Source organism: Xenopus laevis, chromosome 7S (genome assembly GCF_017654675.1).
Source record: "Xenopus laevis strain J_2021 chromosome 7S, Xenopus_laevis_v10.1, whole genome shotgun sequence".
NCBI lineage: Eukaryota > Metazoa > Chordata > Amphibia > Anura > Pipidae > Xenopus > Xenopus laevis.
Genome location: NC_054384.1, coordinates 24,907,378 through 25,051,556, shown reverse-complemented (window position 1 = coordinate 25,051,556; position 144,179 = coordinate 24,907,378). Strand labels below are relative to the sequence as shown.

General features: G+C 38.3%; 1 protein-coding gene across 1 annotated transcript; it reads right to left on the bottom strand.

Annotated features, from left to right (window-relative positions):
• Window positions 1–67,745: 67,745 nt before the first annotated feature.
• On the bottom strand, window positions 67,746–135,696 carry htr7.S (5-hydroxytryptamine (serotonin) receptor 7, adenylate cyclase-coupled S homeolog). The gene is made up of 4 exons (XM_018228408.2): window positions 135,027–135,696; window positions 78,924–79,673; window positions 75,733–75,822; window positions 67,746–67,947 (listed from the first exon to the last, which is right to left on the bottom strand). The coding sequence occupies exons 1-3, from the start codon at window positions 135,554–135,556 to the stop codon at window positions 75,759–75,761; spliced, it is 1,344 nt and encodes a 447-aa protein (XP_018083897.2). The 5' UTR covers window positions 135,557–135,696; the 3' UTR covers window positions 67,746–67,947; window positions 75,733–75,758.
• Window positions 135,697–144,179: the final 8,483 nt, after the last annotated feature.

The following is a 144,179-nucleotide window of genomic DNA, read 5'->3' as shown; positions in this document are numbered from 1 at the left end:
AAGTAAAATCCTTTGACTTCGAATATCGAAGTATGTGTACTATTCTGCCGAGCCATTGGAGGCATTTAGAGCTCACGGTTCCTGATTGTCTAAATAGACACCTGCTGCCTCTGCTATTTTTGCTATTTTCTCTGTTTTCACCCTCACATTAAAGGAGAACTAACCCCTTGAAATGAATATGGCTAAAATGCCATATTTTACATACTGAACTTATTGCACCAGTCTAAAGTTTCAGCTTCTCAGTAGTAGCAATGATCCAGGACAAATTTGTCACAGGGGTCACCATCTTGGAAAGTGTGACATTTACATGCTCAGTGGGCTCTGAATAGCTGTTGATAAGCTAAGGTTAGGGGTCTCTGCAAATTAACAAGCAGAAAATTAGGTTTGTCTGTAAAATAATCTGATGCTGCAGGACTGATTATTAAATTCTGATGCTAGTTGCACTGGTTTCTGTGCTGCCATGTAGTAATTATCCGTATTAATTACTAATCAGCCTTATGTTGTGACATTTATATTCTATGTGTACTGTATATTGTGAGTGGGTCCCTAGGCTCAGTAAGTGACAGCAGCACAGAGCATGTGCAGTGAATCAGCAGAAAAGAAGATGGGGAGCTACTGGGGCATCTTTGGAGACACAGATCTTTACTGCTAAAGGGCTGTGGTTGCCTTGGGCTGGTACAGAAACCCAAAACATAATGTACAACATGTCTAGCCTACTTTTTCAGTTAGGCTTTAGTTATCCTTTAAGGCCAGGTGTCTATAATCTGGCCATTATGGGCCTATATAAGCCAGTCCCTTTCTGTCACCCTTTGCTGGATCATTGGAATCAGTTTGGTGATCTTGCCCATCATCTGTTCTTGTTCCTGCTCCAGCCAACTTTCTCGCCTTCTCTGAACCCTTGTACTTATTGATTTATCAACTTCTGCCTGCTCCATGGACTTATGCTTGATTGCCACTTGTCTCGACCACCGCCTGCTCTTGTTTGTCACCTTGCCTAATCTTTGCCTGATCCTTGCCCAATTAAAGACTTTGGGGCAGATTTATCAAGGGTCGGAGTGAATTCGAGGGAGTTTTCGAGGTAAAAAAAAGTAATTTTTACTTAATTTGGATATAATAAAAAAGTAATTTTTACTATAATTTGGATACTTTGACCATCAAATAGGATACTACTTCGAATATTCGACCATTCGATAATCCAAGTACTGTCTCTTTAAAAAAACTTTGACTTCAATACTTAGCCAAATTAAACCTGACGAAGTGCTATGTTAGCCTATGGGAACCTTCTAGAACATTTTTCTAAGTTTTTGGAAGTCGATTTAAAATCGTTCGATCGATCGCTGAAATCCTTTGAATCGTTCGATCGAATGATTTTAATTAGACCGCAGGATACCTCAATTCGCAAAAAAAAAACGTTGACTTCGATATTCGAAGTCGAAATATTTAAATTCGATGGTCGAATTTCTAAGTATTTTTGACTTTGAAATTTGACCCTTGATAAATCTGCCCCTTAATGTTATTTACTGTTTTAGTTTTCTCTTCAATCACTGGTTGGTATTGACTTGGCTTTTATTTTCTTCTTCAGATTACATCTGGTTTGCTCACTACCATAAGGCCTTTGCTCTTCATCAACATTATTTTGGTTACCCCATACATAGGCTCCAACCTGCAACCTCACACCGAAAGTAGTCTCCTAACACGGGGATCCCGGCCAACTAGTATTGCATTGGGTGGCAATAGTACTTGCTGCAGCTCTGCTTTTGTTTATAGGATAATGTCTGTTGGTGGGAGTCTGGGTTGGAAGGGATGCTTTTGTTCTCCTTTAAAAAAGACAACTGTCATCAAGTTAAACCTGAAATGTCATTCTCCTACAGATTCTTCCTTTTTCTCAGATAGGGTTTATATAACTGAGCCCTGTTTCATTGACTGAGGCATAAAAGAAAAAAAAAATGATGCATAAGCTACTTGATTACTGCATGTATACAGTACACTACATAACAGGTTGATTTGTATAGCAGAGCCACTTCAGTTCCAATTGCTTAGCTAGCTTATTCTGGAAATATAGCTAAGGCACTAACCTGTTATGACTGATATTGGCAGCTGGTGATTTGGGGCTAAGAACCCATTCAAGAGAACTGGGAGTGTACTTTAAAGAGATACTGACACCAGAAATTAAACTATTTTTTACATCTATTATAATATTGCCTTTGAAAAGCTACTTATAACTTTGCTATAAAGTATTTGCACAATGATTTTACATTACCTGTCTGATGCCCCATGTTCCCGTATGAGGGGGCTGCCATACAGGGGCGCGCCGCCAATGAGGCGAGCTGAGATGCTCGCCTCAGGCGGCAACGCCGAAGCGGTTTCCAGGGGCGGCAAAAAGCCGCTCCTGCACCTTTAAGAGCCGAATTTCCGTTTTTTAAACCGGAAATTCGGCTTTACTAATGCGAGAGAGCGCAATTGCGCTCTCCGCATTAGTGTTCCTGCCTCCCCTCCCGACAAGTAAGTCGGCGAGGGGGGGCGGCATTGCAGGAGCCGCCTCAGGCGGCGCTTAGGTCCGAATCGGCGCTGCTGCCATATTTGTGCAGCAGGAGTCCGTTAGCATTAGAAACTTTAACTGACAGGCTGAGGTGGGACAGTCAGGTTGGCAAAACAGTCAGGTTTAGAAACTTCAACTAACAATTACTTACAAAAACAAACCTCTCAAAAACCGATCAACATGACCTATGGGCAACTTTTAATGTACATTCATATTTTAAAAAGTAGTTTTTTAGTGTCAGTATCACTTTAACAGCAATTATAGTGTTCTTTAGATGCTAATTAGATTGTAAAGTATTCTTTAGCTAGTATTTAGATGGTAAATGATCTTAAATGCTTGTCTCCCATATACAATGTTTATGAAATCTACTGTTCTATCAGTATAGTGAGGAAACAATCACCAATTGCAATACAGGTACTACTGTAGATTGTAAGCTCTACAGGGCAGAGATCTTATTATTGGTTGCTATGGTGCTACTGCTCCTAGGAAAACATAGTTGTATTACTTTCTGTATTTGAAAAAATAAAATAAAATACCTATATCAACATAACCAAAAGAAATGCAGTGCGTGCTGTATATTTCCGTTGTGCATTGGGAAACTGGACTTTTCTCAAAATATTCTCGAGCAGGCTCATTTGTTCTGATGCAGCAGCTCACTTTAAATCTAGCCAAATATTTACCATCTACTGTATTGTCGACACACCATGGACTATAGAACTGACAAATGATGTTATAGTTAACAAGACAAATGTTGTCTATGTCTATGTTTTGCTCATAGGCTGTTTCCTGGCAGGGCAGGAAATGAGAGGGGAAAAAAGAGATTTATTACCTTTTTGTAATTATAAGAAATTCATATTTTTGCTGAATGAAAAAAAAAAACGAATTACTTGTGCAATGCTGTTTAATTCCCGATGATTGGACTGTAAGTTTATTGTAAATGAAATGGAATACGATAACTGTTACTAATGTATTATAGATGAAGATTAAGAACATCATTTTCATCAGTGCTGTATACCATTTGCAACAATTTGACTAGATTTTAACTATATAAAAGGACAAAGAAAGTATAATTCCAAATACCTATTGGTCAGTGGGGTAACAAAAGCATCCCTCCGCCAAAAAATCTTCAGAGGAGCCCATCGTGTATAACTTCCCCCACTGCATACTCATGAAGGCATGTGCAAGATAATTTTAAATTTAATTAATTTTAAAAAATTAATGCTATAGAGCAGTGATCCCCAACCAGTAGCTCGTGAGTAACATGTTGCTCTCCAACCCCTTGGATGTTGCTCCCAGTGGCCTCAAAGCAGGGGCTTATTTTGTTAATTCCAGGCTTGGAGGCAAGTTTTGGTTGTATAAAAACCAGGTGTACTGCCAAACAGAGCCTCAGTGTAGATTGGCAATCCACATAGGGGCTACCAAATGGTCATTCACAGCACTTATTTGGCAACCCAAGACCATTTTTAATGCTAGTGTTGCCCCCCAACTCCATTTTGGTCTGAATGTTGCTCAGGAGTTCAAAAGATTGGGGATCCCTGCTATAGAGTAAGCAGAACCTGTTCTCTGGGGGGCCCCCGTTACTGTAGGGTCTGCTTCCTCTATAGTTATGCCACTGCTATTGGTTATGTCAAACAGCCCTCACATTACCTGAAATTCCCTGCTGAAGTCCTGTTGCAATGATACATAACCAATCCTCCATCTTTGCAAGTTGGGTTCATTGAACCCAAGTTTAGTATATAACCTCAGAGGATATGTAATTTCTTATAGTATTATCTATTAACTATAAAAGGAACATATTAGGGGTCATTGCATTGTGCAAAATGCAAAAATAATGGGTGAAATCTGGTATTTTTTTTTTACTTCCCAAACTGCATTTGTCTCTCCCTGAATTTCCACAGGTCTCTGTACTCTAGTTTAAGCACAGATGCATGTGACCACCCCACATGAATACAACACTGCCTGCTTTATTCATAAGAGGAAGGTATAGGAAGGCAGGTATTTGTGTCCCCTTCCATGACTTACTCATCCTCTGACCTGTTCATCATTCAGAATGGAACCCTGTCCTTACCTCCTGCCCTACTGCAAGCAATTGTTTCCATTAGTGCTCTAGCACTTCTTTCCCGTGTCTTTGTAGTTGACCCCTGTTGTGTGTATTGGAACTGGAATAACTGCCAATTGGTGATCCTCTGCAAAGATTGACTGCACATGACCACTGAGTAATTGCATATTATGATTACAATTTCCACAACGAGAAACATGGATTTCAAGTATATCTTGCAGTTATTCAGAGTTCTGCCTATTCCATAACTGACACATCTTCCCTAAATTAGTAATAACCCCATGTACAATGTAGGTGATATGGAGCAGAAAACTTGACAGTAAGTAATGCATTTTCCCATTTCTTAATAAACCAACAGATTTCCAGCATCCTACTCTAATTTATATAAACAAAAATTATACAACTTTGGTGGAAAAGGAGATGTTTATCAGAACGGACACCTCTCATGCAAAAGGGACCACTCCAATCCCACTGCCCCAAACTGTTCTCACGTAGTCGGGTGCTCTGTCTGCAGCGTCCCCACCGGCAGCACACGTGTCAAATCCAACAAAGGACGGCACTCCTATAAAAAAGCAGGTTTATTGCAGGTTCCTACAGGTATTCATGGCCTTATGTGTTTTGGGAACACAGTCCCTCACTCATAGGCTAAGGGACTGTGTTACCGAAACGTGTAAGGCCATGTATACCTGCAGGAACCTGCAATAAACCTGCTTTTTTACCGGAGTGCCGTCCTTTGTTGGGTTTATCAGAATGAACTAGAATAGGCAGTGATTTGTGAGGTCTCCAGTGATAATATGAAGAAAAAGGGAATTTTAATCAGTAACGTAACTGGAGGGGGGCGGGCCCTGGTGCGGGATGTGCCACCGGGCCCCCGCCCCCCTCCGTATCTGAATATTTTACATAAAATCGGCCGTTGCGGCCGGAAATCGTCAGTGCGCGAGCTGCCGGGGGCCCCTGAGGGGGGGCGGGCCCTGGCCCAATTGCACCCCCTGCTCCCCCGGTAGTTCCGCCACTGATTTTAATATTTCTGAATTCCGTTACTCAAATTGCAATTTTCCTACAATCATGAAACATTCTTGGTTTTCCTTTATTTCTAAAAAGCTCTAAAAATTCAAGATTTATCAAGTGACAAAAAACCATGAAAGCCTTTAATGCAAAACTGCCAAGTACAAGTTGTCAAGGCTCTATAGAAGTCAATGGGAGGAATGCTGATCCTATTGGACCATTTCTAATAACTGGATGTTATATTGGGGTTTTGGTACGGTTATACAGTATAAACGTGAGAGGCTGCATGGTATTATTCATGTTAAATGAATGTCAAATGCTTGATCCAGGGAATGTTTCCAATCACCATTGGGGTCAGGAAGGAATTTTTCTCCTCTTGAGGCATAATGGCTTCTGGCTTCAGGTTGGGTTTTCTGCCTTCCTCTGGGTCAAAACAGTGGATATTTGATAATGTATTTTAAGTTTTATTTGTCACAGCAGCTGGCAACTCTTGCCTGAGTACTGCACAGTTACATTAGAAGAGGGAGAAGGAGGTTCTCTCCTGTGACTGCATGATGGCTTTATTGATACAGATGCTACTACTGCTTGTGTTAGGTGACAGACTGCTTGGATTTCCTATCATCGACACACTGCAGATTCAGGACTGACAGCAGGGCTGTTGAGCTTCTCTCATGGTGGAAGATGCATATCCGGCTGGTAGCAGATTTGGGGACCATACTCTTTGTAGGTAGAGGTAGCCTAATACTCAGTGGTGGATATAATGACATAGTGATGATCTCAAATGACAACCATGGAAGTGAAACTCAAGTCTTCATTGAGGAACGGCAGAGCATTGTAGCAATCTCTTATGGAATTCTGACTTTGAATATTGCCTTGGTGTGAAGTTGGCAAGGTCCTATTTATTTGGTAAAATGTGAATAAATGCTGTGGCAATTTTATCCCATATCTGGCTCCTGGTGTTTCATTGAGGTATATAACAATGGGGTTCAGTGAGATGGTTTAAAGCGAAGGGGCAATTGAAAAGTCCCCTTCTCAAGTCAAATTCCATTCATAAAATGCTACCCTTAACTTCTCTACAATACTACTGGCTAAAAGTGTTCTAAGTAACATCTGGGCAGACAGCGAAACAATTCAGCAAAGGCAAATGAGTACTGAGTAGCAATCAATATTGTGTGGGAACTGACAGGTTTGAAGAAGATGGAAAATGCAACGTTATTTAGCAATCAATGCAGCTTTTTTCTCTAATGACTACCCTCTTAACACAAAGCTTTTATAAAAGGGACAAAATAACTGTGTGTCCAAATGTCAGGCAAGAACTTGCTTTGGCAGAAAATCACAATTAACATAGAATCTGCTATCAGCTCCAATTTTCTCTCTTTTATGTACTTTTGCTGTATAATTTTCTTTTACTCTCACATCCACATTGCCTTTCCTTATTCATGTTGTCATTCTTCAAGAAAAAACATAATTTGCATTCCATACTAGTTATTCAGTTGCCAATTGCATTCCAACTTGTTTTATATCATTTGCTGCATGCCCCAAGCTAAAGTCACTTAAAGGGGTGGTTTACCTTTTAGTATGTTATAGAACAGCCATACTAAGCAAGTTTTCAGCTGGCCTTCATTTTTTTTATTGTTTTTGAATTATTTGCCTACTTCTTCTACCCTTAAGTTAAGTTTAGGGGCAGATTTATTAAGGGTAAAATTGAAAATTCTAATTTGTATTAAAATTTTCGAATTTTTCTTATGGTCAAAAATGTCAAATTCGACTAGGGACTTATCCAAACTCGATTCGAGTTTCTTAAAAAACGTGAATTAGATTTTTGAGATTTATCATACTCTGGCCCTTGAAGAATTCAAATTCGACTTTTCGCCACCTAAAACCTGCCGTATTACTGTATAAGTCAATGGGAGAGGTCCAGGGTTAAATTTGGAGAAGTTTGTAGCCTTCCTGGCATTCAAGTTTTTTTTGGAGAAAAAAATAGAATTCAGTTTGATCAAATTTGAATCTAATTTGCGGGTCATTTAAAATCGTCAGAGTTTAAAAATTGTTTTTATTAATACATTTCCCCAAGTCGAATTTTGAATTCAATTGAATTTCAGGGAGTATTAAATAACTCACATGAATTCGAAATTTGACCCTGAATAAATGTACCTGATAGTGTGTTATAGAATGGCCAATTATAAGTAACTTTGCAGTTGGTTTCCATTATTTATTTTTTATAGTTTTTGAGTGTTTGCCTTCTTTTTCTGACACTTTCCAGCAGTAACATAACTACGGAGGGACGGGCCCGGGTGCAGACTACCCTCCCCCTCCGGAAGCTTTTTTCTAGGTGCCTAACCACCCGCGATAACTTCCGTCAGGGCCAGCAGGGGATGCAGCCCTGGTACAATTGCACCCCCTGCTCCCCCGGCAGTTCCGCCACTAATTTTCACCTCCAAATGGGGGTCACTGCCCCATCTACAATGTCTGGTTATTGCTCGTCTTTCTATTCCTGTCTCTACTATTCATATTCCAGTCTCTTATTCAAATTAATGCATGGTTGCTAGGGTGATTTGGACCCTAGCAACCAGATTGCTGTATTTATAACTAGAGAGCTACTGAATAAAAAGCTAAATAGAGCAAAAACAATAAAAAATTCAGAATACCAGTCTCTACTCCATACTAAAATTGTATTTAAATTGGACTAGGTGTGACAGTAAGGGCCAGATTTACGATATAAAATATGATGTTAGAGCTCACCACCATTTGACTAATACAATGCTAAAAATCCCATAGGAATAAATAGAAAGTAGGAGAATTTTTCTGTGGTGAGCTCTAATCTCACATTATGATTCTGCTTCTAATGATAGCCAGTGGGCTTAGTGGGATGCAAATAAAGTGTTAGAGTCCCATTGTGAAATGACTTCCTTGAATTAGTGATTTTATGTTTACTTATAAGCGACACTTTTCATTGCTTACAGTTTAGGGTGTTTGGTAAATGTGTGCCTGGAAGCATTAGCTGTCCTATAGCTCTTCCCTCTTGCCATGCATATTCGGAAATGCAAGAACAAAAGACATTGTCAGGAAAACTCCTGGTGGGCCCAGGTGTCAGTGGGCCCTCATGCAGCTAAATACGTAGCCTATTTTATGGCCATTCCCTATTTCTATGAGAACAGAGAGGTTAAATAGATAGAATAATAGATTATAGTATGTAAAGAAAAGAGACTAGGAGAATAGAGGTTGAGTGAGGAGAGGAAGAAAATTTTACTGAGGGTGAGGCCCTGGTCTAAAGTTTTTTGGTTGGCCATTGTCTAAGGTTTTTTGGTGGCCCATTGGTGTCCCAGTCCGACACTGACAAAAGACAGAGTAGATGGCAACAATTGACAGATTCTTACAACTGCAAAGTGCCCAGTCATTGCTGGGATCCTGAAAAATAATTTTTATCACTGCAGGACTAAGTGGACTCCAGAGGGCTCGTGTATGGCCATAAGAAAAGTCGCATTCCCTGAAATTTCCCTGTGGTCCATTGCGCATAAAAAAACCTTCATTAAAGGAGAGGTTCACCATTGAGATTACTTTAAGGGGGTTATTTATCAAAGTCCGAATTTATCTCAATATGTTCTGAAAAAAAAGCTCAGACCAAATCTGCACGGGTTTTTTAGGCTTATTTATTAATACACTTTCCCGAAAATTTTATTTGCTGGAAAAAATCCGAAAACAATAGTGAAAAATAAGATTTTCTGGATTTTTCATCCGATTTTCACATTCTTTTTCGGATTTTTTTTACCTGAAAACTCCGAATTTTGCCCAAAAACTCTGAAAACTTCAGGGTATTGCCAAAATCCCAGCGCAAAAAAAATCATTGGAACATCTCCCATTGACTTATATGCAAGCTTGACAGGTCTGAGATGCCGGATTTTCAGATTCTGACTTTTCCATCTTTGGGGTTTAATAAATCTGAAAAATTTGTTATTTTTTAAAAGTCCAATTGTATACAAAAAAAAATCTAATTTTTCGTGATTTTTGCATTCGGAATTTAGTAAATCTTAGTATGTTACAGAATGTGCAATTTCTACCAACTTTGCAATTGGTCTTTATTATTTATATTTTATAATTTTGGAGATTTTTGGCATCTTTTTTTTGCCTCTTTTGAGCTTTTAAATAGGGAACACTGACCCCCATCTAAAAAAAAACAAACAAATGCTCTGTAACGCTACAATGTTATTGTTATTGCTACATTTTATTAATCATCTTTTTATTCAGGGCCTCTCTTAATCATATTGCAGTTCATTATTCAAATCAGTGCATGGTTGCTAGGGTAATTTGGACCCTAGCAGACAGAATTCTGAAATTTCAAACTGCTGAGCTGCTGAATAAAAAGCTAAATAACTCAAAACCGCAAATAATAAACAATGAAAACCAACTGCAAATTGTCTTAGAATATCACTCTCTACACATCATACTAAAAGTTTGTTTATAGGTAAAAACACCTTAAAATGTAATTGCATTAAAATCACTATATATCTAGTTGCTCTGGGTGCAGCCATGTCCTTCCTGCCTTCCATTCTGAATCAAGTGATGCTGCACCTATTGATGAAGGGGAGACCTGGAGCAACTGCCACCCCCAGACCACATATGAAAGGGGAATTGTCATGTCCAGGATGATATCTAAAGGTTCTCATGATAAAAGCATCACTACATTCTAGATATTGAAACACTTGTGCCATTCTTTCTACTCTGGCAATCAGTACTTTTTCAGTCATTTAAAGGCATACTGTCATATTATCATTAAAATGCGATTATATGCACTTTTTACTTCACTTATACTCCGCTTATATCAAACCATCTTTCTTTCTTTTTCTTTCTTTCCCTCTTCTATATTAAATATTTATACCGTTAAATATGTCTCATCTAAACATCTTGTACAGAGCAAAGCTGTATGATAATTACTTGTTTATACAATCCAGAGGCTTATACATGTAAAATAATGTACAAAATAAAAAATAAACACAACCATTACTGACAGAAATGGATTCCCACTGTTCTCAACATTTTTACTCCTGTCAAAATCTGATTCACCCTCGCCAATATTTAACGATTTAATGGCGTTGCCTCAAGTAAAAAAATATTTTCCTCCTGCCACTCAAAGGGCTGTAAATGGAAAAGGTCAGCATGGTGTAGTACAAGGGTATTTGTGATTCAGCACTGCAGCTGTGATATTATGAATCATGCATGAACACCTGTTATACAAATTAAGGATGTAATAACAATAATGCAGTATTTTATCTTACAACTGTCAATTTATGATCTTTAACATGCTTATTTTAGAATGGCTGGAAGATGTCTCCTGTGGGAAAAAAATTACATTTTAGGCAATTAGACGGGTAATGCGGTATTGTAAATGATAAGGCTATTCGAAGTCGATAGCAAGTTCTGGGGCCATACGATTACAATTAGACACAAGGCAACAGATAAGTGATGTTGTTCTGAAGGGTTCAAAGGAAAAGAAAGTCAGTAGTAAAAACATTGGGTAGGTAGGGTCAATCCTCTTACATATAAAAGAGCATTCATTCATTAACATAATATTGAAGATTACAAACCTACACATTTTTATTTCACATTATGCAGTTTATACATGATATTATGCACCCTCACTATATGATACTGTATAGGGATATTGATACTGAGGCACTGAATAGTATTTCTAGATGCAGTGTTACAGCTGAGATTCTAGACATAAATCATGGGGGCAAAGTCCCTAAACGGCGAAAATTCACCAGCGACGGCTTCGCAGCCATCGCAACACTTTGTCAGGCGTTAATTCGCTAGGACAACGCTAATTCACTAAGATGCAAAGTTGTGGCCAGGGTGCCGAACGCTGATGAATTTTCGCTAGTGTTACTTAGGCAATCAAAGCGAAGATGCGATAGCGTTGCCTAATTTGCATGCGGGAAATGATAAAGTTACATGGACGTATAGGTTGCAGAAAATACATTACATTACACAAGTTGTAGCTACAATGTAGTGTTTTTTGGGACTTCCACTAAAAATTTAGGAAGTCCTATGCACTTAGCCTGGTCTGAGCTGGCGAAGGCAAGTCTGGCGAAAGAGGTAACGTTCAGTAAAATCTGCATCTTAGTGAATTTGTTAAGTCCATTTGCCAGAGCAAAAATTTGCCTGGCGATAGAGTGTGAATGATCAATAGCGTCTGTCTCTTTCGCTAGCGAAGTTACGCCTGCACCAGTTAGTAAATCGGCGAAGTGCCTAAATGATGTCACGCTGGTGCATTTTCGCCAGCATTAGTTGCTTTGCCCTCTGGCAAATCTGTCCCCAGGTATAATATGTGATGAAAAAAAGTAAAATATACCTGAATTTATATATCTTGTTATGAGCTATCTTGTGCCCTTTGGGATATCTACAACACCAAGTCCATGCAATGTATGAACTCATATGGCATGCATTTGGTGCTGCTCAGGATGAAACAACCAACCTATGAGTGGAAGTCTGCATAGAGCCAGGGCCTAGGGCAGCATAAATTAAGAGCAACATGAGAAATGTGCTTACTTCCGGAGCACTAGGGACTAGGCACTAATGCTCTGGTACAAACGAAGGATGCATATGTGCGCAATCCTGTGGGGGGTGATGAATGACACTGGCATCCGGGCACCCTTAGGAGAAATCCAAATTTGCAGAGAGCTGCTGTATGTGCAGTGGGGTTACAAAAGCACTGTGAATATCTACATTCATTCGCAGAAATTATAGTGCTTCAGCTATAGTCTCATAAATAATAAGAAATCAGTCAGTAGAAATAGCATTAATCCTCACATACTGAATTCATTGTGTATTAATATACTGTATGTTGTGTTTGCTGACTGAGACTGACAATCTCTCTCTCTCTCTCTCTCTGCCCATCAATGCTCTAATCAAGGCTATAACACTTCAATGCTATAACCCTTTACAATGCTGTCCATCTGCTCAGTCTGGATCCCATTGTCTGTTGTAGTCTAATCCCAGATTCCAGTACAACAAACTGAGATGCCTGAGCTTCAAGAACCAATCACGAGAGCTTTGTTAATTATATATATTTCTAACTATTCAGCGCTCTCATGACAAGTTTATATCTGGATTTATTTATTTTGCTGAGGAATTGTATTTATAGTTACTATGATAGGGATCGCTATGATTGGTTAGCCCAGTTACCATATTTATTGGAAGAAATTACATACCTGGCTCTGCATCATACAATGAGGGTTATTACTGAACAGCATCAAAGGCTCGGTTGCCCTAGGCAGTCCAGCCGGCCACCTCCCTCCCTCTGTGCATGCGCAATGACGACACTGTGGGGGGGGGCTGTTGAGAAGAAGTTTAGAGTGGAACAGCAGGAGCAATTGAAGCACACTAGAGGTAGGCAGAAGATAGAAGGTACATTTCAAAAGGTACCTGCCCAGCACCCTAGGCAGGTGCCTCTTCTGCCTGCTCCTAGTTCCAGCCCTGACATGAGTGAACCCCAGGGGCACACAAAACCTAGCTTTTAGAACATTTTAAACTGGTGTTGATTGTATGAAGCCATATGGGTAATGCAATAAACAGTGCAAGAATTGTCCATTTGTAGTTACCCATACCAAACAGAGCTATCAACCCTCCAAATTTATTGGGCGTTAACAGAATTTGAGATCTATCTCCCGATAAAGGTTGCCACTTGTCCAGTCTTTCACCCAGACAGCCAGGACAGACAGACGGAACGTTGAAGTTAATGACATGGCGATCAACCAATGACCGATCACCACATCATCAGTCCTGCCCCTGATATCATAATCCCATCCCTGACATCACCAGACCCTCCCCCAACATCAGAAGCCCGGCCCCCGGCCTCATCCATCCCATCCCATCCATCATCTGCTTTGCCCCAGCTTGTTTTTCCCAAACAGAAAAGGTGGCAACACTACCCCCGGTCTCCCTTCACTATGACACATTCCCTTGATTTTTGATGATTTCAGACGATTCGGAATCCAGTGTGCGAGATTTATTTGACTCTAGGAATACTGAGCACATGCGCGTAATGTCAGTTCCGCTGTAATGTTTCCGCATGTCCCCCCACTGCACACTCGGCCAGGTTGACGGCACTGGTTCTACTATTTTGAATTTGATGTTTGTCTGGTATAATTTTCTTCTCACCAGCTATTTTAAATCTTTTATAGAACAATGCATTAGTGAACTCAAAATGTCAATACCTGTTAATTGAATCCTGGAATTTCATAACCTACATAAAAGGTATTTTACTTTATGTGTTACTTGCATCCATAAATAGTCTTTCACAGAGGCCCAATTTATTCATGTTGTCTGCGAGATAATCACCACAGAATTCTCCTAAGATTAAAAGGGATGTGCGCCTGGCTGTTTGTCAGAAGTCAGGGAAGGCAGATTAAAAGGAAAATCATAAATAGCTGCCTATAAAATTGCGAATCAATGACAAATGTAAGTGGCTAAAAATATATCCTTTATTTATTAGGCAGGTGAAGTCCTTATTTATTTTCCCTACCTACACAGAGTGGCATTTGGCATCCTGCAGTTTTTTTGTGTAAACAGAACATTCTGTAGTGACCCATAGGGTTAATGTTCCCCAGTGGCTTTAAATCCCTACACTTCCTTATTCTCTGGTTGCTGGGCGGAAGATAATGTATCCAGATTGAGTTATTAGCATACAGTGCAATGTGTGTCATTGGATCAGACGCAGATGACTACTTCCTGTCACACTTCAGTGTTGTGATGGGCAGAGGTTGGATCTTCTTCTTTTGCCTTTCACTTAAGGAGAGAGAGTGGATGTTGCTCGGAGCCTGGAATTTTAGACTCATGGGTGGCGTGGCTCTTAGTGAAGTTGGGAATACAGGTATCCCATGAATTAGGAGTAGTCAGGACGGAGTAGTTCTCTGTTATAGCACTTCTTAGGAAAATGAGGCAGATAGAGCAAGAGCAGTCTGTGCTCTGACCAGGAAAAGCAAAGGGGGTAGCTCTCCCCTCAGACTGGCCTGTAGTGTAGGGATCACTAAGCTGAATAGGGATTTACATTTAGGGGGTTAAAGTGGAAAAAATATTGAGACATTTTCAGATTATAGTAAATAGTAAATATACAGGAGCACATTTACTTAGCTTGAGTGAAGGAATAGAATAAAAAATACTTCGAATTTCGAAGTATTTTTTTGGCTACTTCGACCATCGAATTGGCTACTTCAACCTTCGACTACGACTTAGAATCGAATGATTCGAACCTCAATGTTAGTAAAGGTCCCCATAGGCTTTCTAACAAATTTGTGATTGAAGGAAAATCGTTCGATCAATGGATTATTCCTTCGATCATTCAATCGAATGAATAGCGCTAAATCCTTCAACTTCGATATTCGAAGTTGAAGGATTTAACTTCGACATTCGAATATCGAAGGTTAATTAACCCTCGATATTCGACCCTAAGTAAATGTGCCCCATAGTGTATTCCCTGATCCATCAGAGACTTGAGGGGGGGCCACATGGGTCATATCTGTTGCTTTTGAATCTGAGCTGAATGCTGAGGGTCAATTACAAACTCACTGAACAGATATGTCCCATGTGGTCCCCCTTCAAGTCGCTGACTAGCTCAGAGTTATTGAGCTGAAAAGCAGGAAGTTGGATTCTGGCTGTTTTATTAGACATCTGTTCACTCCAGCCTTTATATATTACATTTTTGGCTAACTAACTATATTAGAAACATTTTTTATTTTGCACAGCCTATCTATTTACCCAGTTTTTATTTTCACACTAAACTATTCCTTTAACATTTTCTAATATCTCATTGGCCCATAGTGCCATATTATTGGAGCATTTTCAGAAGGCATATGAAAAAGCCAATTACCCAATTAATCTTCAGAATATGGTAAAACCTCCTGAAGACCCTTGTCTGCTTTAATACAATGGGTAAAAAGAATTGCCGGCACACAAGGATCTTTAAATGGGGACTAGCTCCTTATTATACCAAGTGAACACACAATGTTTTGGGGGTGTGCCCATTCGTCAGTTGCCTTTGAAATGTTGTGAGATCTTAACATTTACTTTTATACTTTTCCCTGGTAGCGCTACCTGGCCAAATACCTCTCCTTTTGGACAGAAGTAATTGCTCACAATTAGCATGGAACACAAACAACACCTGTTCTCAAACAGGGGACAGATGCTGGAGCCTTTCAATACCTTCCCTCAGGTAGAACACTCGCCAGGGGACACAGATGGGTCAGGCATCCACAATGATTCAATCCTCAGTAGCTAAGCATGACAAACCTGCTTTATTCCTCAGGGCACAGCTCCCAGCACTATTCACAGTGCAAGCACCTCACAAGCCCCCTTTCAAATCAGCATCCATTACCCAGGCAGCTACTGTCACAGTCTCTCCATTGCCACATTCAAATGTAAAAAGAGTTGGGGAGCAACACATGCATGAAAAGGACCCTTGGGGTGCCAAATAAGGACTGTGATTGGTAGCCCCTATGTGGACTGGCAGACTACTTGGCACTAAACTTAGTTTTTATGCAATTAAAACTTGCTTCCAAACCAGGAATTCAAAAACAAGCACCTGCTTTGAGGACACTGAAAGCAACCTCCAAGGGGTCGGACAGCAACATGTTGCTCACGAGCTACTGGTTGGGGATCATTGCTCTAAACCTTTGAGTTAAGTTTTTTATGTTATAGAATTGCCTATTGTAAGCAACTTTTTAAATGGTATTCATTCTTTTTGTTTTATAGTTTTTAAATTTTTTTCACTTTTTCTGACTCTTTCCAGTTTTCAAATGAGGGTCACTGACTCCATCTAAAAACAAATAGTCTGTAAAGGTGGCCATAGCATAGCAGATTTTAGCTGCTGATTCGGTCCTTGAATTTCTCCGCAATCAAGGACTTCAGCTAGTTGATGCAGTCTTCATCCCATCGGTGGCCATTCCCATTGTTTTTAATCTGATCATTTGGCCCTAGGGCCAAACGATTGGATTAGCCCAATATTTTCCTGCCTTTGGTGGGCATATCGAGAAAAAATCTGCTTGTTTGGCGACCTCACCAAATGAGCAGATCTTATAGTGTATATATACCTTTAGGCTACGATTTTATTGCTATTGTTACTTTTTACTATTCATCTTCACTTCAGGCCTCTCCTATTCATATTCCAGTCTCTTATTCAAATCATTGTATGTTTGCTAGGGTAATTTGGACCCTAGCAACCAGACTGCTGAAACAAACTGTAGAGCAGCTTCATAAAAAGTTAAATAACTCAAAAACCACAAATAATAAAAAAATAAAACCAATTGCAGATTGTCCCAGAGTACCACTGTCAACATCATACTAAAAGCTAACACAAAGGTGAACAACCCCTTTAAGAAAATTCGCGTTTGTGTTTTTTACTTGCAAAAACTGTCACACACCAGAGAGAATTATATTGTTCCATTCATTGTCAATGTGGTGAAAATCTTGAATGTTTTATAATAAATTGGGAATATTAATACCATCGCTTGACACTAGTGCTATTAACTTCTAAAAGATATAACCAGCTTTTACTTGTACTAAGTTTTTTTTGGTGACTTTTCACATTCTTTTTTTAATAAATCCTGACTATTCGAGTTTTCAGAAAATAATGGCATGAATATTTAAGTACAATTGAGAAAAACGTATTTATTGAGTCCAATCATGCTCAGTCAGACCCACCATCCATATGTTAATACTACAGTATCTCTGCCTTTTATGTTTACCCTTAGTTGGTTTAAATTCAAAATCAATGTGGTCTGTACATATAGGGCACATTTATCAAAGTTTCAATTCAAATTTTAGCATTTTAAGGCTTAGAAAAGAGTCACCAACAAGCAATCAGATTTCACTCATAAAATGTCATTGGTTATAATTTAAACTGCTGCCTTTTTCTCCGAATTAATGGCAGGGTCTCCACTCTTTGCAGAGTTAGTCAAGGTCAACAAGCCAATCAGATTTCCCCCATTGATTTGTATTGTTTTACATTTAAAATGCTGTCATTCTCACATTGTTTAGACCAGGGCCCCAAACTTTGCACATTTTGTCACTGCTGAGTACAGTTTCAAGGTTACACAAAAGTGGGAGGAGCCACACACAGCCAATCAAACAATCTCACTCATTTATTTTAAGAGAAAACTTCTGCCTTTTTCACACTTTCAAAGCTAGGGTCACCGAACTTTGCAGCTGCAGTTTGTCACTAGGTGACTATGGATTCAGGATAGGAAAAGTGGGAGGGACCAACAACAGCCAATCAGATTTTACAATCAGAATGGAGGCATAACGAGTTTCGGGTACACCCCTTAATCACAGTATATATTTTTTGCTTCGGATGAATGCAGTATGATGAGTTCTGCATGAATATAGGCAAATGGAATCCTCTGCAGTCCGTTTGTGATATTCAGTGGGGGTCATTTATCAACACTAGGCAAATTTGCCCATGGGCAGTAACCTATGGCAACCAATCAGATTGCTGCATTCATTGTTCTACTTGCAGCTGGCTGTAAAAAGCTAATCACTGATTGGTTGCTATAGGTAACTGCCCATGGGCAAATTTGCCCAATGTTCATAAATGAGCACCACTGTGGAACAGAGGTGAGACTGAAATGTTTTTTGTTAACAAAAATATATATGCAGTCTATCTCGGCAGAATAAACCATAGACCTGCTCTAAATTTTGCCAGGCTATTACCTCAATATAAAGGGCATGTAAACCCTATTTTTAATTTTCAGATTAATATAAAATAATTCTTATTAACGAATCTATAAACAATAAAAAAATTAAAAAGTGAGCATAATAATTATGATCTAAATTTAAAATATAATTTGATTGTAAATTTCAAAAAAGTGAATATTTTTATTACAGTATATTCTAAAAAATGATTGTAGACTCAACTATGAGTAGATGATTTATCAAATTTCACAATTTCTTAATAGTTTTACAGTAATATACTTCCAGTATATGGCTGCTAAATGTTTTTCTACAGATATTTATTCTTACAACTGCTGCATGCCAAACTACTTTCTGCTAACTGCGAAGAAGCCTAAATATATAATCCTGTGCAACAATAACAACAAAATGATTTTTATGAATGACATTTCTTTCAATGGCCTATTTAGACACTTTCATCTAAACAAATGTCAGTCAAGTGAGTTCAGTCTTAATAATGTCTACTACAAAAAGCCAGCATATATACAGTATATCTTCCATTTCTAGCTGAATACGTATCCTTTTAAAAAAAAGAATGTTCTGCTATTATTTTGGTTTTTTTTAATTGAAGTTTTAGAAAAACAAGATCATTGTGCACAGGCCCAGATTTGTGGAAAGGCCACCTAGGCCTAGGGTGGCAGGATTTTTGGGGGGCGGCATGCTGCCCAACCACACCCACATTGGTTCAAAAACACTGGGGATGTGTTGGAGATACAATCATTTTTTAAATTTCCCTTGCACCAATCCCCATTGATGATGAAAATTTGCATGAATAAAGGGGGGGACAGGGGCGACGAACGGCAGTGGGCCTAGGGGCACCCAATATGTAAATCCAGCCCTGATTGTGCATCAATCTACACTGACATCATTGCTAATTTCTTTGGATTTGGGCTCAGAATAATATTTTCTTAAATTTTAAAAACAAAGTATACATCATGGGGCACATTTACTATGGGTCGAAGTAAAATCCTTCGACTTTGAATATCGAAGTCGAAGGATTTACCACATTTCATTCGTTCAATCGATCGTAGGAAAAATCGTTTGATCAAACGAATGATTCGAAGGATTTTAATCCATCGATCAAACGATTTTCCTTCGATCCCAAATTTACAGGAAAGCCTATGGGGACCTTCCCCATAGGCTAACATTGATGTTCGATAGGTTTTAGTTGGCGAAGTAGGGGGTCGAAGTTTTTTTTAAAGAGACAGTACTTAGATTATCGAATGGTCGAATAGGCAAATGATTTTTAGTTCGAATCGTTCGATTCGAAGTAGTAATCAAAGGTCGAAGAAGCCAATTCGATGGTCGAAGTAGCCAAAAAAAAGTTAGAAATTCGAAGTATTTTTTATTCTAATCATTCACTCGAGCTAAGTAAATGTGCCCCTAAATAATACATTTGCATGGAAATCTTATTTTTAGAGCAAGGGTTCCATAAAATGTATAAAGTAAGAATCTAAATGAAATTGTTTTCATTGGTTAAATGAAAATTGAGGTGAAGAACTGGTGTGGGATCTTTGGTCCATGAACATCAATCCTTGTTGGGATGATTATTGTTATTGATCCAGCAAAAGGGAGTGTAACCGTGTGAGTAGCTTGTAATACTTTACCACTTATTTTGTATTGTTAAAAAAGCAGAATACCCCTCCTTCAATATAAATTCAATGAATACAGCTTGGGCTAAACATACTTTTATGCCTACTGTTTTAATTACACAAAAACTGCAGCTACTCCATGTTTGGTTCCTGGGATAATGGACAGTTTATAATCTACCTCTCAAAGAACAAACATTGAGTAGCTTCAATTTCTCCATTTGCCATGTTTAGTCCTATTTGCAGAATGTACAGTATGCTGAAAAAGGGGGTATACTGCCTCTAACTGTACTTGGCCACATTGGCGCTCTATTGAGTGACATGCGGGTTGACTCAAAACCTGTGGTGACCTACGGTTTACTGCCAGTTGGGTGGGTTCAGGTTGAAATTTGGCCAACCATTGCGGGTTAGGGTTGGGTGTGGGAGTATACTGCTCCTAAATTTCCAACAATTCCCTGACTTTTAACCAGAGGGGGCATGCATTCTAAAATGGCAACATTTTGCAGGTAAGGGTTTGGTGCGGGTTAAGGTTTTGTGGGCTAGGGTTGGGTGCGGGTTGAGTTTTTCCTGACCTGTACATCACTATTGCACTCCCTCTTTTTAGGTTATTTTGATTATTAATCATTACTGGAGGTTGACAGTGAACCTAGTAAAACAAAGCTCATGCCATTTATATTGACTGATATGAAACAAAGTCACTTCATTTGAAACTATATTTATTTGTCTATTGCCCACTATTTGCTTATTGTACAGAGACAACTTTGCAGAATATGTTTGTACACAGAATTGTAAAAATGTACAACAATCTTACTTATGAACATGATTCCGTTTCTCCATGTGCACAAGCAGTAACCTAAATTTTTGATTTATTCGTTTAGTAAACGTTAAGGAACGTTAAGTAGTTTGGTAAATATCACGGCCGCCAACTAGCACACAATATTGTTTTCCTATTGTTATTGCATCCCGCAGTGTTACTACTGATTAATATACTCAGTATCCCTGAAGAAACTTTTCCAATAGAAGTTACAATACAAAACTAGGATTGCAGATTATAACTATAGCTTTGAAGGAGTATTTAAGCCTGCAGATAAATGACGATGGCATGTGGAGTAAAAGCTACAGAACAAAAATAATTGTATAACACTAAAATAATTTAGCCCTTTAGCAATATGGTGATCTTATGGTTTAATAAACCTAAGCAAATGCCTACACTTGCCATTATGACTCATTTCTCCTAAATAACCTTGCTCTCAATCAAATAAACTGCAATTATTTGCTTGAAATATACATGTGATGCTGAAGAGGTCAGACCTACATTTTCATAGTTATATTTTCTTTGCCATGTTTACTTTTGAGCCTGACATCAATTTTTCTTGATGTTTAATTGAAGCAGGTGGTTATGCTAAAATGTACATACTGCAGATTTACTAAGCTCGAGTGAATAATTCGAATGTAAAAAAATTAGAATTTCTAAGTATTTTTTTGGGTACTTCAACCATCGAATCGGTCAAATTTGATCGAATCAAATGATTCAAGCGATTCGAAGTAAAAATCGTTCAACTATTCGACCGTTCGATAGTCGAAGTACTGTCTCTTTAAAAAATACTTCAACTTCATACTTCGCCACTTTAAACCTACCGAGGTGTAATGTTAGCCTATGGGGACCTAAAAATCCTTTGAACGATCGCTTAAAATCATTTGAAACGTTCAATTCGAAGGATTTTATTGTTTGATCAAACGATTTTTTATTCAAAGGATTTAACTTCGAGGGTTTATTAACCCTCGAAATTCGACCCTTGATAAATCTGCCCCAAAGTTTACAGTATGATAGTAAAGGTTTGCATTTTATGTTAGCATTAGCTAGTTAAACAGTATTTCATGGATATATTTTAGTGTTTTATATGTTGATGTCATACAAAGCTAAGCAGTATTGATTTAGTTCTTATTCTATATGAAATTTTTGTACAGGGAGCCCTTATATACAAAATACCCGGAAATTCAATAACAGCATGCAGGCCATAAGATCAAATGGACCATCCTTTACCTTGGGTAAGATTTATGTGTAGATAGACATAAATGAACATGAATGAAGAAGTCTACAGCAGCGGACTCCAATCTTTTTTGGACCGGGAACTGGTGCAAAAGCAAAATCTTTTGAGGTGGGGTTGGGGTGGTCCAGCAGTTTGCATGCGCCGGCATCCAATTTGAGCACGCCACATTGATTGTGGCCGGTCTCGGTGGCCCAGTTCAGGAGTATCCGCAGTCTAGCGGTTGTTGACCCCTGGCCTACAGTACCAAATGTTTAACATGGAGAGTCTGTATTTTATTGTTTAATATTGCTGAGGTCTTGCTATGACAAGAACAAGCATTTTTTATATTAGAAAATAAACCAAATATGACCAGTCTATGACAAAATGCTCCAGCCAATCACTTACAGAACCACATACTGTTGACAGCTGTTACTGCAGATGACAGGCATGTAATAATGATAGGTATCCGACTGAAAAGCTGTTCTAAGCACCTTTACATTACACTGTGTTTCACTAAAATTTTTTACAGCTTTTAAATACTGTATATTTGTAAACATAATTGTTATTGAAAGAAGAACTAATCCTGTCCCTTTCTATTCTTCGCAGAATGTACTCTGCATGCACTGCTGAAATGTTGCAGTAGTAGTAGTAGTAGTAGTTGGCTTTTCTCCAGCTAAGGCTCCAATGCTTACAGTGCCTTAACGGGAATCTATACGCAACCAAACAGTGCCCCCTAGATCTCTATATAAAAATTAGAGATACAAGAATATTTACTATGACAATGCTACTGCCAAAAACGTAATCATAAATGCAAGTGAATTCAACAATGGCAGGAACAAAGAACTAGATTTAAACAGATCAGGTGGAATCTCATTGGAGGGTTATTTTGCATTTTTTTTTTGCAGCTACTGGCTGTTTTGAAAAAGCATTATTTAGCAATTTTGTTGTAAGAATACAACCCTAGTGTTGCTGGACTACAACTCCCAGCATGCCTTAAATCTAATAGGTACTGTTATCCGAAAATCCGTTATCCAGAAAGCTCCGAATTACAGAAAGGCAATCTCTCATAGACTCCATTTTATCCAAATAATCCAAATTTTTAAAAATGATTTCATTTTTCTTTTTAAACAGTACCTTGTACTTGATCCAAACTAAAGATGTAATTAATCCTTATTGGAAGCAACACCAGCCTATTGGGTTTATTTAATGTTTACATGATTTTCTAGGAGTGATATCAACTCAAATTTGCAGTACAGAAGTAAAGAGTGACTGAAGTTTATCAGAGCACAAGTCACATGACTGTGAGCTCCTGGGAAAGTGACAATATGTATATCCCCATGTCAGATTTCAAAATTAAATATAAAAAAATCAGTTTGCTTTTTTAAAAAATGGATTTCAGTGCAGAAGTCTGCTGGAGCAGCACTATTGTGTTTTGAAAAAGAAAAAAAACATTTTCCCGTGATAGTATCCATTTTAACTGTTGTATATTGCACTGTTCTAACATTAGGCACAATTTTTTAAATGTTTACCCTTTTTAGGTGTCTAAATCATTTTTATGCCACTTTATTTATTTCTTAATGTCCTGAGGACTACAAGTCACTGATGCAAAGCAATATGTAAAAATAAAAGAAAAATAATATCTGACTAGACTTTTTTTAATTGCCAACAGATACCCAAAAAGCTTTTTTACACTAACTAGATATTAATAAGAGAGAAACATGCGTGGACATTTAGACAGACTTAATTTTACCATTTTTTAAAAAACTTGAAGACTTTCAGGTTGTCCTGAATTGGTCTTTTCTGCTAAATAGCAAAAATGAAGTTTTTTTTCTCATTCACATTTATAGACAACAAGGACAAAAATACTGCATCTGACTAAGACCATTCTACAAGAGAACAAGCTCAGATATAAGAAATATGCAAACACCCACACATATTGACTCATTCTTTCTAAAAGCATTGGCTTTTGCCACTGATAACCCATGAAATGAAAAGCAAACAGAGGAATACTATTATATAAATGACATTTTCTCTAATAAGTGATGTAGTGCAGGCAGATATTCAGACAGTTTATGCAGTATATTTGTGCATTATAGAGATACATCAAATCTATTGTTTTTGGTATATGACACGTATTGAATCAACCATATTCAAATCAAATTTTCAAACTTAATAGAAATATTATTCACTCTGCCTTCTCATCAGAGAAATGAAATTCACCCAGCACCTACTTTGCAACTTTTAAAATATTTCAAACTTTTAATATCACATTCATAAATCTCTCTTGACACAAGGACACTCTGGAGCTGCAGGGTTCCCACAGCTGCATCAATAAATGCAACATATTTGCACTCAAAGAATTGGACATTCATCATTTAGATGCTCCCCACATATTTAGCCCAATATGCGATTGTTTGTGCTGGCAACTATTGCAGCTGGTCCACCACCACCCTGTGTTAGCAATTACACTGGAATTGTGGATAAAAAGAACTCTGCAGTGTAGGGTAAAACATGTTGGCTTGCTTCTGAAATTTCACTTTTCACACGCACTTTTGCTTGCAAATGAGGCCTTTAGTGTTGAGCGAATCTGTTCCTTTTCACCAAAGAAATTGTTAAACTCTGCAGAATTTCATGGAAACAGCGAAAAATAGCAAAACAGCAAAAACTAAATGCACTGAAGTCAATGGGTGTCAACATTTTAAGCACAACTCTTTCTCACTCTAAGGGGGTTATTTACTAAACTCAGTGTCACGGCCGGCACCCGATACCAGAACAAATGCCAAGCACCCTGGTCTCGGCTCGGCTTCACCAGTAGTGTGACCACCGTTGGGCTTCGGGAGGAGCCCTCAGCTTACTTGGGTGCCACCTGGACTTAACAAGGGGTGCAAGGCGAGATGTTCTGGCTGGCAAAGGGGCACGGCTGTATAGCAGAGTCTTTAGGCCGAAGGTCACGGTACAAAAGGTCAAGGCAAGCGGATGGTCAGACAGGCTGGATCGAGGCAGGCGGATAACAGAATCGTCAGGAAGGCAAAGGGTCAAAACCAGGTGATCAATCAGATGGGTTGAGGCAGAATCGGAGTCAAATAACAGGCAGAGGTCAAACCGGAACATCAAACAGGAGGATTAAGCAGAGTCAAGGTCGGTTTCAGGCAAGGGTCAGGTTCCAGAGATCAGAATAGTCAAACAGGCAGGCAAAGGGTCAAAACAGATAATCAGGAACAGATTCACACAGAATAGCAACAGCTAAAGCACCAAGAACAAATCCTATCACGGGCAATGCTAACTATGGGAATGCCCCTTTAATACTTTTGAATTTGGCGCCTCTCGCGCTGACGTCATTACGTCAGCGCGCATGCGCCTTTAAATCAGAAGTGCGCATGCGCGCGCGCACAGGAGCCGGCACAGGAACAACAGAGCGGCGCGACGGGCGTCCCCGTCGAGGGGGCGGCAGGCGTCCCTGCCGTCCCCTCACTAGACCACCAGGAGAAGGTATTTTTATTACACTCAGAATGCAAAAATCACAAAAAACTCATAATTTTTTTTAATAAAATCAGACTTTTAAAAAATCACGAATTTTTCAAAATTTATTAAACCCAAAGGATGGAAAAGTTAGAGTCTGAAAATCCGGCATCTCAGACCTGTCAAGGTTGCATATAAGTCAGTGGGAGATGTCCCAATGATTTTTTGATGTGTGCTGGGTTTCGTGCAATACCCCGAAGTTTTCGGGCAAAAATCTGAGTTTTCTGGTGAAAAATCTGAAAAAAGAGTGAAAATCGGATGAAAAATCCGAGTGGATTTAAACGGAGTGTGTAGCAGAAAATATTGAGATAAATTCGGACTTTGATAACCCCCTAGACCAGGAGTACCCATAGTTTACTTCTGTGAGGTCTACTTTAAGTGAAAGTCCCATTGGGATCTACATCCATAAAAACATTGTTAGCATTCTGTTCCATGGAAAGTATTTATTCAATATTATATTAATTTATGAGAAAATATTGTTTTATGTAACAAACCACATAATACATTTCTGAATGAAAAGCATGAAAAAGGAGGGTGATTGTGAGACGCGCCGGGAGATTCTCTCCGTCTCTTAACCTCCCTGCACGTCTCTCTTCTTGTGCGGGTGCCAAAGTGATGCTGGCGCTTGAAGACGAGCGTCATAACATCACAAAATGGTGCAGAATTCAAATTCTTGGCGCAAAAACAACTTTAAAAGCCCAGTCCTCCATTTTGAGAGTGCACAAGCTGGCTTCAGTTTACTGATCCTGCCGAAGCGTTATTATCGTGTTTGAGTTCCTGGTTTTTGACTTCTGCCTGACTTCTTTACTTTGATTCCTGCCGCCTGCCTTGATCCCTTTGCCTGACGTTCGACTACGCTTTTGCCTAATCCTTGTCGGTACCTTGCTATGGACTTGTTACTACTTTTGCACAATCCCTTGTTCAGTTCCGCAGCAGAAAGCCCAAGGTGTAGGTGAACACCGGAACCCACTGGGGTGCTCTGTGCATCTGTGTGTACCTGCAATCACCAAAGGGTCCAACTAACTAGTACGTTACAGTGATTGAGACAAGCTGTTTGCTGACAGTGTCTTGAGATCTACTGATCACTAGCTAAAGGTCTACTGGTAGATCCCGATTTACCTTTTGGGCACCCATGCCCTAGATGCATTAAAGTCAATAGGCGTTTTTTTCTTATGGTGACTTTTTTGTCTCAGCGGCAAATTTGTCTTGGGAACTTTTATGTCCAAATGCATTAAAGTCAATGGGTGAATTTTTGCTGCAGTTTCGTGAATACATTTGCAGTGGCAAAATGCAGAATAACTAGAGGCCTTATGTGTTTTTATATCCACACTACTAAGCCTGCATAACATCCAAACTTTTAAACTCATTCCCCGCAAAGACTTGTTTCGTGTGAACAAAAACTTTATAACTCACTGGAGGTGCTCCACGTAGGCCCTGCTGCAAACAAAAAGCCTTCTTAGATTCCAAACAAAATAGAACATGGGCACACTCCTGCTTCTGCAAACATTCTTTTGAAAAAAACTTCTTTTATTATTGAGATCCCAGCAAACGTTTCGGGAACAGTAGCACTGGATGAAGGGGCACGTCCCCGAAACGTTTGCTGGGATCTCATTAATAAAAGAAGTATTTTTCAATAGAATGTTTGCAGAAGCAGTATGTTGAGTGTGCCCATGTTCTATTTTGTTTGGAATCTAAGCCTGCATAACTACTGACTTAACTACTGGGGAGCAGCAGGCACCCCCCCACCCCCATAAAACCCATCTGAGTTACTGTGTGTGCTGCAACGAAGGCTCAAGGCAGAAGTTTCCATACGTGTTTCTTTTTCTGTGGGGCCACCCCCTCCTATGTGTCCTTGGACCTTGGATTTTGACAGCCATCCTTTAAACTTCATTTGTCTTCAGCAGTTGCCAAATTTGTTACAAAATCTGAAACAATTTGGTATTCTTTTCCATTTTCTATAATTTTGGGTTTGAGTTATTTACCTTTTTTTCAGCAGCTCTCCAGTATCAATAACAATACATTTGTAGCCTTACGGAGCATTTGTTTTTTAGATGGGGTCAGTGACCCCCATATGACAGCTGGAAAGAGTCAGAAAAAAACCTTATAAAAAGTAACAATAACAATACATACTGTATGTGCGTGTAGCTCTACAGAGCATTTGTTTTTTAGATGGGTCAGTGACAAATTCCCACCCCCATTTGAAAGATTGAACAAGACAAACAATTAAAAAAAATCTAGAAAAAAATAATGAAGACCAATTGAAAAGTTGCTTAGAATTAGGTATTCTATAACATACTAAAAGTTAACATAAATATGATCCACTCCTTTAATGGATATAATATTTTATTATTATTATTATTATTATTATTATTATTATTATATTGCATTGATTATCATGTGCAACTATTACAAATGGTACCGCTGATAATTTTTATTGTTTTTGAAGACAGACATTATATTTATACAGAATTATTGTAAAGGATTATATAATGAACTGCAGAAAGACTTTTTTCAAGAATATCACTTTAAATTAAAAACCAGATTAGAAATTCTATCTTAATTACCAAAGCTCTTTCGTTTACAAAGTCAAACAAATATGTGTCTTCAGCGAATGAAATCAACAGTGATCTTAATTGCAATTTAATAAGACGAGAGGCATTTTATGATCAGAGCTTTAATGGTCATTATTAAAATTCCCAAATAAACTGTCAGTTGTACTCAGAACTGGTTGGTGATAAAGGAGTCAGCTGGTCACAGTGAAGCAAATTAATTAGGGATGTATGATAATTCAAAATGTATGGACAAAGAGAATTTATAAATGCAAATATCAAATATATTCTTGACACATTTATATTACTTTTAAAAAATGCAGTAAATAAAGAATTGTGTTGATGAAAATAGTAAATGCCAGAGGGCTACCATATTTATGTTTAACACAAAACATGAAACATATCATACAGGCTCAGTTTGGTGTTTTTGACAAAAAAATAAATAAACGGGATGTTCTTTTCACGAGTGTTTTTATTAAACTCTGTGCCTGAAATAAGTACTAAATTTGAAACACAGATGACTGATGACTCCTGTCAAGCCAAGTAATGGGTCATTGACCAGCCAGGTCTACAGGTTCTATAGGTTGTCTTCCTCAAACATGATGTAAGTGGGAAGAGGAGGCAGGATGCACCTGCAGATACCTAGTAAAGAATAAGGGTTTATAGTAAAAGTTTTTTTTTTTATAAAATCAGACTTTATGAATATATCCAGAACCAAAGCTAAGCTGCCTGGTCTCGGCTCTCACTTCTGCCTCTAACTGCCGCCTTTCACCTCGGGAGGAGCCCTCGGCTAATCGATGCCGCCAGGTTTTATTTGAGAGAGGAGCAAAGCTTCGAGCAAAGGAGCACAATCGTCTCACAAGGATACTGGAAGGAAGACCACCACCAGGAACAGGCAGGCCGGGCCAGCACAAGCAGAGAATCGTCAGACAGGCCGGAATCAGGATAGGAGAACGTAGAATAGTCAGTGGACAGGCAAGGTCGGATTGGAGAGGTCAGAGTAGTTTGTTTTTATCTATTGATATATCTATTTATGTACAATGATCACAGGCCAGCATTCCCCCAGAATTTTCTTTGCTAATGATTCCTACAGGCTGATCCTTCCCAGGTACAATGTGTTTTCTGGTTTTTAATAAAATTTCTTATAGAATTAAATTAAATGTACTGCTGTATGCCATATGCAGCAAAATGGCAAAGTTCACTAAACCAATGACTTAGAGACCCAATGTACTGTACATTAAATTACAAACATGGGAGTTACCATGGAATATAGTACACAGTAAGAAACAGCTAATTAGCATGAATTATTTAAGCCTAGCAATCACATTTGTTTTTAAATTGATGGGTTCTATCTGTGTAAAATCCTTAATGCTGTACAGAACGTACCAAGCCTAAACTGATCTTTCAATAAAAAGATGAATAAACAAGAAATGCAGAGAAACTTTTAAGAAATAAGGTTTTCTTTTGCACAAAATAGAAAGTGAACTAGACCAAGTGGCAAAAGAAAGTGAGCTCTGCATACACAGCAGTGAAAATAAGTATTGAACACGTCAACATTTTTCTCAGTAAATATAGTTCTAATTGGGCTATTGAAATTAGCACCAGATGTTGGTAACAACCCAAGTAATCCATACATACAAAGAACTCTAAACAAATAAGTCCATAAATGATGTATAAACTGTTCCACACAAAAATGAAGTGCTCTACCTCTGTGTATTCTCCCTTGGGGATCAGGTGCTCTGCAGTAAATTGCCCAACCTGCCATAGTTTAGGAAAATCATGTACAAAGTCCAAAGTACCGCAGCACATTGACAAAGTGAATCTGTTGTGCTTTGTGATTTATTTATTTGGCTCCAATTCAAGTAGACAAGAAATGGCAACTTTTCAGGCCTCACAGGGTCCTTTATCAACCCTGATAGACTTGATAAAGGGCCCTGTGAGGCCCGAAACGTTATAATTTCTTGTCTACTTGAATTGGAGCCAAATAACTATCCCAAAGCACAATGGATTCACTTTGTCAGTGTGCTGCTGTACTGTGGACTTTGCATAAATTATGTATAGTGATGAGCACATTTTTTCTGGAGGAATGGATTCGCGATAAAATTCTGCATTTCGCCATCTGAAAATTTGTTTGCAAAACTATTGGCAATTATCTGCCTTGAAAAGACCCTGAATGTTCCAGTGAGCAACGTTGGGGCCATAACGTAGAAGAGGAAAAAACATTATTTCACCCTAAACTGGCCACAACCAGGTGCTCCCCGCAAGATTTTTGACAGAGAAGAATAATCAGAAGAGTTGTCCAAGAACCGAAGAATTACTTGTGGAGTGCAGGTACAAAAGTAATGCAGTTAACCAATATGTTCTCTATGCACTCTCACTGCATATGACTTCACTGTTGTAGAAAAAACATGTTGAATCTTGTTTACAGTTTGCTGCACAACATTTAGGGGTATGTTTATCAAAGAGTGAAGTCAGAGATCGTCACAGTCCACTAGTGTGAAATACCGCCTCTCTCCATTCATTTCTACGGGATTTTTAAAGGCATATTTATCAAATGGTGAACTTTCACTTTCACCCTTTGATGTCAATGGTAAACCTGCAGGTATCAAGCCAGCCTCTGTGTGATAAAGAGTACTTGCCCTGGTGGTCTAGTGGGGGGACGGCAGGGACGCCTACCGCCCCCTTGGCGGGGACGCCTGCCACGAGCTCCTTCCTGTGTCGTGTCCTCTTCCGCATTGAGTAACTAGGGCTGTGTAACTTATAGGCGCATTCACGCTGGCGTCATTACGTCAGCGCGCATTGGCGCGAAATTCAAAATTATTTAAAGTCATAGTACTCTACCCTCATTGCCCGTTATAGGAATTGTTCCTGGTGCTTTCTGTTATTCTGATTCTGATTCCTGTTTTGACCCCTGCCTGGCTATTTGACGATCCTGACTTCTGAATCCTGACCCCTGCCTGATTACCGACTTTGATTCTGCTTAACCCCTTTGATTGACTTCCTGGTTTGACCCTTGCCTGCCTGACTACATTTATTCTCTGCCTGCCTGGACCCGGCCTGATCTGACTACTCTCTTGCCTAACGCCTTGTACTACGACCTTCTGTCCAAAAGACTTTGCTCTACAGTCGTGCCATTCTGCCTATCCAGAACTCTCATCTTGCACCTCTCGTTTAAGTCCAGGTGGCATCCAAGTAAGCCGAGGGCTCCTCCCGAGGCCCAAAGGCGGTCACACTACTGGTGAATCACGAGCCAAGACCAGGGTGCCTGGTGTTTGTTCTGGTGTTGTGTGCCGACCGTTACACTCTGCTTCACTATATTAATGAAATATTAATATTTAACTATAAATCAAGCCAGCTACAGCCACTATATACTGTATATAAGAGACCCAGTAATATTTACTTCTTCCTGGCTCTTTTCTCTAGGTGGTGTTGGCATCATATAAGATCAAAAACCAACTGACTGCAATCAATATCATTGAGAAGCAGTGGGAGAATGACTTTACACATGTCAGGTGGGAGACATTGGTTCTACAGGTTGCCATCAGATGCCCATTTCTGTGCCGGGCAATGGCAACATTCCAAACAAAGGTACAGGGTAGTGAGCTTTGCTAGAGTCTGCCTGCTTTTTGAACATTATGCTGCTAATAAAAATATTTCATATAGCATATTTGTATTGACACAGAGCACTGCCATCTTGTTAGTGAATGTAATGCTACTACTAGACATCTCAGAATAGGCTGTGATATACTTTCAGGATGGGCCTTGGTTAGATCTTTTAAACATACTTTTTGTACTTTTTTATTCAGACATTTAAAACCCTCAGGATTTAATAAATTCCGAAAATTATGAGGTTTTTTTCCACTAAAAATTCAGATTTTATAGCAAACAACTGGAATTTTTTGAGTTTCTGGCATTTGGACTTTAATAAATAACTCCCCTAGTGTTGCCATACTGTAGCATGTGCCCACACCATTGCTACAGTGACCACAAAGCAGACTGATTGCAAGGTGAGATTTTTTATCATGTTAATATGTTTTCAGTTAATTATCCATTGAGGCCAATTTGTAACTGTTATCCAAACTATAGCCTAATTGCTTAACTCATTTTCCGACATGGCAGCTTAACTTCATATGTAGCAGCTTAAACTAAACTGGAAAAAATGCACAAAATCATTCATGGGATTCTATTGTCTACATTATGCTAAAGATTACTTTCCAAGTGAATGCCTTCTCTTAAAGAACAATAACCTACTGTATAAGTGGCTGCACTGTGAATTCTTGGGTGTCATAAGAGAACTCGAATGCTATTGGCTGAACTGTTTTAAAATCCCCTTTAGCTGCTTCCAGACAGAATATGGTGTATATCCTAAAACCCTTACACACAGTATGGGACTTTTCTTACTTCTCATATCATTTTCGATATACTGTAAGTAATAGCAGTGATTCTTTCATTTCCCTATCCCATCACTTAAAAGGGGTGGTTCACCCTTAAGTTCACTTTAGTATGTTATAGATTAGAAAATTCTAAGCAACTTTGCAATTGGTCTTCATTATATTTTTTTTATATAGTTTTTGAGTTATTTGCCTTCTTTTTCTGGCTCTCTCCAACTTTCACATGGGTGTCACTGACCCCTTCTAAAACAAATGCTCTGTAAGGCTACACATGTATTGTTATTGCTACTTTTCATTACTTGTCTTTCTAGTCAGGCCCCCTCCTATTCATATTCTAGTTTGGTATTCAAATCAATGCATAATTGCTAGGGTAATTTGGACCCTAGCAACCAGATTGCTGAAACTGCAAACTGAAGAGCTGCTGAATAAATAATACAAAAACCACAAATAATAAAAAATGAAAACAAAGTGCAAATTGGCTCGGAATATCTCTCTCTACATCATACTAAAAGTTAACTGAAAAGTGAACAACCCCTTTGAAGACTAACCAAGGTAAGAAGCTAAGAGCTAAAAGCTAAAAATCTAACCCATGCCTCATATATTTAAATGGGTTTCGATCAAATCAAATTTAGATATAGTGTGATGACCATCCTCTAGGCTAAAGGTGGTCATACATGGGCATATTTATTCTGCTTATTTGACTCATTTAGACAGTCTATCTGCCTGTGTTTGGGATCCTTCGACAGTTTCAAAATCCCGTTGGGAAAAGGACCTCAACAGCTCGTTGATGCAGTCCCCACTGCGTCTGCCTTTATTCCAATCATTATAAACCCTTTCCAATGATTATGAGCCCCAGGGTGATCCTAGGGCTGTTGCTCCTCTCTCCTGCTCCATGTTGGGGAGCCGCATCGCTAGTGTAATAAGTGCAATAGCACTCTCTATGCTAGTGGAGCTGAATTTCTGGGTTAAAGGAGAAGGAAAATCATATCCCACTTGGAGGTGCCAAATATTAGGCACCCCCAGCAGATTTCTGCTGATACAGTAGGTACACCGGCCCAGGGTTTCATAAATACAATCATTTGGGGGGGCCTAACATTTGGCAAACCCAGGTGGGATACAACTTTCCTTCCCCTTTAAAACCCGGAAATTCAGCTCTTAAAGTTAAAGGCAATTTTTTGCCGCCCTTGTAACTGGCTGCTCACTGCCGCCTGAGGCAAAGTTCTCACCTTGCCTCATGGCAGGAGCCCCCCTGTATGAGCCGATCATTTTGCCCTAGGCATCAGGTTCTATATTGTCAACCTCAATGTAGGCATATCGGAGAAAGATCTGCACATTTGGTGATCTCATCAAACGATCTATCCATGTATGGCCAGCTTTGAAGTTTGGGCTGTGACAACAATATAGGAAGAATTCCAAGGCATATTTGAGCCTATGTGCCAGAAATCTAGTAAACTCACTTTAGAATGAAACCCATTTGCTATTAGTTACAAGCAGCAGCTTCAAATCTCCTTGTCTTACAACACAGAACAACCTAAAAAAAGCTTTTTAGCCTTTGAACTATTGATTCCATTGAGAGGTCGAGAAGGGCTGTCAATATCTATGCTAAGGACAGGGTGAAATACATTGCCAGAGGAGGCTGCTACTCAACCCCATTTAAAAGAGGATTTCAAGCGACATCTCGAGTGATAGATTTAACACTTTCAATTCTAGTTTCAGTCAAAGAAGAAAAAAGATAACGAGCTGCTACTGCAATATATAGAATGTTTCAAAAGACATTGTCCTATACATGAAAACAACTCTATAAATACATCTCTACAAAAAAGTGGGAAAAATTGAAAGTATGGCTCCCACAATGCTAGAGGAAAACATACCTATCCAAATACATATGACTTTTCTACAGCAACATAAAAAAGACTAAAATTATTACATTGTATTGCAGTTACTTGTGTGTTACAAGAATAGCAAAATGATAAAAATGAGTATAGTAAAATGTTTTTAATGGTATGGTACCTCTTTTAAGTATGAGGGATAAAATACTGTAAGTAGGAAATCTGATTAATCTAGTACAGGTAGGGGACCTTTTATCTAGAATGCTCAGGACCTGGGGTTTTCCGGATAATGGATCTTTCTGTAATTTAGATCTTCCTAGCTTATTAGAAAATCATGTAAACATTAAATAAACCCAAGAGGCTGGTTTTGCTTGCAGTAAGGATTAATTATATCTTAGTTTGGATCACGTACAAGTTACTATTTTATTATTACAGAGAAAAAAATTTAAAAATGTGGATTATGTGGATAAAATGGAGTCTACGGGAATTGGCCATTCAGTAATTCGGAGCTTTCTGGATAACGGGTTTCCTGATAACGGATCCCATACAAAATACAGGAAGGTCATTCCCCAAGAATCCATATGAAGCAAACAATTAATATTTCTTTAATGGCTTCATTTTTTCTATAATAATAATAATAATAATAATAATAATAATAATAATAATAATAATAATAATAATAATAATAATAATAATAATAATAAAACAGTATCTTGTACTTAATGGAAGCTGCATAAATACATATTGAGTTTATTGAGGGGGTTATTTACTAAAGTCTTGTCTGGCTTTTTGGTGCAAAACTAAGTTTTATTTATTTTTTTAAAAAAATGTTTAATGCTGCAAAAAGTCTGAATCCGAAAATCTACCATCTGTCTGCCGTGGTTGTATATAAGTCAATGGGAGAGGTCCCTACCCTATTTGGAAGTTTCTGTGGTCTGTAGGGATGCACCGAATCCAGGATTCCATTCGGGATTCGGCCAGGATTCGGCATTTTTCAGCAGGATTCGGCCGAATCCTTCTGCATCTGAATCCTAATTTGCATATGGAAATTAGGGAGGGAAATTACGTGTCTTTTTGTCACAAAAAAGGAATAAAAAATGTTTTCCCCTTCTCACCCCTAGTTTGCATATGCAAATTAGGATTCGGTCCGGTATTCGGCCGAAACTTTCGCAGATGATTCGAAGGTTTGGCCAAATATAAAATAGTGGATTCGGTGCATCCCTAGTGGTCTGCACTGGAATTAGCCCGAAAATTAAACTATTTTGGACTTTTCGTTCAAAAATCCAAAAGATTCTGGCTTTTTGGGAAAAAACCCCCCAAAAAATTGAGTCTTCCCCCAATCCAATTAAATCGTGCTTTTTAAATAATCAATAAGGTGAAATCATGGATTCTAGTTTGATCTGACTTTTTTTATATGACTGGGGGCCTCCGGCCACAACGCTAGTTCTCCAGCCACGCCACAAATGCGCACATGCGCGTGGGCTTTGTTTTTGCCTCAACCTGCCTGAAAAAGGGAGATTGCGGCAGAAAGATTAGTGCAGGAAGTAGGTCTGAGCTGACCCTGAACCCTATCATGTATAATGACCCCCTAATGCTTAGTAAACGACCAGGGCCAGATATATGTGAGCAGAGCCACGAGGCCAGCACCGGACTCTTTGCGTGTGCGCCCCTCCCATGGTCCTAGCAGCAGCAACGTGGTCCTAGCGCCGCCCCCTATGCACACGCGAGTGCACTTTTATGTACCGGAGCACCCAATGCTCCTTAGGACACGGCAAGTTGTAAATGAACTATGAAGAAGAGAAAATTATTCAAGGCTACTGTACATACAACATCTGCTGATAACTCATATAATATTGCTAACACATGTTGTACAGCATGCTCTTAAATGCAATACATAAAACAATAAAGACAAGGGAAGGACAAAGTAACAACAACACATAAATAACAGTGGTATCTGGGTACAGTGACGAGGAAAAACAATGTGGTGTTGTGACCTAAAGTTATAACTCGTTTGACTTAAAAAGTATTTGTAGAACTCTATAAGCCCGAAACATTGCTTTGCTAATGGCACGAATAAACAATTGAATCACATATCGGAGTGCTGCTGGATTTATTGTTTTACTGTGGATGTATTCCTTGGCAGAGAGGAACACAGCTGTGCACCCGACGCTTCAAAAGGCGACTCAGTGTAAGTGTGGCACCTTTACTGATTTGTAGAACTCTATAAATCACAGTCTTATAAAAGCAGATGAAAAAGACTTTATTAAAAGGACCAGAATACATTCTTTTTTAAAAAGAATTCCCTAGGGTATTGCCTAATAGAAATGTTTAAAGCAGTATGAATATTTATTTGCCTTTTGCTTTATTTCCCAAGAGATTCTTTGAAGGTGTTATTGGCTCAGGCCAATAGAGGGCATTATCTGATGGTCAAAGGCACATGGTATGATGGAATTAGGGGCTTTGTTAGCTAATTTGGGCTGTAAATAACACGACATATACAGTTTACAGGATATAAGACCATCCAAAGGTACTCCCTTAGACCAGTGATCCCCAGCCAGTAGCTCGTGAGTAACATGTTGCTGTCCAACCCCTTGGATGTTGTTCCCAGTGACCTCAAAGCAGGAGTTTATTTTTGAAATCCAGTTTTTTTTTAAATAAGTTTTTGTTGCATGAAAACCAGGTGTGCTGCCAAACACAGCCTCAATGTACATTGACAATCCACCAAACTCCCTATCACAGTACTTATTTGTCAGCCCAAGAACATTTTACATGATAGTGTTGCTCCCCAACTCCTTTTACTTCTGAATGTTACTCACAGGTTCAAAAGGTTGGGGATCCCTGCCTTAGACTAAGAGCAATTCTGCTACAAACTGTGAGGGTACATTGGCCCTTTAATGCACTTTCTATGCACTAGAGAATATATAAAAGAATATCATTTTGTATTTTGCCACTGCAACAACATTTTGGAGCAATGTTTCTCCTACTGCGCACAATGTCACGCAGCATTCATCTCATTGAATTATTAGGTATAACATAAGAGTAAAGAGTGACCGTTATACTATATAATAAAATAACAGTCAGCTTCCTGCCTGCTTGCTTGATTGACATGCCACACATAATTTCTTCCTGTTTCTGGTGCTTCTGGACTTCACAACTAAAACAACAGTCCTATATAAAGCATTAAAAAAAAATTATTGTGACAGAAGAAGGAAACTGTTAGAATACAGAATCTGCATGTTATGACTTTATTTTACAGTTATTCAATCACCGCAAACTTAAAGAAATAGATATTCTATAGACGTGACTATTCTGCAGGTTCCTGACACACAAATGCACAGAATTGCATAGTAGATTCAGTGGTGTCATGTAAACAAGGGGAAGTATTCTATAACTTGATATAAGATGAATGAATTCACATATTGTAGTATAGCAGACAAATGTAAGTTGTGAAAAAAGAAAAAGATCAAAGAAGCTGAAAGGCAGGCAGCAGCAAATACAAAATTATATTATGAAAGAAAAAGTACGTATTTGCTTAAATTGAAGGTTGGCAGGGGCACTTTACACACGTGAATTAAGGAAACAATTTGGAACTAGGATAAAGGTAGTTACAAGGTTAAATCAACTTTATTTCCCTATGAACCAGATGGCATTTGGGAGTTATGAGTAATCTCAAATGAAAATCTAAAAACAGAAGATTATGGGGGGTTATTTATCAAAATCAGAATTTATCTGATTTTTTAAATTAAAAAAGTCAGACTAAACTAGAATCCACGATCCACATTATTTATTATTATTAAAAAACTTGATTTAATCTAGGGATGCACCGAATCCACTATTTTCGATTAGGCCAAACCCCCGAATCCTTTGTGAAAGATTCGGCCGAATACCGAACCTGAATCCGACTCCTAATTTACATATGCAAATTAGGGGTTGGGAAGGGGAAAACATTTTTTACTTCCTTGACAAAATGTCACACGATTTCCCTCCCGCCCCTAATTTGCATATGCAAATTAGGTTTCGGATTCGGTTCGGCCAGGCAGAAGGATTCATCCGAATCCAAATCCTGCTGAAAAAGGCCAAATCCTGGCCGAATCCCGAACTGAATCCTGGATTCGGTGCATCCCTAATTTAATTGGATTGGGGAAAAACTCAATAAAAAAATTTTCAGAGTTTTTTCCCGAATCGCTTGTTTTTTTCGGGCTTTTTTGCCCAAAAAACCCTAAATATACAGATTTTTGGGCTAATTCCAGCGCAGAACACTGAGGGGCAGATGTATCAATGGTCGAATTTCGAGGGGCTAAATCCCTCGAAATTCGACTGGGGAATAGAATCGAATAGGCAATTCGGGCGAATTTACGCGCTGGCGAATAGTCGAATTGGCGAATATTTGCCAGGCGAAAAGGCGCCCGATCAAATATTCGCTCGAAGGATTTTCGTTCGATCGAATGCCTTTTTATTCGATCAAAAACTTGGAAAACAAGTCTATGGGACTTTCCCATAGGCTTTTAAAGCAATTCGGTAGGTTTTAGGTGCCGAAGTAGGCAGTCAAAGTATTTTTAAAAGAGACAGTACTTCGATTATCGAATGGGCGAATATTCGCAGCGTTTTTGCGCTCGATCCAGTACTTCGACTATCTCGCAGCGTTTTTGCGCTCGATATATTCGAATCATTCTACTCAGGCGAATTTACGCCAATACGATAGTCGAGGAGCACAAAAAAACACTCGAAATTCGAAGTTTTATAATTCGAATCCTTCACTCGAGCGTGATGAATCGGCCCCTGAAACTTCCAAATAGGATAGGGACCTCTCCCATTGACTTATATATAACCTCGGCAGTGTCTGAGATGGAAGATTTTCCGATTCAGACTTTTTGCAGCCTCAAGGTATAATAAATCTAAAAAAAATTGAAATGCCAAAAAATTCACGAATCGGCGCCGGCAACTCGTTTTTTAACATCCATTTTTTTGGACGCTGCGAATTTTCACAGCAGTTTCGCGAATTGCGGGAATTCGCTGCGAATGCACGCCCGGCAAGTAAATTCGCCCATCACTATTGATTAGGACAATTACTGTACATGTGAATTGAAATCTGATGGCCAGACTAGGACCAGGGGATCAGATAGGAATTTACTTTCTCTTGAGGCAAAATAACTTTAACAGCAAAAGATCTAGCCAATATATTGATAACTGGAAAAATGATTATTTAAGCCTAAGGAGCTTTGTCATACAGATGAAGCCAGAGTTATCACAAAGCAAAATCTCTGCAGCCAATTGCCAAGCAGCACTCTTTGGATCAATTAATCTGGAGTTGGCTCCAGATAACCTGCTTGAGTTAGACTGATAGAAATCGCTAAAATAAATAAATAAAGGTCATTACATTTGTATTTTGTTACTTTGCAGAAAAACTTGAAGCCACGTTGTTGGGGGTGTCTCTGGGCAGTAGTTTGTATCATGTAAACTTAATTTTTTCTTTTAAGGTTAAATCTTTTGAAAGTCAGAAGAAATAAAAACCACAACCAAGCAAAATCAAGCATATGGGCAAACTAGGGCAACATACACAGTATAGTATATGCAGAACATTTTACAGTATGTGTTATAGCACAATTATATTCAACTAATAGAAATCAGAAGCTGCAAAAGCCTTACTTGCTGAGTAAATGAATGCCCATGGGTGGTCATAATTATATGATTTTATAAATTATAGCTCCTCAAACAGCACAATAAACAAATTGGAAATGTGCACAGCATTCACACAATTTGTTTTATTAATAACGTTAATCCATGCTTAAACCAAACCCTTTAACTGCTGGTGGCCGATGCTGCACCATCATTGGCAGAGCAAGGGTTTAACTATGAACTATGATGGTCTGCAGATTCTAAAATAATATTTAGAGCTAACGCTTGAGATGCACTAACTGCAGAGATACACCTTCAATGCAAACCCATGGGGGAATAAATAATATATAAGTTAAAGGACCAGTAACAACGTTAGTATGCTATGAAAAAAAGACACCAACACATCTTAAACTTTAAAGTCGCTAAGTCTTTATTAAGAAATAACCTACCGAAACTCCGCTTGCGCTCCTCTTCAGAAAAGACGATCGGTGATCCATCGTGCGGCACTCAATTTCTCCTCCCTGCCTTCCTTATAGGAGATAGCCAGGGAGGAGAAATTGAGCACTGAACGATGAACTGTCGCCCTGTCGCTGTTTCTGAAGAGGAGCGCAAGCAGAGATTTGGTAAGTTATTTCTTAATAAATTCAGATGTTGTGTAGAAGTGTATTTCTTTTGATGATACATACAACTGCCTTACATTATTTGAAATAGTATTTATAGGATTTGGATAGAGTTGCCCAGTTGGGGGGGGGGTCAGCAACAAAAGGGGCAGCCCATGATTTAGGAGGGGCAGACCTCTTATGTCAAGGACATCATAGGAGCATCTGGGAAGGAGAAAAAGAAAGTGGAACGATATGTTTGGAGTGGGATTCTGGACAGATAAGAGAATTACTGGGATGGGCCAGGGTCTGAATTTCAATATTACAGATTTATTGGCAGCTACATTGCAGGTATATTTGTAATACCGGCCCCTGTCTTGGCAGGTGTTTTACCAGCTAGGTTGGAAAATACCTGCTGGGTGGCAACCCTAGATTTGGAATACTAAGAGGAACCAATTCTTGCCAAAATAAAACATATTCTGACTACTTTTATCTAGCAAGGCAAGTGAAGCCAACAGGAAAGATTCTAACTGTTTGCAGTGAGGAAGCTGAATCACCTGGGGGCAGATTTACATAGGGTCGAATATCGAGGGTTAATTAACCCTCGATATTCGACTGCTGAATGTAAATCCTTCGACTTCGGATATTGAAGTCAAAGGATTTAGCGCTATTCCTACGATCGAACGATCGAAGGAATAATCGAATGATTAAATCCTTCGAATCGAACGATTCGAAGGATTTTAATGCATCGATCGAAGGATATTCCTTCGATCAGAAAATTGTTAGGAAGCCTATGGGGACCTTCCCCATACGATATTTATCGTTTCTAATATCTTACACACGTCTGTCTGTTACTTTTATTTCTCAGTTGTCCAAAAGAATCATTTATACTTGAAAACAGTATCAGAGTGTCTCTAGATACAACATAGGGCAATCAACCAAGTGTGAAATAATTCTTGAGCGCAATCCTGTTTTTATAATAGCTACAGCAGAGATGAAAACTGTGGAACAAGTACTACCTGAAACAAACATAATTTGGCTTTCTACTGTGATTCTGTTCCAGCAAATTCTATAACTTTCTCCTAAAATGTATTAGAATCCTTTGTTATAGGTCTCAGATGTCATAATAGACCACACTTTAGATATGATTTTCAAAGAGATTTTTTTTATCAGTCATTTTTCTTAGACGTATAAATTAATCATTAACGATGGACGAAAAGAAAATATGAAGCAATTGATTTCTGTACATATGATATTGGGCAATTTAAAGGGATTCTGTCACAAGGAAACATTTAACACTTAAAAATTTCCATCCTAAATATATATCATACAGTTTGCACTACTCTTAAAGGGATCCTGTCATCGGAAAACATGTTGTTTTCAAAACGCATCAGTTAATAGTGCTACTCCAGAAGAATTCTGCACTGAAATCCATTTCTCAAAAAAGCAAACAGATTTTTTTATATTCAATTTTGAAATCTGACATGGGGCTAGACATTTTGTCAATTTCCCAGCAGCCCCTGGTCATGTGACTTGTGCCTGCACTTTAGGAGAGAAATGCTTTCTGGCAGGCTGCTGTTTTTCCTTCTCAGTGTAACTGAAGGAGTCTCAGTGGGACATTTGTTTTTACTATTGAGTGTTGTTCTTAAATCTATCAGGCAGCTGTTATCTTGTGTTAGGGAGCTGTTATCTGGTTACCTTCCCATTGTTCTTTTGTTTGGCTGCTGGGGGGGGAAGGGAGGGGGTGATATCACTCCAACTTGCAGTACAGCAGTAAAGAGTGATTGAAGTTCATCAGAGCACAAGTCACATGACTTGGGGCAGCTGGGAAATTGACAATATGTCTAGCACCATGTCAGATTTCAAAATTGAATATAAAAAAAATCAGTTTGCTCTTTTGAGAAATGGATTTTAGTGTAGAATTCTGCTGGAGCAGCACTATTAACTGATTCATTTTGGAAAAAAAATCATTTTTCCCATGACAGTATCCCTTTAAGGAAACCTTGTGTGAGTTTACTAATCACGTGGCGTTTTATGCCAATCCTAATCTTCCTTGAAAAAGATGAACTAATAGTTTAATAGACTAGCAGTCTCCCAGAGTTGGACAGGCGAAAAGAAAGTTCTTTTTGATGACCTCTTGTTTTCATGGAACAAAACTAATTTTATAATACTTTAACACTGTTGCAAAAAAAATGAGCAGGCACCACCTGCCCATTACCTTTAAACAATAAACTATTCAAGGATGATCATACTGTTGCATAACATGCTTTTGAATTATGAATTTATGAATTTATTTTTATTACTAAATGAAATTAGCATCACATGATGCTGGAAATCCAGAAGCACAACAGAAACCATTTGACCACCTTTACTAACCCCTTATTTAGTATTATATTTATCCCTTTTCCTATCCACCTAGGCACCTACACACATTCTCCCCGTCATCTTGGAGAGTTGTCTTTTTTGTCTTTCCCCTCTAGTGTCTACTACTCTCTAGTTTCCTAGTCTATCTCAATTCTAGGGAAAGTTTTATCTTTGCACATTCCGGTTATCAAATATTGTTTTGCACCATTAGCCAATCACATCAATTTGTAAATATGCAGGATTTTAGCATTCGTAGGAGAAGTGCAAGCACATTTTACCATATTCTATAATGTTTACTTTTGTATTAAAAAAATGACAACCTAAAAAACTTGATCAAATTAAAACTGTTGAAAAAAATTACATTCATCCAATTCATATTCTACTCTTGAATTTCAATGGGCATACAAACTCCAAAAGTTGTTAAAAATTTGAAAAACACGTTTTGCCTAGGAAAACTCATATTAACTTCTACATGAACTCACAAGCTTTTAGATGCAGAAGTTTTACAATCAAATTTTTGTTGTGCTTAATAAACATCAGTACTTCCAGTTTTGTAAAAACTTGTAACATATATAAATATAATTATATTTATATTTTTATTTATTTATTTTCAATATAATTTCTTACTGATAAATAGTTTTAGTTTAGGTTAGTTTTAGAGTTTCATACACATTTTATATCACTGTTACGTGCACCATCACAATTTTGTACGCGTGTTGGAAAAGAAGCTTGCGTCAAAACCGTTGTGCGTCAACATTATTCGGATGCCCATTAACTTTAACGACAGCATCAAAATTGACGCAGGCGTCAAAATTCACGTTTCATGAGTTCTCAGGAAATTCGCAACTTTTTCGGTGAAACGCAACGGGACAAATTCAACCAGATAAACTTGATTTTTTCATAAACGCTACAGAATTTTTAATTGATTGTAATTAGAAAGTTTCTTATTTCAGTGTGCTGGAGCTTATATTAACTTTTCATTATCACAATAGTTCCACCTTAAAAGTGGGAAACATAATCAAGCACACATACAGAAATAACGCCTCTAAAAATAATCAAAGTCTAATAAAAGAACACCACATTGAATAGAAGGTACAGGATAATAAAGACTCTTTTCAAGGGATGAAGCAGCAGGTATGTAGTACAATGGGTCCATTTTCAACTCTCTTTCATCCATTAAAGTAATGCTTTTGTTCAAAATGTAGTCTGAACAATTATCCCTTTTAATAACCAAAAACCAAAGAGGAACAAAATGCCTGAGAATAAAATTATAGTTTATAGTGCAAGGAAACCTTTGTTTCAAGGCTCGGAGGTCATGTTTTCAAGAGAAAAAAACATATCTGTGTTTTTTAGAAAATATTTCTCATAAAGCTTTTGTTAGGATTCTTTGGGACCTAGGGAAATGTATGTGTAAGCATGTGGGACCAGTGCCAAATTCATGCTGTTTTTAGTCATCCTGCCTGCTCTCCTTTTAAGTCAAGTTTTATATTGGGAAAGTGGCACAGTATATATATATATATATTATTTCTAAAGTAGAGAATTTACTGTGTTAATGACACAAATATGCAGGAGGGTTAGTGTAATCTCTTTTTACAAAGAAGAGCGTTTTACTATCTGTTTGAAGTCATCTTAGCCATAGGTGATCCACTCCTGCTGAAGTCAGGCTTTGTCTCAAACAGGAATAAAACAAATATGGGCAAGTAGCGTTATTATGGATAAGTAACAAGGAATTTATAAGGGCAAATGTATAAGGGCAAGTCCAGTGAGCAAACTGCAATTTGGATCGCAATTCACACGATGCAGCATTTTTTTTCCTAGAATTCTGCCGTCATTACAGTTACAAAAGGGCAATGTGGTAACTACAGTTGCATACAATTTGCCAAAATGTAAGAAATTATGCATGTGCTTGATCATGAATTCGACACAGTCTGACTGCTGTAATTTCCAGTGTTTGGCATGTGAGTAACGTCTGTGCCATAATTTTTCAACTGAACTGCACCGATGGACACAGTGAATCCTGAAACTACCACCTGGAGGGTTTCCCAGTCAGGGCCGCACAGGGGGTACAAGTGTACCGGGCCCGGGCCTCAAGGGGGGCCCGGCAGTGCTGAACTCTTTGAAAGAGTCGGGCCCCCCTTGACAGCACCGACGCTGTGCTGCCTCCTTCTGAAGTCCCAAACAGCGAAAATTTGGAAGTGCCAAAAATGCCGAACAGCCGAAGTCCCGAAGTGGAAAAAAGACTGAAATAAATGAAGCCTAAGTCCCGAAGCGGTGAAAAGACCCGAAGTCACGAAAACAGCCAAAATTGAAGTCCTGAAGTGGTGAAAAGAAAAGTCTCTTTTTTTTTAATTTCCTCATCTGTGAACCATGCATAATAAATTGTATTGCTAGAATTAGGACTAATAAGAAACCTTCATTAACTGGTTCCATATTTGTGTAAACAGACAAAAAAATAACAGCTCAGAATGTCAGCTTTTTTTCTGTTCTCGTCAAGCAGCTGACCCCACTCTAATTTTAAGGTCCCACCCCTTCCTGCTTAATTTTACCATTTACATATTTTAAAAAAAATGGATTCTTATAACTGCTTGCTGCAATACTCTTTTCCATATTAGCTTTTCTGATAGCCTTTTTGCATGATATATTGGAATACTTACACTTGATAAAGATTTTGGTTGTCCCAGCTAACCTGAAAGTCTTAAAATCACATCTTTTTTTTACCCAACTCAACACTTCCATTGAACCACAACGATGTTCCTTGCTTACAAGGGAAATATACCGCTGTATATTTATTAAGTAGCATCAGCCAACAGGCAACTGCCAAAATGGAAAAAAAATTAAGAATAATTTTCAATGGGTTTGTCAAGGGGGATACAGAACCAAAAAGGATAATAAAAAGAAGGGGAGGCAAGAGAAATGAAACATTTGTATATCTTATTATGAGGAGCATATGTCTTGAGGGCATAAAATAAACTCATAAAACAATTCCATATGTTTACCAAAGTAAGTTTTATAATAAAGTGAATAACAGAGAGGCTCAGACTATTTTTAGAGAGGATTGAATTTGCTACTGTTTTCGTTCCATTCAGTAATAGTGGGTGGGGAATTTCCATTTTATCAGCAGTTCAGTCAAACCATAAAAGATTAATATGAGGCTAGTTATATACTGATTAATAAAGTTTATTTCTTTCAAAAATGATACTATCTTCCGGGTATTTACTGTAAACCAAATGTGGTTAATTTTGGTTTAATAAGTATTTTATAGGGAGGTCTAGCTCACTCAAACATATTAAAAGAAAATGCATTCTCCACAATAAATGGTATGTTTATTAGATCCCTTCTTTTCAGTGGCCAAATAATCACATCCATTTTCCTTCTTGTCTGCATTTTCCTAGGTTATTTCTTCTGTTTTTATTGCTGAGTTACCTCGGAGTTCCATTACCTGTATAAAAACACTCGGCCTTTGGCCTCGTGCTTTTATATGGTTGTGAAACTCCTCGGTAACTTATAATATACTTATATTGGGTACTTTATTTATTATAGTACACAAATTTCAATGAGTCATGAGACAGAAATTATATATATATATATATATATATGTATATTCCAAATAATTGCAGGCAATGTGACCGAGTTAACAATACAGATGAATATTGTATTGTATTATCAACAACGATACATAGATAAGGAGAAACTTTAAGGAAAATTAAATGTAACAGTAGTTTTTAATTACAAATAAAGTATAAAATATAATAAAGTATAAGCCATAAAATATCTGAGATATCCAGGTCCAGGGCAATGATGGCTCATTGTAGGTGGTTGGGCAATGTTTGTTAAAAAAACTTAGTGGCTGACATCTCCAAATCAAAGGTTGGTCAATGAAAAGGTTTTTGAATTTCTTGTACAAATGACTGTTATGTGGTAACATGAAATAACACTGAAAACAGCGGCCCATTATATTTAGGGCCATTGCAAGGGGTCCTGATATTTTCTCTGAGAGGAGCATTCAGTCTTACCACGTTGGATTGGAAAGCATGAAGAACAAACCACAAACAAAGCCAGAAACCGACAACCATTCATCTTTATACATAAGAATAAAAAGTAAAATAGACAACATTAGTGAAACAGGCACTATAAAAGCTATAATATTCATCATAATGTAATTGTCTTCACATTTCTCAAGAACCCATGATTGATCACATTTACTGAACCCCTTGGGTTGTTTCCTCATTCATAGCACATTTGTTAGTTTGGCACTTCCTGCCTTTGGCATCACTACATTAAAAAAGGAGGGTGATGGGTTTGATGGGGGCATCCCTTGGAATGACCCTTGTATGTTCATGAGCAGGCTATGGACTTCCTGGGCTGTGGGGTGCACCAGGTACCTAACATCTGCTCAGAGCAGGAATTAAATACAAGGCTCCTCTTTGACTGACAGCATTGGGTTCTGAACATTGCTTCTCTATATCAGCCTAGAGAGACCATTGAACTGCAAAGTCCATTAACTGTCTGCCATTACATCCTTGGTCATTCATACAGTTTTATCTTTGTAAATGTTCATGTTTCAAATATATTTTACCTTTATATTTTACGTATACAGGAGGGATATTATTTCTTGGTCTTGTTTTTACATTCATAATACTGTATAAAAAATATTATTAGTTAGCGCAGCACAATATGTCTGCTAGCCTTCAGTAAATACTCTGCACAATACCCTAAATTCTTGCAAGAAGAAATTACACTAGATACAGTGTTTGGTATAAAACAAGGTCATTTTCAGTACATACACTTTACACGAAACATTTAAAAAGTAATTTTTTTATGACTAATGTGCGTGGTAGTAACTCCATTTTATTTATTGCATTAACAAAAGCTAACCTTTTGAAAAAAAAATCCATTTATTCCCGTTTCGTGACATGTTCAGAGCTTTAGTGCTGTCTTATATTATTCATTATTATTTTTATATTGGAAAACAGGAATTAGAAAACCTATTAAGAACTGTTATAATTGTAGGTGCACGCTGGTACTGCAGTATGCAGATGGAGAACTTAGGCGTATTCCTTTCTGGGACACTGAGCTTTTGAGCAGGCTCTGTAATACAACCAGAACATTGGACACTTTAATGCATTTACTGTAATTACTGTAAGTCTTGTTTGTTTCATAGCATGGAGTTTACTAACAAGTACATCTTTAATACTATATCTAACTGTTTTACACCAACAAAATGACATATGAGGAGCTGTTAAAACTTCAAAACATGGAGGCTTATTTATCAGAGGTCGAATTTTAGTGGTTTTAGAGGTTTTAGAACCCACAATTAAACTCTATTCCTCTAAAATCACAAAGGCCATGAAATGTATTAAAAGATACGATTATAAAAAGTACAAATTAAAATATCCGCAGAAAAAATCCTAAAACCACAATTCTTTAGTGAACGAAGAAAAAATGTGCACAACAATGAAGGTTTCATCTCTGAAAACCTCTAAAACCACAAACAAGGCTAATCTTTACATACTTTTATATGCGTACAGTTTAAATTACGAAAAAAGTAATTATACAAAAAAATGTGTTTGTGCTAAAAAGTACAATTCATAGAAACGAATGTCCTACAAACTTTCATAAATTGGCCCCATAGGGTAGGAATTTCTTATACGGATCAAAAATTACAATTTTATTGATCATCATTATTCTGATCATTATTCTTTATAGTGCAGATATGGGGTCCATTATCTGGAAAACAGTTATCCAGACAGTTCCGAAAGGCCCTCTCCCATAGACTCCATTTTGTTCAAATAATCAACATTTTTAAAAATCATTTTCTTTTTCGTTATAATAATAAAACAGTACATTGCACTTGATCCAAACAAAGATATAATAAATCCTTATTGGAAGCAAAATCAGCCTGTTGGGTGTATTTAATGTCTACATGATTTTCTAGAAGACTTTGGGGGTTATTTATCAAATTGGAATTTATCCCATTTATTTTCTAAAATATACTCGGACCAAATCCCCATGGTTTATTTCCCGTTGTTTATCTATAAAGTTTCCTGAAAAATTCCAGTTTTGGAAAATGCTAAAAAATTGTGAAAAGCGACCCAAAATTAGTATTTTCCATCTGAAAACTCTGAAAATTCTTTCGAATTTTTTCCTCCGAAAACCATGAAATCTTCAGATTTTTGCACGAAACCCAGTGCAGATCAGGATATCTTCAGGACTTCTCTCATTGACTTATATACAACCTTGGCAAGTCTGAGATGCTGGATTTTCGAATAAAGACTTTTATAGCAAAAAAAACCTTGAATCCTTAGAGTTTTTGGCATTCGGACTTTAATAAATAACCCCCTTAAGGTATGAAAATACAAGTTACAGAAACATCTGTTATTTGGAAAACCCAGGTCCCAAGCATCCTGGAAAATAGGTCCCATACCTGTAGTATGTTTCTCAGAAAAAGCTTTGGCCAATTGGAAATCCACTTGATGAGAATACACTTCTTCACTGGAGATGAGCGAAACCTATTATATCTCAATATAATAATTAGGTTTTGAAAAAATACTTGTGTAGATGGACATAGTATTATGCATAATTTCCACATTTAAAAATTGGATATATTTCATTTAAGGGTTGGCTTCATTAAGCATCTAGGGGAAGGCAGACAGGAAGTCACTGTCACCTCCCAAATAAACACTAACAATATATCACTACCATGTTGCATACAGTGCATGAAAAAGAATAATAGGTTAGACATGTTCCCCCCGTATCCCAATTCATAAAGAAATTGGCATATGCAAAAGTTACATTAGACCCCCATGATGTCCCAGAATTAACATTCTTTGAACCTTTAATTGTGATTTAAACATCTGTTCCAGTAATTAACGAAAACAAACTTAATAGAATTCCAGGGTTCACATGTATCGGAAGCACTTTGGGTGAAATCCAGAAAATAATAGATGCTAAAGGGTTGATGGAAATTTGCAGTCATCTGATCTTATCTTGGCAAAATTATCTAGGATTTTCTTATTTATTTGCTGATGCCAAAACAGGGTGTAATATGCTTCTTTATATATATAAATATGTATACATATATATATATATATATATTGGTAGCTGTAAGGATTGGCATTCATTCTGGAGAATCCAAGGTTTACAGGTTATACCTCCCATCCCTTCATTAAATCGCTTTTAATTTAGCTTCAAAGAGATGAATATATATTTTTAATACCAATAGTTCTATATTGAATGTAAAAGGCTTCTTTGAAACAAATGTTTAGTATTATAAATGCATCGGAATTACTCTTATGTTAACAAAACATTTGTGAAAAGAATAATCTCTTTGGTGGTTCATGTTCTCTAACTGTGCTCCCAAACTCATTAACAAGTGGTGATTTATTCAAATAAAATGAATAAAATGAAATAAGGATTTCTGTGCAAAATGCATTTCCCAGGGTACATTTCCTTCTGTCATGTTATTTCAGTGCGTTTTTTGAGTTCAGAAGACTTTTAAAATATCAGGCAGTTTGTTTTTCTTTTGACTGCTATAAAATATTCACACTTGCTGTTATTCATTTTTGTATAGCTATTGTGCGCTATAAGATATATTCCGTCCACGTTAAAGAAAAGCAATTTTAAGAAGTATGAAGGCAGAAAACAAGGCGCATGAGCATTCCCTGGTGTATTCAGACATGAAATGAATTGCTATCAACAAACAACAAAATGTTAATGAAAACTATTTGAAACCATATCATAATTCCATTCCACCACCATCAACACCTGCAAGATATATTCAAGCTTTGCAAAATCTGCATTAAGATTGGAAAGTGTTCCTTTATGACTTGTAGTCATAGATGCCACCCACATAGGCAGAGATGGTATCATGGTTTGAATGGTAAGGGTTTAATATTGTTTAGTTGCCTTCATCTTAGTTATGGAGTAGGACCTTGGTTTGATGGCTACAAATGCAAATAACAGATTAATGTTATTTATAGGAAAAAAACAATTACTATAGGGAATCCTACTAGGAGCATTTCCATCAGTGATGTTCTTTCAGGAAGATTTGAATGACAAAAATGCAGACATGTATGTAGAAATGCAACCATGCAGGGAGATGTTAGCCTATGAAATATATGACAGGAGGTATATAATAAGGACGCCCATATGGGTGTTTACCTTGACATGGTATGGTGGTTTGACAATTTTAAGATCATAACTTTGTAACTAAAACCCACTGTTTTTAAAAATATATGCACTTGCACAGATATTAAATAAATAATGAAACAAGGGACAAAGGAATGTGCATTGATCAATCCCCTTTTATAATATTGTAAAATAGACCTTTTACAAGAGACTTTAGGTGCAGCATTTGAACACATTAGCAGTGTGTGTGGAGTGGAAAGAGAAAGAGAGCACTGAAAGGGTACACAGGCCTCTCCAGGGAGTTCTAACTTTTCTTCTGTATTGCAGCCCAAGGATATAGTAACATGGGGAGGTCCATTTATAAACAATCTGCTTTTAGTGGTTTTAGAGACCACAAAATAATAATTTTTCTCTTTTATTTATTAAAACAGCCTAATATAACAAATAAAAAATGGAACAAACACAAAACCTCAAAATCCTCAAATTCATGCAAATTCAAACCAAAAAACCTGAAAGCCTATAAAAGCTCAAATTAAATGATTTTACAATTGGAAATGGACTTAGCCCATTGACTTCAAATTTTGTTTTTAGCCACAAATCTCAAAAAGTGTGTGTTTTATTATTTTTTTAAAAAGCTCTAAAAATTTGAGATTTATCAAAAAAACATGAAAGCCTTTCATGCCAAACTTAGCCAAATTAAAGTTGTTGAGGTCCTATAGAAATCAATGGAAGGAACACTGATACTATTTGACCATTTTTAAACCAATCACAACGTGAGAGGTTTTCAGGTTTTTTTTCCACTACGAATTGGCCGAAAAACTCTAATGTTTCGAGGTTTTTATGGTATTCAGACTTTTTTTTTGTTTTTTTGGATCATTCAGTGCATTTTTTCAGTTCGTAGTTTTTTTTAATCTGAGCTTTTAATAAATTCATTGACAGCCATGGTTTTAGAGTTTGTGATTTTAGTTTAGTGTTTCCAAAAACCTCTAAAACTACTAAAATCCAACCTTTAACAAATAAGCCTCCACATTTTTTTTCGATTCCTATGCCTTTTTCGATTCCTCGGCCCACAGTCTGGAGCCCACAGAAGATCATTCATATATGGAGTGGTAATTAAGGGAATGCACTTTCATTTTAATCCACTTATTTACTCCATGACCACTTGTGGAGTATAACCTGGAGCAGAGGACCTCAACCTTTTTCACCCGTGAGCAACATTCAAATGTAAAAAAAACAACAAAAATTTAAAAAGTGTTGGGGAGCAAAAAATTCAAAAATAGGCACTTGTTTTGAGAGCAATATCCAGGGGGTTGGTGAGCAACATCTTCCTCATAAGCCACTGGTTGGGTAACACTGACCTCCTATATTTAATATTTTGGCATGTATAGTATTGTTTCATATAATGCTTGGGTAAAAGGATTACAGTCATATTATGAACGTTTTCAATATGCTATTTTTATATGCATGAATTAATCATGTAATTTTATTACAGTCCTGTGTACCACTGTTTTGTTGCTTTGCAAGAGTTTATTTCCATTATTTCTCCATTATCATTAGTCTTACCTTTTCTCCTGTAGTAAGAACATGACAATTGTATCTACAATAATACAGTATTAAATGAATCTGTATATAAATGTCTATTAATAATACCGTATTGTCATGTTGACACTCATTAAGGGGAACATTCTATGGGATTATACATTTATTCCTAGGAATTTAAGTGGGAAATTGAATCCAGACAATTCTGTCGCTTTGGAACTTGTTGCATGTCACTGAAAAAACGATGTGATTTCAAAATAATTTATGAGGCCAATCACAAATGTTAAAAATAATAAATTGTCTTGCATATACCAGCCAAGCTACCATCGCACCATGTTTTCTCCTACTGGAATGTCAGAATCTATAAAGATATAATGGATGAAATCATTTTATACAAAGAAATATATGCGGAGGAGGAGACATCTTGGAAGGTCATCAATTCTTCCACATGAAATTTTTATTGAGTGTTTAATAAATCAGTGTATTACATCCAACTACAGTAATTGAACTAAAGGTCATTTCGGAAGGGACAGTTGTAAGGTAGCCCACAGGATTCAATTACAAGAGCAGCAGTGCATTCATAAAAGAACCACAGCGGGTTTTTCTTTTCAATATATAGTTTACATACATAATGCATATCCTGTCTGACACCAAATCAAAATTAGTAACCAGTGTTAATGTCACTTATAATAAATCATTCTGATGAATTACTCGTCAACAGTATCCTTGGTACACTTTCTAAATGATCTCAAATGTTTGGCAAGGTTACTTTGGCTGATGTGCATATTGATGGGGTCCTGGTTGATAGTAGACTTTCATTTTTAAAGGATTCCTTTCCATACAAAGAACAGATCTTGGAATATTTTCCATAAGACACTGCAGTTTTCATGCACTAGGAATTATTAATTATTCTCCACCCCACCTCTCTTTTTATTCATATCTTCTTTTTTTGTTATTGAGACAGGATTCACCTGATAGAAAAAAACAATATATACAGGTATGGGATCCGTTATCCGGAAACCTGTTATACAGAAAGCTCTGGATTACGAAAAGACCGCCTCCTATACACTCTTTTTTAATCTAAATAATCCAAATTTTCCAAAATGATTTCCTTTTTCTCTGTAAAAATAAAGCAGTACCTTGTACATGATCCAAACTAAGATATAATTAATCCTTATTGGAAGCAAAACCAGCCTATTGGGTTTATTTAATATTTACATGATTTTCTAGTAGACTTAGGGGCAAATTCATCAAGGGTCGAATATCGAGGGTTAATTAACCCTTGATATTCGACTGGGGAATGAAAATCCTTCGACTTCGAATATCGAAGTCGAAGGATTTGCGCAAATACTTTGATTGAACGATTGAAGGAATAATCGTTCGATCGAACGATTAAATCCTTCTAATCGAACGATTCGAAGGATTTTAATCCAACGATCGAAGGATTATCCTTCGACCAAAAAAAGTTAGGCTAACATTGAGTTCGGTAGCTTTTAGGTGGCGAATTAGGGGGTCAACGGTTTTTCTTAAAGAGACAGTACTTCGAAATTCGAAGTTTATTTTCTTCTATTACTTCACTCGAACTTAATGAATGGGCCCCTTAAAGTATGGAGATCCAAATTACGGAAGGATCGGTTATTCAGAAAACCTCAGGTCCTGAACATTCTGGATAACAGGTCCCATGTCTGTATATACAATCGCATTTGATTTGATTTGAAAGTCACAATTTTTTAATTTTTTCCCCCAATGGATAAAGTATAAAAAGCTATTAAAAAACAACAAAATGTTCTTTTTGTTAATTAAAACATAATGCAGATTCATTCTGTTGGCTAGGTATTACATTTCAATATGCTTGCATCGAAACCGTCACAAATGTACTGGCACCGGATTCGGCCATATTCAGCCCTTTTATTTAATTTCTTCTTGATTGGAAAGCAAATACTCTCGGCTGGCGATTGCGTGAAATTTCTTTGGCTTGTGTCGCCAATGATCATTTCGGCCTCCAGTGGCTAAAAAACTAGAAAAACATTTATGTATACCTCACTTTGCCAGAAACATATAACAAAAAGAAAAACAATGCAAGAACATAAATAGACTTGACCTGTTTCCAGAGATATCCTTTGTATTTAGTTTTTATCGAATTAAAGGGGAATTATGAATCCCAAAATATTATATTTAGCACTCCACATTACCTTGCTGCAATTGGTTTCTTTCTTTTTCTATAGCAGCACCAAGTCCCTTGCACAGAAGAACTCCTAGGTCTCTGGAATGTCCACTGTCCTTGGGTTCAATAGGAAGTTTGTCCAATCAGAATTCTGGCTTTTTTCCAGGAGCTGGAGCTGGAGAACCTGGCCAATTTTGAGAAGAAGTTATTTGTGTATTGGTGACAAAAGCTGCAATATCCTACCACGCATGTAAATGCATTTTCACACTGAAATCCACTCCTTATCTGCAAACAGGCATACACAGTAGAAACAGGACAAGCGCAGGAGGAGAAACATTTTTTTGTGACCGTAGCCTATTTGTTGGGAAATAAAGTTTATTAGAAATAGCTGGAGAATTCAAAATGCCGCATCCCACCCCCCACAAAAAAATCTGAATCTGCAACTTTTTCAGATTTGATGCCTAAATACCGCAACATTTCGGAAACCAAGCACAAATCAGGATATCTTTGGGAGTACTTTTTTACTTGGACTTTTAACACCATCGGGGATTTAATAAATCATGATTTGATTTTTTTTCTATGAATAAATAGTTTTCCCCTTTAAGGGCAGCGACACACACTCAGATTTGGGAAGATTTAGTTGCCTGGCGATAAATCACATCTTCTAAGGGGTGACTAATCTCCCCGAACTGCCTCCCGCCGGCTAGAATCTAAATCGCCGGCGGGATGGCACTCGGATCGCTTCATTTTCCGAAGTCGTCGGAAAGTTTCCTCGTGAGGCAAATTCGGGCGACTTCAGAAAATGAAGGCGATTTAGATTTACATTCTAGCCGGTGGGACTGGGAGGCAGTTCGGGGAGATTAGTCGCCCCCGAAGAAGAGGATATTTGTTGCTGTGCAACTAATCTCCCCAAATCTGAGCGTGTTTCTCTGCCCTAAGGGTAGGACTACATGGACAATTTTCGCACAATCCGACGCACTGCTCAAAAACGCAGGCATCACGTCGGATGCGACAGAAATAAGGTAAGTAATAGCATTGTCGGATGGTGTTGCAGCATTGATCCGAAGGGACACGACTGTCGGGTGCAGACGCGTCGGTTCTCGGATTTATTTATAGACTTTGATAAATAACCCCCTAAATGTATATTTTCTGCTAAGGGTACCTGAAAAAAATGCAAAGGGGGCCACAAACTAAATATATGTAAAAATATCATTATCAGAACCAAGTAATACAGCTGAAAATACAAGATTATATTTTATACACCATTTATCCATGTATATAGACAGGGTATTTCTGTTAGCAAAGAAGGTTCCACGAGTTCCTATTAAGCTGGCAGCAAGACAGTATCTGTCACCGTAGCTCAGCTGTATAAATAAAGGCACTTATGATTCACAGTACTTTGCAAACTGATTAAATTAGGATTCTAATGGAAAAGGTGTTGGTCTGTAAATGAAAACAAAGATAGTTTGGCACTTGCTTTTTAAAACTTGAGAAAAACAAAGCTGCAAATTAGATGTATATGAGAAAGAAGAAGAAAAAGTATAACTCACTCTGCAGTGATCTCTTTAGTTAATGAAAGAACCACGATTTACAGACAAAAATGCATCGTGGCTCAGTGGTCCCTATGGAGCCAACATTCACGCAAAATAAAGATATATTATAATAAGTAACACATCTAGCTTCTGAAAACATTTGCAGTCAAATTGGAATTTTGATTGGAATTATGTTGTTGATTTGTAAACATGCATTAAACATTAACAAGCTATGCAATGTAGGTCTACTACCTAAACTTGGGGTGTCTTCATTTAAGTGTTTCCTATTGAACTTAACACCCATCAGTCATGTCAGAAAGTGACATTTGTTTGAAACATATTATAACATATTGCAGTTTTAGACTGCTAATACCAGTCAGCAATGCTCATGTCAAATGGCTACTAACTGACTATACAATAAGGGGTTAATTTACTAATATGCGGATTTCTATTTTTCTCAAAGACCGTATAATGTATCTAAAACTCCAGAAATTGATTTATTAAGTGTATAAACCACAAAAACTCTAATACAAAACTTCTCCAAGTAAAAGTAGCTGCGGTCCTATAGAAATCAATGGGAGCTGTTTTTTTCGCTAGTAATTGTCTGAAAGACTCAAATCTTTGGTGGTTTTAGAGATATCCTTTTTTTTAGAACATTGATCAGTGCTTTTTTTATTCATACTTTTTATTTTTGGATCTTTAAAGCGGACCCAGACATAAAAAGCTGTACAATAAAAGTCCTTTACAAATGAAACATGAAACCCACATTATTTTTGTTATTAAAACATCCATTCCAGTTATTAGCTCTTCTAAAAGTCTCAGGTGTCAATCACATATCACTTGCCCCTCCTCTATGCCTTAGCCATAGGGGCGTGGCAGGATATTACTTTCATTTTCTATTCTGCACTTCCTAGATTTCACTGCACTCCTCAGATTCCTAACCATCTAATTGTGTATCCAATGCATAGACATGGGTATCAGGTGCCCCGTTCTGGCACATAAACAAGATTTTGATTATTAACATGTATTTATATAGCGCCAACATATTGCGTAGCACTGTAAAGTAACTGTGATTATACAACTACATCACATGAATTACATACATAGAATGTATGGAGTAACAAACATCACAATCAATACAGGTACAAAGAGGTGAGGAAGGCCCTATGCATAGGCATACAGTCTAAAGGGAAGGGAGTAATACACAAGGTGTGGGAGTGGGCAAGATCGAAGTAAGTGGGTGAGAAATGTGGTGTTGTATGTGGTGTTGCGTTTGGTAGTTAAGCAGAGTGAGGGTAGGCTTCTCGAAAGAAGTGCGTTTTCAGAGATTTTTTGAAAGCAGAAAGGTTGGGAGAAAGTCAGACAGATCGTGGGAGAGCGTTCCAGAGGAGGGGTGCAGCCCTTCCAAAGTCTTGAATGCGAGCATGTGAGGAGGTAATGAGAGAAGAGTTGAGTAGCAGGTCAGTAGAGGAGCGTAGTAAGCGAGTGGGTGAGTATATAGAGATGAGTTCAGAGATGTAGGGTGGAGCAGAGTTGTGAAGTGCTTTGAAAGTCAGTGTCATTAATTTGAATTTGATTCTGAAAGGTAACGGAAGCCAGTGCAGGGATTGACAGAATGGCGAGGCAGAGGAGGAGCGGTTGCTGAGGTGTATGAGCCTTGCAGCAGTGTTCATTATGGACTGGAGAGGTGACAGTCTCTGGAGGGGGAGGCCAATTAAAAGAGAGTTACAGTAGTCTAGACGCGATATGATGAGAGAGTGAATAAGAATTTTGGCAGCGTCTTGGGTGATAAATGATCGTATTTTGGATATGTTCCTTAGGTGGAAGTGACATGATTTAATAAGTGACTGGATATGAGGAGTGAATGACAGGGCAGAATCTAGGATAACCCCAAGGCACCGGGCCTGGGGAGAGGGGGTGATAGTGGAATTGTTAACTATGATGGATACTTCGGGGATGCTACTGGTGTTGCTTGGAGGAAAGAGAACCATTTTAGTTTTAGAGAGGTTTAATTTAAGGTAGCGTTGCGACATCCAGGTAGAGATAGCGGACAGGCAGGAGGAGACGCGAGTTAGGAGTTCTGGGTTGGGATCAGGAGATGAGACATAGATCTGAGTATCGTCAGCATAGAGGTGGTAGTGGAAACCATACGAATTTATTAATTTGCCAAGGGAGGAAGTATAGAGGGAGAATAGTAATGGTCCCAGGACAGAGCCTTAAGGAACTCCAACAGAAAGAGGTAGGGGAGAAGATGATACTCCATTGTAGGAGACACTGAAGGAACGATTGGTGATGTAAGAAGAGAACCAGGACAGGGCTGTGTCACGAAGGCCAAGCGACTGGAGGGACTGGAGGAGGAGAGGGTGATCTACAGTGTCAAATGCGGCTGAGAGGTCAAGCAGTATTAGTAGTGAGAAATGATTGTTGGCTTTAGCGGTTAAAAGGTCATTAGTTAGTCGAGTCAGGGCAGTTTCCGTGGAGTGTTGTGACTTAAAACCAGATTGTAGGGGGTCCAGCAGGTTATTGTCAGAGAGGAATGAGGTAAGTCGGTTGTAGACTAGGCGCTCAAGTAGTTTAGAGATGAAAGGTAGCAGAGAGATAGGTCGGAGGTTGTCAAGATTGGAGGGATCAATAGAGGGTTTTTTCAGAATGGGGGTGACAAGAGCATGTTTTAGTTGAGAAGGAAACAGGATGGTGCAGAGCCTGCCTTAATAACAGCATCTTCAAAATGGCACCTGCCTGTCTACTGTGATTGTGAATTCCAAGACTAATAAACACAAGATTTCATTAATTTTTATAGTGTAAGTGAAATGTATTTTGCTAGACTAACATCATAAATTAGGATTTGGAATTATTTCTTAAGGTGACAGGTCCCCTTTAAATAACTTTTAAGGAATTTGTGGTTTTAGAGAAATAGAGTGTAATCGTGGTTTCAAAAAACCAAAAAGCTCTCATACAACTAAAATGTGATCTTTACCAAATGGGCCTCTTATTGTATACACAGGGTCATAACATTCTGACATTCACAGGGTCATAACATTCTGACATTCAGAGAACCGTTGACCCAAAAGCCTGGTATTAGCAGTCTAAAACTGTCAATATTTATGCAAAAGTGTTCAGAGAACCACTACAATTGAGTAACTTTACAGTAATCTATTTTCTGTATTTAGATTAAAGGGGTGTTTCACCTCTGAGTTAATTTAAAATTGGTTTGTAGTAGTGTTAAACCCCCACTCCACATTATGGAAAGACCCTTAATCTGGAAAAGCCCAGGTCCAAAGTATTCTGGATAAGAGCCATTCTGTTGCTTTTTTTTTAATGGATAAGGAAAGCTTAATCATGCACATATTTCAGAGTCAAGCTAAAATAAAATGTATAAATATGATCTTAATTAGACTTGATTGGTAACCTTTGATGATTTCTGAGTGCAGGGAATATATCATTAATATTCAAAGTGGACACGTGTTTTATTATTCAAATGTATTTCTGTTTAATTAACATCCTATCTCCTACAGGCAGCAATATTGCAATTCACTCAATTAACAGTGTACCATTGCATCACACCAAGCCAAAATGTATTCATATTCATCATTAATCATCATTTTGACTTATTTGCAAATGGAATACATTAGTGGTATTATAAATTGTTAGTGATAATATTGTACAATTATATATGTATATGATGAGACCGGAAGATTGAATTTGGGGTGGGTTCAGCAAAATAGTATATACAGGTATGGGACCTGTTATCCAGAATACTCAGGACTAGTGATGGGCAAATTTATTCGCCAGGCGCAAATTTGCGCGATTTGCCGCCGACTAATAAATTCTCAAAACGGACGCTGCCGTCAAAAAACTGATGCTGGCGCCGTTTCGGGAATTTGCAAATTCGCCCATCACTACTCGGGACCTGGGGTTTTCCACATAACGGATCTTTCCATGATTTGGATGTTCACAGCTTGAGTCTACTAGAAAATCATGTAAACATTAAATAAACCCAATAGGCTGGTTTTGCCTCCAATAAGGATTAATTATATCTTAGTTTGGATTAAGTACAAGGTACTGTTTTAATATTACGGAGAAAAAGGAAATGTTTTTTAAAAAATTTGGATTATTTGATTATAATGGAGTCTATGGGAGACGGTCTTTCCGTAATTCGGAGCTTTCTGGATAACAGGTTTCCAGATAATGGATCCCATAACTGTATTACAAAGATAATATTAATTATGTGTAAATATGAATGTAGCACATTATACTCAAGGTGAATTGTGCAATGGAAAATTAATATACGTGTAATTTTCACTTGGCTGCATTTAATTATCTTATTATTAGCCTCACTGAAATCTTTCATTTGTACATCTATCACATTTCACAGCTCCTCCTTGGATTGTTCCATGGTCAAATTTTCATCCTGGTAACTCATAGGCTTTATAGCTAATTTCTGATTGAAGGAAAATCATTCGATTGATGGATTAAAATCCTTCAAATCGTTAGATTCGAAGGATTTAATCGTTCGATCGTTTGATCGAACGAATATCGCTAAATCCTTCGACTTCGATATTCGAAGTCGAAGGATTTAACTTCGATAGTCGAATATCGAGGGTTAATTAACCCTCGATATTCGACCAATACTACATGCGCCCCCGAGTGTTTCTGGATCTCCCACAGAGGAAGCCTTTCAGAGATAATAGGGTCCCTTTCCAGCTGTGGGGAATATTAACTCCACTGCTCTTGGTAGCCCTGTCTATCTCATATGTTATAACATTTGTTAATGAAACAAACATACACAATGGAAAAATATTAATTTGCGTTATGTATTGTTCCTTGGAAATATGTGTATCATTTGGACACACCCGATGCTCCTTTGCATTTATTTTTGCTGCTTATTCTAAAGCTAAATATCTTCCCCCCTCCCGGGATAATATTTATACAGCCTTTCGTAAGGATCCTCCTTATGCAGGGGGCAGGGTTTCAAACAGATACAGGTATGGGACCTGTTATCCAGAATGCTTGGGACATGGGGTTTTCCGGATAACAGATCTTTCTGGAACTTGGATCTTTATACCTTAAGTCTACTAGAAAATCATATAAACAGTAAATAAACTCAATAGGCTGGTTTTGCTTCCAATAAGGATTAATTACTTTTGGTTTGGATCAAATACAATGTACTGTTTTATTATAACAGAGAAAAAGGGAATCATTTTTTTAAAATTTGGCTTATTTGATTATATTGGAGTCTATGGGAGATGGCCTTTCCGTAATTCAGAGCTTTCAGGGATAATGGATCCCAAACTGTAACATTTGGGATAACATATTCGTTTTTAATAATATATGTGCCAAAGGTAGGAGATATTATATACAGGGGCGCTGCGTGAATGAGGAGAGTGAGAAACTTGCCTCAGACGGCAGCGTCCCGCTAGTTACCAGCGGCGGCAAAATACCTTCTCCTGTAACTTTAAGGGCAGAGACACACGCTCAGATTCGGGGAGATTAGTCGCCCAGCGACAAATCTCCTCTTCTTCGGGGGGTAATAATCTCCCTGAACTGCCTCCCGCCGGCGATTTACATTCTGGCAATCAGTGTGCTTCGTTTGAAGTCGCCCGAAGTTGCTTCACTAGGAAACTTCAGGTGACTTCGGAAAATGAAGCACCGTCCGAGTGCCATCCTGCTGGCAATTTAGATTCTAGCCGACGGGAGGCAGTTTGGAGGAGATGTCGCACCGAAGAAGAGCCAATTTATCGGCAGGTGACTAAATGTTCCCGAATCTAAGCATGTGCCCTTACCATAAGAGCTAAATTTCTGGGTTTGAAACCGGAAATTCGGCTCTTCTCTGAGCTAGCCTCCTGGACCCCTTTACCGACGTTGTGGAACCCCTCCAGTGCAGTTGTCTCTGCAATATAATCTCAAGGAGACCATGTTATGATCATTGCTCCCTATATGCTCATCTACAGTAGTGCTGGAGATACATCTGGTATTATTCCCTGGGAGGTTTGTAACATACACCAATGATACTTTTCTTCTCACACTACCAAGATTGTATTGATTTAACTATCTTTTTTTTCTCTTATAATTAACACTTCAGCAGTCCTCTAATCACAGCCATATGAGTCTTCCTCATCATAGGTTCCGGGAGTTCTCTGGCATTATTTTTTCTGAAATGAATGGGTTTAAAAGACAACACCAAAAAAGGTCATTTCAAATGGTTTCCTTTCCACATAACTGGTTTATTTTTCCAATGAAACACATTTCCCACTGAGATGATTATTCAATCGAAACAATGTGTAACCAGTTCAGGTGTCTGTATTCAACATTATAATGGCAAGTCAAATAATAATGCAAAGATCTAAAAAAAATGCAAAAAGTGTAGGTGTAGAAATCTGCATAAATTACCATGTGTTAGCATATATGTTCTATTAGGGTTTAGGGACTTATCTATACTTATCAAGCCTCTTTCTTTCTTTCCACTATAAATACGATACATATTGGAATATTGTTCAAGGATGCTCATTTTCTCAACGATACAACTATTACATATTGAAGTCATTTTTTCTGACATGATAATTATCTGTCGCACTCGATTTGAATACATTGGTAAGATGCTGTGCACACACTGCTTGGGAAATGGATGGTAATATTATGTATGTATTTATGTATGTATTACTACAGTGTCATTTATTTCAATAATTATTTTCAATAATATGAAAACAAAAAACAGTGTTAGACTGGGGGTCGGGTGTGCGGCCACCAGAGCTGCCGTATTAGACGGCTGAAATCTGTGATTTTTTCAGATTAGATGCCTAAGAACCACGAAATCTTCAGATTATTGAACAAAATCAACAGCAGATCCCATATCAATGGGACATCTGCCCTTGACTTCTATATGAACTCGGCAGGTCTGAGTTGGAGTACTTTTTTATTCTGACTTTTAACACCATCAGACTTTAATAAATCCAGAAAATGTTTAGATTTTTTTCTACGAAAAAATAGTTTTTCCCTTTCAAAGTCAGACCAGAAAAAATCAGACTTTGATCAATTACCCGCTTGATGTGTACCCTGCTTGGAATAAATCATTATTCTCTATAGGTGTTTATTTCTTGGGCAAGATCTACAACATCTTATATATTTCACAGTAGTAAGATCTGTGATTCTAGAATAGTAGTTTTCCACCACCATCAATAAAACTGGTGATTGTGACAAATCCCTCTAGCACTCTCATAAAATCGCTGTCAAATATAATATTAAAGCTCTTCTGCTAGTTTATGGTGGCCAAATACTCTTGGTATTTGTGGGATATTCCATCAAAATCAGAACAATATAATATACAATGCAACATTTAAAACTTTGAGTTTTTTGTTTGTGGTCGGCGCAATCCAAATGTTACATTTCTTATAAATACGGCTATTTGTGTGTCATTACTGAACCAGACAGTGTGAACTGGAAACTGTAAATCATTTTCGCATTTGCTACCTATTTTCTGGTTGTTCAGATATGACTGAGGCCAGTTCACTAAGGATTAATGGTTTTAAAATTTAAAAATCATCAGGGATTGTCCGGAATTAAATTGTAAAATTCTAAATTGTGGAAGTCCCTGAAGCTCTGAGCAGTTGCTTTCAGAAATAAAATAAGATCATCATTAAGATGATTAATTTCCTTATAATAACCTTTAATTTTGTAATTGCAGCATAGCTATTTTGCAAAACATATGACCTCAGACAAGATTGTATCTCATTTTTATTTTGATGGCTTGTTACAATTTCATTACATAATTAACGTTTTTGGTTTTATGAAGCAGCATTGTGTATACCGAATTGTTATATTCATAACTATCGAAAATTATATTGAGGCACCAGATTACTAAGTATAGTGACTGTGATGAAAACATTCTCTACTGGGTACCACAATAGTCAATGCAAATTGCCAAATTTCCGCAGCAGAAGAAGCAATTTTTGTTCATTCCTATAAAAAGGAATTGTGACACCATGAATAACTACACCTAAATATGGCAACTGTTAGAATATAATGCATTCTTATACTCATACTGCCTTAAAAGTGAAGTATAAAAATAATGTCTCTCAGATTAAATGATGTCCTGTTCCTAAGGCTTGCATTATTCAAGTTTACATTCCAGAGATATGAGTAAGAAAAAATGTGCCAGGCTAGCTAGGTTTGCAATTACAGTATGTGTCACTGCAATGCACTGTGGGTGAAAACTGAAACACGTTTATATAAATATAAGATGGAGCACATGTAAGTCAACTCAGCACCTGGTCCTCAAAGACTTAGGGGCTTATTAAAAAATCTCAAATTTTTCGGAATTTATTAAACCCAGAGGATGGAAAAGTCAGAATCAAAAAATCCGGCACCTCAGACCTGTCGATGTTGCATATAAGTCAATGGGAGAAGTACCAATGATTTTTTTGATGTGCGCTGGGTTTCGTGCAATACCCTGAAGTTTTCGGGCAAAAAGCGGAGTTTTCGGGTGAAAAATCTGAAAAAAATGGCGAAAATCTGATTTTTTTTCCAGCAAAGCAAATTTTCAGGAAAATGCAATAATAAAGATGCATAAAAAAACAGAGCAGATTTGATCGGAGTTTGTAGCAGAAAATATTGAGTTAAATTCGAACTTTGATAAACAACCCCCTTAGGGGGGTTATTTAATAAACTCCTAATGCAAAAATCCCAAAACATTTGTGATTTATTTTTTATAAAATTGGACTTTTAAAAAATCACAAATTTTTTAGACTTTATTAAACCCTGAGGATGGAAAAGTCAGAATCAGAAAATCTGGCATCTTAGACCTGTCAAGGTTGCATATAAGTCAGTGGGAGAAGTCCCAATGATTTCTTGATGTGCGCTGGGTTTTCGGGTGAAAAATCCAAAAAAATCTTGAAAATCAGATGAAAAATCTGAAAAAAATCATGAAAATCTGATTTTTTTCCCGCAAAGCAAATTTTCGGTAAAATGTAATAATAAATAAGTATAAAGAAAACCCAAGCGGGTTTGATCGGAGTTTGTAGCAGAAAATATTGAGATAAATTCGGACTTTGATAAATAACCCCCTTAGATTGTGTCTTTTGTTGGGTAGAATCTCTGTAATGTAAATTTTACTAACATAAACACTTTCCTGGGTAAATTCTCATCTAATAACACTATGAATTTGTTCATTGGAGAGAATTGCAAAATGCTGCTGCCACTCTGTGTTTTGTAGTGATCTGGTCACTCCAATTGCACTCCGATTCTGCATTTGAATCATATGAAGTAATACAACTGATGGAGATAATTACCAAGACAGATCAAAATGTTTATTATAAACACCTACATATCTCAATATTCATAGGTCCATTTTAATTTCATAAATGCACCACATTGTTGTGGATAATTGAATGGGCCCCCCCATATTTAAAGTTAATGCAAGAACAGTCCCATATCAGACAGATATTTTTTTGGACATTAAAATGCTTAAAAATCTTTACTACCCTTCACTGCGTCAAATAGGATCCATAGATTCACCCCATCAAATAAATACAGTGAAACCTTTACATGCCCCGATTTTAATTTTCCCCCATTTTACACTGTTTTTAATACATTTCCCTGTATTTTACACCATTTTTTCTGTTTTTTTTCTGGTCCCCTGAAAAACATAAAATTACTGTATTCCAATCTGGTGATGGAGGAGTTTAAAGACTTGTCACAGATGAATAAACACCCAGAACCATGTGAGGCTCTAGTGTAGGAGACGTGAATCACTGCATTGTCATAAAGGATTATACACATATTGACGACTAACATTAATCAGTGTTACTGCTGATTCATTACTTAAGTTTCATAATTTTCCAGTCAATGACAACTCAAAGTATTTCTAAACGTACACTTAATTATAGCAGTTTCTGTGAAGCATATAAAATATGCTATGTCAACACAGTAGTAGTCACATAACTAACAACATTTTCAAGTAAAAAGTCAGGTCAGTATTGACCCATTCCAATCTATCTGTACCATACCTCACTCTAGTATAACTAGTGTAATATATTTGATTACAACCTAAGCCAGCAGTCCCCAAACTGTCTGGCTGGCTCTCTGGGGAAGTGATGGTGGTGAAGGAGGGATCAGATTGAATGTAAGGCTGTGGGCTTAATGCCTGGTTAGTCCCTTAAAGGAGAATGAAACCCTAAATGATGATTCTGGCTAAAAATGCCATATTTTACATAGTGAACTTATTGCACCAGCCTAAAGTTTCAGCTTGTCAATAGCAGCAATGATCCAGGACTTCAAACTTGTCACAGGGAGTCACCATCTTGGAAAGTGTCTGCAACACTCACATGCTCAGTGGGCTCTGAACAGCTAAGCTTAGGGGTCGTTGCAAATTATCAAGCAGAAAATGAGGTTGGCCTGTAATATAAGCTGATGCCAGAAGTCTGATTATTATTTGCTGATACTCGTTGTGGTTTCTGTGCTGCCATGGAGTATCTATTTGTATTAAATACTAATCAGCCTTATATTGTGACATTTCTATTCTGTGTGTACTGTATATTGTGAGTGGGTCCCTAAGCTCAGTAAGTGACAGCAGCACAGAAAAGAAAAGAAGATGTTTGCTTATTTATTTAAAAAATCTTTTTTTTTAAAGAAATTGTGAAAAAAATGTGAATACCCCTGGAATTTGTTATAAAATGCTCCCATTGAACTCAGCAGCTTTAAGATGCCGAAGTTTTGCATTTGAGCTTTAAATTTTTTTTGTGGCTTATAAATATTGGCCTCCCTTAAATTTTAATATATTCAAAATTCGACTGGGAGGTTATTTGATAAAAAAATAGAATTTCTAAAACTCGGACCAATTTTACAGACCCTGAAAACTTGATTCAAATTTGATTCGAATTCGACCAAACTCGACTCAAGTTTTTTCTCCAAAAAAAACTCGAAACTGTCCCTAAGTATCCAGTAGGAATAAGTCTAAAGCAATTGGACTTTCTAAGTTTTTGAAAATGTTTCCCCACTCATCCAAGCAGCTTCTTCAGTGTCCCAACATATATTTTTGCACAAAGCTCAACTTTCATTTATATTGGAAAAAGTGTTTTGCTGTGCATCTTACTATAGTTAAGATGTTATTAGTGATGGGCGCGAATTTGCTGTGAATTCCTCCAATTCGGGAAATTCGGGAAACTGCCGACGCCGGCGCATTTTCGCCGGCGAATGTGCACCTGGGTCCAAAAGCGGACGCCGGCGTCAAAAACGAGACGCCGGTGACCTTTCGTGAATTTTTTGCCGTTTTGCGGGAAATTCATAAATTTTTCGGCAAAGCAAAACGCCCCAAATTCACCCATCACTAGATGTTAATACTTACAATTTCTCTGTCGACTTGGTTCCCATTTTACAGATTTATATAATTGCAGATAGTTAGTCCTAATGCAATCTGATCAAAGAGTGTAATACAAGTAAAATTGGTGCTGCACTGGAGAAAATGACACATTAGAGTGTAGTCTAATGATGGCCAGACAAAGCACAATCCTATTGTACAGTACCTTTAAAATGCATATTCTTTACTTTACTTATAGAAATTCAAAAATAAACCATAATACCTAGATCTAAAAAATGTTTATTTGGTACATAGACTTTATAATTAGTTTTATTAATGATTGTAGAACACATTAAAGATTGCGCTCATATTTAACATTTGAAGAGTAAAGACATCCCTCTGGTTGTAGACAAAATGGTACATGATTGAAGCACAAACTATAAGTTCAGTCTTCTGATCAACTGATCTTTTCATCATTAGCTCTTCCTATAAAAGAATACGAGAATGTGATCATTAGAGTATATACTTTTTTATTGGTAATAATGTACAGCTGATGAATGACATTTTTGTACTGCTGAGAGAGGGTCCGCTTGTTGTAAATGGAAAGTGAGCAGCTATTGTTTCTCTGAAAACTCAATTTCTTGAACCATAAGTTTTTTTTCCCACTAATGTCAATTGGAATCATCATCAGGTGCTTTAATATTTGTTTTGCCAGAATTTTTACTACAGAAAATAATGGTGACCCATTGTCACGTACGGCTCCCTAAATTCAGAACAAGTGCTAGGTCCCTGGTGCTAGGCTCAATCTTTCACCTGTAGCAGCAGCCTTTGACCTTGGGAGGAGCCCTCAGCTACTCAGTTGCTGCGAGGTCTTAACTTAAGAGGAACAAAGCAAGTGTTCTGAACGAGCAAATGGGCATGTGTGTTTCCAAGGTTTTGGATGGAAGGCAACAGTTCAAGGAGTAGACGAAAAGCGTGGTCAGGCAGGCCCGGGTCGGAACAGGCAGAGTTCAAGCAAGGTCAGACAGGCCGGGGTCATTACAGACAGCGTTCAAAGAGTAGGCAAGAGTTCAGAATAGTCAGGCAGGCAAGGGTCAATATCAGCAGAGTTCAGAATAGTCGGGAAGGCATGGGTCAATATCAGCAGAGTTCAGAATATTCAGGCAGGCAAGTGTCAGAATTGTCAGAGTTCAGAATATTCAGGCAGGCAGGATCAAAACCAGAATATACACAAGATAAATCATACTCAGATACTAAAGAGTTAGACCTGACAATGGGCAATGATCACAAGCCGAAGGCCCCTTTAAATTTCGTGCCACAGACGTGATGACGTCACACGTACATCGCGTAAAACTTGTGCGCGCCACGTGCACCCTAGTAATCACCAGCAACCACAGAAGAAGAGGCACCTTGTGGCGGGCATCCCCATCGGCCCACTAGACCACCAGGGTATGTTACATAGTTACATAGTTAAATTGGGTTGAAAAAAGACAAAGTCCATCAAGTTCAACCCCTCCAAATGAAAACCCAGCATCCATACACACACCCCTACCTACTTTTAATTAAAATTCTATATACCCATACCTATACTAACTATAGAGTTTAGTATCACAATAGCCTTTGATATTATGTCTGTCCAAAAAATCATCCAAGCCATTCTTAAAGGCATTAACAGAATCAGCATCACAACATCACCCGGCAGTGCATTCCACAACCTCACTGTCCTGACTGTGAAGAACCCTCTACGTTGCTTCAAATGAAAGTTCTTTTCTTCTAGTCTAAAGGGGAGGCCTCTGGTACGGTGATCCACTATATAGGTAAAAAGGTCCCCTGCCATTTGTCTATAATGTCCTCTAATGTACTTGTAAAGTGTAATCATGTCCCCTCGCAAGCGCCTTTTTTCCAGAGAAAACAACCCCAACCTTTAAGTCTTCCGTCCCTCTAACCAATTTAGCTGCACGTCTCTGCACTCTCTCCAGCTCATTTATATCCCTCTTAAGGACTGGAGTCCAAAACTGCACTGCATACTCCAGATGAGGCCTCACCAGGGACCTATAAAGAGGCAGAATTATGTTTTCATCCCTTGAGTTAATGCCCTTTTTTATGCAAGACAGAACTTTATTTGCTTTAGTAGCCACAGAATGACACTGCCCAGAATTAGACAACGTGTTATCTACAAAGACCCCTAGATCCTTTTCATTTAAGGAAACTCCCAACACACTGCCATTTAGTGTATAACTTGCATTTATATTATTTTTGCCAAAGTGCATAACCTTGAATTTATCAACATTGAACCTCATTTTCCAGTTTGCTGCCCAGTTTTCCAGTTTAGACAGATCACTTTGCAAAGTGACAGCATCCTGCATGGAACCTATAGTTCTGCACAATTTAGTATCATCTGCAAAAATAGAAACAGTACTTTCAATGCCCACCTCCAGGTCATTAATAAACAAGTTGAAAAGCAAGGGACCTATTACAGAGCCCTGCGGTACTCCACTAACAACACTGGTCCAATTAGAAAATGTTCCATTTACCACCACTCTTTGTAGTCTATCTTTTAGCCAGTTCTCTATCCAGGTACAAATACTATGTTCCAGGCCAACATTCCTTAATTTAACCAGTAACCTTTTGTGTGGCACTGTATCAAATGCTTTAGCAAAGTCTAAGTAAATCACATCCACTGCCATCCCAGAATCGAGGTCTCTACTTACATTCTCGTAAAAAGAAATTAAGTTAGTCTGGCAAGATCTATTACACATAAAACCATGCTGGCACAAACTCATAGTATTATGATTTGCTATGAAGTCCAGTATCTTATCCTTTATACACCCATCAGAGCAGTCTACCATTAGCATTTACTGTACCATTGCGTCCCACTCTACATATTGGTTTACTAAACCTTAAGGTGCACATAAATCAGTAGGAAAAGAAACATCACTAAATCCATGTTCAGCTACCCTTTACTGATGAGTTAAAAACACAGTGGGAAAAAATATACATTCCTGACATACATCTTTCTAAGCAAAAAGCATCTACACTTCTTATAGTCACGGCTCACAGCTGTATTTTTTTTATCATAACATACAATAGCAAGTGATAAGGTCAAGTTATTCTACTTCCCCTATCCTGGAAAAAAAAAAATCATCAGCATTTCTATATTTGCATGATACGCAGTTTGAGAATATGCTGAATATACCAATGTTTATTTATGTAGGATTGATTGTGTGGCTATTACATTTCCAAATAGCCATCCCTTAGTAGATTGTGAGCTGTGATGCCCCCAAACAGCTGTATTCAGAAGAACAAAGTGGCGTCTGCAGCTGTGCTTCAAATCTATAATCTGTAATAAAAAGGCAGCTGTCAATCTCAGAGTTGAACGTAGATGGAAAACGATGGCTAGTGCAGTGTATGATTTCAAGACTCCTATTCTTGGTTTACTTTATTTCCCAGCTGTACAGCATCTCTTTGCATTCAGTTTCTGAACACTAGTATGCAAGTGGAAGCTTGGAAAAGATTATAAGTATTACTCTTCAAGTCAACAACAAGGAGCTTGTACTGCTGATTTCTTGGAAGAGAACCCCCTGAAGTTTTTTAGTAAATGAACCCCATAGTCTTTTAAGGAAATGTAGAAAACAATTATAACAATATTTTAGGTTATATGAAATCCACAATTTACTTGATGCTTTTGGAATCCAATGGATTCTTTAATGGAAGCTAAATGCCATTAGAGCCCCAAAATAAATTTGAATTTCAAGCTATTTTTTGGGGCCGATTCACTAACTTCGAGTGAAGGATTCGAAGTTAAAAAACTTCGAATTTTGAAGTGTTTTTTGGGCTACTTCGACCATCGAATGGACTACTTCGACATTCGATAGTCGAAGTACTGTCTCTTTAAGAAAAAACTTTGACCCCCTAGTTCGCCATCTAAAAGCTACCGAACTCAATGTTAACCTATGGGGAAGATCCCCATAGGCTTTCCTAAGTTTTTTTGATCGAAGGATATTCCTTCGATCGTTGGATTAAAATCGTTCGATCGAATTATTTGCGCTAAAATCCGAATATCGAAGTCGAAGGATTTTAATTCCCAGTCGAATATCGAGGGTTAATTAACCCTTGATATTTGACCCTTGGTGAATCGGCCTCCATGTGTACTTCGACTAGGGAATAGTCCAAATTCGATTCGAATTTGAAAAAATTTTGAAAATTTTGAATATCGAAATGTATCATGTACTGTCTCTTTAAAAATTCGACTTTGACCATTCGCCATCTAAAATCTGCTGAATTGCTGTTTTAGCCTATGGGGGACCTCCTAGAACCTATTTGATGTCAATTGGTGGGCTTTTGAAAAAATGTTTTTTTTGGGAGGGGAAAAAACTTTGATTCGAATTCGATCGAATTCGCTGTTACTTCGATTCGTATGATTCTAATTCGGCTGAATATGGACCTATTCAATCGAAAACGGACCTATTCAGCCAAAAAAAACTTTGACTTAATTTCGGTTGGTCTTTTTGGATTTGAATTTCAAAGTTCTTCAAATTCTAAATTCAACCCTTGATAAATATGCCCCTAACAGTTCTGTATAAATCATTACTAACAATTTTGAGGTCAAGAGCTCTGACAAATCTCTATTCTGTTGCAGAATAGATGTAATTAATTTGAATATCAATCTTGCTGTGATTCAAATAGATCTTATTATGTTCCATACTGTGCAAAAAAATCTTATAATGCTCATTCTGTACAAGCTTTACATAAAGGTAAAAATACCCTTGAATTGCAACCGAATTGCATTATCTTTATTCAAAGATATTTAGAATTTTCAAAATTATATGTTATATGTTTTATATATATATATATATATATATATATATATATCCTGTTAATACGGGGGGTGGGGGTGGTCAGATTTGTACCAATGCAAGGAAAAGATAGGCAATATGCTAATGGACATTAGTCAGTTTTGATCATCACAAGGGGCAGATTTATCAGGGGTCGAAGTGAATTCGAGGGAATTTTCGAAGTAAAAAAATGCGAAATTCGAAGTCATTTTTTGAATACTTCAACCATCGAATAGGATACTACGATATTACTCGATAATCAAAGTACTGTCTCTTTAAAAAAAACTTCGACTTCAATACAAGTGCTATGTTAGCCTATGGGGACCTTCCAGAGCAAGTTTTTTGTATTCGAAAGAAAATCGTATGATCGTACGCTGAATAAAATCCTCCAAATTCGAATGGCGGAGGATTCTATTCGATGGTCGAATTTCGAAGTATTTTCCACTTTGAAATTCGACCCTTGATAAATCTGCCCCCAACTTTATTTACTGTAATACCCTTTGTCCTGCTGCCTTATGCCTTTATATGGTCACCAAAATAAAATTTTTATTTATAATATCCTTACCCAGTAGGTGGTGCATTGTCCCTTTTATTTCCTTTATAAATGGTAACATGCAAAAAAATGTCATCTGCTTAACTTGCAGGAAGAAACCTGTAACATTGCTGATGTTTGTAAATAAAGAGCATTAAGCAAATGGTGATGTGAAATGGCGCAATTTCGGTGTGCCAAAAATATTGCAAAACTATAGAACATTTTTGTTTCTAAACTGTGAGGTTCTGCCAAAATAAATTGGAGTCAATGGGAAGGGGACATTACATTGCAGGTAAGGGGTTTCATGGTGAACAATAGCATAAACATTGCCAGACCTTATATTAGAGAAGCTCCTTTCCACTATGTTACAACTGTTCTTCATAGAAACAAAGGCTCCCATGTTAATTTTTTCCAACCCCGTGGTCAGACATTTATTTACGTATTTTGTGCAGTAGCATACAGCAGATAGAAATATTTTAGCTTAGAATGTGTAGGTGTAGAATAACTTAACCACTCACATTATTTCAGACCACCTTAAATGACCTTATGTTCTGAGAATTATTCAATTTGTAGTTAGAAATTACAATAACCAGAAACTCGTCACAGCAGTACAAAGGAATTCCAGACACAAACCCTGTTTTATGTGTTGGTATTTTTTTTATATTTATAATGCATGCAATGTTCTTTTCTAATATCAGAATAATCAAAACGGTTAAGGGGCAGATTTATTCAAATTAATTCGAATTTTCACGTTTTTTTATGATCGAAACTGTCAAATTCGACTTCGACTTAGAAGTTATTCAAATTCAATCCCAGTATTTAAAAAAATTCAAATTAGATTTTCGATCCATGTCCGAATGATGAAGCAGCTTCCATCCAGCCGTTATCAAGAAATGGCAATACAAATCCTCCACAACTCCTATCTAACCCCCGAAAGGCGCTATAAAATGGGTCGTCTCCCCTCAGACAGTTGTATTCGATGTCAAGGCCCCAAAGCGGATCTCTTACACATGTTTTGGTCTTGCCCTAAAATTTCTGACTTTTGGCGTGATGTCTCCTCTTACTGGACGCAGATGACTAATAAATTGATTCACCCTACTTTAGAATGGGCACTATTTGGCTCGGTGAAACCTTTCAATACCTTCACTAAAGAGGAGAACCATTTGGCGACCCGATTGGCAGCGGCGTCTCGAAAGGCAATCTTACATCAATGGCTCTCTACGGACAGCCCATCCCTTTTATTGACCAAACAAAAACTACATTACATTTTTCACATGGACTGGCTCGAGGCCATGGCCAAGAAAGAACGACAGGTAGACAAATTCTTCTCTATTTGGGGCGCATATATCAATAGCCTTCCATCTCCACTAAAATATTTGACTACGTATACCTTTCAACACACTACTTGGTACGATCTAGAAACGCTTAGGGATAACCCACTATTACGTGACACTTTTCAGTACATTCAGACCACTCTCTTTGGTAATACGGCTGTTCCAACCTCGCCCCCCAGGACTCAGCGAACCAACCGGCTTTTAGCCTCTTATCTGCGGTAATTGACCTTGACCTAAGGAAATATTTGGATTTTGTTTCTATTTTCTTATCTTTTATTTACTTTTCTCTATCAGAGCATATATTCCCTGCATGTTAGTTTGTTTTTTCTTTTCTTTTGGTTTGTCACTGATTCCTCGTTGATGTTTATGATATGCATACATGTATCTATTTGTTACTCTGCTCATTACCATGGGCCTCTGGTAGGCCCGAATGTTTTCATGTTTATACATGTTTACTTGTAATAAAAACAATTTGAAAAAAAAAAAAAATTAGATTTTCGAGATTTATCATACTCTGACCACCTAAAACCTGCCAAATTGCTGTTTTTAAAAATTGAATTTGATTCAAATTCGATTCGAGTTTTTCTTTTTATAAATTTTCAAATTTATTGGAGTTTAAGGTAGTTTTTAAAAGCTCACATGAATTTGAAATTCAACCATTGATAAATGTGCCTACAAGGGGAAAATTTATCAAGGGTCAAATTTCGAGTTCATGGGAGTTATTTTAAACTCCCATGAACTCGAAATTTGACCAACTGCGGTTTATTAAAAAAATCTAATTTTTGGTACTTTTGGTGAATAGGATCGACCTGCAAACTTGAATCAATTTGAGTTAGATTTGAGTTCTTAAAGGGGACCCGTCATCCAAAAAAAATTATTCAAAATCCTATTTTATCACTTTAGTCAAGCAAAATTAGCTTTAAACACACTATATAAATTATTTGAATCTTGTTTCTATCAGTCTGGGAATTCATGATTATAGCAAACAAGCAGGAGACATTTTGTGGACACTGTTATTAAGACAAGCCTTGCATTATCTCAGAATCTTGTTTGTGCACCAGAATGGGGGACCTGATGTCCATCCCCATGCCCTGGCTACACAATTAAATGGTAAAGAAAACTGGGGGAATGTGGGAAGAGCAGTGATATCTAGGAAGTGCTGAATGGAAAGTGAAACTAACTGCCTGCCCTGCCTCTATGCCTAAGGCATAGAGGAGGGGCAGACAATATTTGATTGACAGCTGAGGTTTAAAATAGAAATTGGATTTTATGTTTAATTTGAAAAGGACTTTTATTATACAGCTTTTTGTGTCTGGGTGACAGGTCCACTTTAAAGGGCCAGTGTATGATAAATTTAGAAGATTGAATTTAAATTTAAAAAACTTGAATCGAATTTTAAAAATTACCTAGTTGAATTTGACAGTTTTGGCCATAAAAAACTTGAAGATTCGAACATTAGAATTTTCACTTCAACCCTTGATAAATCTGCCCCTAAGTGTTTCTACAATAGTTAAATGGCAAAGGGTGCTTGTATGTATTCCATGACATAGAATAAACAGAAATTACTTACACAATCCTTCTTCTTGTCTGCATAAATCATGGGTTCTTAGGTAAGGGTTTTGTGATGCTTCTAAAGTTCTCTCTGCTTTGCCGCCTGGTCCTGCTCACAAAGATCAGAAAAGAAACACTAGAATGAACATCACAAGGTTTTCACTGAACTTCATGATTCATTGTGAGGAATTGCACAAGTTAAGTTGCTCCAATGACATGATTTCTACTTCCAACATTCTTACAGCAATTAAAACGTTGTACGTCTTCGGGATTACTGCACACTCTTGGAATGTTCTGTGGTGCTTGGGGAAATATGATGTGATGCTTGATTAAAGTTAATGTGTAGAATGTGAAAGTGAGTAAACATTTCCTATGTTGGACATGGCAGGTTCTATAACAGGTTTGTCCTAAAAATGTGCAAAGGCAACAATAGTTCAAATTAATTGTTTCTTTATGCATGGTTTTTATTATATATCTTTTCTATGTTTCTTTTTAAAAGTGTCTATTTTTGAATTGTGTTTTTGGGGAGGGGGCCAGAATTGTTGTACGGGTCCAAACCACATTTTAAGGGTAAAGACAACAAAGTATTTTTTTCCTCAAAAATAACCTGGTTATCAGGGGGTAGGCAGAGAAGGTGCCTGCCTAGGGCGCAATCATAAGGGTGCACACTTTTAAGGGGAAAATGTTTGTCGTTTTTTTCTCTTTAAATAAACCTTTATTTTTTATCTGTTTGTATTAATTACACCACCTGGCTGTGTGTGATCTCTAGCGTAGCGGCGTCATCTGGCTCCGGCAGCGATCTCCAGCCCCCACCTCCCTCTTACTTGCAGGAATTAGCATCTCCTGCTGGATGCTGCCCTTCTGTGGTGCTGTGGCGCATGCGTTGTAGGAAGTGTCGCGCAGGTGTTGGTGTCACACACATTGAGATGGCAGTGGGCAGCAGAGAGAGGCAGAGAGCTGGGCTGGCGCGTTGGTGTGGTGCCTGGTGTGGCACCCAGCGTGGATTGAAGAGAGCTGGGCCTGGGCCTGTTGGTGACTTGTGCACACTGACGGAAAACCAGTCCAGACAACTGCTGGGCTGATTTTCTGCTTCCTGCTTGCACACACAGGTACAGATCATCTGGTGAAATAATCTTGCTGCTGCTGGCTTCTAGCCTGGCACAGATATAGGGCAATATTTGGCTGCTGGCTGGTACAAGTACTAATTTGGGGGTTCAACTTGGCCAAGACTGAGCTCATGGTCTTTCCACCCAAACTTTCACCGTTACTATTGATGGCATGACTATTAACCCGCTTAACTCAGCACGCTGCTTAGGGGTCATCTTTGACCAGTCCCTCTCCTTCTCTAATCATATTACTAATACTGCCAAAACCTGTCATTTCTTCCTCCGAAATATTATTTGGGAGCAATATTTGGCTGTTGGCTGGTACAGATATGGGACAATATTTTGGCTGTTATCTGGCACAGGTACAGGGGCGATCCTGGTCATTTTGCCGCCTGAAGCAACCTTCCTTTTTCTGCCCCCACCCCTCCCCATGGCACTCACCTCTTCAGCGCCCGAGGGGGTCGGGCGGTCCAAGTTGCGCTGGAGGGGTCGTAGGCAGTCCTCATCGAGCCAAATTTCCAAGTTGAAAAGCGAAAATTCGGCTCTTAGTTAACAGGAGCTGCATTTTTGCCGCCCCTGGCGACCAGGTGGGCGCTGCCGCCTTAGGCGAGTGCCTCAACTCGACTCATTGGTTGAGCGCCCCTGCACAGTTACATATATGGGGCAATATTTTGGCTGTTGGCTTGGGGGGAGAAAGACCATATCTGCTTTTCTCTTTATTTATATTTAGCATGATCTCTTCGAAACACACCATTAAGCGGGGGTTGGGAGAGCAGGCATTGAGAAGAGTGCCACCTCCCTATAATATAAAATTAAAAAAACACAATCAAATGCCGCTCATTCCTTTTTATTGGGTGCACATTGGTCAGGCTATAAAGAGAAATAGCAGGTATGGGGGCAAATTCACTAAGCGCCGAAAATACGCTAGCGACGCCTTTGCTGCACTTCACCAGGTGAAGTTTCGTCAGGGCGCCGCTAATTCACTAAAATCCGAAATTGCGCTCAGGGAGGCGAAAGGTAGCGAAGTTGTGCTAGCGTTAATTCGTCAGGCAAAGCGAACTTACACTAGCGATGCCTAATTTGCATACGGCGCCAAGTTAAAGTACAATGGACATATATGTAGCAACATATACATTACACTACACAAGTCTGGGAAACCTTAATAAAATAAAATAGAGTTGTTATATTGGCCTATACATGAGCCCACTGTATAGTTTAGGTGCAATGTATCAGGAAATGTAGGGGGGAAGGAGGGTACCCCCAAAAAAATTTACAATTTTTTTCAGCCTATCACCCTTAAATAGTAAAAGACGCCAGCGTTTTTTGGGACTTAGAAAAAATGTCAACTTTTTTTGAAGCAAGCCCTATCTACTCTATTGCACTTCGCAAGGATCAAAAAAGGCCCAAATGTGGGCCGAAACGTCGGATATATGTATGCAGTAAAAGAAATTTGAAGTGAATACAACACTGGAGTGCGGGTCTTTTCAAAAAATCTAAATATATATATATATAGATACAAATATATATAACCTAGGGGTTTATTTATTAAGTTCCGAATGTTTCTAGTCGGACTTTTAAAAGGGAAAATACCTTTTTTTTTCTGAGAAAATAAACTTTATTTTTTTGGGATTTATTAAAGTTTGGTGTTAAAAGTGGACCGGGGTGTGAGGGACATATAAACAGAAATAAAAGCTCAATAGACATATTCAAGCCTTCAAATCTAAAAGGACCCATGGCAATTTGGACAAAAAGCAAGTGACATTCACATAAAACCTGAGACTCACTTAAAACCCAATAAAAACCCAATAAAATATTTTAAATACAAAACTTCAGACAGAAGCACCTAATAGGGCACATTCATCATCACCAGTATAAATTGTATAGTATAAATAGGACAGTGCTATCATTGTTGATATATCTCTGAAAGATGAAAACTTATCTAATTGCGGATTTTATTATGTATAGAACTTAGAAAGATCTATTTTAATTAGCTACTCTCATGTTGCTTTAAATATAAGGCTCAATGTTTGTGATGGGAAGATGTGAGAAAGAGAAATGCAAGATAATGGAATGTGTTAACATAGAATATGAGTTTTGTTCTTACAAGGCATGATCAGGCCTTTCTGCTAGCTTCAAAGCCTCATGCATCCCTGCAGCAGAAAGCTTCCGGTTGATATTTCTGTACCTGCACTGTAACAGATTTCTATAAGTTGTCCTCAGATCTCTGTTAAAAAGGGCATAAATACAAGGGTTTATAAGAGAGTTTGTATATCCCAGCCATAAAAAGGTCCTCTCCAACCAAAACGGAATGCAACTGCACTCGGTTCCACAAATAAAAGGTCTTGCCGTCGAAAGTATAAAAAAAGGTAGCCAGCAAATTGTAAATGCCCCTACAATAATCCCAAGGGTGGTAGCAGCTTTCTGTTCTCTTTTAAAAATAGAAATGTTTTTCCTATCGTTTCTCAGCAGCTTTGAGAAATTTGTACATTCTTCGGACTCTTTATGGATTTTCATGTTTCCATTTGCAGAAATCATTCCTTCACTCTCTTCAGGGCGGGGAAATCCATGAAATTTGTGCTTTGCTGCACTCCTTTTAGCAGCTTTAAAGATCCTGTAGTACATAAAAAGCATCACTGACATTGGAATGTAAAAGGCAACTGCTGTGGAATAGATGGTGTATCCGAAATCCTGGCTGATAAGGCAGACTTTATCGTCATTTACATTCTGGGCCCAGCCAAAGAGAGGAGGTAATGTTATAGAAGCAGAAAGGAGCCAGACACAAAGGATCATTTTGGCCATGCATCTGCCATTCTGTCTCACAGGATATGTAAGTGGCCGGGTGATTCCAAGGTACCTAAAAATGTACAAAAACGAGATGTTCAATGGTGACTTACAATCAAAACAAACGTAAATTATGTAAAATTAAACAACTGCACAACATTAAATCCTCTTACTGAAGTATGCTTACTAGTATGGAATAACTATAGAATGATATAGAATGTTTTAATAAATGGGCAAAAGGGACATTTTCCTAGGACCTACCACCAGGCCTTTCAGATGGTTTAAGAGAAGCAACTACCAGAGATAGCAGAGCTGGCATTTTAATCAACTAGAAGAGCTATCCATTTTAATTGTTTTAAAAGTTCCTAGTGGACGTTTCTGATATAAAGCTGACATCTTCTATGGAGACTGTGGTGTCTTCATTATGACATTATGGTTTAGGTTCCATTTCTTCTGACCATTTCTTTATGGTCTGCTTTAGTATACTGAAGTTCACCTGCTTGAGGGTAGTTCCATCACACATTTCTTTGGGCAATGGGGGTCCACCAATGAGATCTTAACCCTGGGCCCACTAGTATCTTAAAGCGACCCTGTCTGTCCCAGCTATGAACAAATAGACGTTAAAAGTACAATCCTTGATGCACATCAAAGCATAGTGAGCAGTAGTGATGGGCGAATTTAGTGAAAATCGAAAATTGACACCCATGTCAATTTTGGACATGCGTCTGAAAAATTGTTCGCATCAATTTTGACGCCGGCGTTAAAGTCAATGGGTGTCCGAATATTGTTGACATGAGGCGATTTTGACGCGAGCGACTTTTCAGACGCGTGTCCACAAGTTTTAGATGCCGATGAATTTTGACTGGTGAATTTTCGCTGGAATTTCACAAATTTATTCGGTGGCGGCGAATCGCGGAAATTTGACGCAAGTTTATTCGCCCATCACTAGTGAGCAGCTTTTTTTGCACTATGTAATCATTGTTAAGCTTACCAATTTATCCATGTAACACTGGCCACACAGTTTACTATGTGTAATCTCCCCTTTTACTGGAAAGAGCTGCCTCTAGTCATGGAATGGATCTTTTGGGAGGAGGGAGGGAATCCCAAGATTAAGCATCTTTGGATTCCACTTTCTGGAGGAGATATATAAAACTGAGGGGAGGTGTAGGTCCAGCTACTGAGGTCTAGCTCAGGTAACCGCTTATTCTAGTGGTGAGGGAAAGAGTTAGGTTAATTAATAGAACATTTAAAGGATCCAAAGAGAAGAGCAGTATGGGTGATTACCCACCAGCATACAGACTCAAATGGATAGTCCAAGGGATATTCCAAGTAAAGGGCAGTATGTCTGTAGGGGCCTGGGTGAGATAAAAGTTTGTTCTGATCTTATAGCAATACAACATTTTACTGTTTCTTTAAGAACCACTGGGATATTGTAATAAGTTGTCCTTACAATATCTCAGATGCATGTTTCACCTGTTTGAGAAAAAGAAGAGTTCTGTAGTGTTTTGTTCTCCATTTCTGGCTGGTTGAGTTTAATAGTTCAAATATAAAAACGAAATTAAAATTAAAAAGGATCTGATTCTAATTATCTCATATGGAGGATTTTGTGGACATCTTAACAGCTGTACTAATGGAATGCTATTTACTTACTCGTTGAAATGGCAACTAATCAACATTTTAATTCACATCTGTTTTTGTGAGTGGGTGAGAGGTAATTTTTTTATATGAATTCATTATACACTTGCGAGAGCCACATTCTTTAAGGTGCTGAATATTTTGCACATCTAACATTGCTAGCAGAAAAAAGTTAATTATTTTGCAGAGGTTAATTAAGAAACAAATATTTTTACAACCTTACGTTTATTTATGTGTGTGTGTACTAATGATCAAGTCCATAAAGTTCACTTATTCATTCAACACTGATGAATTGTGCCTGAAATTGCACACTGCACTCGCATATTTCAGATAAGCCCTACTGGCTTCAGCAATTCTTAATTTCATTGAATTGAACCAGGGAGCCAGACCTTTGCACCATGATTCAGTTGGGATATATTATTTAGGAGACAGACCAGCTTGTCCACATAAAGCAATAATAATGAATACAATTTACAGCACTAGATAAACAAATACAATGTAAATACAATAACTAAAGGAAACTTAGCAATCCTACATATATAAAAAATGATTGAACCTCACCAATACTGATGTATGTGACAATGTCAGTCTGAAAAACTCATTGGGCTGCTTACTAAATCTCATCAAAATAATGTCCTAAGAGCACACTCATTAATAGGGTCTAATTTAATTACAACCTAAATCAATGAGAGGTCAAAAGAGACACAACAAATTTTGTTAATGTTGTGGCTCAGCAGGACCAGAGCCAGAGAAAAAATAATATCTGGAAAGACTGGGAAATTCCCTATAGGTCTTTAAAGGAATACTGTGATGCAGGTCTGGACTGAGAGTCAAAATAGGCCCTGGCATTTCAGGTACACAGAGGCCCAACCAGCCCACACTTCAATCACCTTTTACTGCTGTACTGCAAGTTGGAGTGCTATCACCCCCTCCCTTTCCACCCACACCAGCCTAACAACAGAACAATTGGAGGGTAACCAGATAGCAGCTCCCTAACACAACATAACAGCTGCCTGGAAGATCTAAGAACAGCACTCAATAATAAAATCCATGTCCATGTCCATATCCACTGCGACACATTCAGTTACATTGAGAAGGAAAAACAACAGCCTGCCAGGAAGCAGTTCCATCCCAAAGTGCTAGCTCTTTCTGCAAAATGACCTGAGATTAGTGATGGGCAAATAAATCCGGGTGGCGCAAATTCTTTGCAAATTTCCGAGTTTCGCTACCGGCGAATTCGAATAAACGCCCGAGAAAATTCGCTGGTGTCAAAAAATTTCGGATGCGTGTCCGAAAAGTTGCTTGCGTCAAAACCGCCTCGCATCAACACTATTTGGATGCCCATTGACTTTAACGTCGGTGTCAAAATTTACTCTGATGTAAATTTTTTGAGTTTTGCTAATTCCGCAGGAAGGCAAAACATGAGAAATTCACCCATCACTGCCTGAAATGGCTGCCTACTGTCAGGGAGCCGGGAGCTCCCTCCAGGGAGGTAGTCAGGATCGAGGAGGAAGCCCTCTTGAGGGAGCAAGGTCGCGGTGTCCAATGGGTTAATTCAAAGAGTAGTCAGGATCCAGGCAAGAGTTCACAGGCAGGCAGAATTCAGCAAAGTCCAAAGTCCAGGCAAAGGGTCAGGAAATCAATCAGGAACAAGATTTTAGCAAATAAAGCTTCACAGGAAACCCAGGATACTATAAGGAAAGTAGTCCTATACTTGGGCGCCATTCTGGCGTCTAGTTGGCGTTTTTATTTTGAATTTGGCGCCATTGTGACGTCATTGATGCCCTTGCGCCGACGTCGGCGCGCTGACATCATCGCGCCGGCGCCGCTACCCACGTGGCGGCCATGGGCGCCGCCATTTTGGGAGCGACGCCGGCAAGGAGGGACGCGCCGCCTGGAGCTCTTGGACCTGCTCCGGGCGGCGATCGTGACAGTACCCCCCCCCCTCACGGGGGGCCTCTGGACCACCAGGACTTGGCTTCTGGGGAAATTTGGAGTGGAACTCCCTCACCAGACGAGGAGCATGGACATCAGAGCGTCCTTCCCAGGAGCATTCTTCAGGGCCGAAGCCTTTCCACTTGATGAGGTACTGAAGAGAGCCCCTGGAGATCCTGGAGTCAAGGATCTTCTCCACCTCATATTCTTGTTGACCATCCACAGAGATGGTAGGAGGGGGAGGCTGGACAACGGAAAAGCGGTTGGAGGTAGCGGGTTTCACCAAGGAGACATGAAACACGTTAGGAATTCGCATCTCAGGGGGAAGCTGAAGTCTGACAGCCACAGGGTTGATCACCTCCGAGATGGAGAACGGACCTACGAACCTCGGACCCAACTTAGGAGATGGTACCTTCAACCGAATGTTCCTGGAAGACAACCAGACTTTATCACCGACCTTGTAGGGAGGAGAGGGTCTACGTCTACGATCTGCAAACGTCTTATGAACCAGAGCACTCTTCTCCAGGTTTGACTTGGTTGCAGCCCAAATAGCAGACATGTGGGCTGCATGGTCATCAGCGGCCGGAACATCAGACAACACAAAGTCTTGTGGGAAGGCTTGAGGATGTTGACCATAGACTGACATAAAAGGGGACCTTCCAGTGGAAGTGTGGCAGGCATTGTTATGAGCAAATTCCGCCCACGGGAGGAGATCAGACCAATCATCTTGACAAAGGGAAACGTGGTTCCTCAAGAACTGTTCCAAGGCTTGGTTCACTCGCTCAGCCGCTCCATTGGTCTGGGGATGATAAGCTGAGGAGAACTGAAGATTAATACCCAGATCTTTGCACAGGGAACGCCAGAACTTTGCCGTGAATTGGGACCCTCTGTCAGAAACGATCTCAGCCGGGAAGCCATGCAGGCGAAAAATATACTGGATGAACAACTGTGACAACTCCACTGCAGATGGAAGCTTCCGTAGAGGAATGAAGTGGGCCATCTTGCTGAAGCGGTCAATGACAACCCAAATCACTGTGTTCCCACAGGAGGGAGGAAGTTCAACAATGAAGTCCATTGCCAAATGCGTCCAAGGACGAGAGGGAACAGGCAATGGCTGTAGTAACCCACTGGGGCGAGAATGGCTGGACTTGGAAGTGGCACAAACAGTACAGGCAGAAACAAAGTCTTTGACATCTTTACGGATTGTCGGCCACCAGACAAGACGCCGTAAAAGTTCAAGAGTTTTAACAGGACCAGGATGTCCCGCTTGTTTGGAAATATGAGTCTGTTGCAGAATAGGCAGACGAAGCTCAGGAGGTACAAAAGCCAATCCGATGGGGGTATCAGGAGGGGCAGAAGATTGACCTGCCAGGATTTGATCAGCAAACTGAGGGTACAGTGAAGCGATGAACTTGACAGGAGGAATAATAGGCTCTTGTCTTTCAGGAGTACGATCCACCGGAGTGAAACTTCGAGACAGAGCGTCGGCTTTCCGATTTTTGGAGCCAGGACGAAAGGTCAAGACAAAGTTGAAGCGGGAGAAGAACAGAGCCCACCTGGCCTGACGAGGATTCAGTCTCTTGAGAGAATGTATGAACTCCAAGTTCTTATGAGCAGTGTAAATCGTGACCGGAATTGAAGAACCCTCTAGGAGGTGACGCCACTCTTCGAGAGCAAGTTTGACAGCCAGGAGTTCTCGATTTCCTACATCGTAATTCTGCTCTGCAGGAGAAAACTTTCTGGAGAAAAAGGCACAGGGGTGCAATTTCCCATCGGTAGAATGTCTCTGGGATAGGATAGCCCCTGCACCTACCTCAGATGCATCCACCTCAATGCAAAAGGGCAACTTAGGATCCGGATGACGGAGAACTGGGGCAGAAGAAAATGCGTCTTTTAGGGACTGAAAAGCTTCTACGGCAACTGGAGGCCAGGACCTGGGATTGCCCCCTTTTCGGATGAGAGTAAGGATAGGTGCAATGCGGGAAGAAATCCCCCTGATGAATTGCCGGTAGTAGTTGGCAAATCCGATGAACCTTTGTATAGCCTTGGTGCTCAAGGGAAGGGGCCATTCTTGGATTGCTGACACCTTAACGGGATCCATCTCGAAACCTTCTGGGGAGATGATATAACCCAAGAAAGGAATCTTAGACACTTCAAAGACACATTTCTCCAACTTGGCGAAGAGAGAGTTCTTCCTCAAACGAGAGAGTACTTCTTTCACCTGGGAGCGGTGAGATTCGAGGTCTTTCGAGAAGATTAGGATGTCATCCAGGTACACGACCACAGACTTTCCCAAGAGGTCCCGGAAAATGTCATTCACAAGCTCCTGAAAGACAGCGGGGGCATTACAGAGGCCAAAGGGCATCACGAGATATTCATAGTGCCCATCCCGAGTGTTGAATGCCGTTTTCCATTCATCCCCTTCACGGATGCGGATGAGGTTGTACGCCCCACGGAGATCTAACTTAGTGAAAATCTTAGCCCCTTTCAATTGGTCAAAGAGTTCAGCAATCAAAGGTAAGGGGTACCGGTTTTTAACAGTGATTTTATTAAGGCCCCCGGTAGTCAATGCAAGGACGTAGGCCTCCATCCTTCTTTTCCACGAAGAAGAAACCTGCCCCGGCAGGAGAAGTAGAAGGGCGAATAAACCCCCGCTGGAGATTTTCTTGGATATATTCCTTCATGGCAGCGGTCTCTGCTGGGGAGAGAGGATAAGTGCGACCTCTAGGAGGCATGGTTCCTGGCAGGAGATCGACAGGACAATCATATGGCCGATGTGGAGGAAGGAATTCTGCGGATTTCTTACAGAATACATCAGAGAATTCCCTGTAGAAGGAAGGTAGAGTCTTCAGATCAGACATAGAGATATTCACCCTCTGGAGGGGTTTAGCAGGAAGACAATGCTGCTGACAAAATGGGCTCCAACGGGAAATCTGTCCTGCGGACCAGTCAATGGTGGGATTATGCAGGCGCAGCCAAGGGAGACCCAAGACAACAGGAACGGATGGGCAGGAAATAATTAGGAACGATAGTCTTTCTTTATGCAGCGTCCCAACCTGCACAGGCAATTCCCCAGTCGTCTTAGAGATAAATTCAGCCTCCAGGGGTCTGTCGTCAATGGCAGTAACACGAAGCGGAGTGGACGATGGGAATAAGGGAACTTCCATGTGTTTGGCGAAAAGAGCGTCCATGAAGTTCCCAGCAGCTCCAGAGTCAATGAAAGCTGAGCCGACAATGGTCTTAGGGGCTAGGCGAATCTGTAAAGGAAGTAGAAACCTGTGAGTGTTCTCTTGAGACTTCGGAGTAGTGCCCCCTACATGAGTTACCCTAGATATACCTCGGGGAACAGAACTCGTGGGCTTCACCGGACAAGAATTCGCAAAATGAGACTGTCCGCCACAATACAGACATAAGCCAGCCATTCGTCTACGGAGTCTTTCTTGTTCGGAAAGACGAGCCCTTCCAACTTGCATCGGTTCCTCCGGAGGGGAAGGAGAAGCTTGAGCAGCCAGAGTTTGCAAGAGAGGTCTCTGGAAGCGAGGTGCCAACAAGGGTTGAAATCATTTACAACACTCCCTCTCTACTTGATGCTCTCTAAGACGAGTGTCCACCTTGATGGATAGTGCAATCAGATCTTCCAGCAGATCAGGGAACTCCCTGGAGACAAGATCATCTTTAATGCGAATAGACAGACCTTGATAGAATACGGCCTTATAGGCATCGTCATTCCAGGAAGTTTCAGCCATCAAAGTTCTAAAGTCAATAGCATAGTCACTGACACTGCGGTTACCCTGTCGAAGTTGCAGAAGACGAGAAGGGGCATTAGTGACCCGACCCAGGGCATCAAACACAGTACGAAATGCTTGAAGAAAAGCCTTGGCATCAAAAGTCAGTGGAGAATTCTTCTCCCAGAGAGATGTTGCCCACTCAAGCGGTTTGCCCACCAAACGAGACATCACATACCCCACCTTGGAACGTTCATTGGGGAAGTGCGAGGGTTGAAACTCGAACTGGATCTGGCACTGAGTAGCGAAACCTCTGCAGGCCTGTGGGTCCCCACTGAAGCGAGGAGGAGGCGGAATACGAGGCTCACCAGACGAGAAACCTGTGCTAGACGAGACGTCCGCCATGGGAGGATTTGCAGCCGCTTGGGAAGCAGGAGGTGCTGGAGGCACTCGGGAGAGAAGGGTATCGAGTGCCTGTCCTATGCGGTACTGCTGGGCTTCATATTCCTCGGAGCGCTCGACCAACATCAGGCGTAGCTTCCTCAGTAGGATCCATGGCCCAAGTATAATGTCAGGGAGCCGGGAGCTCCCTCCAGGGAGGTAGTCAGGATCGAGGAGGAAGCCCTCTTGAGGGAGCAAGGTCGCGGTGTCCAATGGGTTAATTCAAAGAGTAGTCAGGATCCAGGCAAGAGTTCACAGGCAGGCAGAATTCAGCAAAGTCCAAAGTCCAGGCAAAGGGTCAGGAAATCAATCAGGAACAAGATTTTAGCAAATAAAGCTTCACAGGAAACCCAGGATACTATAAGGAAAGTAGTCCTATACTTGGGCGCCATTCTGGCGTCTAGTTGGCGTTTTTATTTTGAATTTGGCGCCATTGTGACGTCATTGACGCCCTTGCGCCGACGTCGGCGCGCTGACGTCATCGCGCCGGCGCCGCTACCCACGTGGCGGCCATGGGCGCCGCCATTTTGGGAGCGACGCCGGCAAGGAGGGACGCGCCGCCCGGAGCTCTTGGACCTGCTCCGGGCGGCGATCGTGACACCTACACACCAATATTACAACTAAAAAAAATATACTTGCTGGTTCAGAAATGAAATTTTATATTGTCGAGTGAATTATTTGAAGTGTAAACAGTGTAATTTTGAAATAAAAACTACATCATAAAAATCTTGGCAAAGTCACTTTAAGCAAAGACAGAGACACAAATAAACATAATCAAAATCCTCCCTATGGTGTGGACGCAAGACCACAGCTAATACTAATCACTGACAGGGTGGATACTAATGAAGGACCAATTAGAAAAATGTTTTTCATTGTGCTAGCTTCTACAGTATGTTCCCAGAAACACATAGGGGCAAATTCACTAAGCGCCGAAGCGCCGAACGCTAGCGTTACTTCGCTAGCGTTTGGCATTTTCGTTACTGCGCAAATTCACTAACGAACGCTGGCATATTTTCGCTAGTGTTACTTCGCACCCTTACGCCTGGCGAAGTTTCGCTAGCGATGTAACTACGCAAATTCACTAACGCGCGCAGTGTACTGAACGCTACCTTTTACGCTAGACTTCCTTCGCCACCTCAGACCAGGCGAAGTGCAATAGAGTAGATAGGGATTGCTTCAAAAAAAGTCAAAATTTTTTCTAAGTCCCAAAAAACGCTGGCGTGTTTTCTACATTATGGGTGATAGGCTGAAAAAGATCGAAAAAATTTTTGGGGCTCCCCTCCTTCCCCCCTACATTTCCTGACTCATGGCAACTTACCTAGACAGTGGGCACATGTGTAGGGCAAAATAAAATTTTTATTTGATGTTTTGAAGGTTTTCTAGGCATTTGTAGTGCTGATGCGTATTCCTCCATTGAAATTTGAATTTGGCGCCGTATGCAAATTAGCCTTCGCTAGCGTAACTTCATTTTACTTAGCGAATCAACGCTAGCGCAACTTCGCAACCTTACGCTTCCCCTGAGCGCAACTTCGGATTTTAGTGAATTTGCGAAGCGCTGGCGAAACTACGCCTGGCGAAGTGTGGCGAAGTGCGGCGAAGTGCGGAGAAGTTACGCCTGGAACAACTACGATCTTAGTGAATTTGCCCCATAAATGGTAATTAAAATCTGTATACTACAGCACACTGACTTTGTTGTCAAAAAGAATGTTGAAAGTGCAGAAGAGACTGGACTGAAATGTGCCTTTCACAGAAGTCAGCCATTAACATTCAGCAATGTCATCAAATGATCTTTGCCAAGTCCCAAGATGGATCATATTGGCCTGATGCAATCATTAAAGCCACTGAGCATTTGATTGGATTGGATTGTCTTCATGAATAGTTAAGCATCCACAAGGCATGGGTAATACTCAATGTTTTGATGAGCTGTAGTTCAGCCACAATCACACGCCATTTAGGAAGAAAATGATAGTTATCGGATGATAAGAATGTTCATGAGGCCAAGGTACCTTGATCAATTGGAATAGGTACTGACAGCATTGCTATTCTGTTTGTAGGAATAAATTGGCGTGGTGTCTATGGATTACCTGACCTGCAAACAACTTCATCCCTGAATTAACATTACCCATAAAAGATTCTTCTAAATGATCCTAAATTACGTTCCTAGGCTAAAGTAACATTCAGTCAGTGGCTTAAGTGCTCGTTGCCGTTTCACTTGAAATCCCAACAGTATGTGTATAAATATGACACAGTACAGTAAACCACTTATTCAAAAATGTTCTTCTAAAGCATAATGTTTGTGTTCATTTATAATACAAATACCATAAATGGCAAAAGGAGCATAGCAATGCTATTTGATATAACCATATCAAGTCTCTTGAATGTCACCACATTTTCCTTTTTCCTTTATATAAATACTTTATGTAGGGTGCGGGGGACTGTATTTCCTTGAAGTATTTATTACAGACTTTTTTTGTTTCAACTTTTGATAAGGTAACAAAACAATTACACATAGAAACAGTATTCTCAAGATATGACATCATCGGTGTCTAACTATTATCCTGCAGGAACAATTTAATGCTTAAAGAGGCAATATATAGGGGCAAATTCACTAAGATTCGTAGTTGCGCCAGGCGTAACTTCGCCGCACTTCGCCACATTTCGCCGCACTTCACCACACTTCGCCAGGCGTAGTTTCGCCAGCGCTCCACAAATTCACTAAAATTCTAAGTTGCACTCAGGGGTAGCATAAGGTTGCGAAGTTGCGCTAGCGTTGATTCGCTAAGCGAAGCGAAGTTACGCTAGCGATGGTTAATGTGCAAACGGCGCCAAATTAAAAAAAAATTTCCACTACACATGTGCCCACTGTATAGTTAAGTTGCCATGAGTTAAGAAATGTAGGGGGGAAGGAGGGGAGCCCCAAAAAAAATTTCGATCTTTTTCAGCCTATCACCCATAATATAGAAAAAAACGCCAGCGTTTTTTGGGACTTAGAAAAAATTTGAACTTTTTTTGAAGCAATCCCTATCTACTCTATTGCGCTTCGCCTGGTCTGAGGTGGCGAAGGAAGTCTAGCGTAAAAGGTAGCGTTCAGTACAATGCGCGCGTTAGTGAATTTGCGTAGTTACGTCCTTTGCGAAAATTCGCCAGGCGTAAGGGTGCGAAGTAACACTAGCGAATTTACGCCAGCGTTCGTTAGTGAATTTGCGAAGTAACGAAAACGGCCAACGCTAGCGAATTGACGCTAGCGTTAGGCGCTTCGGCGCTTAGTGAATTTGCCCCATAGCCGCATATTATTGACTGCAGTCACAGTGCAGTTAATGCAGTCATTGTTTTACACTGACACTAAGGGACAGATATATCAAGGGTAGAATTGAAAATTCAAATTTCGAATTCGAATTTTTTGAGTTTTTTTTTATGGCCAAAACTGTCAAATTCGATTAGGCAATTGTTTAAATTCGATTCAAGTTTTTTTTTAAAATTCAGATTTGATTTTTCTTGACATTTTTTTTCAGAGAAAAAGTTTTTAAAACTCGAATCAAATTCGATTCAAATTCATTTCGAGTTTTTGGGTCGATCCTATTCACCCGAGTTGGACAAGTTAATTGTTTTAAATAAATTTAGATTGGCCGAATTTCGAGTTCATGGGAGTTTATCGGAGTTTTTAAAAACTCACATGAATTTGAAATTCTACCTTTAATAAATGTGCCTCTCAGGTTGCCATCATTTCAATTTGAAATGTCTGGGCCGGGGGTGGAGTTGTGATGTTCCGGGGGGGGGAACAGTAACATTATTGGGCAGAGCTGTGATGTTTAAGGGGTGCATCCATTACATGACAGTTGAGGCTATGGAATGGCAATGACTGATTGGCTTATCGCTGTGTCATTTTCCAAATTTGGAAATCCAGACAGGGAGTTTTCCTTTCAAAACCCATGCTGTCCAGGTGAAAACCCAGACAGATGGCAACCTTAAATGATACCAATACGCTGGCATTTTTAGCTGATTTGTTGCCCATGAAAAGCATATATATATATATATATATATATTGTGACAGGGTGTTTGGGAAACACCACTGTCTTAGAGCAAAAGACACACAAAAGAGTGCATTTAAACTGCATTGTATGTGCTGCAAAGGAATATTTGGCTCAGGTAGGGTTAATATTCCCTATCAGCCAGGTAATTAAGTGGCAGCTGAGAGAGGATCTACCTGGCAATGTAAAAGGGCTGTGTGAGCACAGTTCAGGGCTCTCCAGGGAAGTGAGGTGCTGTGAGAGACAGAGCTGGACAGAAGGGTCTTTTCTGCCAGCAAGAGAGTTCCAGAGGTTGGAGCCTAAATCCCTTGTGGGGAAAGAAAGAGGAAAAGACTGGCAGAGGCTAGTGAGTCTGAGTCCCAGGAGGGTAAGCCAGCAGGGCTGAGTGTGAAGCCCAAATACTTCAAGGTGCAAGAGGGTGAGAGTTTCCCTTGATGGTGAGCGACCAGAGGTGGGAAAACCCTGAATGTTTTGCAGTGTATTTACTGAACTGTACCCTGCATGTTCTACAGTGAAGTTGAACTGTAACCTGAACATTTTTCTGTTGCCTTTTCGTTGGAATGTCCAGTGCTTAATAAACCTGTGTTTTTTGTCTGAAGCCTTGGTGTCCCTGTCTCTAAGCTCAAAAATCCTACGCTACCTGTCTACCAAACGCTAATTCCCCAATAAAAGTGCATGTGCAGGCCAGTGGCATGTCACAATTGGTGCTCAGATGCGGGCAGAGCTTTAAAGAGACATACACCTGTTTAAAAGCCTGGTAAGCATTACCCTTAAGAGACTGTACTAATATGGCAACTGGTGCTGTAAATCCTCATGCTACAGCTGTTCAGCAGGAGGCTGTGAGTGCTATTGGAAAGCAACAGGAACAGCAAGATGGCGACTGGTGGCTGCAGTTCCACCGTGACTGGGAAAGAGTCAGCGAGCCAAGTCTGGGAAAGAGACCTTTAAATGCCTCACAAGTGAAAGGTGAGCATTTCTGTGAGTTGCAAGGAGCAGTGGCAGCTCCTGTTAAGTCTGTAGGAAAACAGACTCATTTTTTCTGTCTACCACAAAGAAAGTTCTACCAGCAGGCTTCCTTAAAGGTGCAGTGGCCTGTGGGGTTGCAACAGACTGCCAAGGAAGTGAGAGCACCTTTACTTGCACAAAAGGAGACCCCTACATCTGGATCCAAGGCAGGAAACTGGTTCCAAAGAGGTGGTACCCCAAAGTTGGAGCTCCAGCAGAATACCAAGGAGAGAGGCTATGCTGATTTCCAAGTCCAGTCTGGCATATTTGGCCAGAGATCATCCCCAGCAGTTCCACGCTGGATGCCCTACAGGAATGGTGAGACTGTTCTTAAAGGGGTGGTTGAAAGGGAACGGCAGGCTGGGGGGATAAAAGACTGGGACTGTGGGAGGAAAGGCAAGGTCCTGGGGCCTAAAGAGTTAAGTGTGCAATCAGAATGCACTGTGCCTGTTAAAGCTATTGCTGAAAAGTCAGTAGAGGTAAAAGTGAATGGGATTTCACTGTGGGTCACACTGGACATTAACTCAACTAAGTCAGTGGTGTTGCATGAACTGTTAATGTTTATTATACTACCGCACGAGGTCCCTGAGATGCAAGAGAACTCAAACCCCACTGTATGTCTAAATTTTGAAACCACCAAAGGGACTGTTAGCCACTCACTTATGGTTGCGAGTGACGGTGAAGTGGAAATTGTTCTGGGAACAGACTTTCCCCTATTCTGGGAGTTGTGGGGAAACAACAACCCAATGGATGTGGAACAATCAAACCAGGTGGTGAATAATGTTGGTGTTATGCAAAATGTTATGTGTAATTTTGCTGTCCAATGTCCAGATGGGAATCCTATGTGTGTGACTGTGGGGTGTGAGGTAACACCCATAGTAAAAAGTATAAGGGGGAAACCCAATGTAAATGTTCCCCTAGCAAAGGTGAATGAGGTAATTCACAGTGGGGAACACCAAAAAGCAGAGCAGGTGTGTCTGCAACAAAGTAGCTCAAGTGAGAGAGAAAATGTCTTGAGTAAAATGTGCCTTAATGTTTTGCTACCTGAAGGGTTAAATCAAAGGGAGAAAAACTCTTTGAGGCATGTCTGTGATTCCAAGTGTGAATGTCTTAAAGGTGAGGCAAAACCTAAGCCCTGCACTTTGTGTGACTTGTCTGTGAATGTGTACAAAACAGAGCCTGTAAAGTGCAGTAGTTGTTCTGGCCCAGGTCATATGGCTGATAATTGCACAATTGAAAGGTCTACTGCGGCAATAACTGAGCTGATCAAAGTCTATGACCAGTTGTGTCTGCAACTGAACTCAGGTGGAGAGTCCCAGTCTACTGAGAGCAATCCCTTAGAGAGACAGGGATATGTCCGGCTCACTGAGTGTGTAGTGAGTGAGAACAGACCTGAGTGTGCTGATATGGAGAATGGTAACATGGCTGTCAATGGGGATAAGCCACATGGAGTGACTGTGGTTGAAAGCAAAGTCATGACTCCTGTGTTACATTCCTTGGAAGGTGTCTTGCAGTCAGAATCTGTCTGTCTGACAGAGGATGCATTGGGTCCCAATACAAGTAATGCCAAATGTGAGTTGCTTGCTAACCCTGAGCGTGTGACCGAGTTTGTGTCTGGTTGTATAACACAAGTCTGTGAGCAAGATGCAACCAGAAAGCAGACTAAAACTGTTGGCCATGGGCTTGAAGTGAAAGCCCTCGGTGTGTTTAAAAACCCATCATTGCCAGTTGTGGAAGGACACCCTTTATCCCAGGCAGTGGGTAAAAATGAAATGCAAAGCGTGCATGATGGTAACAGAGATGCCAAAGTGTGTGTTTCTTCCCTAGTAAATAAAATTCAGGAGTTGGAAGTGTGTGTGGCTGCTTCCATAGAGAAACATGTGTCGGATTCATGTAGTAGCGATAATAAATTGGCCTTAAAGTGTCCATCCGAATGTGACTCCCATGGTTCAGGCATGATAACCAGGGAGAGTAAAGTAAGGCAAAAGTGCAAGCAGAACAGTGGGAATGAGACACCTAAAAGTGTGTTAAGTGAGAGACCTGAAATCTTTGACTGCCAAGCTGTGTGTGTGAACATAGCCAGTGCAAATGATGGTGTAGAAACTAGTAACATGAGTGTTAATGGTGATAAGACAGACAGTGTCTGAGGAGGTGAGTGATGAAAATGTACAACTGCCTCCTGAATCTGTGTGTGTGCAGGTGCCAACTACACCACTGTTCTCCAGTGAGCCCATCTGTGTGAGAGTTGAAACACAGTGTACTGGAGAGGAAAATGTACGTGAAGGCATATTTAAAGGGGAAGTTAAAAGTCCTTTAGCAAAATTTGTGCCTGTCCCCACTGAAGTGAAAGTGACAGATTCAGCACCAGCTGAGTCTATTAAAGAGGTATGTGAGTTAAGACCTGATACAGAAGAGGTCAAGTGTGGGTTGCCTGTTAACACAGAATGTGTGTTTGATTGTGTGTCAGAGTTTGTGACACAAATCTCTGGTAAAAAGCACCCTACAACCCATGAATGCAAAGTGTTCATGGTGTGGACAAAAACACTGAAGCATGTGTGTCTGATCTTGCCCTATTGGATCAGAAGCAGGAGACTGAATGGTGTGTGACTTCTTCCATAGGAACACATGTGTTAAATGTCTTGCAGGTTAAAGAAAGGCCAAGATCCCTGTTAAAGGGATGCGCTATGGACAAACGGGTCCCTAGCCCTTTAGTGAAAGACAAAGTGAGTGAAACCTTGCATTTCAAAGGCAGAGTGAGCCCTTTAAAGATAAAAGGTTCAAGTTTACAAGAGAGCATGGGTCTGTATACTCTGATTGACATGTATGTGCTGGATCTTTCACATGCTAAAGAAAGGTCAAAATCATGTTTAAAGGGTTGTGTAACTGAGAAGCAGCAATCTAGCCCTTCAACCAAAGAAAGACTGGAGGTAGAAATCCCGTTAAGAGAGTTTCTTTTGGGATGGCAATGTGTTCCGCCCCTGGGTCGAAACAGAGGGGGAGGATATGTGACAGGGTGTTTGGGAAACACCACTGTCTTAGAGCAAAAGACACACAAAAGAGTGCATTTAAACTGCATTGTATGTGCTGCAAAGGAATATTTGGCTCAGGTAGGGTTAATATTCCCTATCAGCCAGGTAATTAAGTGGCAGCTGAGAGAGGATCTACCTGGCAATGTAAAAGGGCTGTGTGAGCACAGTTCAGGGCTCTCCAGGGAAGTGAGGTGCTGTGAGAGACAGAGCTGGACAGAAGGGTCTTTTCTGCCAGCAAGAGAGTTCCAGAGGTTGGAGCCTAAATCCCTTGTGGGGAAAGAAAGAGGAAAAGACTGTCAGAGGCTAGTGAGTCTGAGTCCCAGGAGGGTAAGCCAGCAGGGCTGAGTGTGAAGCCCAAATACTTCAAGGTGCAAGAGGGTGAGAGTTTCCCTTGATGGTGAGCGACCAGAGGGGGGAAAACCCTGAATGTTTTGCAGTGTATTTACTGAACTGTACCCTGCATGTTCTACAGTGAAGTTGAACTATAACCTGAACATTTTTCTGTTGCCTTTTCGTTGGAATGTCCAGTGCTTAATAAACCTGTGTTTTTTGTCTGAAGCCTTGGTGTCCCTGTCTCTAAGCTCAAAAATCCTACGCTACCTGCCTACCAAACGCTAATTCCCCCATAAAAGTGCATGTGCAGGCCAGTGGCATGTCACAATATATATATATATATATATATATATCTCACAAGTAACAACTCTCCTCTTTTATTACTCTTATTGTGTATCCCAATACAGAAAATAAGAAGTAGAGTCATAGAAAAAAACATAGTTTTATATAATTTGTTTACAGATAAATCGTGTACATAAGAATAACATGAGATAAAAATATATATATATATATCACAATGAAAAGACCGCACCAATTAGGTCTTGAAAAAATATTTTGGCTCCTCACTCAGTGTAGGACTGGCCCACAAAACTCACGGTGGGCCCAGGTGTCTGTGGGCCTCTTGCTTCTAACCATTTGGCCTATTTCATGGTCATTCCCCATTTCTTTATGGGAACAAAGAGGTTTAATAATGGAAGAATAGTGTATAGTATGTAGAGAAAAAAGACTAGAAGAATAAAGCAGTTGAGGAAAAGTATAATACAGTAGTTTGGAAAGTGGGCCCTCAGCCTAAGGTTTTCTGGTGGGCCCCTGGTATCCCAGTCCAACACTGTCCTCAATTGAGCCGTCTTCAGGACTAGAAGACAGTTCAAGTGAGGACCCGAAATGCTGAATAAATATTTTTTCACTCTTTTTCAAGACCTGATGGGTGCGGTCTTTTCATTGTGGTAAATATGGGTTTTTTGACCTGTTTACCGAGTGCACCATACTGGATCTCTGTATATGTGTGTGTGTATGTATATATATATATATATATATATATATATATATATATATATATATATATATATATATATGTAATATGTTCCATTAGCGCAAAAAACCTGCAAAGATCATGAATGTTAGTGACCATGTTTATGTCCTTTTTGACCCATCAAAGACCTGCATGATTTTCACACATAGTTTGAGACCTAATGGCTTTTGCGAACACTCGCAGGGGGTTATTTATTAAAGTCTGAATGCTTAAAACTCAATAATTCGAGCTTTTTTTACTATAAAATATGAATTTTTAGTGGTAAAAAAACTCAATTTTCTTTGAGATTTATTATACCCCCAAGGCTGCAAAAAGTTAGAATCTGAAAACACAGCATCTCAGACCTGTCCAGGTTGTATATAAGTTAGTAGGATAGGTCCCAATCCTATTTGGAATTTTCTGTGGTCTGCACCAGAAATAGGCCGAAAATCTGACTATTTCGGGCGTTTTGGGGTAAAAATCTGAAAAATTTGTGCTTTTCTGGAAAAAAACGTACAATTTGGGTTTTCGCTCAAATTTATCAAGCTTTTCCATGATCCGACTAAATCAATCTTTTGTAATAATAAATAAGGTCAAATCATGGATTCTAGTTGGGTTGGACTTTTTTTAATTAAATAATCAAACATTCGGATTTTGATAAATAACCCCTGCAGTGTACGTAATAACATTTCTCAATCACAAAGCTGATTTTGCAACAAAATATTTAATGAAACTCCAGAACAGGTGTTAATGCTAACTTTTGCTTAGCATTAAAATATTCGCCTTCAAATGATTTTACATTGTGAGCAGCTCTAAATATTCGCAAAAACGCCATTTGTTTGCGATTTTTAATTACATTTCCATTTAAGTGTATAAAATCTTATTTGGCCAGCAGAATAGCAAGTGACTGAAATGGTCCAACTATTTTTAGGGGCCTTGTACCTTCAGAAAGGAGATAAAACGGCACATCAGTTAATATTCTCCAAGGTCCTGTATAACTCACCCAAGACAGGATCATTAATACCATTATAAGACAGTATACACTACACAAAAGTAAGACTTTACTGACATAAAGGGACCACTAGAATCTCAGATTTTCCAGATAGCATTCTGAGTACATTTAATAATTTTGGAAAGTAACATAATTTCATCCACTAAACAGCTGTACAGACTGTCTCTTTTCCGTACGTTTTCTGCATCCTAATGTGGCACTTATGCAAAACCATACCTGCATTTGGCAGGGGGAATTAGTTGTGGCTCCAGCAAAATACTCATTAGTTTTTAAATTCAGACAAATTACCTAATCAATTTTCCTATATAAGCAAATGTGGAGACACAACATCTGTGTAGAAAATAAATGCTGCCAATGCGAGCCTACTGTCAAAAAATAAGAGCACAATTCCTGGAATAGAAATAGTATTTTGGATTTCAAACAAGCAAAGATTATGAAAATGGGATACCCTTTTCAATATGCAAAAAGCAAATATTAGAAAATAACCTCTGACAACCTCCAGGGAACGTTAACCTTCATGGAACTGCGTCCATGCTATTTCTGGCCATACCCATGTGTATAACTAGGGGTGACTCCACACAAAAATATCAGAAAGGTTCACAGGTCAGCATATTGTTATTTTGGATTTACAAAGGAAAGGAAAGCATGTTTCTGAGGACTCTTCCACTCCCACATTCCCATCCAATTCAATTGTTCGTATTCCGCTTTCCCCCATATGTAATAAAAGGCACTACGTTTACCCAGGACCAGTAATCAATAGCAACTTTTTCAAACCGTGCAAAAAAAATTTTTTTAGGAGTATATGGGTGGTTTTTTTTGCGACGAAACAGGGCAAAATATTTCACTCATCCCAAGTTGCTATAGGTTACTCCAAATGACCAAATACATAACCCATTGGTGTAGCTTTCACATCAATCGAGATCATAGAAGCCCTTTATCAAGCTATTAGCTGAAACACCAGCCAAAGCTGTAATTTGGGCAGCAATATAAAAGGGCCAACATTCAGCTGAAATATATAATTAGGGTTGCCAACTGTCCGGTTCTGACCCAGACAGCCCGGTAATTTGAAGGGCTGCCCTCAAAACTTTCCCCATGATTGACCCGGCGATTGGCCAATCGCCGATCACCACATCGTAGCCATGCCCCCTAATGTCACGGCGGCGCATCACGGCCCCGTCCCTCCACATCATGACCCACCCCCTGCCTGGTCTCCACCGGCAGAAAAGGTGGCAACCCTATTTAATCCATATTCTAAACCATATTCGTCAAGAGAATTTGCCTGTCAGTAAGCAAGAGTTTCTATAAAGACAAATGTTTAAATAGGGAGCAAGGGCAGTTGTGCAAAGCTGAAGCTTGTATCCAAATGTGTGTTTAGCATAAGGCTAATGGCACATTAATACATTGTAACTACTTTGAGGCTCTAGAGGAAAATCATGGCAGCAGAAATGACAGATTTCTGTAATAAAGAATGGGAAATAGTCTGCCTATGATAGACACTTACCATACTGAATTACCAGCTTGAACATTTACATAGTTACATACTGTAGTTAAATCAGGTTGAAAAAAGACAAAGTCCATCAAGCTCAACCCCTCCAAATGAAATCCAGCATCCATACACACACTGACCCCTCCATACACTCACAAAGTCTATATAAGAAAAAAACCTATATTAATTGTAAATTTTAGTATCAGTATACTGTATATTATGCTAGTCCAATAAATCCTCCAAGCACCTCTTAAAGGCATTAACTGAATCAGCATCACAACATCACCCGGCAGTGCATTCCACAACCTCACTGTCCTGACTGTGAAGAACCACCTACGTTGCTTCAAATGAAAGTTCTTTTCTTCTAGTCTGAAGGGGAGGCCTCTGGTACAGTGATCCACTTTATGGGTAAAAAGGTCCCCTGCTATTTGTCTATAATGTCCTCTAATGTACTTGTAAAGTGTAATCATGTCCCCTCGCAAGCACCTTTTTTCCAGAGAAAACAACCCCAACCTTGACAGTCTACCCTCATAATTTAAGTCTTTCATCCCTCTAACCAGTTTAGTTGCACTTAGTCTCTGCACTCTCTCCAGCTCATTTATATCCATCTTAAGGACTGGAGTCCAAAACTGCACTGCATACTCCAGATAAGGCCTTACCAGGGACCTATAAAGAGGCATAATTATGTTTTCATCCCTTGACTTAATGAATTTAATGCAAGACAGAACTTTATTTGCTTTATGACCACAGAATGACACTGACTGATATTGGACAACTTATTGTCTGCAAAAATCCCCAGATCCTTCCCAATTAAGGAAACTCCCAAGACACTGCCATTGTGTGTATAACTTGCAGTTAAATTATTATTTCTGCCAAAGTGCATAACCATGTATTTATCAACACTGAACCTCATTTTCCAGTTTTCCAATCTAGTCAAATCAATGTATTTATCTGATCCTTTAAATTAAATTTTAGCATTATGTAGAGACGGCCATTTTGAGACAATTGGGTTTCATTTTTTAGTATTTGTGGTTTTGGAATTATTTATTTTTGTTCAACGGTTCTCCAAATTAGAAATTTAAGTGGTAATATGGTTGTTAGGGTGCAATTTAAAGTAGCAACCAGACAGTGATTTGAAATAGAGAATGTGAATAGAGGAGGGCCGTAATAAAAAGTAACAATAACATTTTAGCCTCACAGAACAATCATTTTTTGACTGCTGGGGTCAGTGACCCATTTAAAAGCTGGCGTCAGAGGAGGAAGGCAAATAATGAAAAAATTATGGAAAGACCGTCACCCATATCCAAATAATCCAAATCTTTAAAAATGATTTTGTTTTCTTTGTAATAATAAAACAGTACCTTTTACTTGATCCCAACTAAGATATAATTAATCCTTATTGGAAGCAAAACCAGCCTATTGCGTTTATTTAATGTTTATATGATTTTCTAGTACACTTAAGGTATGGAAATCCAAATTACAGAAATATCCCGTATCCGGAAAACCCCAGATCCCGAGAGTTCTGGATAATGGGTCCTATACCTGTACAATCATTGTGCAACCCTGCCCCTGTATACAGGACTCCCTGATTCCTACACTATGATAAATTGTGTAGTGAATGTCACGTTGCAGAATGATCATCCTACACTTTGGGGCACATTTACTATTGGTCGAATATCGAGGGTTAATTAACCCTCTATATTCGGCCGTCTAAGTAAAATCCTTCGACTTCGAATATTAAAGTCGAAGGATTTACCGCAATTCGTTCGAACGATCGTATGAAAAATCGAACGATTTTCCTTCGATCAGAAATTGCCTAGAAAGTCTATGGGGACCTTCCCCATAGGCTAACATTGTACCTCGGTAGGTTTTAGGTGGCGAAGTAGGTGGTCGAAGTTTTTTTAAAGAGACAGTACTTCGACTATCGAATGGTCGAGTAGTCGAACGATTTGTAGTTCGAAACGTTCGATTCGAAGTCGAAGGTCGAAGTAGCCAAAAAAACTTCGAAATTCAAAGTTTTTTTTATTCTAATCATTCACTCGAGCTTAGTAAATGTGCCCCTTTATGTTTATACATAATATGCAGAGAGAATACAAATTAGACGTGAGCAAATTGTGCTAAATAATCTGCTATCTACATTTTTATTAGTCTTTTTTAATATCTAAGAAAACTAGATTTTATTAGAAGTGAATCAATCCTTAGCTGTAAAGATGGCCTAAAAATGATCTTGTACAACATTAAAAGAGCAAACCTGCTTTGAATGTGAATCTAAAGACTGACAGTTCATCTCAGTGAAGCCCAATCTTCTCCGGGCACTTTAATCACTTTTCCTTATAAGATTTTAGCTGGAACCTCTGACAGCCTGCCTCACTTTGGTGCTACTTCTATTGCTTCCCTCTGTTATTACATTTCAGGTCTGACATGAAATTCTGTTACTAACACATGACAGCAAATTTATTTTCAAGAGATTAAAAAAGTGTCAAAAACGGAGACACACCATCACAACTGCACGAAGCCTGGATGGCATCGTTATGATTTCCAGTAGGGAACAAGACTTCAAGTGAAGCACATCTGAAAGTATTTTGTGTTTCTGCCATAGAGTTTCACAAGCCTGCCTTCAAGTGTTACTGGTAGCTATCAATGGCATTTTTGTACCAGTATGAGAGCACTAACCAGTGGCACTGGTATTTAATGGCATGCTCAAAGGCTAGAAATGAACATTAATGCATTAAATGCCTGTACCATGGAATGTGCCATTGCGAGTTAATTTCCTTCCCCACTTTCAAAAATTCCCTGATTTTCTCTACTGGCCATGTAAACATGTCAGGCGCTTACAAGATGTGCTGGATGGTACCACATTTGGTTCTTACGAGCTCTACAAAGGAAAACTTGCGGAGCCCAACCTATACCATTTTAGGGACTTTCAACTTAGGCAGGTTTTCCAAGCACAATTTGGAGGAATGGAAATACAAACCTCACAACCCCAATTTAAAATGGTATTATGGTCTCCCAATCGAACCATACTAACATCTACTCTATTTAAGACCTTGTTGCAAACGTGTCCCCCACCCTTTAAGGCAGCATATCAGAAATGGCTAGCTGACATCCCAGACCACGACGACGAGGAATGGGAGGAAGCAATAGACAGAAGTTATAGTCACATGTAATCTATACAAGACAAACTAGTTCAATTCAAATGGCTTCACCAATTCTATATCATCCCTGTGTGATTAAAGGTCATGGGATGCAATCCAACTGCAAGATGTCATAGGTTTGGGGCAGAAGGAGCAACCTTTTTACATATAGCTTGGTCATGTCCACCTGTATCCAAGTTTTGGACCAAAGTTATGAATATTTTAGCAGATAAATTAGATTTCCCTAAGCTACTGACCCAACAGGTGTGCATATTAGGAGTCTTAGATGAAATCATATACACTAATCATGCCAGAGTCAGATACCGTACCATGCTCTACTATGCCAAGAAAGTAACTGCTATGGCATGGATGGGCCCCTAACCACCCACAGTGCAAAACTGGATAACATTGGTAAACCAGAATCTGCCTCTCAAACTCACCTTACTAGTCAGAGGCTCACTGAAAAGATTTGAAGGAATATGGAGTCCATGGTGGGAAGCGGGGCTGGGGGGTCAGGGCTCCCTAACATGAACAGAAACATTTATAATATAAAAGTCAAAAATATTAATTTCATGTAGAACATATTGTTACTGTTCAAAGTCGATGATAGCTACTTGGGAAGTAAGAGCTGCATCTAGAGGTATGAGTGTTTGAACTGTACTTTAGATGATGAGTAGTGTATCAACTAAATTGCTAAACTAATATCCAAAGTAAATATGCAGCTCAAAGCTCTGTAATAGAAACTCAACTGCATTTATGGCATATATATTGTTTTATGTTTGATGTGTTATAATTTATGTTATGATTTACCTATAAAAAAGACTAAGCAGTTTATTTCATAAACAGTACAAAGTTTTTAACAGACCTAGTAATCCAGAGCAACCAAGGATAAGGAGGTGACAATTGTTTAATACCAATGATCCGATTGGTTGCTGTGGATTAATTGAGCTGGGCAATCTTTGGGTCCTTTTCATGGTATACTTCAACTGTGTGTGTTTTATATTTAATCCCCTTAGTGATCTATAGATGTTGAAGAATAACTAAATAATAGATGCATGAGAATTAACCAATAGGAATGCTGATTAGATTCCTAGTACTATGTCAGCCATCTTGCTATTATTTTACATACAGTGATAATAATGTCATTTTTGGCTTCATTATACAACACTGGAATTAGTTATGGGGATGATGGACAGACTTGTTCAGTGCTGGGAAACTGTGCTTAATGCTTCCGAATCCTATTGCAGGAACAAAATTAGAAAACCAATTTACATATCGGGTGGAATTTTCATTGGAGGATTATTATGCATATTAATGTCACTGCTGGCTCTGGATAGCTGGGGGAAAGTTTTATGAAATAATACAAAAAAAACCTAAAAATCCATATTAAATTACATGGACCAGGAACACCGTAAACAGTGAGTGCAGTCTTCCTATTCTGATTATTTTTTTCTGATTTATTTTTCTGATTTATAATGATTCCATAAGCTTAGCTTGTGCATGGTCTTGCAAAGATGGTCACAAAGTTACAAGATTGGGGCTCCCTGAGGCCAACTTTGAAGGCATAAATTATTTGTTCAGTTAGGTAACTTAACCTCTAGGCTGGTGCAGTAAGTTTAGAATGTTTATGTTCAGTATACAAAATACAGCATTTCTAGAAATATTTTAGACTTTATTTTCCCTTTAAACATCAGAATCAAGAAAAGAGGTCCAGTAGACATGGGCACAAATCACCAAAAATGATGCTGAGTTCCTGGTGCATATGTCCCAGACCTCACAGCTTCTGGACTGGTGTTTCACCAAGAATTCTCATAAAACAGGTTGGCACAATGCAACATGTGATAATGCAACATCATTTATATATCCTACTTTAGTTTACTATGGGGTAAATTTACTAAGCGGCGAAAATTCACCAGTGACGGCTTTGCAGCCATCGCAACACTTTGCCAGGTGAAAATTCGCTCAGTCTTATTAAAAAAGCTGCCAAGTGAAGGGTTCTGGACACGCAAACGGGCACGACGGTAAAGCAAAGTGTTTTGGGCAGAAGGTCGCAGACAAGGCATAGACAGAAGGCGTAGTCAATCAGGCTGGGTCAGGGCAGGCAGAGTAGAAGCGGAGTCAAACAGGCAAGGGTCAAACCAGGAGATCAATCAGAAGGGATGCGGATACAGAAGAGTCGGTTACCAGGTAGGGTCAGGATTACGGAAGTCAGAATCGTCAAAAACAGGCAGAGATCACAAAAGGAATCAGAAATCAGACAGAATACAGGCTCAGAAGCACCAGGAAATCACTGGAAATTATCCTTTAACGGGCAGTGAAAAAATACAAAATGTGCCTTTGAATACATTTGAATTTCACGCCATTGAGAGTGCCCTAGGAAAACTTTGAAGAGGAACAGCAGTGGGGCGGCCGTCAACACCGAGGGGGCTGTAGGCATCCCTGCAGACCCCCTCCCACTAGACCACCAGGGTAAGTTATTACACATAGGTAGTCAACTGCTGAAATATTAAATTGTACTAATCTTAAGATGTAAGAAGATTTGTAAAAAAAATATGTAGAAAATCAGACTGCCTCTATCTATTACCAGCCTCGCATCTGATTGCACAAATGTCACTAACTCCTACTGTTATTTTTCTTGCAACTGCTTCAGCCTTGAAGAATTGGAAATTAATTCCGTTCTCATTGTCTTATTGACAAAACATATTCAATATGTGAATTATTTCAACCTGACACAACAGCATTTTTGAAAGCCAGCAGCAATTAATGTTGTTAATGAAGCTGTTTGTTCAAAACCAGGTCAGTGCTGATACACAGGAAAAAGAAAAATTATTCCTGCTGCAGAAAAAGTACATGCGCAATTTTGGATTAAATAGAGCTGTATTGTTCAACACAGCCTTTTGCCTCAACAAAAAATAAATGAATAACTACGCTATTGCAGCAGCTGTGGCAGTTCAAGCAAACAAGAGTTTGGGTCATTTGTTATAAATGGCTATGCCTGGCTTCTGGAAATGGGTCCTTTGTACATAAAACAGCAAAATACAAGTTTTTCAAATGGACTAATTCATTATTTTAAAAATAGATAGTGGCACATAAAAAACATATTTCAGGCAAGGCCAAGAAGTACTTACAACCAAAGCAAGTATCTCTTATCCTGGCTCACGCCTGCCAAAGTGTAGTGCAACAGCAAACTCCCTCCACCCGATCCTTGCTATGGCTCTCTCTTGCTCTGCGGTGCTAAAAATGGCATATTTAATATGCTGAACTTATTGCACCAGCCTAAAGTTTCAGCTTGTCAATAGCAGCAATGATCCAGGACTTCAAACTTGTCACAGGGGGTCACCATCTTGGAAAGTGTCTGTGACACTCACATGCTCAGTGGGCTCTGAGCAGCTGTTGAGAAACTAAGCTTAGGGGTCGTCGCAAATTATCAAGCAGAAAATGAGGTTGGTCTGTAATATAAGCTGATGCTACAGGGCTGATTATTAAATTCTGATGTTAGTTGCACTGGTTTCTGTGCTGCCATGTAGTAATTATCTGTATTAATTACTAATTAGCCTTATATTGTGATATTTCTATTCTATGTGTACTGTATATTGTGAGGTGGTCCCTAAGCTCAGTAAGTGACAGCAGCACAGAGCATGTGCAGTGAATCAGCAGAAAAGAAGATGGGGAGCTACTGGGGCATCTTGTGAGGCACAGCTCTTTCCTGCTAAAGGGCTGTGGTTCCCTTGGGCTGGTACAGAAGCCCAAAACATAGGGGCCCATTTACTTAGCTCGAGTGAAGGAATAGAATAAAAAAAAACTTCGAATTTCAAATGGTTTTTTTGGCTACTTCGACCATCAAATGGGCTACTTCGACCTTCGACTACAACTTCGACTTCGAATCGAACGATTCAAACTAAAAATCGTTCGACTATTCGACCATTCGATAGTCAAAGTACTGGCTCTTTAAAAAAAACTTCGACCCCCTAGTTCGCCACCTAAAACCTACCGAAGTCAATGTTAGCCTATGGGGAAGGTCCCCATTGGCTTTGCAATCTTTTTTTATTTATTTAATCGTTCGATCGAACAATTTTTCGTTCGATCCTCGACTTCGATATTCAAAGTTGAAGGATTTAACTTCGACAGTCAAATATCGAGGGTTAATTAACCCTCGATATTCGACCATAAGTAAATTTGCCCCTTAATGTACAAAATGTCTAGGTACTTCTTTAGTTAAGCTTTAGTTCTCTTTTAAGAACTAATGTCATCAATTACCACATTTACTGGCTGGGCAACCCAATATCTCAGTCACTAATAAATATAATTTAATAAATATCTCGAGTTCCTATTAAATATAATTTAGGGAGAGTATTGTGTGTGGTATGCTTTACCAGCTCTGTTGCCAGCCAAAGGCAAAAAATATTCCAAATTAACTATATTCCCTTATTCCCAGCCCAGTTATACAACAACATTCAACATGAGATACAATATGATTAATTGCTATACTGTAATTCATACTACCAGTTTTTATTCCTGATCATGAAAATCAACATAAGCAAACCAATATTGGAGTGATAAGCAGGTTGTATAGCATTAAACCTTCTATAGGTTCTTTATGGAGTACACACACACACGCATACAATAAATGAAACAAGCTAGATAAATAACATAATATAATACACAGAGTTTGCATGATTTTAAATCTACTGTAACATCAATTTTCTGGATTAATGATGCCAATAGCTATTAACTTGTTCTTTGTCCAGTGCGTAATTCATGTACTGTTCATGTACTTTTAGGCTGTGAAAAACATATATTTATTCATTTACATATGTGTACTGATTCCACTTACCAGGCTACAACTGAAATGACACTCATTTAATTCAGCTCCACACCCACTATTCTATAGTTAGAATTTGACATAAAAAGACACAAATTTATGGGCATGAAAACCCAAATTAAAACTGTCACTTATCCTAATGTGCAGCTTCAAAGCGGAAACAATGTGAATGACATTAATTGCCCAGTTATGATAACAACAAGCAAGAGTTTAGCTGAAGGAAATAATCAGCTGTGTACCTATTGAGAATACCCAAACCAGTGCACATTAGTACCCCTTAATGATGCTTCTGGTGTGTTTTCTTGATAATCTTTTATATTAATGACACTCGCTAGTTATCGTATTTGTTAATGTGATTGAATCAGATGAATCATCATGGCCACATTATTTGCACATAATTACAGAATAGCTTGGTTACTTAGGAATGTTGACAACAATTACATGGCAACAATTCACTAGTGTACACCCTGTGTAAGGGATGATGGAATATACTCTTCCTTTATACTCTTTCAAAGAACAAGTTATAAACAAAATACATCGTTTTTTTTGTAGAAGGACCATAACCATACATATATATATATATATATATATATATATATATATATATATATATATATATATATATATATATATATATATATATATATATATATATATATATATATATATATATATACTGTGCTAAGCAACCGCACTCTGTACACCGGACTTCTTGTTATTGTTTGCGGGTGCAGGGTCAATTGTTTTCATATGCAGAAGTAGTATATAGACCCGCACACCAATGTTTCTTTCCAAATGTTTATTTAGTGCATTAATCCTGGATTAATGGATAATGGATTAATGCACTAAATAAACATTTGGAAAGAAACATTGGTGTGCGGGTCTATATACTACTTCTGTATATATATATATATATATATATATATATAGTTTTATTCCGAATAGTAGCAGTATGTTTAAAAAAGCTCAAAATCCTAATATATAATAATCTATAAAATTTTTATTTCCATACACAGAAATGGACTGGGAACAATGGGCATTCTATAACAAATCAAAACATGAAGAAACATTTATCAAACTTGAGTTATTCCTTTACAGAAAGTGAAGAAAAGGGAATATTAGGCTGTTCCAAAAATAGCAGTGTCTGCATTCTTCTTTACAAACTCAAACATTTACTCAACCAAATTGAAAATGGTTGAAGATTTTGCTTTCCTTTGAATCACTGAACTAATATTTAGTTGTCTAATCAGTGTTTCTGAGAACTGCTGCACATCTGTGTTACATGGAGTCCACCAACTTCTTGCAACTGTTCCATTCCACAATTCTTGGTTTTGCGTCAGAAGCAGCATTTTATATGTCACCCCACAAGTTTCTATTGAATTAGGCTGGTCACTCAGTAACATCAATTTTGTTGGTCTGGAACCAAGATGTTGCTCCTTTACTGGTGTGTTTGGGATTGTTGTCTTGATGAAACTCTTCAGTATTTTGATGTATTGAAACTGATCCATGATCCCTGTTATGAGATAAATAGGCCCAACACCATAGTATGAGAAACATCCCTGTCTTCACACTGTACTGTGGCTTTAATTCAGTGTTTGGGGGTTGTCTGACAAACTATCTGCGGCCCCTAGACCCAAAAAAGAACAATCTTGCTTTCATCAGTCCAAAAAATGTTGCGCCGTTTCTCTTTAGGCCAGTCAATGTATTCTTTGGCAAATTGTAACCTCTTCAGCACGTCTTTTTTTCAACAATGGGACTTTGGGGGGACTTCTTGCCGATAGCTTGGCTTCACATAGGCGTCTTCTAATTGTAACATTATCTCAGGTAACTTTACACCTTCTTTGATCTTCCTGGAGCTGATCATTAGCTGAGTTATTTTATATCTGAGTTATTCTATCCATTCGATTGGTAGTTTACTTTTCTTCCACGTCTTTTAGGTTTTGGTTGCCATTTGAAAAGCATTTGAGAACATTTCAGCTGAGCAGCCTATCATTTTCTGCACTTCTTTATTTGTTCCCCTCTCCAATCAACTTTTTAATCAAAAGATGTTGTTCTTCTGAACAATGTCTACAACAACCCATTTTACTCTTTTCAGAGAGAAATGCACTATAACCAGCATGCACAACATTTGCTGCCTTCCTTCCTTAAATAAGGGCTGTAATTGACTCCTGTTTTTTTACAGAATGAATGGCATCAGTAACTCACCGCTATAATTTGGAACAAGCTATTATCATATTGAACAAGCCTCAGATAATGATTCAATGACACATAATCAGCAGCATGTCATGACTGTTGAGTCTGTTGGTTTTCTATTACTCTGCTACACATACTAATAAATTATTCTATATCTATAGACAACCATTGTTGTTGTGGCTTGGAACTACATAGTCAGACTACTGTTTGGAAGGAAAAAAGAATCCTGTAGGTAGTTGACTATACACAGTAAAATTCTCAATCAATTCAGTGTCTTTCTTTAAGGCGACTATATTTTTATATTGGCTATATAGCAATCTGGGTGAGACAGCCTTTGGTTGACCATTTGGAGTGACCTCTTGCAATCCCATCAGATCAAAGTTTGCTGCTTTTGAAACAAAATGTACAACATTAAGGGGCTTATTTATCAAGCTCCTAATTTCCGAACCTTGAATAATTCGTAGCTTTCAGAGAAAAAAAAAAAAACTACACATTTTTCAAGGTTTATTAAAGTCAGATGGTCTAAAAACTCTGAATCTGAAACCCCGGCATCTAAAAGCTCTCGAGGTCCTGTACAAGTCAATGGGGAAGGTCCCAGTGTCTGCACCGATATCTGATAATTTATGGGTTTTGGTGCAACAAACTCCAAAAACTCCATTAAAATTTTAATTTTTGCGGAAAACTCTGAGCATACAGATGTGCATGTTTTTGTCAGGTTTTTGAAGCTCTTCTGACAATTATTTTTTAGTTTTTTAAAATAGGGACACATACAGTATGTTTTGTTGCAATGATTTCCTCAAAATTTGAAAAACCTGCCCTTATGTGCTAAAGAAGAGGTGTGCTGAATTCCCTGTTACAACCTGCTTCACCAGTAATATTGTCCAAATGTCCATCAGAGCTCCCTATAAACAATTGCCTCTAAACATCATACACTATAGGGTATATTTCAACTTTAAAAAAGTTACCATTTTATTTCAGTTGTTTTCAAGTTTGTTTTAATAAACCTAGAAAATAACTAGTGTAAAAACAAAAGGAACTTTTAGATTTTATAAAACAGGTATGGGACCTGTGGGTTTCCAGATAACAGATCTTTCCATAGTTTGGATCTTCATGCCTTAAAGGGATATTGTCACAACATTTTTTTCAAATTGAATCAGTTAATAGTGCTGCTCCAGCAGAATTCTGCACTGAAATCCATTTCTCAAAAGAGCAAACAGATTTTTATATATTCAATTTTGAAATCTGACATGGGGCTAGACATATTGTCAATTTCCCAGCTGCCCCAAGTCATGTGACTTGTGCTCTGATAAACTTCAATCACTCTTTACTGCTGTACTGCAAGTTGGAGTGATATCACCCCCCTCCCTTTTCGCCCCCAGCAGCCAAACAAAAGAACAATGGGAAGGTAACCAGATAGCAGCTCCCTAACACAAGATAACAGCTGCCTGGAAGATCTAAGAACAGCACTCAATAGTAAAAACCCATGTCCCACTGAGACACATTCAGTTACATTGAGAAGGAAAAACAGCAGCCTGAAAGCATTTCTCTCCTAAAGTGCAGGTACAAGTCACATGACTGGGAGCAGCTGGGAAATTGACAAAATGTCTAGCCCCATGTCAGAATTCAAAATTGAATATAAAAAAATCTGTTTGCTCTTTTGAGAAATGGATTTCAGTGCAGAATTCTGCTGTAGTAGCACTATTAACTGATGCGTTTTGAAAAAAACATTTTTCCCATGACAGTATCCCTTTAAGTCTACTAGAAAACCATGTAAACATTAAATAGCCCCAATAGGCTTATTCTGCTTCTAATAAAGATTAATTATATGTTAGTTTGGATAATGTACAATGTACTGTTTTATTATTACAGAAAAATAAGGAAATCATATTTGAAAGTTTGGATTATTTGGATAAAATTGAGTCTATGGGAGACGGCCTTTCTGTAATTCAGAGCTTTCTGGATAACAGGTTTCCGAATAACAGATCCCATACCTGTACAAATATTTCTGCAAAAAAACAGACTGGAAGGTAACCCATTCAAAGCCAGGATACAGGGTCTAAAACTCATAGGCAGAGACAGCAAACTCTTGAACATAAATTCACCTCTTACATACCAGTTGCTGGCCACGTGTCTTGACAACATTTGGCATATTTATTCAGGATAAAACACAGTTCTCAAAGTGGTTGTTTACTTTTAAGTTACATTTTAGTATGTTATAGAATGTCCTATTCTTAGAAACTTTTTAGATTGGTCTTCACTTTTTACAGTTTTTCAATGATTGGTCTTTGTTTTCTGTCTCTTTCCAGCTGTCAGATGTGGGTCACTGACCCCGGCAGCCAAAAAAAACGATTGCTCTGTGAGGCTACAGATGTATTACATAATTAGTTATAATTAATATATAATTAATCCTTATTGGAAGCAGAACAAACCTATTGGTTTTATTTAATGTTTACATGATTTTCTAGTAGACTTAAGGCATGAAGATCGAAACTTTGGAAAGATCTGTTATCTAGAAAACCCCAGGACCCGAGCATTCTGGATAACAGGTCCCATACCTGAATTATGAAATCTAAAAGTTCCCATTTATCGTCCAGTCTATCGTTAACAACACTACCTTGGGATTTAAACTGTTATCTGGTAAATTTTACTCTAGCAACCAGATAGCTTACATTTCAAACTGAAAAATTGCTGAATACAAATCTAAATACAGGTATGGGATCTGTTATCCAGAAACCCGTTATCCAGAAAGCTCCGAATTATGGAATGCAGTCTCCCATAGACTCGATTTTATCCAAACAATCCAAATTTTTTAAAATTATTTCCTTTTTCTCTGAAATAATAAAACAGTAGCTTGTACTTGATCCAAACTAAAATATAATTAATCCTTATTGGAAGCAAAACCAGCCTAATGGGTTTATTTTATGTTCAAATGATTTTCTGGCAGACTATGCAAATTACAGAAAGATTCATTATCTAGAAAATCCCAGGTCCCGGGCATTCTGGATAAACCATAAAAAAAACTGTTAGAATAAAAGTATCAACATCAGAGTAAGTGTAAAGGTGAACCACCCCTTTCAACACCTGCTTATAATAACCATGTCTGTAAATATGTAATGACATAGTATCTGTATTCGATACCCACTGTCAGCTCTTAGTATTATTGTGTTGCACAAAGTGATATATTATTGAGCTCTGTAACAAACAACAAAGAAAACTTCATTTTTCATTTATTTTGAAAAAAAAAGAAAAATAATAAATGAGTCTCTATTCCCAGTTTGCTCAGAAAAACACCTGCAATGCTATTTCTGTCTTTAAAATGTGTTCGCGTTTGGCTTTTTATTATATATGGATCAGTCAGATAATACTAATAATCCTATATTCCCCACTAGCAGCTGCAAAGCATGGCTCATTCATTTATCATATAGACAAACTACTTTTGCCTATAATATTTCAAAGATGGCATCTTGAAGAGTTTCTATTTTGAATTATCTTATTATTAACATATAGTTAAAATGGACATAGCTTACTCTGTGGGCAGAGAATACTCAACCTAACAAAATGGTAACACTGGTATCTCTACTATACTGTGTCCCTATAATATTTTCCCTAATGAAAGTAGACTGATTGGTAATAAACTGCACCAGTTACCAATAGAAAGCAATCAACAACCAGTCAGCTAGAAAGTGAAACCAGAATACTGATTAGTGCTTTGAGTAACTGAATTGAGCTTAAGAGGACTGAAAGTATATTTTTTATGTTGAAATAGTAATTCCTAGGTAGCTCCAAGTTACTGACATTATCATGAGAGGAAAAGAATTGGTAAGCACTCCGTATGCAGACTTTATTTCAGCAGTTTAAAAACATCAACATCCTAATGTGCTTTGTATCCAGAGCTACGTAACGCATCAGATGTTTTTGTTTTTAAACTGCTGAAATAAAGTCGATTATTTTATTCAATGAGTGCTTGCCAATCCTTTTCTTAAAATGCACTTCACCTCCAGCTACGGGTTCGGGGCAATGCACCCAGGCCACTCGCCTAATTTGGTGAGTGCTTTTCCCTTTCAAGATTCATGCAAGTGTTTGCAAACCCATGAGCGTGGGACCTTAGGTATATACACCCAGGTCAGAGACTCTATAGGGCTCTTACTCACGAGCGGTTGTAGCTGCTCTCCCCTGCGTTCCGTTTTTCTGCGTTCAGCCGCAGGCGAGTGCAGGAATAGACGCATTACATTTTTTCCAATGTGACTGTACTCACACAGGCGTGTGTAGGCGCCGAACACAGGTTGAGAAGCAACATGCTGCATTTTTCCTGCGTTTGGCGCCTACACGCGCCTGTGTGAGTACAGCCCCATTGGAAAAAATGTAATGCATCTATTCCTGCGCTCCCCTGTGGCTGAACGCAGAAAAACGGAACGCAGGGGAGCGTAGCTACAACCGCTCATAAGAGCCCTTAGGTGAGCAACTTATATTATCAAGGAAGTCGTCGCTCCTAGGGATGGGCGATTTTTTTCGCCTTGTTTCGCCGGAAAAATGACGCCAATAGACTTGTATGACGTTGTGCATCAAAATAAAAAGACGCACGTCAAAAAAAATGTTGCCGCGTGACAAAATACTTTTGACGCCCATAGACTTTAATGGGCGTCGGCGACATTTTTCAGGCGGCAAATTTTTGGCGAAAGGAAACTGGTCAAATTCACCCATCCCTAGACTCGCTACCTAAATGGAATTTATAATTTGAGTTTACAATTGATTACAAGTAGCGACCTGGTTTTATTGAGATTTTCTGAAAAGATATAGTGGCGTAAGTTCCATAATGGGAGGCCACCAGAATAGGAACCTTACAGTACTAAAAATAAAGAGAGGCCGTGTGTAAGACCTCGAGGGAAGAATATGATTCGAGAGTAGTGATGGACGAATTTATTCGCCAGGTGCGAATTCATGGCAAATTTTTCGCCGTTTCATGAATTTCGCAGGAAATTTGCGAAACGCCCCAAATTCGCCCATCACTATTCGAGAGCACTCCATGGCCTGCTAATACTGATTATATAACTACACTGCTATTACATATTGCTTATATAAACTCAGTTGTTGTCTCAGTTGTTCAATAAATACATAAATACATAAGGGGTCTTTCAGGACATCCAAGGCAGCGTGAAAAAAACATTTACAATGCATTAAGGTGTCATTTAAGAAGCTATACAGATAATTCCACTTGAGGTTTTAGGGGAATAAGTTATAAAACACAATCGGGGGAATGTAATAAAAATCGCTAACGGAAAAACTATTCGCAATTCGAAAAGTTATGCCTTTGTGCGAACAAATTTTGCTTTGTGCGAATTTAATATAGCTTTTGCGAGCCCGGAAACTGTTTAGCGACCACTTCCGACAGTGAAAGACCGTTTGCGAATTTTATAGTTTGCGCCAATGCGCAGTCAATGTAATAAAACTTCTTACTGAAAAAGTCGTTATGTTTGCTCCAAAAGATTACGACACCTTCAAGCACTTCTTATGAGTGCGCAATTAAAATTCGCAATGCGCAATTAAAATTCGCAATGCAATAACAGTTTAAGGAACAATATTACATTGCGAGCTGTGGATTTTTAGTCTTATTGGTGCGAATTGTTTTGCTCTTTGCGACTTTTATTACATTCCCCTGAATATCTTATGTTTTATATTATAATATTAAAATATCTTGTAAAATATATCATTATTATACACAAGAACCATAAATATGCTGCAAATTATATCCTTATAATACACAAAAGCCATGAATACCTTGAAAATGATATCCTTATAAACGGTGAGTTCTGATGTCATCAGTTATAAACGGTGAGTTCTGATGTAATTTCTGTCACATGACATGATGAGATTTGTGTATTATAATAAATAAAGTACCCCCAGTTGCAAAATAAGAGGATATTAGAAGTTACCTTGGCGTTCCATGACCTGTCTAAAAACACTCAGCCTTCAGCCTTGGTAACTTATAATATCCTTATATTTTATAAGAGGGGGTACTTTATTCACTATATAAATGGTGACTAGTGATTCATTCATTATAATCTGTGATTTGTAATGTAATTTGAATAAAATGAATGAAAAATTAATAAAACCTGTGTATTATAATAATGAATGCACCCCAGTAATATAATATAAGGATATTAAGGGGGTTATTTACTAAACTCTGAATGCAAAAATCACGAAAAATTTGTGATTTTTTTTTTTTATAAAGTAAGACTTTTAAAAAAATCACGAATTTTTCAGAATTTATTAAACCCTGAGGATGAAAAAGTCTGAACCTGAAAATCCGGTATGTCAGACCTGTTGAGGTTGCATATAAGTCAATGGGAGAAGTCCCAATGATTTTTTTGATGTGCGCTGGTTTTTGTGCAATTTTGGGTGAAAATTCCGGAAAAATCATGAAATTCGTGAAAAATTGGATGAAAACATCCGAAAAAATCGTGAAAATTGGATTTTTTTTAACACAAAGCACATTTTCGGGAAAATTTAATAATAAATACTCGAGCGGATTTGATCGGAGTTTGTCGCAGAAAACGTTGAGATAAATTCGTGCTTTGATAAATAACCCCCTAAAAGTCACCTCGGTATTCAATGACCTCTATAAAAGCACCTGGCCTTCTGAGTTGTTCATATATATGGTCATGGAACTCCTCAGTGACTTAAAATATCTAGGGATGAACCGAATCCACTTTTGTGGATTCGGCCGAACCCCCGAATCAGTTGTGAAAGATTCGGCCGTATACTGAACCAAATGCTAATTTGCATATGCAAATTAGGGGTGGGAAGGGGAAAACATTTTTACTTCCTTGTTTTGTAAAAAAAAAAAAAACGCGTGATTTCCCTCCCTGACCCTAATTTACATATGCCACACTTGTTGTCAAGGTGCTGTAAAAGTCAGTGGCAGGAGAATCGATGCTATTGGACCATTATTAAACCATTCAGAATGTTACAGGTTTCAGGGTTTTTTCGTAGTATTTTTTTTTTCAGATTATTCAGTGTTGTATTTTTTTCATTTTTACTTTTTATAATCGGAACTTTTAATACAATTTAATGGTCGTGGTTTTAGAGTTTGTGAGTATAGTCGCAGTTTTAAAAACCTCTAAAATCACTAAATTCATTTCAAAATGAAATAAACCCAATAAGCTGTTTTTGCTTTCAATAAGGATTTATGGTTTATGAAATACAGGTATAGGACCTGTTATCCAGCATGCTCGGGACCTGGGACTTTACAGATAATGAATCTTTCTGTAATTTGGATCCTCATATCTTAAAGGGGTTGTTCACCTTCCAAACACTTTTTTCAGTTCAGTTGTTTTCAGTGTTCCCCAGAAATAAAGACTTTTTTTCAATTCATTTCCATTATTTATCTTTTATTGTTTTTCCAAAATCCAAGTTTAAAGTTGAATGTTCCTGTCTCTGGTGTTTGAGTCTGGCAGCTCAGTAATTCAGGCGCAGACTCTAAACTGTTACAATTTTGCAACATGGAGTTGATACATTTCTCAGTAGCATTTCTTGAGTATTAGCAAGTATTGTTTAAATTCTAACAGCTGCCTGTAATGAATCCCAGAGATGCTGCTCAGCAGGGACAAAGATAACAAATGTATCAACTAAATGTATCAATTTAAAACAGTTTACAGGGTCGACGACCCCCCTTCCAGGGCTGCTTTAGAAGGTGAAAAAATACTCTTCAATATTAGAAAAACGGTGACACATAGAAAATAGAAAGTAACTGGAAATTTTTTTTATTTCTGGTGATCTATTGGAAAACAACTAGTTGTTTGAAGGTGAATAACCCCTTTAAGTCTTCTAGAAAATCATATAAAACATTAAATAAATAGGGATGTAGCGAACTGTTCGCCGGCGAACTAGTTTGCGCGAACTTCGACTGTTCGCGTCCGCCGAATGTTCGCGAACGTCGCGCGACATTCGCCAATAGGCGTTCGCGTCAAAAATCGTTCGACCATTCGATCGCTAAATCGAAGGATTTTCGTTCCAATCGAACGATCGAAGCCATTGGATTGAATGAAATCATTCGATCGAATAGCTTCGATCGTTCGATTCGAACGATTAAAATCCTTCGATCGTTCGAATCGAACGATTTTCGGATGTTCGAAGTTCGCGAACAGTTCGCGAACTGTTCGCATTTTTTGCCGGTGTTCGCGAACGGCGTTCGCGAACACATAAACGGCAGTTCGCTACATCCCTATAAATAAACCCAATAGACTGGTTTTGCTTGCAATAAGGATTAATTACTGTATATCTTAGTTGGGATCATGTACAAGATACTGTTTATTTAATTATTACTGAGAAAAAGGAAATCATTTTAAAAACCTACATTATTTGGATAAAATGGAGTGTATGGGAGATGGCCATAATTCACAGCTTTCTGGATAACAGGTTTATGGAAACCAGATTCCATAACTGTATACTGTTTTGTTTTTAAAAATGTGGATTAGCTGGATACAATGGATTCTCTAGGAGAAATGTTCCCATAATTCAGAGCTTTCTGTTTAATGGGTTTCCAGATAATGGATTTCATACCTACATTTAACAGGTGTTAAACTTCATAAATGTCCCATTTCTAAGTCTAATTTTTATACAGACACCAATTCCCTTGAGGTTTGAATGCCATTTTTTTAAACAGAGTCTGGCAAAGACCGAGGGGCAGATTTACATAGGGTCGAATATCGAGGGTTAATTAACCCTCGATATTCGACGGCCGAATATAAATCCTTCGACTTCGAATATCGAAGTCGAAGGATATAGCGATATTCCTACGATCGAACGATCAAAGGAATAATCGTTCGATTGAACGATTAAACCCTTCCAATCTAACGATTTGAAGGATTTTAATCCATCGATCGAAGGATCTTCCTTCGATCAGAAAATTGTTAGGAAGCCTATGGGGACCTTCCCCATAGGCTAACATTGGCCTCGGTAGGTTTTAGGTGGCGAACTAGGGGGTTGAAGTATTTTTTAAAGAGACAGTACTTTGACTATCGAATGGTCGAATAGTCAAACGATTTTTAGTTCGAATCGTTCAATTCAAAGACGAAGGTCGAAGTAGCCTATTCCATGGTCGAAGTAGCCATATTCGACCATTCGAAATTCAAAGTATTTTTTCTTCTATTCCTTCACTCGAACTAATTAAATGGGCCCCCAAATGATGCGAGAGTTGAACCAGGATTTCTGAAATGCTGAAATATAATAAATAATTAGCTAACAGCCTATTTCTGGACATTTGTTGAAATACAATACACAAAGGAAGTCGTGTATACACGACTAATTTTAGAAAGTGTCTAAGATGTTCGGAAATAAATCCAGCATGTCGTACATATTAAGTGAATATTTTCATTACAGAGATCCAGTATAAGATTTAGCATCTCTGCAGAATAAATGTCTTATTACAAAATTCTATATTTAGTGCATGATCAATTAATATGCACTAAACTCTTTTGTTATGAATCATTGCTTTTTTATAACAATTACACTGAGAGAAACAGAAATACTGAAGTATTCAGTAGAAGAATAACATTCCTTAGTTAAAATGATTAGTGATGGGCGAATTTATTCGCCAGGCACGAATTTGCAGTGAAGTCCCACGATTCACCACCGGCAAATAAATTTGTGAAACCGCCGCGAAAATTTAGACAGCGTCAAAAAAATGGACGCCGACGCATTTTCGGCATCGAATTGCGCCGGTGTAAAAAAAAACGGACACCGGCGTCAAAAAAAGGACACCGGCATCAAAAACGAGATGCCAGCACCGTTTCGTGAATTTTCCGCAGTTTCGCAAATTTCTTGGGAAATTCGCGAGTTTTTTGGAAAAGCGAAATGCCCCAAATTCGCCCATCACTAAAAATTATTTCTCTATCATATTTTGTTTAGTCCTAGCATCAATGTTATGTCTAATATGAATGTTAAAGCAAAAAATAAAAACAGATCAATTTTCCATATTTTGATCAATTATACTGCATAATTATCTTTTGAATATGATTATTATAACGGGATACTTTCAATAATAGTTTATCCTGTTAGGGCAAATGAGGCTCATTTGCTAACATAAACTTGCAATGAGTAAATGTATGATGCTGAAATGTAACATATATGAACCTACAATCTTTAACTGCTGTATGCTGAAGGTTTAGCTGCTTGTTAGTAAACTGTGCTGCCTATATACAATATAGTATGCATATGTATATAGTGAAACCTCAATTTTACATACCCTTATTTTAAATTTTCCTGGATTTTACATAATGCTTGTCCCTGATTTTACATAGGGGCAGATTTATCAAAGGTCGAGGTGAATTTTCGAATTTAAAAAATTCGACTTTCGAGTTATTTTTGTGTACTTCGACTAGGGAATAGTCCATATTCGATTTGAATTTAAAAAAAATTAGAATTTCGAAATTTATCATGTACTGTCCCTTTAAGAATTAGAATTCGACTATTCGCCATCTAAAACCCGCTGAATTGGTGTTTTAGCCTATGGGTTACATCCTACAATCAATTTGGAGTCATTTTTAAAAAATTTCGATAGGTCATTTTCTTTTTCGAATTTCGAGTTTATGGGAGTTGATTCTCGAAATTCAACCCTTGATAAATCTGCCCCATAATGTTTTCCCAAATTTTACATAAAATATTGTCCTGATCTTCCCCAAAACTTCTGTTTGTCCCATGTGGATGTTAAAATTAGTGAAATAAAGCGGTTTAAAATAGTAACCAGAAGGCATGCACAAATGAAGGGACAGCATGCTGCCTAGCTGCACAAGTAATGTGCTCGCTTCCAGAACTGCCCTGTAGAAACAAAAGATGAGCATGTGCAAGATCCTGCTGGTGGGAGGGGATCAGATGAAATCCTCTCCTGCTAACCACATAAATGCTTTGCAGTGGATCTGCCTGTAAATAGTCAAATCAATTAGTCTGCACCTCATATAGTCCTGCACCAATCACTTTAGGTTGTGCATGTGACTGTCAACGAGGTCTTCCATAGCCCCCCATAGTGTAATATTAATGCTGCACTGAATAACCCTTTTCATTAGGGATGGGTGAATTTTTTCGCCTTGTTTCGCCGCAGAAATGACGCCCATAGACTTGTATGGCACCGTGTGTCAAAAAAAAAAGACGCGCGTAAAATTTTGACGCCTATAGACTTTAATGGGCATCGGCGACATTTCGCCGCTGGCGAATTTTTGGTGAAACAAAACAGGTCAAATTCGCCAATCCCTACTTGTCATTTAGAGGAAATTATCGGCTCAGTCCCCAAAGTAAATGTAAATAAATCAATTAATAAATTAATTAAATTAACTTAACAGCTCACCCAGCACAGAGCCAGACCCAGGTGTAAAAACCCTGGGTCTCTCGTTTGTAGGGTGTAGCTTCAACCAGTATACGGCACAAACAGTATAAATCTCGGCAATCTTGTATGTATAGAAACTCACCGAAGATGCTTGGTGGCCCGGGTGCAGCGCCCCGAACCCGTAGCTGGGGGAGTAACTCAATGTAGACAGCGAAGAAGCACGCACTCCAAGGGCCATTGTCATTACTGTGTCATTAACACAGTAAATATTGCATGTCAAAGTAAAAATGACTCTTGTGCTTTCAGTATTAGAAGAATAAGTTGCTTTAACACATTTCCCTAATTTTACATTTTCCCAGATTTTACAACATTTTTCCTGGTCCCCTGAAAACATAAAATGGGGGTTCTACTGTATATATATATACATATGATACACAAAAGCCATCAATATCCTGTAAATTATATCCTTATAAACGGTGAGTTCTGATGTCATCAGTTATAAATGGTGAGTTCTGATGTCATTTCTGTCACATGACTAACTGAAATTCATGTATTATAATAAATAAAGTACCCCCAGTTGCAAAATATGAGGATATTAGAAGTTACCTCGGAGTTCCATGACCTGTATAAAAACACTCGGCCTTCGGCCTCGTGTTTTTATATGGTCATGAAACTCCTCGGTAACTTATAATATCCTTATATTTTACAAAAGGGGGTACTTTATTCACTATATATATATATATATATATATATATATATATATATATATATATATATATATATACACATAAACATGCTTACATAAGACAATTGTAACTGTGCTACTTGTTTTTTCTCTACTCCTTTACTGTTTCACTTTACATAAAGATAGTTTCCTGTAAAACCTTTGCAAAGTCATAGAGGTGTAAGAGTGAAAGAAAGTGATAGATAGAGAGAGAGTGAGAGGTAATGTTGTATTGAGAACTATATTATAACTATATTATATATATAGACTCTATATATATCAGTGTCTAAGGGGCACATTTATTAAAAAGTGGAAAAAAATCGCTTCTTTTTCTGTCACAGTGACAAATTCGAAAATACTCCAGCTACCCTACCAGATTATCGCCCTGAAAATTACAAATTCTTTGGATTTTTGCATGCAACCCACTGCAGATCATGATATTTTCCAATTGTAAATCTGCCATTGACTTCTACATGACATGCAGTACTTTTTTATTCTGACTTTTAGCTGCCTCGGGGTTTAATACCTCTCAAAAAATGCACGTTTTTTCCTACGAAAAAAATAGTTTTTCCTCTTTAAAAGTCCAACCAGGAATAAAAAAAACCTTTATGTCTATGTGAAACCTGCCTAACTGCTAGTTGATCCAGTGAAACCCCCTTCTGAAGTCTCTCTAATTTGCCTCAGAGGGAGACAATTCTCTCCTGGCTCCAAGATGGTGATTGGACCAGACCCTGGCTCAACTTGTAGTATGAGTTATCTTTTATAACCCTGTAATTTCTCATTTGCTTAAAAGTCATCCAACCACTTCTTGAAACAATATAAATATTTGCCAAAAAAGAATCTAGAACAGTGCTCATACCATTGTGCTGTGAAGTTGGACTTTGGAGTTATATTTCTATTTGGCATAACTGTGAACTAATTGAAGGTTTAAAGCTACATAACAGATCTTTTAGTGTTTGGGTGGTCTAGTCTAAAATTGAAATAAGATGAAATTAGTATTACTTGAGGTACTGATGTAGGCCTATAATGTAAATCCGTGAAAAGTACTTTTCTTCCCTGGAATACCATTTTTATGGATTCGAAATGGGTGAATCTGGGTAAATCAACATGTACAGTATATAGAATGAAGCAGCTCCATTGTAAAGGTTTTTCTTATGCACGTGAATATTTATTATTTTTTAATTAGCCCCTACATAAATAGCCCCAGTATATTGACTGTTGTTTACATTGGTCACTGCTCTACTCTGTTGGTGATGATTTTAAAATACAAACCCCAGGTTCTGGTCTGTTGTTTACATTGGTCACTGCTCTACTCTGTTGGTGATGATTTTAAAATACAAACCCCAGGTTCTGGTCACAGCATTTACCTTCAATGAGAAGTTGAGGTTGATGCTCAAGAGCCGGATAACTACCAATTAGTGATTTTCATTAGGGTCCCCATAAAGCTAAACCAGGAACAATTTAAAAAGACTCTGGGGAACCTCAAAAAGATAAAATGTGCTTTTTTTCTAAAAATTTAAAATTGTTGTGGTTGAGAAAAATTCAGAAGTTTGGCCTAATTTAACTGCGTGTTTTTTGAATTCCCTTTTTTACTTAGACTCGCTAACTGAAGAAACGAGGCACTGGTTTTGGTGTCTTATAAATATTACATAAGAACAGACCTGAACAGAAATAAAATAAATAATAATAATTAGTGATGAGCAAAAATAAACTCTAAGGGGAAAATTTACTAAAGGGCGAAGTGGCTAACGCTTCGCACTTCGACGATTTACTAACGGTAGCTGCCGTAATTTCGCTGGCATAATTTCACCAAGTACACAGGCTCTGGCGCAACTTCGCACTCTAACGCCAGTCGAATTCTCGGTCTGGCGAAAGAGCGTTACTACGCAAATTCACAAAGTTTTTGATTTTACTGACCGTTCCCTCTATCGCCAGACTTGCCTTCGCCACCTCAGACCAAGCGAAGTGCAATAGAGTAGATAGGAGTTCCTCAAAACGCTGGCGTTTTTTCCTATTTAAAGGGTGATAGGCTGAAAAAGATCGTAAATTTTTTTTGGGGGTATCCTCCTTCCCCCCTACATTTGCTAACATATGGCACCTAAACTATACTGTGGGCACATGTGTAGGGCATTATAACAACTTTATATAATTTTATTAAGGTTCCCTGGCCTTGTGTAGTGTAATCTATTTGCTGCAGCATATACGGCCATTGTACTTTAACTGCACGCCGTATGCTAATTAGCCAACGCTAGCGTAACTTCGAACTGCTGAGCGTAATTTCGCTGGCGTTCGGTACCCTGTGCACAACTTCGGAACTTCGTGAATTAACGTTGTCCAGGCGAATTTAGGCCTGGCGAAGTGCACAAAGCCATCGATGGCGAATTTTCGGCAAAGTGAAAAAGGTCAGATTCACCCATCACTAATAATAATAATAAGGACTGTTTCATTACTCAGGTAAGCTGTTACCCTGCTTCTAAGGTCACTAACCCAGGCAACTCATAGCAATTTAACTCTCAGCCTGAAGACCAGAACTAGAGGACTGACTACAGAGACCATTTTTTAAAAAAAAATAATTTCCAGGGGTCATTTATTATTTAAACATTGACTATGATTTTTCATAAATGGCATAACTTTTAGGCTACTGTCATTGCACGCAAAGAACTTTCTGGCCAAAATCCATTCTGTGTATAGGCTGACTTGGGGTTTACAGTCCTGCCAGTGCAAACAAGTATGCCAAATCTGTGACAGTAGCCTAAAGGTTCACTAATAATATTCAGGGGATTTATATAAGTCCAAATCTTTCTGATTATTTTATTTAAAAAAGTCTGACCAAACTAGAATCCATGATTTCACCTTATTTATTATTAAAAAAGCACAATTTAAAAACTTGGTAAAATCGAGTGAAAAACCGAATTGTATGTTTTTTTCTGATCTTTTCGCTTGCTTTTTTGTGTCTTTTTCCCAAAAAGTCTGAATTTTTTCATATTTTTGCCTGAAAAGCCCAAAATAGCCAGATTTTCAGGATAATTCCAGAGCAGACCAAAGAAACTTCCAAATAGGATAGGGACCTCTACCATTGAATTACAGTGGTGTGAAAAACTATTTGCCCCCTTCCTGATTTCTTATTCTTTTGCATGTTTGTCACACAAAATGTTTCTGATCATCAAACACATTTAACTATTAGTCAAAGATAACACAAGTAAACACAAAATGCAGTTTTTAAATGAGGGTTTTTATTATTTAGGGAGAAAAGAAATCCAAACCTGTGTGAAAAAGTAATTGCCCCCTGAACCTAATAACTGGTTGGGCCACCCTTAGCAGCAATAACTGCAATCAAGCGTTTGCGATAACGAGTCTTTTACAGCGCTCTGGAGGAATTTTGGCCCACTCATCTTTGCAGAATTGTTGTAATTCAGCTTTATTTGAGGGTTTTCTAGCATGAACCGCCTTTTTAAGGTCATGCCACAACATCTCAATAGGATTCAGGTCAGGACTTTGACTAGGCCACTCCAAAGTTTTCATTTTGTTTTTCTTCAGCCATTCAGAGGTGGATTTGCTGGTGTGTTTTGGGTCATTGTCCTGCTGCAGCACCCAAGATCGCTTCAGCTTGAGTTGACGAACAGATGGCCGGACATTCTCCTTCAGGATTTTTTGGTAGACAGTAGAATTCATGGTTCCATCTATCACAGCAAGTCTTCCAGGTCCTGAAGCAGCAAAACAACCCCCGACCATCACACTACCACCACCATATTTTACTGTTGGTATGATGTTCTTTTTCTGAAATGCTGTGTTACTTTTACGCCAGATGTAACGGGACGCGCACCTTCCAAAAAGTTCAACTTTTGTCTCGTCGGTCCACAAGGTATTTTCCCAAAAGTCTTGGCAATCATTGAGATGTTTTTTAGCAAAATTGAGACGAGCCTTAATGTTCTTTTTGCTTAAAAGTGGTTTGCGCCTTGGAAATGTGCCATGCAGGCCGTTTTTGCCCAGTCTCTTTCTTATGGTGGAGTCGTGAACACTGACCTTAATTGAGGCAAGTGAGGCCTGCAGTTCTTTAGATGTTGTCCTGGGGTCTTTTGTGGCCTCTCGGATGAGTTGTCTCTGCGCTCTTGGGGTCATTTTGGTCGGCCGGCCACTCCTGGGAAGGTTCACCACTGTTCCATGTTTTTGCCATTTGTGGATAATGGCTCTCACTGTGGTTCGCTGGAGTCCCAAAGCTTTAGAAATGGCTTTATAACCTTTGAAATTGAACTCAGGTGTGATAAACCACAGTTAAGTTATTTTTTAACAAGGGGGGCAATCACTTTTTCACACAGGCCCATGTAGATTTGGAGTTTTTTTTCTCCCTTAATAACGTAAACCTTCATTTAAAAACTGCATTTTGTGTTCAATTATGTTATCTTTGACTAATAGTTAACGGTTTTTGATGAGCAGAAACATTTAAGTGTGACAAACATGCAAAAGAATAAGAAATCAGGAAGGGGGCAAATATTTTTTCACACCACTGTATATACAACCTCGGCAAATCTGAGATGGCAGATATTCAGGTTCAGACATTTTGCAGCCGTGGTGTACTGTATAATAAATCTCCAAAAAATTTAGTCTTTTTCCACTATAAATTCAGATTTTATAGTTAAAAATAACTCTTAATTTTTTGAGTTTTTGGCATTCAGACTTTAATAAATTACACCCTCAGTGTCTTCAACTCAAAACAAAAGTTCAAACAAAGGGGTATGTAAATCAAAATTAACATTTTTGTCTAATGAAATTAAATGTAATTTGAAGCAAAATTCCACAGGTCTGTTTGCTTCTGCTACACTGTTAAAAAGGACAAAACCACCAGTGCAGAGAACAGACAAGGGATAGACAGTTACTCCTTTCAGATGTTCAAATAACTAAATTAAAAATTTGAATGACTGTGTATTAGAAAGTTTCTTAGAATTACATTTTCTTTCATTAGTCCAGTCACTTTGAGTCTGAATCTGTGAATCGAGGTCGTTTAGCATATTGTAATACCTTTTTAGAAGAATAATATAATAAGAGATAGGAACACATAATTATACCTTGCAAATATGTTTCTTGTAAATGTTTATGCGACTGTTTCTCAGAAAACATGATGTTCATCTGTAAATATTACAACTGCAACAATAACAATCCAGGGAATAAACTTATGGGCTCGTTGATAGTGTGTCTGTACTTTGCAAACTCATTTTTAAAATATTAATACTCCTATGCTTGCATATACAAAATAATGCAAAAAAAAAAATACAAAATATTAGAGTGCCCCTATTTATTTGCATTGGTGCAGTACAGTTCTTCTCTTTAGAGGCATAAGGAGCAGGGTTGTATTTATATATAAGAGTCTGTGGGCTTGTGCCTAGAGAGGAAGCTTTAGTGGGGGGGGGGGGGTTCGATAAGTGCCGTTGTATTAAAATAAATAATTCTACTGTTCACCACTAGGGGGGACTAGTGGGAAGTGTGGGTAACTTATCCTCTAGTGACCAGTATGCAAGCTGTACTGTGCACTGACCACCAAACAGAGTCTGTCGCATTGGATGCAACTGTGGCAGAAACACCTCAGAGAGTGGCTTGAATTATGGGCTGCATTATGATGAATACAGAGCATGTCAATTTGCATCCAAAGCATTGCATTTGTAAATGGCTGCTCTAGTTCTGAACATACCGTATCAATCCTTCTCCTATTTTACTTTTAGCTAATTCAAGAAAAACAACCTCCAACCGGCCAACAAGTGAAACAAACCCAAACAACTTCCTGATCCCAAAAATATCTGTGTATGGATTCGAGCTTTACTATATAAATAAACGCAATAAGCTTGATTTAACTTGCTAAAAAACATCTTATTCTATAGAATATCTGATATATTTGCCAGTGTATCCTCCTTGCGGAATTCAGAATCAGAACTTGTTAATATGTTCTAATATTAGTACAATGACTTCGAGATGAATTCCTGAAGACATTCACTTGAAATATGACATCACATTGTCTAGCCTACTCTAGGCACCATTTTATATTTGAGAACAAAACCTAAAGGTTTTTGTCCACAAATATGTTTTATCAAATATGTTTTATCAAATATGTTTTATCAAGAAGTGAATTCAAGGAAATTTTTGAAGTGAAAAAATTCAAAATTCAAAGTAATTTTTTTGGATACTTCAACCATCGAATAGGATACTACGGGGCTCATTTACTTAGCTTGAGTGAAGGAATAGAGGGAAAAAACTTCGAATTTCAAATGTTTTTTTTGGCTACTTCGACCATCGAATGGGCTACTTCGACCTTCGACTTCGATTCGAACGATTCGAACTAAAAAACGTTTGACTATTCGACCATTCGATAGTCGAAGTACTGTCTCTTTAAAAAATACTTCGACCCCCTAGTTCGCCACATAAAACCTACCAAGGCCAATGTTAGCCTATGGGGAAGGTCTCCATAGGCTTCCTAACAATTTTCTGATCGAAGGATAATCCTTCGATCGATGGATTAAAATCCTTCGAATCATTCGATCGTAGGAATAGCGCTAAATCCTTCGCCTTCGATATTCGAAGTCGAAGGATTTAAATTCGGCAATCGAATATCGAGGGTTAATTACCCTCGATATTCGACCCTAGGTAGATTTGCACCTACGACTTCGAATTTACTTCGAATTCGAGTCGAAGTAAAATCGTTTGAATATTCGACCATTCGATAATCGAAGTACTGTCTCTTTAAAAAAAACTTTGACTTCAATAGTTTGCCAAATTAAATCTGCCGAAGTGCTATGTTAGCCTATGGGGACCCTCTAATGCATTTTTGCAAGTTTTTTGTAGTCGAAGTAAAATCGTTTGTTTGATCAATGAACGATTTATTCGTTCGATCGAACGATTTTACTTCGACCTCAAAACCGTCAAATTCGGTAAAAAAAACTTTCATTTCGATATTCGAAGTCGAAGTATAGCCATTCGATGGTCGAATTTCGAAGTAAATTTCACTTCGAAATTCGACCTTTGATAAATCTGCCCCTATGTGTTTCAATTTAATTACACATTTCCTGGATTCTAGACTCTGGAACATACAATGCTCAATAATTTATGTTTGTTGATATGTGGATTTGGTTAAAAGAATAAAATGTGTTTGGCAAAAATCCGTTTGCAAAAAGTATTTGCAATGTTTTTTTCAGTTGGATAGCTACTGAGGTTATGACCAGCGCCGGATTCGCTGGGCGGGCACCCTTAGGCCATGCGCTCCGGGCCTGGTTATGACTCGCAACATGGTGATTGCAGGTCTCTGCATTGAATGCTGGATAAAAACTGGCACTTGGTGAGGGAACAGAGTCAGTAGGTGAAACATGGTCTCATGGTAGATGTTAAGGACCGGTCCCTGATATGGGCTACACCTGCTAACACTCCTCGAATATCTGAATGGTGTGCAAGTTAAGGGGGAGAAGGAGTGGTTGAGGTTTCACGTTCCTCCACCCCTCTGAGAAGAAGAGTGCCCTGGGCCAATCTATTCTTAGAATAAGAGGTGCACCACCCTGGGGTTTGAAGTAAGTGCCATTGTAATGTATAATACAAAAGTGGGAATACAAATTAACCATCAATTTCAAAATCATTTTTTATAAATTAGCTTTAAAGGGGACATCTGCCTAAACAAAAATGTTAACATCATGAAAGTAAATGTTATTCTAAGCAACTTTCCAATATACATTAATTTAATCATTTTAAAGTTATTTGTTTATTAATTGAAAGCAGTCATTTACAATTGCCTCCTCTCCTATTTTGGAAGTCAGCTCTCTCCCAGCCAAGATCCCAAATCCCGCAATGCCTTGCAAGTTCTGTAATTATTTAACCTGAAAAGATGTAGAAAGACTGCGTGGAAGGCATTGCAGAGATTAATTTTTATATAGGTATGGAATAAATATATATATATATATATATATATATATATATATATATATATATATATATATATATATGTTAGAAAAGTGCTCTGGAAGGTCCCGATAGGCTAACATTGCACTTCGGTAGCTTTAATGTGGCGAAGTATGAAGTCAAAGTTTTTTTTAAAGAGACAGTACTTCAATTATCGAATGGTCGAATAGTAAAACGATTTTTACTTCGAATTCGATTGAATTTGACCCATTCGATGGAATGTTTAATGCCTGGGATTTTACAATAATTTGGAACACATCTAAAAGTCAAAAACATTAAATGGGGGTGTTTACTGAAACTCTACTTTTTCATTAAAATAAACTCAGCCTAACTCCAATCCATGAATTTAGCTTAATTTTAAAGAAATCAGGTTGAAAAAGTCAGGCCAGGAAAAAAACTAGAAAAAATCATGCAACAATTCTAATCCTATGCCGCTTTCGAACTGCTACCTGACAAGAAATTTGAATTAATCAACTTTTCGGGCAAAAAACAAAAAACACCCCAAAACACCCAAAATTCGTGATGGTTAAAAACATCTTCATATGGTTAAAGGGACAGCTGCCATTGACTTATACATTAATTTGATAGGTTTTAGATGTAATATTTTCAGATTCAGACTTTCAGCAGCTTAAGGGCATAATAAATCTCGAAAAATTCAAGGTTTTTTTTGTGAAAAATGCATTTTGAAAAAAAAATTTTTCAGAATGAATCAGTTAATGGTGCTGCTCCAGCAGAATTCTGCACTGAAATCCATTTCTCAAAGGAGCAAATAGATTTTTTTATATTCAATTTAGAAATCTGAGAAATCTGGGGCTAGACATATTACCAATTTCCCAGCTGCCCCAAGTCATGTAACTTGTGCTCTGATAAACCTCAATCACTCTTTACTGCTATACTGCAAGTTAGAGTGATATCACCCCCTCCCTTTTCCCCCCCCAGCAGCCAAACAAAAGAACAATGGGAAGGTAACCAGATAGCAGCTCACTAACACAAGATAACAGCCAGGTCCCGACTCCTGAGCATTCTGGATTTTTTAAGATAGTACGATCGTACTTCGAATCGTACGATCGTACAATTTTACAAAAAATCCTTCGACTTCTCCAAACTTAGCCAAATACTGGCTATAGCTTCTAGGAGGTCCCCATAGGCTAACATAGCAATTCGGCAGGTTAAAGTTGTCGAAGTCAACGTTTTTTAAAGAGACAGTACTTAGATTTTCGAATGGTAGAATATTCAAAGTATTTTCAATTCTAATCGAATTCGAATTTGGCCTATTCGATGGTCAAAGTACCCAAAAATTACTTGACCTTTGATAAATGTGCCCGTTAATGTATAACCAGGAATACAGTACAGACATTGTTACTATAACCACAGCCACATTAATAAGATCCAGTCCCTGAGTCACTATGCTTATGAATAGTTAATGAACAATTTGAAAGGACATCATATTTTTCATAAATAGGACACATACTGAGTCTGAAAGTGTTCTTTTTTCCTCTAATTGAACAACATCATATTACTGTTAAAACGTTCATTGGCTGAAAACATTATTGAGCTGATTACTCAGGCTGTGGTATGAAATAATTTTACAAGAATTACTGCTGGAATGCAAGGTCTTCTAAGCTAGGATAACATGCCTGACTGCTGATTCTCAATTTTGCTTAATCACTTTACATTTTTACATTCCCTGTAAATTAGTACGTTGATTTTAAACTGATTCCCAGAGTTTAGAAGTGTGACCTAGGAGAAGAGGAGAAAAAACACACTTAAAGGAGAACTAAACCCAAAAAGTGAATATGACTAGAAATGCCCTATTTTATATACTGAATTTATTGAGCCAGCCTAAAGGTTCATCAGTCTCTATAGCAGTAATGGTCCAGACCTTCAAAGTTGTCACAGGAGTTTCCCATCTTTCCCATTCTGTTAGGAGTGTCTGTGACACGCACATGCTCAGTAGCCTCTGAGCAGCTGTTGAGAAGCTTAAGGGTCGTCATAAATCATCATCATGTAGAAAATGAGGTTGGCCTGTTATATAAGCTGATGCAACAGGGCTGATTATTACTTATCAGCCTGATATTGTGACATTTACATATATATATATATATATATATATATATATATATATATATATATATATATATATATATATATATATATATATATATATATATATATATATATATATATATATATATATATAATCCCATAGCAGAAAGTCTCTGCAAAAAAATTTGTTTTCCTTAGGAGATCTTTCTAAAATCAGACAGCAGCACAGAGCATGTGCAGTGAATCAGCAGAAAAGAAGATGGGGAGCTACTGGGGCATCTTTGGGGGCACAGATCTTTACTGTTAAAGGGCTCTGGTTGCCTTGGGCTCGTATAGAAGCCCAAAACATAATGTATACATTTTCTGCCCTACTTCTTTAGTTAAATTTTAGTTCTCCATTAAGGATTTGTAAATTGGGACCCGAAGTAGAAGATTCCCTGTTTTCCACTCAACATGAGCAAGTTCTAAACTAAAAGATCAGTTGTCTGAAAACTCAGAATTACAGGAAGACCAAGTCCCATAATTTACATTTTAATCAAACAATTCAACTTTTTTAAAAATGTTTCCTTTTACTCTGTAATAATAACACAGTACCTTGTACATGATTTGAAAGTCTTAAAGAAAGGAGATCTAAATTACGGAATGATCCCTTATCCAGAATACCCCAGGCCCCAAGCATTGTTCATAATAGGTCCCATACCTGATCTATAGTGTCAACCTTCCATTATCTTAACCATTAAAGGGGTGGTTCACCTTCATGGTAACTTTAAGTACTGTATGTTATACAATGGTCAATTCTAGACATCTTTTCGGTTGGTTTTCATTATTTATTTTTTATGGTTTTATAGTTATTTGCCTTTTTCTTTTGATTCTTTGCAAATTTCAAATGGGCGTCGCTGACCCCTTCTCAAAAACAAATGCTCTGTAAGGCTACAAATGTATTGTTATTGCTCATTTTTATTACTCGCCTTTCTATGCAGGCTTCTACAATTCATATTCCAGTTTCTTATTCAAACCAAAGCATGGTTGCTAGGGTAATTTAGACCTTAGCAACCAGATTGCTGAAATTGCAAACTGGAGAGCTGCGAAATAAAAAGCTAAATAACTTAAAAACCTTAAATAATAAAAAATGGAAACCAACTGCAAATTGTCAGAATATCACTCCCTATATCATACTAAGGGGTATATTTATCAAAGAGTGAAGTTAGAGATCGCCACAGTCCTCCAAAGTGAAATTCCGCCACTCTCCATTAATTTTTATGGGATTTTGAAAGGCATATTTATCAAAGATGAACTTTCACCCAACTGATAAATACTCTTTTAAAAATCCCATAGAAATGAATAGAGAGTGGCGGAATTTCATTTTAGAGGACTGTGGGGATCTCTAACGTTACTCTTTGATAAATATACCCCTAAAAATTATCTCAAAGGTGAACAACCCCTTTTATTCAATCTGGGCCCTGATATCTTTTGTTGAACCAGCTGAAGGATCCCTCAACATTTTTTGTCTGTACATTGCAGGAGTAGTTTGCTCAACAAGATGCTGCTCCACTAGTACAGGGGGTGAGAATCCTTTTTAGCATTTAGGTTAAATACCTTTAATTATAGCCCTAAGGAGTTGTTGAGTCACTGACTTAACAAATCTCTTAAAGACATTGGGGGAAATGTAATAAAAGTCATAAACTTAAAAAAAAACAATCCTATTAAAAAAAAAAATCAAAAATTAGCATTTTGCAATTCCATAATCATTTGGCAGTTATTGACTTATAGGAGAAGGAAAATCTTTAAGCACTTGGGGGTGCCAAATGTTAGGCACCTCCAAGTGAATGTGTTTATTACCTGAAACCCCAGGCCGGTGCTCCTCTCAGCAGAAAACTGCACCGGTCTGGGGTTATACCAGTGAGCACCACGGAACGATCCTTTTCCGGCTTCTTCTTTCTTCAAATTTCCCGGGGCAGACGCATGCGCAGTAGAATGAAATAGCCGTCTTTTTAGTTGGAGTTCAGATTTTCATTCTAATGCGCATGCACAGCCGCTCGAATAAAGAAGAAGCTGGAAGAGGATCACTCCGTGGTGCTCACTGGTATAACCCCGGGCCGGTGCAGTTTTCTGCTGATAGGAGCACCGGCCCGGGGTTTCGGGTAAGTCGAATGTTAGGGGGTGCCTAACATTTGCCACCCCCAAGTGCTAATCGACTTTCCTTCTCCTTTATGGAGTGCATTTTTTAAAAAGTTTTCTTCAGAAACTGAACTAGAGGGGGGCGGGCCCTGGTGCAGGACGCGCAGCCGGGCCCCCTGCCCCCCTCCGTAAACCCGGAACTGCCCGGGATATGCACGGCGCACAGACTGCCGGGGCGCCCTGAGGGGGTGCGGGCCCTGGCCCGCTCGCACCCCCTGCTCCCCCGGTAGTTCCGCCCCTGGTTTTCTTAAACATGGCATTGGTTTGTTGATCAAAAATAACTTTTCAGGAAGAAATGTTATTACATACATATATAAAATATGCAATTTTGCACTGTTGCATGTGATCGCCAAATACTTTACAAAAGCTAAATTAAATTCATCCAAAGGTAAAATCTTTGGCATCCAGCAATCATTTTTCACATATTTTTTTTCATGAATGACTTGTGTTACATTCCCCTATTAATGCTTTAACACTTTCAAGGAATCACAGAATGAAATCCAGACTGGGAAATAATTATCTAGGACTACACATAGAGCCTAAGAAACACAGGCCCAGATTTGTGGAGAGGCCACCAAGGCAGCAGAATTTTAGGGAGCAACATGCTGCCCAACCACATCCCCATTAGTTCAGAAACACTGGGGATGCACAGGAGATACGATAGTTTTTTTTTTTTTTATTTCTTGTGCACCAGTCCCCATTGCTCTGGTCCCGATGATGAAAATTTGAGAGAATAAATGGGAGGGGACAGGGGCGATGAATGGCAGCAGGCCTGGGGCTCCCAAATCATGTACAAAAAAACATGTCCATTTAAATCTTTCCAAAAACCTGAAAACTATCACTATTTTCTGCTTAAATCATAGTACTATTGGGACAAACATTAGGGAGAATCAAATATCATAGATAGAATTAATGGAAGGAAACAGCAGAATATTGACTGTTCAATGATAACTCAACAAGAACTTCCAAGTAACTGCAACTATCTGATCGCCACAGCATATAAGAATAATGACAGGATATAAACGAAAGTCAAAGTAACCCAATGCCACATATTTCATAAGTAATTCAAATATAACTATGACATTCAACATTAATATCAGTTATTCTTGTTTTGCTTTGGAGGGAGAAGCGATATACAGGCTAAGCCAGAGATTATACTTCAAAAGCAAATACCTAAAATATTCAAATGTTTCTGGCTGCTATTAATCATTATTTGATTTAGATAAGCTATGCAAGAGGAAATTATTTATTAAGCTTTCAAAATAAAGGTAAAATGCAAAAGTGACCCCTGGTGGAAATGTCCTTCATTAGATTTCCCTTTTAGCATTCTCTCATTCAACAAGCCAAATGAAAAGTTGTGAATGAATCTGATGCCCCCTTTGACAGCATGACAAGGACCTTGAAACATACTACGGTATAGAAGAAACCTAAAAAAACATTACCTGTCAATACTTATAACGCATAAAGTCATAATGGAAGCTGTGCAGCACATGACATCCATAGCAATGAAAACATTGCAAAATACGTGCCCAAAGATCCACTCTCCTCCAATGAGATCCGTAACACTGACAAAAGGCATGACAGCTATAGCCACTGAGAGATCAGCCAAAGCCAAAGACACAATTAGATAGTTGGAAGGCTGTCGGAGTTTTTTCACAAAACACACTGATATCACCACCAGGCAATTTCCTGCAATCGTTAACAAAGTGATCAAGGATAGGATGGCTCCGATGAAAAGTTTTTCAATGTGGCCATAATTAAGAATCATCAGTTCCCCGCATTGTGTGTCATTCTCACTGGTAAAGGTAGAAGTTGGAATGGGGCTTGCTGTGGTGGCATCCTGAAGAACCTTAGGCAGACGGGGATCGAAAGATCCAGAAATCATTATAGAGGTGCTATGATCTTTCAGCTCTTCGATGACATAGGATCTGATGTTGCTGTGCAGGTAACTACTATTGATACCGATGACCATGATGATTTATATGGTCCATGTGTAAACCCCCAACTCATTGGGTCTTCAATAATCACCTTTCTGTGTCAATGACCAGATCATAAAGTATTTCCTTTAATACTGCCATCCGTTTGTGTAGTTAAGATAAAATAGACCCAAAAAAAAAAAAACATAACAAAGAGACGAAAAAATTGATTCACGTAACTGACCTGACACCGTCACTTACTGCCATTCTGCTGGATATGAAGTTTACGCAGAGCCCCAGAGGTATCTTTCCAAAACCAGCAAAAGTCCACTTATGGCACAATCTTTGTCCAATGCAGCAAACCTTGTGCACCAACTGCAGAAAGGGTAATGCTTGAGACAAAATAAAAAATAATTAGTAGAGAAATCTTCCAGGGCGATGCATTAGCTTTCTAGTCCAAATGTAGCAAAAGGGATACTGTGCTGCTTGTTCTTCAAAGAAAAGCTACAAAGCATGATGCTACTAGATCTTGAGGGTAGCAGAATAATCATGACTGTCATCACCAGTAGCTCTGGGAATTTTAGTGTTTCCTATGCCTGTTTGATTCCTTGCAGCAACTTAGAGGCAGTGTGTACTTTCCGTACTGAATGGGAAACAAGCAGACCAATCCTTTCCATCATACTGCAACGTAATTTGGGGTTTTTGCTGTTATATCGTTAGTGCCATCTAGTGGATATGAAGCTAATATAATTGCGTGTCAGTAATTTCCTCACAAAGCCTACAAATAACAAGAGATTATTGTTCAGGTATGGATCCTTTATCGGGAAACCCGTCATCCAGAAAGCTCCAAATAACAGAAAGGTTGTCTTCGATCCAAATAATCCAGATTTTTAAAAATTATTTCCCTTTTCTCTGTAATAATAAAACAGTACCTTGTACCAAACTAAGATATAATTATTTAACCCCAACCAGCCTGTTGGGGTTATTTTATGTTTAAATGATTTTCTAGTAGACTTAAGGTATGAAGATCCAAATTACGAAAAGATCTGTTATCCCGAAAATCCCAGATCCCGAGCATTCTGGATAATGGGTCCCATACCTGCATATAGTACGTATACTATTTTACATCTGCTGTAGCCTCTTTATTATAAGTACTATGATATATTTACATTGCAAAAGAGTTTAAAAAGTTAGGTAGGCTAATATATAGGGGCATCTACCCTTAACGTAATGCCATCATTTTATAATTATAATAAATATTACATTTGCAACATAATAGTTCCAGCTTATTTTACTGGAATCTAAAATTCATACACAATTTTACATATGCACCATATAGTGTATAGGACCATTTTTTCAGTATTATAGATCTATTTCAACTTTCACTTTTTTTTTTATACTTAAAGGGTAACTCAAGTCTAAAAAAGACTTATGCTAGAAATGCTGTGTTTTGTATACTAAACATAAACATGAACTTACTGCACCAGAAGATTAATTTAAGAAATGATTTATGTTTTCAAAGTTGGCCGCGGGGGGCTGTCATCTTGTAACTTTGTTATACATCTTTGCAAGACCAAGACCACGCACATGCTCAGTGTCGTCTGGGCTTCAGTTTGGAGGTTAACCCTATGGATCATCATAATTTATCAAAACAGCACAAGTAATATAATATCTGCCATAGAAGCTGATACAGCCAGACTGATTAATAATCAGAATATGCAGACTGCATGATCTACATATGTGTTGCCATGTAATCTAATGTAGATTTTAACATTTTTGAATTGTTTAATACAAACTGTCTCCAACTCTCCAGATCCAGTGGCTGCAGCAAAATAATCCTCCAAATAGAATCCCAGTTTATCTTTTTAAATCTGGCTCCGTGATCTTTGTCCCTGACACTGGAGTTGAAAACATTAAAGAATGTGTAAAGGCAAAACTAAAACCCCATTTTTACTTTATTAACTGAAAAAGAAACCTATCCCCAATAAAAAAAAATCTGTATAGTTTTTATAAGAAACCTGACTGTATGCAGTGAAATTCTCCCTCCATTTACTTGCTCTGACTGCTGCGGATACAAGTCTCTACAGGGTCGCCAAAGAGTTCTGCACGGCTGGGAAGTAAGGTGGGGGGGGTTGCCCCCTGCTGTTCATAAGTATGATCATTTCCCTGCAGAACAGTTAGGGACTGTCTGAAGTTTCCTATCCACAGCAGTCAGAGCAAGTAAAATGAAGACAGAATTTCATTGTATACAGTCAGGTTTCTTAAAAAACGGTACACATATTTAATTAAAGTAAACTGGAGATAGATTTCTTTTTCATTAAAGAAAGTAAAAATGGGATTTTCTTTGTATTTGCCTTTACATCCCCTTTAAGCACATTTTTAATGAAAAAAGTAGCACATGCATAGTTCCTGGCACTTATTGCCATATACTTTTCAGATATCCTCTTGAGAGCAATAGTATTGTTCTTAAAGCTGCACCTTGCAACTACCCTGAGGCCCAAGTTTCATATTATGTTATGTACAATATGCTCCATGTATTTTCTATCTAAAATATCAATAAAACTTGGTTAAAACACAAAAAGGGGGAAACAGCACTTTATAGAGCATAAATCCAACCTTGTAATGCTAATTAACGTCCTCCCATTCTCCACAAACATGCAGGCAGTGAAAAAGATCCCTATAAAATTGGCCCTAGTATATGTTAAAGGGATCCTGTCATCGGAAAACATGTTTTTTTCAAAACACATCAGTTAATATTGCTACTCCAGCAGAATTCTGCACTACAATCCATTTCTCAAAAGAGCAAACAGATTTTTTTATATTCAATTTTGAAATCTGACATGGGGCTAGACATTTTGTCAATTTCCCAGCTGCCCCCAGTCATGTGACTTGTGCCTGCACTTTAGGAGAGAAATGCTTTCTGGCAGGCTGTTGTTTTTCCTTCTCAATGTAACTGAATGTGTCTCAGTGGGACATGGGTTTTTACTATTGAGTGTTCTTCTTAGATCTACCAGGCAGCTGTTATCTTGTGTTAGGGAGCTGCTATCTGGTTACCTTCCCATTGTTCTTTTGTTTGGCTGCTGGGGGGAAAAAGGGATGGGGGTGATATCACTCTAACTTGCAGTACAGCAGTAAAGAGTGATTGAAGTTTATCAGAGCACAAGTCACATGACTTGGGGCAGCTGGGAAATTGACAAAATGTCTAGCCCCATGTCAGATTTCAAAATTGAATATAAAAAAATCTGTTTGCTCTTTTGAGAAATGGATTTCAGTGCAGAATTCTGCTGGAGCAGCACTATTAACTGATTCATTTTGAAAAAACATTTTTTTCCCATGACAGTTTCCCTTTAATGTGACAGGGACCTTAGATTGTAATCTCCACTGGGGCAGAGACGGATGCATAATAGCTGTAAAGCTATATAAATAATACAGGTATGAGACCTTTTATCCAGAAAGCTCGGCACCTGGGATTTTCCAGACAAGGGATCTTTCATAATTTGGATCTTCATACTTAAAGGAGAATTCAACCGTTTTCAAAAAAAACCCTATCCCCCACCCCACGTAGAACCCACTCCCTCCTCCTGCTCTGCACAACTGCCCTCTGGGGAAATGCCCCTAACTTTATACTTACCCCTCGGCGCAGAGTCAGGCATCGTAGTTCCACACTGCCATCTTCCGGGTCTTTGTGTCTTCTTCCGGCGCCTCTGCAATTTTTAGTGAGTTTCAACGCATGCGCAGTTGTCACAAACTATCAAATTGCTACAACTGCGCATGCACCGTTCATCTATCTATCATCTATGTATCTATCAGGCTATCATCTACTTATATACAGTATGTATGAATCTATCATCTACTTATCTATCAATCAATTATTTATCTATAATCTGGGTATCTATCTAGCAATCATCTATATATCTATCTATGAATCAATCATCTATTTATACCGTAGGCATGATACAACTGATGCATTTTCTTCTCCGTATACTCCACTATGGCTTAATGAGAACCTTGAGCAATTACTCACAATACCTGATCCCTCTATCTGGGCCCAGTATAATGTCAAATATATTAATGATGTTTAAGCGGACAATATTTTGCTCACATTTGACCAAATGAAGAATAAATTCAACCTCCCTAACAGGATGTTTTTTCGGTACCTGCAATTTCGGCATGCTCTCCCTAGGCCTCTTCAGATTCAAACATCCCAAATTGAGGACCTACTCAGGAAGGAACAGCTCAAAAAACCTCTTTCAACTTTTTATGGTCACACTTGCCAAACTAAGCACTCCTCTGTCTAAGAACTATATCGGAAATGGATCATTAATATTCCTGACCTTACCCCTGAACAATGGAATACAATTTTGCAGGACACTCTATGCCCTCTCATCAGATCTCGTGATAGGCTTATTCAATTTAAATAGCTTCATAGAGCATACTACACACCTTATCTTCTCCATAAAATCAACCCGGTAATACCTGATCAGTGTAATAGATGTGAAAGTTCACAGGCTGACTTCTTTCATATGGTATGGTCTTGCTCTCAAATTCAGCTATTCTGGGCAGATATCGCTACCTATCTCACCCAACTAATGGCTTTACCAAAAGAATTCCACCCTACCGTCCTCCTACTCAATTATCTTGCAGATACGGTAATATCACGACCGGAAAGGACTTTACTAATTTTTTTACTTTTTCAGGCAAAAAAGGCCATTGCTATTAAGTGGAAAGAGGAGCACCCGCCTACGTTAAATTTCTGGATAGGACTGGTCGAGCAAACCCTACCGATTCTGGAACAAATTTATACAGCTAGGGGCTGCCCTACTAAGTTTAATAATACCTGGACATTGTGGATCCTACGTAATGAATCGTACTCAAATAGACCCAGAAACTCGCCTAATCCAACTATGGACTGGCTTCCACTGAATGATTAATATATTGTGGATATGCCTTTTATACCTAAGGTGAGGAAATCTTGAGAAAGATAATTATTACCTATGGCCTCTCAGGTTACACGATTCCATATATTGTTAATCTATTAGGACCTATTACATGTGAATGTTCATACCATGGTAACATAAGCTGGATCTACTTTTTTCCTTTATGTTGATTGTTGTCTCCCCTCCTCATCTCTCCTTTTTCTTCTTCTTTTCTTTCCCAGTCTTTTCTATCTCTCATTTCTTTCTTCACTTTTTATCCTCGCATCTTCTTGTGTTTACCCAAGGGTTATATTGAAAAATCTTCGATACATTGTCAACTACATTACCCTGTATTTTATACTAATGTCTTGAACTGTATGGCTTTGTGTTGGAGAAATAAATAAATCATTAAAAAAACAAAAACAAAATCTATTCATCAATCAATCAAGCATCGATCTATTATCTATGTTTCTATCTAGCTATCATCTATTGATCTATAAATCAGTCATCTATTATCTGTGTATCTAATATACTTCATACACTGAACAACATTATTAACAGAAGCATTACATATTTATTTCCACTTATTACTTATACACATATTTTATTTGTACATTTTACTCCACAGTTAAGACATGAAAATTAAAATTTTCGTCTAAAATAGCTCAAGGGCTGATATTCTTAGTTAGCATGTGTATCTTATTTGCTATTTTACAGTGTATTCATTGCGGACAGTTACTTTTGTTGCTCAATATAACAGTGAGCTGTTTTTTAACAAACGCCATGCAGACAACTGGCAAAGATAAGGAAGGCTAAATATGGTAAAAACGCAATCAGTGTAGAATGTTTTTTGCGGAATGAATAGCTTGACAATAGCTTAAGAGCTGTAGATCATAGAATCTACAGCAGTGACCAAAATAAGCCAAAACATAGAAAGATGAGGCAAAGTGACATGTAACATCCAAAAATGGCATTTGGAAGCTAAAGTACTTCCCAAATCTAAATGTCCTAACAACCATAAAAGATTAACTCCTCATTGCCCATATTTGCACATGTGCAGAAAAACTGATTTGAATGCTAAGGTTGGAGGTATACGTGATTAATAAGATAAGAGAAAAAATGATAATTTAAGATAAAGATATGAATTAATGAGACTAGGCAGACAGCATTACTGATTCTAGGTTTCAGTCATGCAGCTTTGTACTTTTCCTATGTTTTCCAATTATATTTCACTGCATCTCTGTTTCAGTTGTCTTGCTTAGTTTGCAATCTCATAATGCCTATTAAATAAAGAACAGGCATAGGATCCATTATCCAAAACCCCATTATCCAGAAAGCTCCAGATTAAAGGAAGACCTCCTGTTGACTCCATTTTAATCAAATAATAATTTTTCTTCATTAAACAGTACCAACAGTAACAGTACCTTGTACTTGATTTAACTAGGATATAAGTAATATAAGAAAAAAGTGTTAGTGCTACCAAAGTAATTAAGTAAACAAAAATTTGAAGAGGAAAAAATTAATATTGGCAGGAGGGCATATTCACAGTTCACCCCAGTCCCAGGGTGCAAGCATACAGAATCATACCGGTAGATGTGAGTTCCTCCCAAAAAATAAGCCAGCAAGTAAAAAAATACAAAATATTTATTAGGACATATTGGACAAAGACCTAACGCATTTTGTGCCTGTTGGGGCACAAACAAAAAGTTAGTATTACTTTGGCATTTGCCCTTCATTGCTGTCCCGCAAGAACAATGAAGGGCAAATGGTAACTCCTTTCTGTTTTAAAATCTGCTCCAAAATTAGCAGCCATTTATGTGTGTGTGTTACATAATGTATATAAATGGGTGATGTTTCGGATACAGTTTCTAAAGCCCAAATTGATTATGACACCTATCCACAGAATAAGCAGGACAGCAATGAATTTATACATAGTACAACTCCAGTATATCCAACCAGTACCTTAAAGGAAAACTATAGCCCCAAAATGAAAACAGACAGTTTATTTCAAATTAAGTGGCATATTAAAGATTCTTCAAAAGATCACCTGACCAGAAATACTACGACTCTAACTGTAACAGGAAGAAGTGTGGAAGCAAAAGACAGTACTCTGTCTGTTAATTGGCTCATTTGACCTAACATGTATAGTTTGTTTGTGTGCACCGTGAATCCTACGATCCCAGGGATGGCCCTTATTTTTTTAAATTGCAATTTTCTATTTATGATTATCCAATCGCACATACTGTACTACTAAAAATGGTTTATTTACATGAAGCAGAGATGCTTTATGGAATATCTTTTTATAGAGACCTACATTGTTTGGGGGGGGGGTATAGTTTTCCTTTAATCCAAATAACTTTGAAATATTTTTCTCCATAAAAAGATAGATTGTAATCTTTATTAAGGCCATTAGATTACAGGGACTTCCCTCCTTTTAAACATTGCCATCACAGCCTCTTTTCGGTTTTATAATATACTCCAAAATAAAAAAAAATAATTTGTAAATAGGGATTGGCGCATTTGACCTGTTTCGTTTTGACAAAAATTTGCCACTGGAGAAATGAAACTGACGCCCATTAAACACTATGGGCATCAAAAAATTTTGTTGCGCAATTTTTTATGACGCACAACGCCATACAAGTCTATGGGCGTCATTTCTGCGGTGAAACAAGGCAAAAAAATTCGCCCATCCCGATTTGTAAAGCTAAATGACCGACCTCATGATAACTTTTTTCTTCTGTGAAATCACCGAACTCTGTCTTTATATTGTATATTGTATATTAAAGTGGAAAACCATAACAGCTTATGCTGGGAATTAGCAATATCCCACACCAGCCTTGAACAGACACAGTAAATTACATATAATAAATGACACAACAGTGTACAGAAGCATGAGAGCAATGCTGAACACTATATACAGTATATACAGTATTTCACAGTTCTATGTGAATCTCAACTGCATGTTCTGTCTAACCAATTTATCTCTGCCAGGGCACCCTGTTATATGCACAGCTGCTCTTTCCATTCATGAATGGGTTTAAATCATGACCCGCAGAAAATAAATCTCAAGGCTTTGATTCCTTAAGGAAAGTGACAGTAAAATAAATAAGTGAACGTGGGAGCAACTATATACAGTAGTTACCCAAAACAGGATGTTAGTACTACTCAGTGCTCCTGATGAATAATATATTTCCTGGAGACTGAAAATAACAGAGTAGTTTACGTTTCCCCTGGATACTGCTGTTGATATTATCCAATATTTATCAAAAAAAAGCTGAATGTTTTAGCAAAATGATATATTTTTTTCAGCGTGAGTCAGTTATGTAAATCTGCGGCTATGCTTCCACACAGAAAAGGTGGATCTGATATTTATATTAAATTGTAGATTATTAATTCTTTCATCTGCACTACTGTATATTCATTTTACCAGCGTGCATCCATAAGATGCCTGCCCGTCTCTCAGCAATGAAAGGTTAGGTGTCAGATTTTTGGCATTTGGAAGAAATATCAGCTATTTCCATGAACAAAAAAATACAGACTTTTTTTCCTGCTATGCCCCAGAGCTGGAAATGTTTGGATGAGATAAGTGGAGTAATTAGCTTCAAACTTGCTGACAAAATCCTGTTGACTGGTAAAAACTGAAGGTTTATAGCAATTGATTTCCAGGGAATTGTTACATTGGTGAGATAAGAGCACTCATTTAAGAACAGAGGAAAAGGCTATGCAAGAGGTTTAAGACGCCATTTTTTTGCCTTCATTTCAC

What these genes read in the sequence shown, in the direction of transcription:
- htr7.S (XM_018228408.2), bottom strand. Translation starts at nt 135,556, where the DNA reads ATGGTCATCGGTATCAATAGTAGTTACCTGCACAGCAACATCAGATCC. An exon ending in TGCGTTATAAGTATTGACAG is followed by an intron (nt 79,674 to 135,026) that starts GTAATGTTTTTT and finishes GTACATTTTTAG; the next exon opens with GTACCTTGGAATCACCCGGC. An exon ending in GAAAGGCCTGATCATGCCTT is followed by an intron (nt 75,823 to 78,923) that starts GTAAGAACAAAA and finishes CTTTGTGAGCAG; the next exon opens with GACCAGGCGGCAAAGCAGAG.